General features: G+C 39.3%; 9 protein-coding genes and 1 long non-coding RNA gene across 42 annotated transcripts; 4 read left to right on the top strand and 6 right to left on the bottom strand.

Annotated features, from left to right (window-relative positions):
* Positions 1 to 10,667: 10,667 nt before the first annotated feature.
* On the bottom strand, positions 10,668 to 15,003 carry LOC133721765 (NAC domain-containing protein 54). Of its 3 annotated transcripts, none has more exons than XM_062148480.1 (7): positions 14,880 to 15,003; positions 14,483 to 14,763; positions 13,443 to 13,726; positions 12,979 to 13,338; positions 12,351 to 12,821; positions 12,128 to 12,209; positions 10,668 to 11,599 (listed from the first exon to the last, which is right to left on the bottom strand). In XM_062148480.1, the coding sequence occupies exons 2-7, from the start codon at positions 14,637 to 14,639 to the stop codon at positions 10,884 to 10,886; spliced, it is 2,070 nt and encodes a 689-aa protein (XP_062004464.1). In that variant the 5' UTR covers positions 14,640 to 14,763; positions 14,880 to 15,003; the 3' UTR covers positions 10,668 to 10,883. The 3 variants fall into 3 exon arrangements, with proteins under 3 accessions (XP_062004464.1, XP_062004466.1, XP_062004465.1); XM_062148482.1 differs by having other exon boundaries at positions 13,449 to 13,726; XM_062148481.1 differs by having other exon boundaries at positions 14,850 to 14,967.
* Positions 15,004 to 37,736: 22,733 nt separating this feature from the next.
* On the top strand, positions 37,737 to 45,375 carry LOC133723163 (uncharacterized). Its single transcript, XM_062149985.1, has 5 exons — positions 37,737 to 38,220; positions 42,186 to 42,283; positions 42,404 to 43,270; positions 43,330 to 44,240; positions 44,571 to 45,375. Exons 1-5 carry the CDS (start codon positions 37,737 to 37,739, stop codon positions 45,373 to 45,375), a joined length of 3,165 nt encoding a protein of 1,054 aa, XP_062005969.1.
* An 8,691-nt stretch (positions 45,376 to 54,066) lies between these two features.
* Positions 54,067 to 55,633, top strand: LOC133720551 (protein ALTERED XYLOGLUCAN 9). Its single transcript, XM_062146916.1, has one exon. The coding sequence runs from the start codon at positions 54,138 to 54,140 to the stop codon at positions 55,224 to 55,226; it is 1,089 nt and encodes a 362-aa protein (XP_062002900.1). The 5' UTR covers positions 54,067 to 54,137; the 3' UTR covers positions 55,227 to 55,633.
* An 8,223-nt stretch (positions 55,634 to 63,856) lies between these two features.
* LOC133722417 (GLABROUS1 enhancer-binding protein-like) lies at positions 63,857 to 66,577 on the bottom strand. The gene has a single exon (XM_062149317.1). The coding sequence runs from the start codon at positions 66,418 to 66,420 to the stop codon at positions 65,401 to 65,403; it is 1,020 nt and encodes a 339-aa protein (XP_062005301.1). The 5' UTR covers positions 66,421 to 66,577; the 3' UTR covers positions 63,857 to 65,400.
* An 11,258-nt stretch (positions 66,578 to 77,835) lies between these two features.
* On the top strand, positions 77,836 to 82,027 carry LOC133719799 (uncharacterized). The gene is made up of 11 exons (XM_062145972.1): positions 77,836 to 78,230; positions 78,709 to 78,814; positions 78,924 to 78,937; positions 79,704 to 79,922; positions 80,218 to 80,289; positions 80,695 to 80,781; positions 80,870 to 80,908; positions 81,181 to 81,285; positions 81,389 to 81,554; positions 81,684 to 81,793; positions 81,878 to 82,027. The coding sequence occupies exons 1-11, from the start codon at positions 77,994 to 77,996 to the stop codon at positions 81,959 to 81,961; spliced, it is 1,239 nt and encodes a 412-aa protein (XP_062001956.1). The 5' UTR covers positions 77,836 to 77,993; the 3' UTR covers positions 81,962 to 82,027.
* Positions 82,028 to 82,327: 300 nt separating this feature from the next.
* Positions 82,328 to 85,788, bottom strand: LOC133719800 (ALA-interacting subunit 3-like). Its single transcript, XM_062145973.1, has 8 exons — positions 85,582 to 85,788; positions 85,156 to 85,214; positions 84,987 to 85,061; positions 84,767 to 84,886; positions 84,573 to 84,643; positions 83,315 to 83,615; positions 82,870 to 83,159; positions 82,328 to 82,570 (listed from the first exon to the last, which is right to left on the bottom strand). Exons 1-8 carry the CDS (start codon positions 85,652 to 85,654, stop codon positions 82,504 to 82,506), a joined length of 1,056 nt encoding a protein of 351 aa, XP_062001957.1. The 5' UTR covers positions 85,655 to 85,788; the 3' UTR covers positions 82,328 to 82,503.
* A 2,034-nt stretch (positions 85,789 to 87,822) lies between these two features.
* On the bottom strand, positions 87,823 to 90,952 carry LOC133719798 (transcription termination factor MTERF4, chloroplastic). Of its 2 annotated transcripts, none has more exons than XM_062145970.1 (2): positions 88,637 to 90,952; positions 87,823 to 88,266 (listed from the first exon to the last, which is right to left on the bottom strand). In XM_062145970.1, the coding sequence occupies exon 1, from the start codon at positions 90,677 to 90,679 to the stop codon at positions 89,126 to 89,128; it is 1,554 nt and encodes a 517-aa protein (XP_062001954.1). In that variant the 5' UTR covers positions 90,680 to 90,952; the 3' UTR covers positions 87,823 to 88,266; positions 88,637 to 89,125. The 2 variants fall into 2 exon arrangements, with proteins under 2 accessions (XP_062001954.1, XP_062001955.1); XM_062145971.1 differs by having other exon boundaries at positions 87,823 to 88,774; positions 88,888 to 90,952.
* Positions 90,953 to 90,964: 12 nt separating this feature from the next.
* On the top strand, positions 90,965 to 97,245 carry LOC133723162 (uncharacterized). Its single transcript, XM_062149984.1, has 4 exons — positions 90,965 to 90,979; positions 95,708 to 95,818; positions 95,907 to 95,993; positions 96,069 to 97,245. The coding sequence occupies exons 1-4, from the start codon at positions 90,965 to 90,967 to the stop codon at positions 96,606 to 96,608; spliced, it is 753 nt and encodes a 250-aa protein (XP_062005968.1). The 3' UTR covers positions 96,609 to 97,245.
* Positions 97,246 to 112,683: 15,438 nt separating this feature from the next.
* On the bottom strand, positions 112,684 to 114,961 carry LOC133723706 (uncharacterized). The gene is made up of 3 exons (XR_009853203.1): positions 114,531 to 114,961; positions 114,012 to 114,073; positions 112,684 to 112,981 (listed from the first exon to the last, which is right to left on the bottom strand). It is a non-coding gene; the product is annotated as an uncharacterized LOC133723706 (long non-coding RNA).
* Positions 114,962 to 116,128: 1,167 nt separating this feature from the next.
* On the bottom strand, positions 116,129 to 132,792 carry LOC133722306 (probable disease resistance protein At4g27220). 30 transcript variants are annotated; one of them, XM_062149171.1, is made up of 32 exons: positions 132,588 to 132,792; positions 131,752 to 132,464; positions 128,861 to 131,651; positions 128,395 to 128,767; positions 128,227 to 128,309; positions 127,956 to 128,116; positions 127,758 to 127,814; positions 126,786 to 127,206; positions 126,654 to 126,693; positions 126,508 to 126,535; positions 126,033 to 126,080; positions 125,646 to 125,806; positions 125,442 to 125,546; positions 125,234 to 125,329; positions 124,487 to 124,546; positions 124,287 to 124,392; positions 124,102 to 124,189; positions 123,857 to 123,915; positions 123,339 to 123,456; positions 123,192 to 123,247; positions 122,983 to 123,072; positions 122,028 to 122,075; positions 120,864 to 121,050; positions 120,340 to 120,696; positions 120,099 to 120,223; positions 119,784 to 119,962; positions 118,231 to 118,319; positions 117,774 to 118,052; positions 117,284 to 117,444; positions 117,118 to 117,171; positions 116,948 to 117,007; positions 116,129 to 116,555 (listed from the first exon to the last, which is right to left on the bottom strand). In XM_062149171.1, the coding sequence occupies exons 1-4, from the start codon at positions 132,612 to 132,614 to the stop codon at positions 128,744 to 128,746; spliced, it is 3,555 nt and encodes a 1,184-aa protein (XP_062005155.1). In that variant the 5' UTR covers positions 132,615 to 132,792; the 3' UTR covers positions 116,129 to 116,555; positions 116,948 to 117,007; positions 117,118 to 117,171; positions 117,284 to 117,444; positions 117,774 to 118,052; positions 118,231 to 118,319; positions 119,784 to 119,962; positions 120,099 to 120,223; positions 120,340 to 120,696; positions 120,864 to 121,050; positions 122,028 to 122,075; positions 122,983 to 123,072; positions 123,192 to 123,247; positions 123,339 to 123,456; positions 123,857 to 123,915; positions 124,102 to 124,189; positions 124,287 to 124,392; positions 124,487 to 124,546; positions 125,234 to 125,329; positions 125,442 to 125,546; positions 125,646 to 125,806; positions 126,033 to 126,080; positions 126,508 to 126,535; positions 126,654 to 126,693; positions 126,786 to 127,206; positions 127,758 to 127,814; positions 127,956 to 128,116; positions 128,227 to 128,309; positions 128,395 to 128,743. The 30 variants fall into 30 exon arrangements, with proteins under 30 accessions (XP_062005155.1, XP_062005150.1, XP_062005161.1 ...); XM_062149166.1 differs by having other exon boundaries at positions 126,658 to 126,693; XM_062149177.1 differs by having other exon boundaries at positions 127,166 to 127,206.
* Positions 132,793 to 135,330: the final 2,538 nt, after the last annotated feature.

Below are 135,330 nucleotides of genomic sequence, written 5' to 3'. Positions count from 1 at the left end.
TGGGCCGTAAAAAACCATTTTTGGTGTAGTGGGCCTTAGAGTTCACAGCTTTCATGCAGCCAACATCCATCCCCAACTTCAGCCCCAACCTCCGTGCTTCAGGTTCTGACACAAAGTTGTGAGTGGCCCCTGTGTCAACCATCACGCTCTTGGCTACCTTTCCATTAATACTACCATCTATGAACATCAAGCCTTTAGCCTGGGACTTCTTAGGTGATTGTGGTCGCTTCTCCACCGCACCCAAGAATCTCAGAGCTCCCATGTGACCAGGTTCCTCCTCTGGCTCTTGCTGATCTTCCATTTCTTTCGAGTGAATATGAGCTTGTAGGGCAGAGAGGGCAGTCTTATGAGGGCACTCATTCACTCTATGCGGTCCTCTGCATAAGAAGCGTGCTAGTGGCTTTGGAGCATAGCCTGAGGGATTAAAGGGTCGAGGGGTGAAGACCCCTGTCGAGGCAACAGGCTTGGACGTTGCCGTGTCCCTCGCATTCACTACTCTCCTGTCCCCTCCTCCTGAGTTGGAAAACTTGGACTCCACTCCCCCACTTCTACTCGGTCCAGGCCTTACATTTCTGTTGACATTCACATTCGAAAACGGCTGAGTCTTCTTAGTAGAGTTCTCTTCGAATGTGTAGTCCGTCAACCTTTCAGCAGCAGCCTGTGCGGAGGCCAAATCTTGGACTCTCTGCCGCTGAAGTTCTGTCCTCGCCCATGGCTTTAAGCCTTCCAGGAAATAAAACAGCCGATCCTTCTCTGACATGTCCGGGATGTCAAGCATGAGCACCGAGAACTTGTTTACAAAGTCTCGGATGTTGTTGGTGTGCTTGAGCTCCCTTAGTTGCCTTCTAGCAATGTACTCTACATTCTCGGGGAAGAATTGAGCTTTGAGCTCCTTCTTAAGATCCTCCCAGGTGTCAATGGTGCATACCCCTCTTTGTATGTCATTATACTTGGTCCTCCACCATAGTTTAGCATCTCCTGACAAATACATTGTCGCCATGTTCACCTTCACCTCTTTCGAGTCTGGCTTCACTGCTCGGAAGTATTGCTCCATATCAAATAAGTAATTCTCAAGCTCCTTGGCATCTCGTGCCCCTCCAAAAGTTTGAGGTTCTGGTATCTTTACCTTCCTGTAGTCCGTCACAGGTTGGTTTCCCATCGCACGGATGGTTAGGTTGAGCTTGGTATTCATCTCCACCAGCTCGTTTCTAAAAGCATCAATGGTGACTCGGACATCTTCTGCCATATTGTCCACGGCCACCTGGAGTGTGTCAAGGGCATCACTCATCGCCCCCATTTGCTCGTTCGGAACAGGAGCTTCTTCCTCATTTCTCTCCCTTCCGCTACCTCGAGCTTTACAATTTTCAAGGGCCACAACTCGGTCCTTCAGGCTCTCCACCTCTATCATCCGCGCCGCCAACTCATCTAGGTCGACGCGGTCCAACACATTAGTGATATCAATCAACCTATCAGGCACTCCCGCAAGTTCTCCGAGTTGTTGGTCATACCAATCGAATCTTTGTTGGTTTGTCATCTTCCCCGTCATCGTAGTGAGCTTCTTGAGCCGAGGTGGCTCTGATACCAACTGTCAGGGCCGGTCCTGGGAAATTCAAGGCCTAGGGCGAAGAATAAAATTGGGCCCTTTATATAAAAAAAAATCAAAAATATTTCATATTGATGAAAAAAAATTGGGCCCATAAAGACACATATAAAAAAAATTAGACAACTTTTGCATTTTTGATGTACTATTAGCCTCTCAAACAACATTTTTTTTTTATCCATCTACTGCAAAATTTTGGGCCCTGGGCTGTTGCCTTGCCTGCCCTGGGCCAGGGCCGGGCCTGCCAACTGTCACGGGCCGAACTTTGCAATGCGCAAAGCGGACCGTGCGGCACTTGCTAGCAAGCAAGTCAGCCAAGTGAGTACCTATACTAGTTCCGTAGTCCAAACTATGCCGACTAGGAACCCCTCCCTATAGAGCATATCGGCCTTACATGAACCTGGCAGGAGGAAACATGAAAAAGGCCGAGGAGACTAATTGCTAAATAAAATAAATTACATAATTTGTAAATTACCAAAACAACCCTAGCACGCAAGCAAACCAACCAAAGGCTTAACTAATGACCCTGGACAAGGTTGCTTGCGGCATTACAAGTGCGGCCCCTAACACTTGGCGACACCATCCCCGTCAGTTTGCACTGTCTGCGCTACTGAGCGGCTTGTCTCGTCAGACTGCTGACCACGAACATTAGGGCTTGGCGTAAATATAGTCTCGTCATCCCGGGTGTGAGCAGCAAGGAATTGAGCGTGCGAGGCTTCTAAGGCGGTCACCACTTGCGTTTGTTGAGATTCGTCAACCGCATGTTGCGCGGACTCGTCACTGACGGAGCGGGGACCCTCCGGGTCCACGTTCTGCCCACCACCACCTTGCAAACCTTCAGAACCACCGAAGGTAGTTGATATCTTGGCAGCTTTGTCCCAATCCAATCAATAACCCCCTCAGACTCGAGCTAGCGAAAGTTTTCCACTCCACCCTCCTCGGCAGCCTCCGTCAGCAAGTCTTGGAACTCCTGAGACCGCTTGAAGGCGTCAACGGCAGCAATGCTAGCTTTTTTCTTCTCCGCCTCCGTTATAGCTGCACCCTCTGGCCTACAACTACTTAATATCCTCACCCTTGCTCTTGGCCTTGCGCTCCATCAGCTCAATGCGCTTGGCTTCGGCCGCTAACTGCCCTTTCAGCCCAGACACTTCTTGCTCAAACTGTGACATCTTGGTGTTCCGCTCAACATTCCTGGAAACCACCACATCTAGCTTCCCCTAGGCATCCAACAGGTCCACCTCCGCCTTCGCTAGCTGACGGTTCGTCTCAGAAAATAATTTCCTCTGTTTTGCCAACTCGCGGCGCAGACCGGCAACTTCCTCCTGAAGCCGAACCTCGACAGAAGATGGCTTTGTGGCTGTCAGGAACATCTCATTCAGCCCCGCCTAAGGTGCTCACAGAATGAAGACTGCTGCAGGGGGTAGATCTCACGGCCCTGTCTAAACCGCCGAACCTAAGGTGCTCACAGATATGGAAAAGAAACTCTTGCTCCTCTTGCAGCAGAAATGGAGCAAAGTGCTTAAAGGAGTCCAGCGATAACGGTGTCTCATTCCCAGCGGTGGCGACAGTAACAGTAACAGTAACAGTAATAGTTGGAGCATCTTTTCGAGCCTTCTTCTGCAAGCGGTGGGCGAGCGGAATCTAGTCCACGGGCTATGATCCATTCTCCGGATCATTTTGCCGCCGCCACTTCTCTAACATGCCCCCATGTGCGCTACCAGTAACTCTCTTGTGGGCTCCGAGAGGGATGTCGGGAACCATTTGGTGAGCGGCAGAACTCCCGCCAGCCCCGGGCTTCCCGATCACTATCCCTTTCTCTCTTTGGGGTTGGCCTCCTCAACACGTGCTAACTATCTTTTCCGCCACTTTCTCTTGGCGGTTACCAAATCGATTTCCTCCGACCGCCCCCGTTTCTAAAGTGGGAGCAGTTGGACAAATCACGGTCGCTCATGCAGCATTTCCAAGATGACCTCCTCCTCGGTTGGAGTAACCTTCTTCATCTGCGGATCTACCTTCGTTTTCAGCGCTTTCACACCTTCATTCACCATCCCGCGAAGATAGTCCTGCAACTTCGCTTTGTCCAACGCTTTCTTAAAAGCTTCTCGACTTCTTCGATTACCGGGCAAAGGATCTAAAAAAAAAAAAAAAACGAAATGACAGTCATCGACAGAGCACAACAATATTTCACAACAACTAAAACAAAGCCACAGTGCAAAAGCATACCAAGATAGAGGGTCAACTTCAATTCCACTAACAGGTCCTAACCCGTCAACAAACAAATGTCCAGGAGATTCTGATTCTTCCAACAACCAAGCACCCCCCGTGCAACGTGGCACTCTCCTTCAGTCGACAATGCAAAACACAACCCCGCTGCACACAAAAAGAAGGAAAATGGAGCAAACACGTCAGCATGCAAACAGTCCCTATTAGAAGCAAAAAAGAAAAAAGAAAAAAGAAAAAAAAAAGAGCAACACAACATTAACCTTGAATAGGCTGAAACTCGGACTTAATCCTAAAGGTCGGCGGTTTTTTGTTCATGGCCGCATTGTATTCTCAGCCTTCGATGGCGATGCAAACAGTTTTCGGCCAGTAGCTAGGTCATGGAGTCCGGTGGATTCTCAATTAATTTCGGCGCTTGGGCGCGATGAGTGAAATTTTTCCCACTACACCCTTTCCTTTTCACGTAAACGAGCTTGTAAAAATAAAACACCTCCACTACTGTAGGACCCTCGCACCCGGACAACCGAGCGAGTTCCGCGCCATGAGCATCTTCCACATATTTGGATCAACTTCCCCAAACATGATTCCGAATTCGCACAGAAGAATTTGGAGGTTTGGCAGCAGCATGAGCCTTACCCCCTGCCGGAAAACCTCCTCGTGAACAGTGACAAACAACGCCGGTAAGAATGACACTTTCTCGCCTTTCTCCAGCAGTCTTAGCCTCGTTATGCCAGGAAGCTTGTACACCCGCTTCAGCCTGTTAATCGCCGCCTGCGTCAATGGACCTTTCGGCTCATCCACATCAACGCCATAGGGCAACACTGAAGAACGCCCAATGCTAACTTCCTCGTCAGAGCTGTCTTCATCGTAATGAGAAACACTAGCGGTGCTATTACTGTCCACCCTATCTTCCCTCTGATGTTAAGAGGCAGCCTCCTCCCCTGCCGCTAAACTTTCAGCGTGTACCGCTTGACGTGAACCGTTTCCACTCATATCCCCGGGAATTGTCTGTAACAGCTCAATATCTAGCGGCACTTGCAGTGAGTTTCCTGCAAGGGTAGACGGACGTAGAGAGTCAATGTATATTCTATCCAAAGCGTTAAGTGATACGTTAGACTCGGAATCTTCACTGCTCGAGATCTCTATAACCTTAGCCATCTCAAACACCCTAAAACCCAAAATGTTAGTTCCAAACAGATCTAAACTACCCGTGTGTTAGAATTTCTCCAAGACCACTAAGAACACAAGCCCAGAAACTCAGAGGCAAAAAAAAAAAAAAAAAAAACAGAATCATACATCTCACAACCATTCGTCAAACACCCCACCCAGCACCAAATATATAGACCAAATTGAGTCTCTAACCCATTCCAAACCCTTCTGAGCATACTCAAAGCAAATATTACAACTCAAAAACCAAAGTCGAACAGATACGCAACGAACCAACAGAGCAAACATAAACTGAAATTGAAGCAAGAAGAAGGAAAGATTCACCAACCTCTGGTACGGAAAGCAAGAACTAGTCATAGTTGTACAATCCTGAGAATGAGTTCTCTCAGATCTTCTCACTTCGATCGAGCAAAGTGCTTCGATTTTTGTCTCTGTTGCAGGCTTTGGGAGGTTGAAGACAAAGATGAAATTTTTGAAGTATGAAGTAAGTGGTAACGTTTCTGATTTCCCCCTCTTTTCTGTCAACGTCCGCCAAATCCAAACCGTTCGTCATGAAGAAGCCCCTCACCCGATGACGAGACATGCCCCACTACTTCATTAACCATTTGGGTTAAACCGAGGCGTCACCTCGGTTACGCAATCGATAATTACTAGCATTTATGAAGAAACGACGGTCGTACTGAAGAGACGTGCGCTTTCACGCCAAGTCAATCAACAGTTGACATGCGGCATGATGCTGTCAGAGGTGATGCTTATCCATTCCAACCGTCAATTCAAAATCTTCAACGGAGAAAGTATCCGCTAGACGCAACTCCACTAGCGGAACTTCTCACTTTCAAAATCTTCAAGGGAGAAAGTATTTGCTAGACGCAACTCAGCTAGCGAAACTTCTCACTTTCAAAACCTTCAAGGGAGAAAGTATTCGCTAGATGAACTCCGCTAGCAGAACTTCTCACTTTCGAGATTTTCAAAGGAGAAAGTTAAGTCTCCGCTAAGCATAACTCCGCTAATGGAACTTCTCACTTTCAAAATCTTTACGAGTCAAGCCTCCATTACAACGCAACTCTGCTAGCAAGCTTCTCATAAGGCAACTCCTCACAATGACAGTGACCGTTACAGGGCATTGCAGTCAAGCATTTCTCCTCTGGGAAAGAGTGAAGGGATAGGTCAACAACGTCCACGACGACCCTAATCAGGCCGTTAACCCCCGATGCTTAAGTATCAAAGATTAGGCTCGCTACCTAACGCCCACTGCTTTATGCAGCTCCCCTCATCAAACAATTGTCCTGCCCAATGGAAGCCTATCTTAGCCGGGGAGTGGAGGACTCCTTGGGGGGCCTAGTAGGGGCCCATTCAAAAGGGTATAAAGCGTTTGCTCAGAACAAGTCTATGGTTGACAACGCATTGACGCTAATTATGCTCGGCAAGGCTAGCAGAAGTAACGCTTTAAACCGCTACGCAACTCCCCATCCAAGATAACCCTCCTTGATTGGGGACTTGGGGGACTTGTACTTACATAAACATTTGGCTAAGCACAATTAGCTACAATGAGCCACGCTCATACTACCACCAGCGACACCGACACTGTCAAGGGTGTTACCTACGGAAACACCGCCAGACGACCTATCACCTGAGCCCCGGTTCAACCCAAGATCACAGCTACCGTGTCGCCACTCACCGCGCCAAGAACGTCTCGCTGAAGTATCAGAAGTTGGGAACTAAAGCACATCAGTCCCACATCGAAAGCAAGGAAGAGATCAGTCTCTCCCTCACCTATAAAGGTCTATTCCTCTCTCCTCATTGACTATGCATTTATTACTTACCTAACGTTATTTTGTCAACATAAATACATTGACTAACTTAGGCATCGGAGTAGAGAAGACCGCCAACCGCTGTCTCCCTTTGATGCCCTTTGTATTTCATTTGACAGATGACGCTAGCGCTGCAACTCCTTAAGTAGCGGTCCGAGTCAGGACCAGCGTTAACAAGATTTAGTTACCGCCGAATCTTAGACATTAACAGATTCTGCCAAATTTTTGATAGAATTTTTCCTAAGGTGGGCTGAAATCCGGGATGGGTCCTGTCACTACGTTTAAGGCCCCTTTGTATTAATATGATAATAGAAATTATGAGAATGAAATTCACACTTCCTAATTTGCAATCCACAGTACTTCTTTCCTCTTTTACTAGACATTTTTAACAAAAGATTAATTTAAGATACTAAAAAAAGAAATATGAAGTGTTGATTTTAAAATAGGGAGTGTGAATTTCACTTGTCTAATTATATATCGTTTCTACTAAAAAAAAAAAATCCATGCTGCGAAACAATTGGCTATGATGTGTAATTTTACTCTTAATATATTGCACCGGTCTTCCCATTAAAAAAAAAAGTTAGAGAAATAAATGCAACGGTAGCACAACTAATTTGTTTTCTTTTTTCCTTGATCAAATCAACCAATTTATTAGGAAAACATTTTTTTAGAGGAAGACGACAAAACTTTATTGAATGTGAAAACCATTGATTTGATGTATAAACTCTCGCAAGCGTACGAATGGTGTCAAGTAAGGGAAGTATTTAGACCTTAGTTTATCGTACCTCGGGGATTAGGTGTTGGACCTAACCAAGATAATTGGCACTAGGACAACTCAAATGCATAAAATGAAAAATAAAAATAAAATAAAGTAAAATGATATTCACAAGGCACCAAATCTCGGCAATGCTCGGCTTAGCTCACACTAAGCCTAATCAAAGCCACTAACTTGTAGCCCAAATGAGTTATGCACAATGGAAGGTAGAATTTTGTTCAGGAGTTTTGAATTGGGAATTAACTAAATTAAATGCAAACTAAAATAAAAGCAAACAACTAATTATCAAGCAAGAAATTAAATTTAGATTTTCAAATTAATGGGAACATGGGAGTGTCGGGTGATTCACACTAACTATCTTGTAAACATCGATGCCAATTTCACAAATGCATGCATTTCATATATGTGTCGAGTCCCGTATCTAGTACCGGTTAAGACTACTAAACCAATTATCTTTTCGGTGTATTGACTATGCCGGTTAAGGCCACAATCAACTCTCTAATTTGGGCATTACGCCGGTTAAGGCCGCAATATCCAAAATTAGAGGCCTAGAGAGCAAGATAATAGAGACTCAAGCAAGCTTAGCTACAATTAAACTAGCTAATGGTCACCACACTTAAATCCTAGATGCCGCCACAAGACTAATAAGTTGTCAATTTATCAATGTATTCATCACAATTGCCCACAACATAATTTCAAAGGGTGACAAAGCCTAGAAACATGCTTCTAAGGACCAATAAATTCGGATTTAAAGCATACACAATGGAAATTGCATTTATTAAAAGTAAAGCATCAACATTTATTAAAAGTAAAGCATCAACATTTATACAAGATGAGTTAGGGCTTCACAACCCTAACTCCCAAATTGAACTACTCACAATTCATAATCATAGACATCAAGATTACAAAATTCAAAGAGAAAAGAGTATAGAAGTGTAGGAGAAAACAAGGGTAGCCACAAATAGCTAGAAAGCTAGCATGACTATCCTTAAATTACAACTCCCACAATTACCAAAGTCTTGAATCTTGTAGAGGTAGAAGCCTTTGATGAATCCTTGAAGTTTTGGGTGAGTAACCCTTCCTAAAATAAAACTAAAGAAAGTATGGAAAATGGAGGAAGATGAGAGGAGAGAATTTAAGAATGCTACTCAATATTGGGGGAATATAACCCTCCCAAATAAGATGAAAATTAGAAGCTAATTAATGCAGCTTTAGCTGCAGTATGTGCTGCACTATTTGCATCACTACCAATATTAACAATGAAGAAGAAGGATCGTCGACAACAACAATCTATTATCTTCCATCAATCTTCCCAATTCAAAAAAGTCCTCATTCCCATCTGCGTGAAACCCATGCACCAGTGCACCACAGTCAAGCAATCAGACTCGAATGTAACTTGATTGAGATTGAGCTCATCCTCAACCAAAGAACACGCTGCCCTAATAGCCAAAGCTTCCATCACAACTGCAGATTGCACAAAACCTTGTCTACCACAAGGCCCTGCCATTACCAATCCCGTGTTATCACGCACCACTACTCCCCAACTCTCTGGACCTCCAGAGCAGCATCATCGTTGATTTCTAACCATTGCATAAAAAACTCAGGAAAGACGACTAACAAAGATGTATACTTCAACATGATAGCAATAATAATGAGATCAACGTATCAAAACTAGACCGGACAGGAGCCAAATTAACGTACCGACAAAAAAAAAAGATGTGTTTTCGTCATAAATAAATTTCTTTAGGGTGCGGCTATTGCCACATTATCATTTTCTTAGTTCACTCTACAAACATTTGAATTATTGAAAGACTATATTACCCAAGTGTAAAATGACTAATAAGTACACTAATTTTTTTTAAATCCTAATCTGTATGGAAAATTAAATACATAACTAATTAATTAAATATAAAAACTACTTAATTTTTCATTGAATAATATTAATCTTCATCTTCACCACCCAAATTTGAATTTATTAATATTTTTTTAATCTTTTTGTTGCCTCCTCATTGTAATTCGTGTATCAATTTACAAAACTATTAGTGTTAACTTCATCATCTTTGCAATACCCTTTGTAAAACACACAAAAAAAAAAAATCAATCTCTTCTTCGTTGCTCATAGTTGTTAACTTACTAATCTTATAACATGAATTAAAATAGATGAACATTGAAATTGAAAGAAAAAAAATTAAAAAAAATGGAAATGAATCAGATTATAATTTTATTAGGAAATTTAATATATTTTATTTTATTTATTTGTATAAATTAAATGAGAGATTTTCGTTAAATTTTTTTTTTTAATTGGATATGTCATATAAGGATATTTCTGAAAAGAGAAATGGAGATAAGTAAATATAATAATTGAAATTAATATGTAGGGTGTAATGAGCAAGTATGGATGTATGGTGAACAAAGAAAATAGTACGGTGGCAATAGCCGCACCCATTTCTTTATCCTTTTTTTATTTTTTATTATGATCAATAAATAATGATAAATTAGTTCAAGGGACATTCGAGGTTGAAGGAACCATACATACCTTAAACAGATAGGATCATGAGATCGACTAGTAATTGTCACAATTGTTCATAGACTTTGTTAAAAACTCAAAAAACGACGATTCATAGTTAACAACGTACTTCATTTCCGCTAGCAGACATAATGTCACAGGGCCAACGTCTTAAAAGACCTCTGAGTCTCTGACTAGCTAACACTAAAATCTCTCTCTCTCTATGAGCGTAATCCCTTTTGCCTCCCTCAGCTGGTAGGTTAAAGTCATGGCAAAGGAGGTCTCAATCTGTTCTATGCATGATCACTGCAATAGCGAGCCTTCGTTTCAATTTTCCAAAACTGGCAGAACAGCACTGGCTAGCTAATCAAATAGAAGTCAAGAACCACAATGCTCCCCAGTGAATTGTAGTGGCATACCGATGTAAAAGACTACGTAAGAGTGACTTTCACTACTGGTAAAATCTGAAAACAGCCTTTAGGGCTTCTTGTTCTTCACAAAAACAGCTTTTACAAATGTTTTTAGGAAATGCATTGATTAATAGAGTTACAAAATTTGCTAAAAACATTTGTAAATAATAAATTATATTAAAACACTCAAAGAAAACTTCATTTCCACAACAAAATAAAGAAATTAAGTTCCACCACTACATATAGATCATCAAATTAATCAAATATTACATCAAGTTTTGTCAACCGTAAATACACTTACATATCAAGAGGTATTTAAACAACTTAAAGTTAGGGTTAGGCTGAATTATCCCCCCTCCCAAACTATTGTTAGAACCAAAATAAAATGAGGAATTCAAGATGTAATTATATTGTGGTTAGCCCACATGGTACAAAGAGCCAAAGACACAGTGAGGAAAATCCCTATCTTCTTCAGAAACAAGCTACAACTACTCCCACCTCTTATATTCACCAAGCAAACCTTTTTCTTCTTGTTGCTGATAATGTTAGAGGTACCTTTTCCTTCCATCACAATAGCAGTGGTTGTGGTTGTAGTACTGAAGGTATCCATCAATTTCTCATCTTCCAGACGTTCCCCAACATAAATGGTGTGCATCAACAGCAGTGTAACAGCACAAACCATGGCACTTGCCATTTTCCTCCATGGATTCGTTGATCTTGTAACTCCCACAAACTTTTCCTTCACGAATTCCTTGAACATTTCGAAGAAAGAACCTTTAATGTTCTTGGGTTTTTCTTGCGCATCATCAACTTTCTCGACCAAGTAGGAGTGGACCAACACTGGGTTTAGATGGACCTTAACTGTTTCTGAAGGCATTATCTGGTGGAAAAATGTCTCAGCCACTTGACGGGTTGAGACAAACATTCCATGATTAACTTGAATTTCCTCAATGACTTCAAAACTCGGGGAAGGCGAATAATCTGCTTCTATGTTGCCATCATGGAGGAAGTTCTCATCTGGGTCATCATTGATGAATCCAAGTGAGAAATCATTTGTCTCACTATCATTGAATTCCTTAATCATGCCACTACGATGCTCAGTTTGATCCCCTGCAAATATGATTCTTAATTAGTGAAAGGAAATCCGAAATAAAAATGGAAAAAATTTAAATATTCCACATTTTAAAACCACATTATTATGTAAAAAAATAGGGAAAATTCTATAATACACACCCATATCTCATACACACATTTATAAATGTGACAACAAATTTGTTGTCAAAAGTGGTAATGTTGAGTCATATTTTGTGTAATTTTAGTTCTAATAATGGTAATTACACCATCTACTACCTTGTTATAAGTTTTTAAACAAATTTGTTGTCAATGTTGTAATTTTTGTTTAATTATATGTAAATAGTGTAAATGAATATGGTAACTTTGTTCTCAATGTTGTAATTTTGATTCAAATAATTGTAATTTTTGTTCAAATAGATGTAAAATGAGTGTATGATAAACATCACAGTACCATAACTTATCCCAATAAATAGTTGATGAGAACTGGCCGGGAAGACTTCCCCACAAAAGTAATGCATAACATGATAAATATATAAGAAGCAAAGCTCTCATATATATTATTACCTTGAACCTCATGCCCTTGCTCTTCCCTCCGAAAGCTTGCAATGTTTTCAATTGGAACTATCTTGTGTTCTTCTGTGAAACTCTATCAAATATTAAAGAAGTAATGTATATTAGTATTCCTTCTAGCTAAGTAGATAATGTAGGAATACATACACATAATGCAATTTCATTAATTGAGCTGGTTTTATCATGCATGCAGATTAAGTATGATGAATTATGATACCTTCTCCAAATCTTTGTCTGACATTCCTATCCACCTCAGATTCTCCATTGTATTGTCTGTCCTGAAATCATCATCCTCCAAATCTCCAATTTCAATTGATCTAATATATGAATTTTCCCACGGCTTGTCCACATATCTCATAGGATTCATGTCATGATGAGTTGTAATCTGATTATAGTGAGCATCTCTGTCAACCATAAAGCTGAAATCATTGGCTCCTGGAGCATAGTTTGCAGAACCCCATGTTTGATCCGCAAAATTATTGGACTGATTTATCATTTCTTGAGAAACATGCGCAACTGAGAGAATTTCTTGCAACGCATCAGTTTCTGTACCTGTGCCCTCAAGTCCAGGATCTGAATATTGCAGGGTTTTGAAGTCGGTAAACCCAACATGAGGAAAATCCTCCACTTCTAACGGAGGAAGTGTGAGCCGATGCTGCAGCCTTGCACACTCCAATGCTATATCAACCTGAAAACCAATAAAATAGTGAGTTTTTCTTATATGCATGATATCTGATATGTTATGGTTATGTTACCGTACATACCAGACTAGTATTGCTGAGTGTGTGTGGGATAGAGAATCGAAGATGATACGATAAGAGAAGATTGAGGGTGATAATTAATACCTTAGATGGAGGGTAAGGAATGGCTCCCTGATTGGGAAATGAGGAAAAGCTATTAAATGCGTCCTTCGATAAGAACTGGGTCCATTTTCCATCCCTCTTTCTACCCATATGATCAAGAGAAGATGAAGAGGATGTATGAACCATGTTTGAAGAGCATGGAGTATTCATTGCCATCTGATTATTGTAGCGGGAGCTCTCAAAATCTTGATCACCTCTTGAATCAGAGTATAGCTCAACGCTAGACGAATGGTGGTCACTGGTAAGTTGATAATTAGTAGTACTACTTGTGCTACCATAATGCTCTCCTATCTTTGGCCCAGTTGCAGTCTTCTTAAAAATACGGCAAAGCGCATATGCATCCTGCAGATATATAAGTAAGAGATTCAGGAATTAATTTCTTATCACCATTAACGTTTACCGAATTGATATATGAACCTTGAAGGAGAAAGAAATTAGAAAAAAACCTGAACCTGCAAGCCTTGTGCAGTTTCACACTCCCTCTCGTCGAGACGATATTCATGCATAACCCAATCAGTTCGTATGCCATGGGGTGCTCTTCCTCTGTAATAAACTAGGGTTTTCTTCATGCCTACAGCCCGTGTCTGTGAGTTTACTTTGCGGTCCTTTCCGGTTGCCTTCCAATATCCGGCCTTAGTTGCACGATTGGTCCTCGATCCATTAGGATACTTTCGATCTCGAGGACTGAAGAAATACCACTCCAGATCTTTGCTAGGTAGTAATGACTTTCCTGTATAGATATTTTCATTTTGGTTAAACTAACGAAGACAATGAAGCATGTTGTATGCTTGTAACAACTCAATCATCAGTAATTGAGTTCAAATATAACAAGAAATTAAAGTTATCAATAACACAAGGTCATTCTAGAAATCCCATATTGCATAAGATGAAAACCTCTAATTGAAGATATGAAACTTATAATACTTAAACTGTGATTATTTCTCTTCAAGTCTCCCTAACGAAGAATCTCTTTTGGGTACATGTCAAGTATTTTATATATAATTAAAAATGTGTTATAGTAATATAATCGAAAGGGTATGGACGAAGTGAAGTGCATGGAAAGCGTTGCTGGGTTGGAACTCATACCTCTCGCACACACAAAGCAATCCTTTTCTTTTTGGATGCTAGCTACTTAGCTTAGACATTGCTTTTGACTTGGGTCTTCCATTCCATTACACGTTGTCTCACTATATATAAGACTTGGTATTCACAACAGGAACCCTAAAAGATGAAGGGACCATCTGTCGGTGTGTTTGAATTACTTTTTGTTCTATCATACATAGATTAATTAACTAATTAACAGTATACTGAGACTAACAATTAAAAGCTTAAAGTTATGTAAATCATATACTTGAAAAACTTAACGCGTATGACTGCGTTTAGTCATAACAATTAAGGAAGTTAATGAAATCAATGTTTAATTCCCAATCAGAGAGCATAGTTGAACAAAAAGGAGGCTATTAAGATAAGGTGATAGTAGTAATACCTGGTAAGTCCCAAGGCTCACACTTGTAGAGATCAACTTCAGGGATGACCTCTAATTCGATCTTTCGGCCGTTGATTTTTCTCTTGAGGTAATAAGCAACAAGTTCTTCGTCTGTGGGGTGGAACCGAAAACCAGGAGGCAATGAAACAGGAGCCATATGTATGTAGTATATTTACCTTAATTACCCAAGTTGATGATCAACTTTCTCTAACGAGACTCTTCTTCTTCTTCTTATTTGTCCTTAATAAAATGGGACAAATAACCCAGCTAGCTAGGATGAACTGCACCACAACACATTCAAATTAGCACAAAACTCTTATTTCAGAAGAGGACTTAACAAACACCTAACATGCATGTATATACGTACGAGTAATCGATTCACACAAAGGAAACAGACCTTAGCTAGGCCAAGAAGAAGAAGAAGAAGAAGAAGAAGACCCAAAGCTAGAGAACTGAAAGAGAGAAAGAGAGCTACAGAATGTGTGAAATGAGAGAAAGAGAGGTTTGGAATGTGGTGGTTGCTTGGGGTTTTGTTAAGAAGAGAACAAAAAGGCGCGCAACCATTAAACAAAGAAATTAATTAAAAGGCAATAAAGACACACTACCCCCACCACCTGATATTATTTCTAACTTTAACTTTACACATATGTACGTTCTTCTTTCCCTCAACCAATCAACATCTTCAGGATTCCTTCCATCGTTCTTCAGAAGCTTTAGAAATTACTCTCTCTCTCTCTCTCTCTCCCTCCCTCTGAGTCTGATCCAATGATCCCATGCTTCATTCTTGTCCTTTCTTGGAACTCTGCTCCACGTGGTGGTATCTTATTGGAGGCATTACCTTAGACAAGTATCTTTGTTGACGAGAAACTGCGGAAACGAATTTCGGCGGCGTTCTAACTCAAGACTGTCCTTTTCACATGTTTCTCCCGCCCGCCCCACCATTCTTTTCTTCATCTTCTTCCTTTGAAAATCTTTTCGTTTTCTAATATTCAGCATTGTTCTTTTCGCTTTCCTTAATCCAAAATCCAAACTAAGCTACCCGGCCGACTGCGAATATGCATGAATTACATACGTCCCAGTATATGATGACCCCATCCAACATGCATTTTATATTTGCTTCATTGCAAAACTTGGTTTTTGTTGAAGGATATTGACACTTAGTGTGCCTAGTCAAACTAGGATAAGTTCTATAGTTGTAATAGGAGAGGTTTCCTACTCCAAGTTAGAATAGGAATCCTTGTACTCTTAGATTATGCACTTTGTCATCCCTATATATAGGGCTCCTATTCTCTATAATGAAACACTTCTCTCTACAATTCTCTCTCTAATCTATTTTACTTAAACACGTTATCAGCACGAGCTCTAACCTTGAGATCAAAAATCCAAAACCAGAAAATTCTTCAACATCACATTTTTCCACCGTTGCACCTTGCCCGTGCTAGACTAGCCGCTGCTGCCCACCTGTGCGCCCCTGCGCTGCACGCTGCCCCTGCAGCCCTTACGCACCCGTGTGCTGCCTACTGCCCCTGCAGCATCGCCGCACACCTACTGCCCCTGCAGCACAGCAGGACACTCGTTCCTGTGCAGATCATCCTACTTTCAAGCCCCGAAACATCTTGATCGGGACCTCAGATCAAAATACTTCCTTCATCACAGTTGTTCGTCTCTGTCTACTCTATCTGACCTCCGAATTTCAGTCATATCGGAGTTGTTTTGAGACTTGTACACCAATCGAAGTGAAAGCTGTTCAGAGGCAAATCTGCTCCGAATTTCAACGAAAAAAATCCTTGAAAACCGCTGCTTCCACCTTCAAGCATCACTGCAGCAGCTCCTAGCCCACACTAGCCTCATCTGCGTGACTGCCCCTGCAGCGCCTACGCGCCCCTGCGCACGCATCTGTCGGGCAGCTCCTCGGCTTACCTCGGCCAGACCTATATCGGCCACACAGCAGGGATTGAAAGATTGTTTGCAATCCCCGACCCAGGATCGATAGCACGTCTGCAATCCTACACGCCTGCATCAACACGCGCGTGTATTGAGAATTTCAAATACCGAAATTCATGAGTAAGTTTTCACTAGTAAGTTGTTCCCATCTTTGAAATTTAAATTTACTTTTCTTCGGGGACTTACAAAATCCTTTCTTCTACATCCCACCTTTCTGTAACGTGGGTTCGATTTGCTAAAAGCGGAATCGTGGGGAGTCACGCTACATACGAACTAAGAGCGTTCGTAATCTTCGGACTAAGAGCGTCCGTAAGCATCGATTTTTACGAACTAAGAGCGTTCGTAGGCTACGGACTAAGAACGTTCGTAAGCATAAAAATTTGACCATATAAACGTCATTGGCTTCAATCCAAATCCAAAAATTTGGAAACTATCAACATAGACAGTGGTTATAACTCTTTCTCACTAGGCGTACTCAAGAGTAATTGTGATGTCTAGGAAAGGTTTGAACTGAGAGAACGGTTTAAAAGTGAACGCTCCACCAAAATCTCGCCTTACCTTACCTGGTCACAACCAAATTGGAATTACCAAACGGATTGAGTAACTACTACTTGTCTATGCTTGATTATCCTTTTTGGATTAAAATTAGAAACTTTGACGTAATCATTGGCTTTCATTGAAATAAAGTGTTGATTTTGATTCGAACTTTATTAATTTCAAGTATGTTTCCCGGAGAGCTAGAATGCCTCGTGGATAGTGCTACTACGCACACCATACTTCGAAATAGGCAGTTATTTCTTGAGATGACGCCTACTCAATCTTCTGTGACTACGATAGCTGGATCATCTCAATTGATTCATGGTCGAGGACCAGCTCAATTTCTGTTGCCCAATGGCACAATTTTAAATGTCACCGAAGCTCTTTATGCTCCTAGGGCAGGAAGAACCCTTTTGAGCTTCAAAGATATAAGAGCCAATGGTTTTCATGTGGAAACACATTGTGAGAATGGACAAGAGTTCCTTTGCATCACCTCTAATGACTACGGACATAAACGAGTATTAGAGAAACTTATGTGTCGATCTAGTGGGTTGTATGCAACCACTATTCGAATCATTGAATCCAATCATGTTATGAGAGATGATTTATGGGATTCCGACACATATAGGCTTTGGCACGACCGTTTGGGACACCCAGGTCGTGACATGATGATCCGTATATTAAAGACTTCACACGGACATCCCTTTTTCAGAACGAAAAGAAGTAAAACTCGGTTTTTGGACACCGAATGAGCCCCTGCGCCTCACGGCGCCGTTCACCCCCAAATCCGGCCATCCTTGGCCGGCGTCGCCTTCCCCCTGCGGCCTCAGGGTGGCATTGACGCCACCAAGGCTCCTTTTGTCTCCAACTTTTACTTCTAAAGTCACTTGTGATTTTGTGGCTCAACCAAAATCCTCATTGGTTGCTTCTAAAGCCCATCATTCGTTCTGCAAAGCCTGCTCTTTAGAAAAGTTAGGATCGAGACCATCCTATGCAAAGGACACCAAAGAAAATATACCATTCTTGCAAAGAATCCAAGGTGATATTTGTGGACCTATTCAACCACCATGCGGACCATTTCGGTATTTTATGGTGTTGGTTGATACATCGACACGCTGGTCACATGTCATGCTATTGTCCACAAGGAACGCTGCATTTGCTAAACTCCTAGCACAAATAATTAAGTTACGGGCTCACCACCCTGATCATCCTATTAAGTCTATAAGATTAGACAATGCTGGGGAGTTTACATCAAAAACTTTTGATGAATATTGCATGTCCATTGGGATTGATGTTGAACATCCAGTTCCTCATGTTCACACCCAAAATGGTCTCACAGAAGCCGCCATTAAACGACTACAAATGGTTGCTCGAGCATTGGTGATGCGCACCAATCTCCCTATTTCTGCTTGGGGCTATGCAATATTGCATGCAACTGTGCTTATTCGTCTGAGGCCCACTGCCACTCAACCCTTCTCTGCGTCCCAGATGGTTACTGGGTATGAGCCTAATGTCTCCCACTTACGCATATTTGGGTATGCAGTTTATGTGCCAATTGCGCCACCACAGCGCACCAAAATGGGTCCTCAAAGACGATTAGGTATTTATGTTGGATATGATTCTCTAACGATTATCCGCTACATAGAACCCTTGATAGGCGATCTCTTTACCGCTAGATTTGCGGATTGTCACTTCGATGAGACAGTCTTCCCGTCGTTAGGGGGAGATAAGAACATCAATGTTCAACAGGAACAACATGAATTGTCGTGGTCTGTCCCCACTCTGTCTCATCTTGATCCCCGAACCGCACAGTCCGAAATTGAAGTGCGGAGAATTCTCGATCTTCAGAACGTAGCAGAATCGATGCCTGATGCGTTTTCTGATATCGTTAAAGTGACGAGATCACATATACCTGCTGCAAACGTGCCTGCAAGGATTGAAGTCCCTAAAAGTAGAGGACATGACGCCAACTCAAGAATGAATGAGCATGGCGCCAACGTCCCATCTCTCAATGATGGTGACGTTATGGCTAGGCCCACGGCTCCTGCCAGGAAGCGCGGGAGGCCCATAGGTTCGATGGATTCTCGCCCAAGAAAGAAAGCGAGTTTGGCACAGAATAATCCATTAATCATCGATGTGAATAATCCATCTCATGAGAATATTCCGGATTATGGTTATGTCCAAGAGACATCATTGGGGGACGCTCCAATGTCAGAACCAACTCCAGAGAATAGAGAGATCTCCATAAATTACACTAGTGTACATGAGATGATGGATAGAAATTCTATGGCGATTGATGATGCATTTGCATATCATATTGCAAAAGGAATTATAGAATATGATGATGTCGAACCTCGCTCTGTTGAAGAATGTCAACGAAGAGCAGATTGGCCTAAATGGAAAGATGCGATCCAGGTTGAATTGGATTCACTAACAAAGAGACAGGTATTTGGGCCTGTAACGCAGACACCCCCAAGTGTAAAGCCTGTTGGCCATAAATGGGTCTTTGTTAGAAAGCGTAATGAGAAAAATGAGGTGGTAAGATATAAAGCCCGCCTTGTGGCGCAAGGTTTCTCACAACGCCCTGGAATCGACTACGAGGAGACATATTCTCCAGTAATGGACATTATAACGTTCCGCTACCTTGTCAGTTTGGTAGTTTCCGAAAAACTTGACATGCAGCTTATGGATGTTGTTACAGCATATCTCTATGGGGATCTAGATTCAGAGATATATATGAAGGTTCCAGATGGACTTCAATTACCCAAATCAAGTGGCTCTAAACCACGGAGCGCGTTTTCAATAAGATTAAAACGCTCACTATATGGATTAAAACAATCCGGACGGATGTGGTATAACCGTCTAAGTGACTACTTGATTGGGAAGGGATATATTAACAATGAAATATGCCCATGCGTGTTCATTAAAAGAATAAGTTCCGGATTTGCAATCGTAGCAGTTTATGTTGATGACATGAACCTAATTGGAACTCTAGATGAGTTGAAGGAAACTGCTAAATACTTGAAATCCGAATTTGAGATGAAAGATCTTGGGAAAACACGGTTTTGTCTCGGTTTAGAACTCGAGCACCGTAGTGATGGGATTTTGATCCATCAGTCTGCATATACTCAGAAGGTCCTAAGGCGCTTTAATGAAGATAAAGCGAAGCCTGCGAGTACTCTCATGATCGGCCGTAGTCTTGAGCCCGGAAAAGATCCGTTTCGTCCAAGGGATGAGGACGAAGAACCATTAGAGGCTGAAGTGCCCTATTTGAGTGCAATAGGCGCATTATTGTACTTAGCTCAATGCACAAGACCGGATATCTCATTCGCAGTGAACTTGTTAGCTCGACATAGCTCTGCGCCAACACGCCGCCATTGGATTGGTGTAAAGACCATCTTTCGATACCTAAGAGGTACGATTGATATGGGCCTATTCTATCCCTACAGAGAGAAAATGAATGACGGAAAGTTGGGATCGGACCCCAAAAGGCAAAACGCACCCGTCCATGGAATGGCCGCCGGTCATGTTGCCGCCGCCGCCGCTCATGGTGGCCGGCGTCCTCCTATCTCCCTCCATCAAAACGACAATGATGTCTTGATGGGTTTTGCTGATGCAGGGTACCTCTCTGACCCTCACAAAGGTCGCTCCCAAACAGGTTATGTCTTTACCATGGGAAGCACTGCGATATCTTGGAGGTCTACAAAACAAACCTTTGTTGCTACTTCCTCAAATCATGCAGAGATTATTGCTCTACATGAAGCTGTACGTGAATGTGTATGGCTAAGGTCTGTAATTCGACACATTCAAGGAAGTTGTGGTTTGAAATCTACCACGGATGAACCTACATGCATTTATGAGGATAATGCAGCTTGTATTGAACAAATGAAGTTAGGTTTCATCAAAGGCAATAACACCAAGCATATATCGCCTAAGTTCTTTTATAATCAGCAACAACAATCACTTCTAAAGATTGAAGTAAACCAAATCCGATCAGAGGATAATGTAGTGGACTTATTCACTAAGTCGTTACCTAAATCCACCTTCGAGAAACATGTGAAGAGTATCGGATTAAGAAGGTTATCCGAACTCCCATGATTGTAGCAATCAGGGGGAGATATCGACATCAGGGGGAGTTACTCAGTCTCGAAGGATCAAGGACGTGTTGCACTCTTTTCTCCTCCTCGAGTTCATTTTTATCCCACAGGGTTTTTCACTCGAGCAAGGTTTTTAACGAGGCAACGGATGAAGCGTCACCACCAAGTTTGAGCGGCACAAGGGGGAGTGTTGAAGGATATTGACACTTAGTGTGCCTAGTCAAACTAGGATAAGTTCTATAGTTGTAATAGGAGAGGTTTCCTACTCCAAGTTAGAATAGGAATCCTTGTACTCTTAGATTATGCACTTTGTCATCCCTATATATAGGGCTCCTATTCTCTATAATGAAACACTTCTCTCTACAATTCTCTCTCTAATCTATTTTACTTAAACAGTTTTGATAATTTTTTATGCCAGATTTTGGGCCGTCTTGATGATAAGATAAATTTATATATGATCAAAATCGCACACAAACTGGCATCTAGCCATACGTATGTGCCTTATTAAAATTACGTTAATCTCTCCATGTTATAATGTGGTTGCACATTCTATTTTTTTGTTGGAAAATATGAAGAGACTCGTTGTGATTATTGTCGTTAGTCTGTTGATTACAATGGTATGGTGTATGTAATCTAGATACAATAAGGGAAACACAAATCTCTAATTGAATGAATGCCAATGGAGGAGATTCAGGTTCTTTTTATAGACCTCAACCATAGTGCCTCTTGAGTGAACATATATAACTATTGATTAGTTATGCCTATTCACTATAATTATCACCATATATGCATCCCTTCAGTTCCAGATAATTGTACCCTTTCAGAATACGAAAATTTGTTTGTTCAAGCACGTCTTGATGCAAAAATTTATGGTACATCTCCTCACACAAATTATACTCATTATAAAGTCGTTTAATCACATGATCATATTCCAACATCTCCTACTTGATCATGATAATTCAAGTTTCCAATGGCTTCCAGCATCTGGATTACCAAGTGTTACTTAGTTAATCGCAATCACTCTTAACTATCTATCTTAATTGATTTATTTGAATATCCATTCTGAGTATCATATACCTGATTACTCTAGACTTTCAACCGTCAAATAATGATTTCATTTACCACGTGTGGTCGTTTTATTTGAATCATTTTCCATTTGACCACAACTTATCTCACTTAATAAGTTGGAAACATTTCGTATATTAGGAATGTAACCATCCACACCTAATATCAATGGTGACTTAATAATCCGCACTAATCCAAATATTATAAAATTCATTCTTGTAGCCTTAAAGCAGATTTTACAGAAAAGAAGATTTGTTAAAATTCCATTTCTTAGTTACTGACCTCTATCTTATTTCCGACCAATTTTTATCAAATAGAGTTGTATCAATTGTCACTTTTAGGCGTCCCTAAAACACTACAATGGTACTTACTAGCCTGTTTAATCAAATCAAGATGATTTTAAACCCATTTTACCAACATGCTTTCTAAAAATTTTTTAGAGTTGATATTTCGTCATAGGATCAGCCACCATCTGTTCAGAGGGTACGTAGTCGAATTTTACTTTGCATCTTTCCACTATATCATGTATATAATGATATTTTACGTCAATCTGTTTTCTTTTCGAACTATTTGCTCCACTTTTAATCAGAAAGATGGTGGACTTGTTATCACAAAACACTTCAATAGCCTTTTTAGGTATAACTATATTCATATAATATATAAAACGTTTGGCCCATACTGCAGTACTTACCGATGTTGTCACACCACAATTCGAGTAAAGGTTTAACCTCATTTTAAGGAGTGAATCACAATCTAATTATAGACAATTTAACATCCATAATTAAAATAAGACAGATATCATAACATGACATTACAAACAACAACCCTCGTACCTTTATTCAGATTACAAGCCTTTAAAAGGTGCTTGAAGCACATATGCTTGAAGCATTTATTTACACAAGATTCTCTAGAACATCATCTCTTTTCAAAACGTCTGTTCTTTATTCAAGCTTTTATTTACAAAAAGAAAACTTGAAAGCCCTGATTTACATTATAAAGTTCCGCTTATTAGTTATTCTACATGTCTGGTCCCGCACATGCAAGAGTTTGATGAAGGGGTGAGGTAACACTCATTAGGGCTAACGATCCTTAGCTTAAATTTAGTAAGCAACAAACAACAAACAACAAACAACTTCAAAACAATACAATATACAAAAAATGCATGAATGTAATGTCAACTCGACTTTCTTCTCACACTCTTCACCACCCTTAAATGGATCATCCTCTATTGTTAGTTGTTTCGTTCTACTCATGGTCTCTAGACCCGAAACCCGATGAGATTATTTTATCAACGCTCTTCGTTGAAGGGGCATACTTTCCCCTATTTGTGCACTTGTGGGCTGATCATAGATCCTGGATGTCCCATAGAGTAAACTCAACTGCACAAAAGCTTTTCAATGCTAAAGTACCATTTATTCCCATAACCACTCAAATGTTGTAGAGAATAAGAATTTGGGAGAATGTAGAGATGTATTTCATTGATAATAAGGGCCTCTATATATAAAAGATTACAAATACAATATTCTTAGAGTACAAGCAAAGAATATATCCTATTCATAAATAGGATATCTACTAGAATATAATAACCCTATTACAATTAGGCTAATTAACCTCGTTTGAACTAGGCACATAAATATTAGATTTCCTGCAACACTCCCCCTTGTGCCGTTCAAACACGACGACATGTAACGTCGGTGTTCCTCATTAAAAACCTTGCCAAGTAACAGAAACCCAGTGGGACAAAAATAACCTCGGTCGAAGGTCAAAAAAAAAAAAACACGCTCATCACTTTCGAGAACATTACACTAACATCAAATCTCCCCCTGATGCTAATTAACGCCTCCCCTTGATTACTACTATCATGGGAGTTCAGATAATTTATGTAGACCAATGCTGCCCACATGTTTCTCGAATGTGGATTTAGGCAATGATTTAGTAAACAAATCTACCACATATCCTCATATAGGACTTGATTCACTTCGATTTTGAGGAGAGATTGTTGTTGCTAATTTTAGAAGAACTTATGCGATATATGCTTGGTGTTGTCTCCCTTGATGAAACGTTGCTTCATTTGTTCAATTCAAGTGGCATTTTTCTCATAACTGCCATAGGTCCATCTGTGGTTGACTTCAGACCACATGTACTTCGAATATGAGTAATTGTGGACCTAAGTTATATACATTCACGAACTATTTCGTGAATATCAATAATCTCTGCATGACTTGATGATGTAGCGACAAGAGTCTGGTTAGTAGACCTCTAGGATATCGTGGTGTTTCCCATGTTAAGTACATAACCAGTTTGAGAACGACCTTTGTGTGGGTCAAAGAGAGACCCAGCATCAGCAAAACCCATCATAACATCACTCAGATTTTGATGGAGGGAGGCAGTGGCAGTGGCATCTGCGTTTCTTTGATATGTTGATAGGACCAGCCCCAGATTTCACCCTGAAATTCGAGGTGGCCCTTTGGGGCCCACTTTAGGAATAATTCTATTGAAAATTCAGCAAAATTACTTCTAAATGGACTAAAGAAAAAGTCAAATTTGGAGCCCCTAAAAGTTCATAATGAAGGTAAAAAGTGAAGTGTTTAGTCGTTTACCCTCTAAATGACCAGTAAAAGGGTAAATCTAGATACGAAGTGTAACAAAGTGCACCTCAGCCATAGCTGCACCTCTACATGTGTGTGTCTAGCAGCCATAGCTGCACCTCAACCACTTTTAATAGGGTCAGTGCTCTGTAGAGGGGTGGCTTTCCCCTTAATACTCTCGATTAATTCTGTGTGTGGCTTGTTTATATATATATATAATGGTGGGTAGGAATCATTATTATAATTGCTTTGCTTTTTTTATTTTTATTTTTTATTTTTTATATATATTTTTTAATAATTGCTTCTGGTCCAATATCGAGTCTTTCTGGGGATGGATGGCTGATATCTTGATCTTATTCATTTGATTTCATCTTTCTGGAGTTGGATGGGTTCAGTGATGATCGGAGTCAACGATGATCTTCTTGGGTTTAGTCACTGTCATTGTTTCAGCCTCCTACTTAGTGAAGAAATTTGAGATCTTCGATTAGAGATGATATGCACAGACCTATGATTAATTGAAACCAGATTCAGAATCTCTGATGAGGTCGATCTGGCTGAGGTTCTTCCAGTTTAACTTGGCGTGCATCATGATGGCCATCCTTGCATCCATCAAAACATAGAGTGAGTTAACTCGGAGCAGAGCATTGGAGAACAAGTTTAGATCACATCTTTCAAAATCAAAGAGGTTGTATTAACATCGAAGCAAATTGAATACATATAGCTACCAAAGAACAAGATCTATACAAGACATCCCAAATCTGATATCGTACAGCTAAGAACAATAGTTTTACTGCTGAGTTGTCCCAGATCTAAGAGAATACCTTGATACCTTCACGTTGAATCCACCCACTTCATCACTAAGAACCAAAACAAGGAGATTAAAAAGCAAGGGAAAAGATAAAACCCATTCATGGTGTACATATATTCAGTCAATAATGTTAAAAAGGGAGGCATCACCTTCTTCCTTAGATCTGACTTCCTCTTCTTCACGATAACCATCACCATGTAGCCGACCCAAGCCGGCGGCAAACGGTTGAGACTCCCTTTGATCCTCTAGATCTTCTTCCAAACTTCCCCTTCCCCTTCTTCACGGTGCTGAGGCTTCACTTGTTGAAGGAATGATCATTGTATGATGGACTGGTGGTTCCGATGAGTTCAAGGAGAAGGGAAGAAGATGCAAGTGTGGGAGGCTGGGAGAGGATTGAAGAGAGAAAAAAGAGTGGAGAGGCAGATATTTCAATATAAAATAAACAAAAGTAACATCCACTCATGAAGAAAATATAAAAAAAGTAATTTTCAGAAAAAAAAAAAAAAAAAATTCACTAAAATTAGGCCAAGTTGTACGTGTTTCCAGGAAGAAGAATTTAACAAGTCTAAAAATAATGCCTACCCACACTTTGTGCTTGTCCGTGGGTGATAAGGACACCAACTTGCTTCAAAATAGTTGGTATGACCCCAAACTCCACAGTTCCGTAAGTTCGTGGCAATACATGTGTGGCTGTTGCCCACAATTGTAGTAGTGATATAAATATCGTTTTTGGCTTAGACAAGATAAAATAGGTTGCACGTAATTGGATAATATACTAATACTAACCTCTAATGATGGATGACTCTCTTGGTGAAGCATAGGCTAAAGTCTAGTCTGAGCTGCTGGGTGTCCACGCTGGCCCTTACCTCGCCTAGCGTTGAATCTGCCTGCTACACTAGCATGAGTACAATTGCTAGATGTACCACTAGGTGCACTGCTAGATGCGAACCCGATGCTTAACTGGAGTTTGTGTTTTGTTACTCTATCCTGTCACGCACCTAAGCTGGTAGCGACTGAGAGAATCAAGGCTAAGAGATTTATTAAGGAACTTCGAAAGGATTGGTTGGCACCTAACGACTACATAGAGTTTAGATTAGCTGTTGAGGCTGCTATGAGATTTGAGGCCAAGATTATGTCTCGCTAACAACCTTTGGAGATTTGTGGCCCTAGTTAGGGTCCATGCGAGAGGGTTGTAGGCCCCATGGCATCTGGCACGATCTACATTGAAATCTGTATTCAGGTTTGGAAGCGCTTCTACAAATCGCTCAAACACGTACACGCTCAATGGTACCTAACAAACCCCAAGGTCCATGGTCATCATCATTTCCTTCAGGTGGCAAAGGATTCCTAGTAGTACGAGGTCGGCGTCCATGAGGCATAGTACCTAAGAAAACACAAAGGCCAAGTAACTGAATGGAATGACACAATGACATGTGCCTAACACACTTGATGATTGCACCAGCACCAAAGAGTATATGATGGGAAACCACTGCAGTTGGGCCATCACGCAAGGGGTATTGAGCGTCACCAAGTATATTAAGGGAACAAGAAAGAAAGAGAGTTTCAAGACCTAACAACCTAATGCTCTGCTACCGAGTTGACGAAACCAATTCGGATTTCACCTTAAAATCCGAGGTGGCCTTATGTGGCCCATTTCAGGAATAACTTTACCGAAAATTCGGCAAAATTACTCCTAAAAAGTTTGAAGGTCATATATTAAAAGGTTTTCTCTCTCAAAGCAAAACCCTAACAAAAACTAGGCTTCGTCGTTGTGTGGTGAGTGCGCCGGACGGGAATGTCTTGAGGCTATTGCTTAGGTGGTCTGGAGAGGTGTCTCCGCTTGATGCTCGGCAGGTTTGTTGGGGCAGGGGGGTTCTGATTTGAAGCTTTCGATGCGCAGCGGTGGTGATGTACAGAGATGGAGCTTGGGTGGTTGATGGTCGTGGCGGCGTGGTCGTGGCGTTGATGGCCATGGCGGCGTGGTGCTAGCGTCATGGGCTTGGCGATGGTCAAGGCGGCATGGTGCAGGCGACGTGGTCATGGCAGCGTGATGCAGGCGACGTGGTCGTGGCAATGGTCGTGGCCGCGGGGTGCCGGCGACGTGGTCGTGGCGCATATGGTCGTGGCAGCGTGCTGGTGGCGGCCTCGACTGACGGCAGGGAGGCCTGCTGTACGTGCTGCAAGAGCATGAAGGAGGGGGAGAGTGAGACCAGGTGCTCATCAACTTGCTGGGCTTTGGTTTGTGACTTCTCTTTGGGCTGCTCTTTGGGCTTTCTATTGGGCTAGGGTTTTGCTCTCATCCCATTGCTATGTTTTTAGTTTAGTCTAATTACAATAAAGATCCTTGTATTAGGAACACTCTATGTACTTTGCCTACAGAATGATCGATGATTCTACACATCTAGGTTCAAAGTTTCTTTGGTGTACTGCAATTGAGCGCATTGGCACCGGGAACTTTCTCTGGTATTATTCTTAGTTTAGAATTATGTTATTCTGCTAGGCTCCTACAAAAGGAGCAGAATTAATTGTTTCAAGTGTAATGACACTTATTCCCCTGGTGGGAACTATGTATTGGGCCATTCTAGCCTGTGTTTGCTATGAATGAAATCTTTACTTTCAAAAAAATTACTCCTAAAAATAGACTAAAGAAAAAGTCAAACTTTGAGCCCCTAAAAGTTCTAAATGAAGGTAAAAAGTGAAGATTTTAATCGTTTACCTTCCAAAAGACTAGTAAACGGGTAAATCTAGGTACATGGAGTAACATATGTTGAGTCTGATTCCATCAAATCAGAATTTACTTTCTATCTGCAGGGATAGAATAAACTCATATCTATCATACCCTTTGGATATCGAAAAATATTCTTTATACCAATGCAATGGCATCGCGTTGGGATAGAGCCATATCTAGCTAATAAGTTCACCGTGAATGAGATATCTGGTGTTATGCATTGTGCTAAGTACAATAATGCACCTATTGCACTTCGGCCTCTAGCACATCTTTGTCATCATCTTTAGGACGAAATGGATCCTTTTTAGGATCAAGACTTCGAACAATCATGGGAGTGCTAACAAGCTTAACTTTATCTTCATTAAAGCGCCGAAGTATCTTTTGTGTGTAAGCCGATTGATGAATCAATATTCCATCGACACGGTGATCAAGTTCTAAACCGAGATAGAACCATGTTTTCCCAAGATCTTTCATCTCGAATTTAGATTTTAAGTGCTTTGTGGTTTCCTTTAAAGCATCTGGAGTTCCAATTAAGTTCATGTCATTTACATATACCACAATAATAGCAAACCCATAACTATCTTCTTAATGAAAACACATGGGCATAATTAATTATTGACATATCCCTTCCCAATCAAGTAAACACTTAGACAATTATACCACATTTGTCCAGATTGTTTCAATCTGTAAAGTGAGCGTCTCAACCTAATTGAAAATGCACTCTGTGGCCGAAAGCTATTTGATTTGGATAATTGAAGTCCATCAAGGATCTTCATATATAGCTACATATCTAGATCCCCCTAGATATATACGCTGATTACATCCATAAGTTGCGTATTCAGTCTTTCAGAAACTACCAAACTGATAAGGTAGCGGAGCGTTATTATGTCCATTATAGGAGAATATGTCTCATCGTAGTTGATAGTAGGGCATTGAGAGAAGCCTTGCGCCACAAGGCGAGATTTGTATCTCACAATCTCGTTTTTCTCATCACTCTTTCTAACAAAGACCCATTTATGTCCGACGGGTTTTACGTTAGGAGGTATACTAGCCTTATTAACAACCGATGAGTGACGCGGGCGGAAGTAACCTAGGTTTACCAGCAATAAACCTAAAATAAAGATTCTGGAGTCCACCAGAGATAAAAGAGAAAACTCTCAATTTTAATTGATAATATGATAAAAGATAGTTCTGCAGCCGTTTAAGGTTGCTTATATATGGGAAAAGAAACCCTAGGGCGACTAACAATGAAACCCTAAAGCCCACGGATTAAAACAAAACAAATCCAAAATAAACTAGAAAACCTAAAATAAAAAGAATGTAAAACTAGCCTAAAAATACTAAATCACGAATCGGATAATTAAGGCGATACATTTTGGCCTAAATTTGATAGAGCTCACTAAAGTGAGTCTTGAAGATCTCGTCGTTCCCATTCCGGAAAGGGATCATGCATCTCAAACGGACATTCTGGCCAAAATTTACTCCAATCTGATTCACAATTCAGAATCTGACTTTTCGCACGAGAAACCCGAAAAGTCCAAAACCTAATCTTCTTGAATATTCCAGCAGCTAATAACCTCATTATGCGTGAGTTACCTATTTTCCAATCACTCTTCTTGATTCTACGCCGCTTCTTTATTTTTCTAACTTTCCGGCTAAACCAAGCCCATTCTCGTCCTACATCATTCTCCTCCACTATGAAAGAACTCGCCCTCGAGTTCATCTTGAATAAAAAACAAGAATAGGCAGACAAGAGACCTAAGAAAAAATTAGACATTTGAACTTGTGAATTATTGGCTAGATCTTCTGCATATTCTGATGGCACAATCATGAACCCAACACCATAGATGAGTCTGTTATAGGCAACCTTAGTAGATTCTTCACAGCTCTCAAGGTTGTACTCTTGAATAACATCTGGCTCTGAATTATTTATTTTAGGCTCCAAGACTTCATCAGTACAAATAACCATGTCTTCATGAGCAATTTCATCTTTAACCTCTTCTTGGTCTTCACCCATGAATTCTTGTGGAGCTTCTTCCATTAAAAATTCTTCTGGCTTTTCTTCAATTAAACTATTAATCTCAACAGGCAAAGAAAACTTAGACTCCAACTTCTTCTCGAAAACCTTAGGAGGATAATTCTTGATGTTTTTCCTTCCAGGCTTGATTTTAATTTTGTGCGACTCCCACCTAAATAAATATGTGTCATCTTTGCAATAACCACCTTTGACGCTTTCATGCCATGGCCTTCCAAAAAGCACATTAGTGTCATCCATATCAATCACATGACAAGTAATCTCTTCTTTATAAAATTTTCCCATAGAGACAGGAACTTTACAAACCTCTGTTACTTGTGCATATTCATCCTCTCCAAATGGAATCCAGTATGGATCACTTAGCTTCACTGTCGGCAATTGAAAATAATCCACAATTTTGTTTGCTACAAAATTCTCTCGTAGACCACTGTCAATTATTACAGAGCATACCTTGTCTTTGATGACACATGTAGTTCGGAAGTCGTCGTAATCCGGCGTTGTGAATATCCAATGTTCCATGTTTCTTCTTTCTTCTTTTTTTTTTTCCTTTTTTTTTTTTTTTGATTGATGAGGTTGTCCTAGGGCAAATCCCTTGGTATGTTCCTCTTCAACGAAACTTTCTTTGATAGATACTCTACGACCAGCGTCGTTGAGGTTGGTGGTAGTGAACTTCTCCCTTGGATCGTCGTCTGCTAAGAAGCGGGCGAAACCCGTTCTGATACCAACTGACGCGGGCGGAAGTAACCTAGGTTTACCAGCAATAAACCTAAAATAAAGATTCTGGAGTCCACCAGAGATAAAAGAGAAAACTCTCAATTTTAATTGATAATATGATAAAAGATAGTTCTGCAGCCGTTTAAGGTTGCTTATATATGGGAAAAGAAACCCTAGGGCGACTAACAATGAAACCCTAAAGTCCATGGATTAAAACAAAACAAATCCAAAATAAACTAGAAAACCTAAAATAAAAAGAATGTAAAACTAGCCTAAAAATACTAAATCACGAATCGGATAATTAAGGCGATACATTTTGGCCTAAATTTGATAGAGATCACTAAAGTGAGTCTTGAAGATCTCGTCGTTCCCATTCCGGAAAGGTATCATGCATCTCAAACGGACATTCTGGCCAAAATTTACTCCAATCTAATTCACAATTCAGAATCTGACTTTTCGCACGAGAAACCCGAAAAGTCCAAAACCTAATCTTCTTGAATATTCCAGCAGCTAATAACCTCATTATGCGTGAGTTACCTATTTTCCAATCACTCTTCTTGATTCTACGCCGCTTCTTTATTTTTCTAACTTTCCGGCTAAACCAAGCCCATTCTCGTCCTACATCAGAGGATGTCAGTTGGGCCAAAGAGGTGCAATAGGTGACCATGGTGCCAGAAGGCGCCATTGGCTAAGGGCGGACTTTGGCAATGCTAGCGATGGATGGCGGAGGTAGCAGGAGGTGCAGCGGCAGTCTAAGTATCTGCTACAGTCAATCGAAGCGTGGGACCACTCTTTGTGGTGTGAGGAATCGATTTACGAATCTTACTTCGTGTAGCTTGAAAGAAAGGATATTCCTGTGAAGTCTTAAGTATACGGATCATCGTATCACAACCAGGATGACCTAACCTGTTGTGCCAAAGGCAATATATGTCTGAATCTAAGAGATCATCTTTTATAATATTATTGGATTCAATAGCTCGAATAGTGGTAATATATAGCCCACTAAAGAGATACATAAGTTTTTCAAAGATGCTTTTACGACCGCAATCATTAGAAGTGATGCAAAGGAATTCATTCCCATTTTCACAATGCGTTTTCGCATGATATCCGTTGGCTCGAATATCTCTAAAGCTCAAAAGGGTCCTTTAGGCCCGAAGAGTGTTGAGAGCGTCTATGACTGTGATCACGGTGCCATTGGGCAAAACAAATTGGGTCATTCCATGGCCTTAGATGAGATTAGATGGGTCTGTATTATTGTCACAGAGGAATGTGTTGGCAACATCTCTAAGAATAGTTACCTATGGCAAAGAATAGTCGCACTATTCGCAAGACATTGTAACTCTCCAGAGTCCATTTCTAAAAAGAAACTCAAAATTAAATAAATTGGAGGAATTAAAAACTGAAATTTTATTCATTAAGAAGCCAACGAACTACATCAAGAGTTTCAAAAAAAAATCTAATTGAAATAAACTCAAAACATTGGTGTCACTCAATTCTTTCGGTCACTCCAATTAGTTGCAACTAGATATGGAGGAATGAAGTTTTGGTAGAGTGAGACTCACTTAAGTACACTTCCTCATTCGAACCTTACCTATAAATCGCAATTAATTGGATGAGCCTAGTTGTAAAAGAGTTGCAATCAATGTTGACTAAAAAAATCTATGGCTAATGCCATTGGAACAATCCTTGGACAGAAAATTAGCCTAAGTATATAACCTCGTTTGGACTAGGCAGATAAATATTAGACTTACTGCAACATCAAATGCCTCTATATATAGAGGATTACAAGTACAATATTCTTGGAGTACAAGCAAAGAATGAATCCTATCCATAAATAGGATATCTACAATAATATACTAACCCTATTACAAGTAGGCTAACACTATGCCAATAAAGCCTTCAGACGACAGATGAGATCTGTCGTCTGATATGTAAATTATCTGTTGTCTATCCAGCTGTCGTCTCTTACGGCATCAGACGACAGATATCCTTCGTCGTCTCTTCTCACTCAAACAACAAAAGTTTCGCAAGGCTCTGTCGTCTGAACAACCCAACATTGAAGGATTTGGGACTTTCTGTGGTTACTAATTATATACAACGACACATTAATGTTGTTGAAATGAAGTACAAAGGACAGTTTTAATAAAACTTCTGTCGTTTGAAATTAAATAGGAACACATCTATATGTTGTCTGAAGTTACCAAAATAAAGGCTTGTTTGACAATCTATTGTCTGAATGCATTTTTAAAGACATTTAATTGTTGTTTGAAAATCACTTATAACTGGGTAAATTATGTTCATCTGTCGTCTAAATAGTTTTAAGACTTTATTTTTATGTCTTTTATCTTGTATTCCAACAACAGTTTTAAGTATTTATGTTGTCTGATAGACAATATAACTATATGTAATCATGTAGTTCTGTAGTTTGATTGAGGTCGAAAACTCACTCTTCTGTTGTGTGATAATAAATTCCTCCTATGGTACCTGAGGTATTGCTACTTGGACAATTTGATACCTGATGTATTAAAGGGGACAGTTTGGTACCTGAAGTTAGACTCCGTTTGACACTTTGGTACTTCTGTTAATTTTTCTGTTAAATGTAAGGATAAAATTGACATTTAGAATATATGTATAAAAACATAATAAAAAAACATGAGTTTGTGGGTTGATTTTCTTCATAATTTTATAGGTATGAATTAATGCTTATGGGTTATGTTGAAGGTGAAATATTCGAATTTTATAGGTATGAATTAATGCTTATGGGTACCTGAAATATAGTAATCATATAGTGAACACCCATGAGACTACTCCATTGAAACTAGTCTCGTACAACAAAATTTTTTTAAACATAAAATTCAATTATGTCAACTTTAACATAACCCAAAAGCATTAATTCATTTTCATTTTCTCCTAAATGACCCAAAAAATGATGAAGACCTAAAATAATACCAAATAATATCATCGCATTGTGTTTATCAAGAGGAGGAAAAATCCAAGTTTTGGAGGAAAAATCAGTGGATTCATAGAGAATAGTACCAAAAAAATATCTGAATATATTTCTTAAACATAAAATTCGAACATTTCACCTTCAACATAACTCATAAGCATTAATTCATACCTATAAAATTATGAAGAACGGCAATCAACCCACAAACTCATGTTTTTTTATTATGTTTTTATACATATATTCTAAATGTCAATTTTATCCTTACATTTAACAGAAAAATTAACAGAAGTACCAAAGTGTCAAACATAGTCTAATTACTTCAGGTACCAAACTGTCCCCTTTAATACATCGGGTATCAAACTATCCAAGTAGCAATACCTCAGGTACCATAGGAGGAATTTACCCTTAAACGAACTTCGTATTTCTGTTGTTTAATAATGAATTGAACTTTAGTTTTATGTTGTCTGTTAAAGGCATTTATGTTGTTTGATAGTGAAATAAACTTCAGTTTTCTGTTGTTACAAGTATGAAGGAACAACACAGAGATATTCTTTTATGTTGTTACTGTATTTGTGATACAACATATCATAAACCTGCATTTGTTGGATTTGAACCATAGCAAACCTTATTCTGTACACTAGTCATCAAAAAGGCATATTATAAGATCTGGAATCAGCAAATTCCTCATTGCATCAATTAACCCACCAAAATACATTCCCATCGATCAGTAGCATAATACTAAACTAGCTAGCATGCTAGCCTTTACATTAACTTATTTTAATTACTGCCATTGTTGCATGGATCCTAATCTAACTAAGACAAAAACCTAGTAGCATCCATAGAGTAGTTACAGCAACTGCATGCATTATATTGTTCAACACTTTCCATCAGTTCTGTCAAAATACACAAAAGCAGTTCCTAGACACTACTACTGCTCATAACCTACCAGAAACAAAAGCAGATATATAGGCTGATACTTAATTTTTTGGGAACTTCAAAACATGCTTAGCCCATTCCGCTCGGATCTCATCAATATCCTTGTCTGTGTAAACCAAATTTGACCTCGTTCCCCATTGCAATAAGGAAATGCAGCAAATTAAATATGAAAGTTACATGCACAGAGCATGCACTATATCATTAAACAATAAAGTCCATAGGTAAGCAGAAGGTTCTCCATGCCATTTCCAATTCTTATAACTGGTCACAATGCCATTAAAATATACATGGTCCTTAATAACTCCAATGGAAAATCCATTATTGTTACAACACTTCAAACAAGGACAGCAGATATTTGATTTGTCGGCAGCAATCGCTGAAGCAAACTTAAGAAAATCCTCAAACCCTATTTGAAACCTCAATGATCTCCTATCAGCATGCATCCATCCTTTTTCCATCTTATACATACACAAAAACAACAATTAGGAATTAAACTATGACATAGGATCATACATCTATATATAATGTATATGTATATAGGTACATAGAACCAACTTCATTCTAAACATACCAATTGGTTAAACTATCACCTAGGATCAGCAAAATTCAATTCTATATCATCCATCATTTTTTCACATATACACACATATACAACAGCTAGGAGCTAAATTTAGCATCATCATAGCATCATCAAACTAGGTCACCACATGCATATAAACAGATACAAACAACCAACTAAATTCATCAACATACCAATCAGCTAATTTAACAAACTAACTATGCTATTCACGTGAAGTACACCAGAAGATTACTGCTTACCTTAATTTGCTTAAGTCACAGCCTAGCTAATCACCACTCCCTGTACTCCAACCTTTCACTATAGCAACAACAATAGTAATGCAATATCGAAAGAAGAGAGCTGTGCTGCAAGGCAGTTTCTGCAGAATTGCAAAAGAAGTTAGGACACTCATATCTTTTTTTTCTTTTTTTTTTGTGCGCGCGTGTGCGTGTCACTCATATGGAAGTTATATGCATATCCCAGATCATTAAATCAAGTACAAAAGCAGTTTAACAATAACTATATATCAATTGATAAAAAGAAAGTTAGATTATTGCAAGTTATCAAATCTTCATATAAAAAGAAGTTCCTGCCATCAGCAGATATTCTAACAAATCTACACCAATGCAATAAGCATATGGATAACAATAATCTGGTAGGAAAACATGTAAAGAGATTAAAAGAAACCTAATCACTCACAAGTCCCAGCTCCCAACCAAAAGCTTATCAATGTATGACCTTTGAGTGATGCCTAGAGACCAAGACCCTCCAAGAAGATACATTGTAGGTCTTCATTATTAACAATACAATACCAACAAGGTACAATATCAAACATAGTTTATACTTCATTAGATTAATAGTTATGTTTCTCTTCATATAGGAATCCTAGCCATTGATAGAAGATTGGATATGGTGGACGCAAAACTCATGCCCACTAGGCCGCAGGTGTTTAACATTCATTTGGATACCAAAAAGGAACTCACCTTATGTGTACAAAAGAGAGAAAAATAATCAAGATTATATTCACTTTTGTCTAGCTAGTAAATTACAATTCATTATTACTTTCTTAATTGCTATAAACACACGTGTTCTGTTTCCAGTAAACTTATAATTCAGTATCATGTTGAATTGAACACTGCATATCAAAATTCATTCGTAACACACGTGCTGTGTCCATCTTCAAAAAGAAAGATTTCTGAAAGCGTCTAAAACAGTAAAGTACAGAATAACTCCAAAACGTATCTGACAGAGATAAGCATTTATATATATATATATATATATATATATAACTGGGGTTCATCCCAGAAATACCAAGTTAACTACACTGTTAGATAAAGTGAAATAATAAAGATTTATAGGTCCTATAGAAGCAATAACAAGTTAACTGTCAAAAAGAGAGAACCACAAATAACATAATGTCATGCGGCAACTAAATAAAGTAACATAACAAATTTAAAAAATCCAGTTGAAGCATACATCCATGGTCTACCTTAATGTGAATCAAACTAACACCGGAAACGTTGAAAAGAAAGGAACTTGATAATGAATGAGAAGACCACCGTGCTGCTACCGTCGACGGTCAAGGGGACTGAGAGTCCGAGAGAGAGGTCTGGGTTTTCGTCGAAGTGAAAGAATTGATTACAGCATTGATATATTGAGTTGTTTTGACATAATTTTTTCAGCACCTAACGCCCAGTCCCCGCACCTAGACTGCCAAATGGATATCCAACAAAACCTTATTAGCAAAATCCCCAAATCGATATCTAACAAAACCCTAAAACCCAAAACAAACCAAAGTCGAAACCCTAAGATTGACGAAGAAAGAGGCTTACCAATGAACAACAATGAATCGGACTCGCTCCTTCTTCAAATCGAAGAACTTGACCAATAGTGACGAGGGCCTCAAAATCGGAGAGAGGTTGAGAAGACTCTTCTCTATACCAAAACTCAGCCCGGGGAGTGCGTTTGTAGCTTCTATCTCTTTTGGGGGGATAAGAACCTCTCCTGGTTTTGAGACATGAATCAATCTAAGTTTCTGTGGAAGTTCACTCTAGGTCGAGAGAGGGGCTGAGTTTCTGTGGAAAGAGAGCTGAGTTTTTGAGTCTTGTGGAAAAAACACGGGGGCTAAGGGAAAAACAGATGGATAAGTTAGTTGTGTCAAAAAACTATTTTTGGTCAGATTAAGAGTAATTATTTTCCGGTTTACTCAGACAACATTTGAATGTTGTCCTAATTTTCCACTTTTTCATGAGAATTTATCAGTTCTTTCAAACGACAGATATAAAGAGCTTTAATCATGGAATACATAATCATCATGCCTCTCGAAAGAGAGTTCTCCCCTACGCCTCCTTTCTCTGCTGGTGGAGGCCGTGTACTTACGATTTGGATGGATGGCTTTGCCTCATTCTATGGTCCAAACTGTGGTGGTGAAGACAGGCCTCCCCGTCGAAACCTACATAATTTTCTCTCTCAAGCTTCTGATGGGGGAGGTAAAGGTGATCTAGTGTTTGACCGGCTCTACAGAGGTATGGTCGTGGGTGACACGAATGGCGGCGCTTGGTGTCTGAGGCCGTTGGAGATACTGGGTTTTCCGTTTGATGGTGGCGCTCTCTGGCATGGCTGGGATCGGTCGATTCTTATGGAGGACAAAGGGACCGATGGTGTTCTTGATTTTTCTTTGCCGGCAGAGGATGTCAGGCTGGAATTTGGTTTTGAGTATGGTGGTAGGACTCGTTATCCTCTGCTGGAATTGGGTCCATTCCTATCCGGGCTGCTTGCTGGTATGGGTGGCGGCCTCGAGGAGGATGCTATCAATGGCGGTGGTAGCGCAGGCGACGTATTCCGGCGAGTGGTGTATGACGGTGGCGGCTTGATTGCATTCTCATCTAGGGTTTACCCTAGGTGTTTTGGTTGGGCCTAGTATTAGGCTGCTAGGGTTTTGTTTTGGGCCTGGGCAGTTACTTTGTCTTTAAATTTTAATTTAGTTTTGGGCCTTCATTCTTTTGTGAATGATGGACCTATTTTTTCTTGCATTGAGCGGGAGAGATCGCAAAGAAAAGAGAGACTTCGTCGTCCCCATTGGGGTTTTTTAATCTTCTTCGGGGCTCTACTTTTCTTTGTTTTGGGCTTAATCCTAAAAGGTGGGTGTGCTAGGAGATTACTAGTTTGTTTACTCTTTTCGTTAGGGATGGCTTTGTAGTGGTTTCTACGGAATGGTTCTTTCTGTCGACCCCATAGGGGTGGATCGTTTTTGTACTGCTTGCTGAATTACATAATGGGATGACCTCTTTTACTCAAAAAAAAAAAAAAAAAAAAACAACAGAAATCTGTTGTCTTAATTTTCTAACTTACAAAAAAGATATAAAAAACTGAAATAGTATGGATTCTCATGCTATTTAGACAACAGAATTAATTTATATGTCGTCTAAAGAAGTTTAAAAGATTCAGACAACAGAAAACAAAAATTCTGTCATCTGAAGGCATTATTGGCATAGTGTAAGGGCATCTCCAACAGAGTAGCTAAATTCAATTTTTAGCTATATATAACTATTTTTAATGCAAAATTCAGCTCCAACAGACTAGCTATAAATAAGTTAAATTTAACTATAGCTAAAATGGTTAGCTATATTTAGCTAGAGTATCCAACATAGCTAAAGCAAAAGTTATATTTCTCTCTCTTCTTTTGTCCACATGTCAGTTTGTGATTTGGTAAAATATAGTTATTATTTACAAATAGCTACTATTGCTAGAGTAACATTGCTAAATCAATAGCTATATTTCATAACCTTAGCTAAATTTAACTAAAAAATAATTTCTACTATTGGAGATGCTCTAAGTAACTTCGTTTGGACTAGGCAGATAAATATTAGATTTCCTGCAACATCAAACTACGTTTAATTGTCTAGTCTCACTCTCTTCCCACAATGTAAAATGCATGATCAAGTTGTATAGATTTATACGTAAGAATATATGCATTTCAAATGCAGACATTATTGATCAATCAACAATTCAATATCATCCAACATATAATCCAGATAATGCTAAACAATTCACAAAATGATTTAATGAAAAGTTGTCCTCGAATTGCCTACTGTAAACTCGAGCTCAATCTTCACATCTTAAACTTGCGGATCACCAAGAATGTCTCCCGAACCTTACCCAAGAGGTAAAGTACATACAATACCAATGAAAACAAAATTAGTAAGAAACTAATAACTATAATCATTTTCCAATCCTAGAAACCATATATTTAGACTAATTTACAAATAGCAAATGTGTATAATGGACTCTACAAATTGACCATGCCAAAAGTGTTTGCAAGGTACAAGTTACAGCCAAAGTTGCTTTATGAAGACCATAATTCACTAGTTTAACTGGTACGTACAAAATGGAATGGTTTAAAACAAAGTTCTTTATTCTGACTCTGTTTAAAAATAGTGATTAACAACTGTTTTTGGCTTCACTTTTCACCTACTAAATTCCAATGAAATTTTATGATCTAAAGCCCATTTTAAAGATGGGGTTAGAACCTTTAAATACATGGTTTTGGTTTCAAAATTGATGCTCTGGTTAAAAAGTTATGCACTCTCAAATTTGGTTCAAGAAAAAAGAAAACCTAGATATTCAGTTTTGATAGAATAAAGAACTATCTTTGAAAAATTATTTAACACATTGAACGTTGTCCTAATTATGAGATTCTTAAACGTACTTTTATATTTCAAAACATAGATCTGACTTTTTGAAAAATGAAGTTCTCGGTGGTACTTAATTTCATATTTCAAAACATAGATCTGACCTAAGGGGTTTTTTTTTTTTTTTTTTTTTTTTCAGGTAGTGACCTAAGGGATACGTTACTTAGGGTTTTCTAGAAATTTCCAGCAATCCCGATTTAGTTGTAAATTAATTTATTCGACTTTTGGGTTAACAATTACAGTTCTTATACTTTGGAAAGATGATATAAGACCTGTAAGTTCATTTTCAAAACAGCAAGGCCTTTCTCTCACTATTCTGTTATTTCTTTCCTGCCCAGTTTTACCCTTCTCCTCTTAGGTGGTTTTGTTGAAACTACCAACTCAATCATTCCTAGTTCTAGGTATTCCAACTCCTTTTTCTATAGGTATTACAGCAGCTGCTTCAATAGGTATTACAGTTCTTGTTCCTAGAGGATGACAGCTCCTATTTGGAAGATTCAAAACTACGCTAAACTCTTCTTTGTTGCAACGCAATTTAATTTTTTTTTTTTTGAAGAAGAAATCAAATAAAATCAAAGGAACAAATTAAAATCTAGTAAATCTTAATTTGATACTAACTAAAAAAATAATACGACTTTAGGATTTCATAGATATGCTGCAAGAGATATATTCTGTCTCCATGGTTGATTTTGCAACACATCCTTGTTTCTTACTTAACTAAGAAACAACCATTTTACCAAATAAAATGATGTTACTGCTTGTAGGTTTTCTGTCATTCAAGTCTCCAACGAAATCTGCATGACTATAACAAATCAAATGTAAATCACTTATTCCAAAACAAAGTTTCATACCTTAAGTGCGTTTTAGATATCTAATAATTTGTTTGACCACTTGCCAATGTCTTTGCTAGGAGTAGATTGATATCTGCTTACTAATCCTACAACATGACAAATGCCTGGTCTAGTACTTGTCATTGCATTCCTCAAGCTACCCATTGCTTGAGTATATGGAACATTTTTCATATAATTGATTTCTTCTTGCTTAGGAACATATCCTCTGTAAGAATTGTTCCATTACCAATGGGTGTACTAACTGAGTTGCATTCTAACATATTGAATCTTTTAAAGATCTTATCCAGATAGTTCTCTTGGTCCAAGTAGAGTAGTTTTGATTTTCTATCTCTAGTAATCTTTATCCGAAGACATAAGAAACTTCTCCCATATCTTTCATCTCAAACTTGGAACCTAGATATGATTTTTTATTATTATTTGTAATCATATCCATGCAATTTCCTGCAAGCAGCCAGATGTCATCCATATAAAGAGATAACAGACAAAACTTATATAGACACTTCCAAGTATATACACAGTGATCTAGTCTGTTTATCTGATAACCTATCTCAAGGATAGCTTGGTGGAACTTTAATTACCATTGTCTAGATGACTGTTCAAGTCCATATTATAATGATTTGGCAAGAGCTTAATTATGTTCATACCACTTTGGTGTCTGGACCTTGGCTAGTATTTGGAGACTTTAATTGTGTTATGGGGCACATGAGAAGAAGGGTGGCAGGCCTCCTAATGCGGTCTCTTGTAATGAGTTCCAACAGATGTGTTCTAATTGCCAGCTCCTTGATGTGCATACACGAGGACTTGCTTACACTTGGACAAATAGAAGAATTTATGAGAGACTTGACAGGGCACTTTGCAATTTGACTTGGATGGAAGCCTGGAGCTCTTTTGATTGCCGGACGTTAACCAAAGTTGCTTCTGATCATTGTCCATTGTTATTAAGTTGCAATAGGTTGCCAGTTATTTCTAAACCACAATTTAGGTTTCAGCGAATGTGGTTGCTTCACCATGACTTTCACAGCCTGATCAAAGCCTTTTGGTCAGATTTTCATTATGTGGGAAACCCGATGTTTGTTTTACAATCCAAGCTTCGTTCTTTGAAGTCAAGATTAAAAGAATGGAATGCAAACACTTTTGGGAATGTCCATCAACTAGTAAATACTTCTGAAGCTGCTCTTGACTTGGTTCAATTGGAAATTTCAGATTATGGCCCTTCTGAGGATAGAATACGAAGAGAAGACTTGGCTCATCCTAATCTCCAACAAGCACTCACAATGCAAGACACTTTTCTCAGAGATAAAGTGTGAATAAGGTGGTTGAGTGAGGGGGACTGAAATACTTCATTCTTGCATAATATGGTGAAAGTCCGGCTCCTTCATCGATCTCTTCCATCCCTGCGTAATGGAAATACCATCTTGCAGGATCATGCTCAGATTGCTGATCATGTTGTACACTACTTTGAGGCAGCCTTTACTAAGGATTGTAATATTATTGACACTGGTCTGGTGAATAGAGTAATTCCTAATTTGGTTACAGCCTTGGAGAACGCAGCTTTATCCGTTATCCCTTCTTCAGATGAAATTCACATGACAGTTAACTCAATGGATGATTATAGTGCACCGGGTCCAGATGGGAACAGTGGTTGTTTTTTCAAGCAATGCTGGAGCGTAGTTGGTTCTGAGGTAGTACAAGCCGTTCAACACTTTTTTATAAGCGGAACCATTATTCCCCACTTTAATTCTATTGTGGTAATCTTAATTCCAAAGAAGCAAGAAGCTGACCGTATTGCGGATTTCAGGCCCATTGCTTTGGCAAATTTTGTATTCAAAATTATCACAAAAATTATTGCTACTCGTCTCAGTCCTATTGTTGCTAGAATTGTTTCTCCGAATCAAAGTGCATTCATCACAGGGAGGTCTGTGGCGGATCCAATTATATTGACATCAGAATGCATAAATCTCTTGGACATCAAGTGTAAGAGCGGTAACATTGCTTTAAAGCTGGATATCAGTAAAGCTTTCGACACTCTAGACTGGGATTTTTTGCTTAGAGTTCTCAAGGCATTTGGTTTCTCAGCTGTTTTCATTAACTGGATTGAGTGCATTCTAAAATCAGCTTACCTGGCAGTCTTGGTTAATGGGCAATCATGTGGCTTCTTCACTTGCTCTAGGGGCATAAGACAAGGGGATCCCCTCTCCCCAATCTTATTTTGTCTCGCGGAGGAAGTGTTGAGCCGTGGTCTGAGTAATCTGGTTGACAGGGGCGTTTGGACAGATTGGCCTGCCCAGGTAACGTTACCCCTCCTTCACATGTACTGTTTGCGGATGATGTAATGATATTTATGCAGGCTAGTTCAAGGGGTATTCGAAGGTTGATGCGTTTCTTAAATGAGTATGCCTGCAACTCTGGTCAGGCAGTTAATAAAGCAAAATCTTTGGTGTTTCTTGGTAAATATGCCCGCCCAAGAGAGGTTATAATTAAGCGTCTACTTGGGTTTCGGGAAGGATCTTTGCCTTTCACTTATCTGGGAGTACCAGTTTTTCAAGGCCGTCCAAAGGCAATATATTTTAGAGCTATAGCCGACAAAGTCAAATGCAAGCTTTCTTCTTGGAAAGGACTACAGCTCTCTCAAGCAGCCAGACTGCAACTTATATCTGCAACAATCCAAAGTTTATTAATTTACTGCTTTCAGGTGTATGAGTGGCCAAGATCCTTGCTCCTTAAAGTTCAAAGCTGGACACGAAATTTCTTCTGGACTGGTGACCCTTTGAAAACAAGTTCAAATCTTATTGCTTGGTCACTTTGCTGCACTCCTAAAGACCAGGGAGGCCTAGGGTTGAAAGATCTGTTCCACTTGAATAAATCTCTTTTATTAAAACGTGGTTGGGAGGTAGTGATGGGAGTCTCTCCTTCTGCTAGCTTTCTTCAAGCGAGGTTCTTGAGATCAGGCTTGCGTCCGTGCTCTTACTATAAAAAAACTTATGTTTGGACTGGATTGAAGAAACTATGGCCATCTATTCTTTCCAATGTGCGCTGGATAATTGGTGATGGTGAAAGTGTCTCCTTCTGGAGGGACAATTGGTTGGGCATTCCACTGAATACAATGTATGCTATTGAGCCGGAGTTGGCTCCATTTCTCCAGGATCAAGTAAGTAAATTTATCTTTGATAAGCAGTGGGTTTTACCACCTCTTTTTTCCTCTACTTTCCCAGATGTGGCTGATCAAATTCTTGGTATTGAGTTTCCTATGGAGGCAATGTAAGATACAGCAATTTGGTCTAGTACTGCTTCAGGGTCATTGAATGCAAAAGAGGCTTATGCTTCTCTGGCTCCTCCTGGCGCGGTTGTAAACTGGGGTAAACTAATATGGCATAAAGCAATTCAGCCCAGAAAGAGTCTAGTTGCATGGCAAGCTTTTCAAGGTAGATTTAAAACTGACCATTTTCTGCAAAAAATTGGTGTGCATCTCTGTTCTCAATGCTCTCTTTGCTTGAAAAGTTCTGAATCATCTGTTCACTTATTTATGGAATGTACTGTCATGCAAAAAGTTTGGGCTTGGCTTTTTGCTCTTTTCCGTTTTCCTCCCAGGCAAGTTATACACTTGGCAGATTTATTTGCCTCAGACCTACTAAATAGCTTATCTGCAGCGTCAAAGCTTTTGTGGAGGATGGAAATTTGTAATTTGCTTTGGTTAACTTGGACTGAGCGCAACAGCCTTAGGAATAGTTGCAGAACCTTTTGCACCGGACGCTTCTCCCATCGCTTTCTTCTCTGTCTGAAGGACTCTGCGCAGCTGGTTTTCAAAGCTTACCCACATTCTGTTAGCACCATTCCAATCTTCAACCTACTAGGCCTTTCACCATTATTGTGTAGAGCCCCTTGCTTCAAGCCTGTAACTTGGCAGCCGCCGCCTGACCACTGGTTAAAAGTGAATACTGATGGATCCTTTAGAGGCTCTAATATGGCTGGGTTTGGAGGGATTTTTCGTGATGCAGAGGGAAATTTTGTTGGGGACTTTGCAGCAAGAGCTGAGGTTCCTAGTGCCATTGATGCAGAGATTTTGGCTGTCATTGAGGCTATTCAGGTAGCTTGGGTTCGTCGTTGGACCCATATCTGGTTGGAGACGGACTCCACCCTAGTAATTACATATTTCAAAAACCCCAACCTTATTCCTTGGAGGCTCAGAACTCGTTGGTTTAATTGTGTACTCAAGTCTCGGCAAATGACTTTCCATGTATCACACATCTTTAGGGAAGGGAACAAAGTAGCAGACAAGCTGGCTAATTATGGTGCTTTGCATGATGGAGCGGTATGGTGGATTGTCCTCCCGTCCATTATTACTTCTGAATTTGGTCATGATTACTCTTCACGTACTAGTTATCGGTTTTCTTAGTTACTTTGTTTGGGCTTTTGGTTTGAGTCCCAATTTGTATTGCCTGTTATTTTCTGTCTTACTTATTACTTTGTTTGTATCGGATGCAGTCTTGGCCTAGTCCACCGCTTCCTTTTGCTTTTGTTCTCTTTCTCTTGAGCTTGGTTTGGTTTGGTCCGCCAGCTCCTTTGTAACCTTATTATTTTTCTTAATAAAATTTCAGGGTAGGACGTGGAGATAGTCCTATTTCCGCTTCCTTACAAAAAAAAAAAAAAAAAAAAAAAAAAAAAAGTCCATATAATGATTTCTTTAACATATAGGCTTTGTTTTCATGTCATTTCACATGAAATCTTTCTAGTTAAACCATATAGATGTGTTCCTATCTCCCTTAAGAAAAGTTGTCTTGACATCTAGTTGGTGGAGTTCTAAATTTTGCAATAATTGCCATGAGTATTCTAATGGATTGAAATTTTGCAACCGGAGAATATGAATCAACAAAATCTATACTAGGTTTTTGTGTATAACCTTTAACCACTAAACGGGCTTTGTATTTATCTAAGGTACCATCTGCTTTAAACTTTTTCCAAAGCACCCATTTAAAACCAATAGGTTTCCTTCCAATAGGTAGATCAACTAGTTCCCACACTTAATTTTTCTTGATAGAATCTATTTCCTCTTCCATGGCTTCTTGTCATTATTGTAAATTAGATCCATCAATTGCTTTAAATGTTTTTGGGTCTCCCACAAATTCATTTACCTCTTTAAGATTGAAAACATAATGATCCATTTACCCAAGTTTGAGCTATATTAACCTCATTTACCCAAACATCTTATAAGATTGCCCAATTACCCAACAAATTACATATTTTTTGCCCGAACACCCAATTAAGTTATCTTTTATTATTTTTAAGACAATTTTTCCCTCCCTCCCTTTGTCACTTAGAGATATTGAGAGTGGAACAGAAAAAGTCATTGGAAACTTCGCCGGACTTCAGTAGTCGATCGCCGGATTCCGTCACCGGTTGCCGGATTTCAATCACCGGTCACCGGATTCCGGTCAATTGCCACCGGATTTTGCCGGCATCCCGCCTCAAACTCACCGGACCTTCGCTGGAGATTTTATTGTTTCATTGAGGGGCAATAAACTTATTATTACCTACCAATAAATATTTTATTAGGGGGCAATAAACTTATTATTGACTCCCAATAAACTTATTATTACGGGCAATAAACTTATTATTGGCTCCCAATAAATTTATTATTGGGGGACAATAAACTTATTATTGAGGAAGACAATTCTCATGTGTCAGATTATTTTACCACTTCCACCAAAAAATCTAGTCTCAGAGTGCTTCACCTCATCCATTAAATAGTTACCTCTCAATTTTGTTATCAAGTAGGCCCAGAAGCACATGCAGCAAACAAGAAAAGAGATCTAATGTCAGAATATCTATTTTCTCCAGGAGAACATTAATCACATCCACTTGGACCTGCACCGTGATCAGATCATTATTAGAAAACCAAACATGCAGACAAAAACACTAGACGGTGTGTCACTGTATTAGAAGAAGAGTTTCTTCAGTGGCGGCCTTGGAGAAGAAGAAGAAGAAGCCTCTTTTTGGCTGGAAGAATCGGCGTCGTAGGAGAAGAACACCACCGAAAACCTGACACCACCAATCAAGGCCAACGAGTCCTCCGACGATCTAGCTCCGCGATCCTATAAGAGAAATGATGAAGCTGTTGGGGATCGGACTGGACGCCGTCATTCTGGGAAGGAACATGGTGGAGATCGAGAGGACGTTGTCGACGGTTCCAGAGCCGGTGAGAACGACGAGGAAGGTGGGGACATAGATCCAGGGCGAAGGGACGAGATGCAGAAGGCCGCCAGCGTCGAGTTTTAGTCTTGATGAGTCGATGTGAAGAGAGAGAGGAGGGGGCTGTGGTATAGTGTAATTTTAAAATTTGAAGAGCCTATAAACGTCATTTGATATTTAAATTGGGTGAATGGGAATTAAAATCTCTTACTGGATTAAGTGGGAGTATCTTGACCTAAATTTGGGCATTGGGTCAAGACCCCTTTTCTTTTTCGTCTTCCACTGTTTTGAACATTGCTACCAGGATCTAATGACATAATGACATTCATATTTTTATCATCATTATTCATATCTATATCCATGTCATTGTCTGATCATCTATATCTATATCTCCTACTTGATCATGAATAATGACATGATCACTAAGTTGTTATCATGATCTGCTTCCAATTCAAAGTCTTGAATTGGAGTTATCACATCAGTGGTTTCTATAAAAGCAGCATCTCTGCTTTCTATCAACCCTTTTTCTTCGTGATAAAAGCGATATCCTATACTATTTTCCGGATATCCAATGAATTTACATTCCAAAGTCTTAGAATTTAACTTATCTTTAAGTGGTTTTTTGCAATCAAAACATGTGTCTTGCAACCCCAAACTTTTAAGTTCAACAAGTCTGGTTTTCTTCTATGCCATAGTTCATATGGTGTCAGTGGTTTAACTTTTGTATTAACTCTATTTAGGAAATATGAAGCGATGGATAATGTTTCTCCCAAAAATGAAGATGCAAGTCTGCACATTAAGGTTCTATTTCTTATTTCTGCAATGCCATTTTTTTGTGGTGTATATGGCATTTTTTAGGGTCTTTGACCAAAAGCCCTAAAATGAGCAAAAAATATCCCACTTACCCCAACAACTGATTTTTATTCCCACTAACCCAATTTGAAATAAAATGACAAGTTTACCCTCCATCTAATTAATGAATTACCTCCATGCAATCAATTTTCTATCCTCTCTCTCTATCCCTCTGCGATCTGCAGTCTCTCTCTCTCTCTCTCATCCCCCTCCGATCTACTCTCTCTCACCGCCGCCGTCATTTCAAATTCTGTCGCCGGTCTCACCAGGCTCGCCACGTCGCCGGAATGGTTTGGGTCATCGCGGAGGCCAGGAGATTTCGTCGGAGCCAGTTTTGGAGATCGTCTCCGAGCACCGGTTATGGACAGAGGCGACGCCGGTTATGGACATCGTCTCCAAGCGCCTCCGCCGCTGCTTCACCTCCTGCGACACCGTCAACTGCACCGGCTCCCGCTCCGACAATCTCAATGCCGGCCAGGGAGCCGAGGACCGCAAGAAGGACCACCACTGCAAAATCATCACCAGCAACTCTTATGCTAGATACGACGGTGCCGACCCGACCCGGTCAGGGCTTCGCCTTGTTGGAATTCAGATCTCCATGGTTGGTTCCTTATATTCGAGTCCAGTTTGGCGGGGTTTGGCACAGTTTCGAGTCCTGCAATTTTGATTTGATTTGATTATTATTAGTCTTACATGCAAACAAAGGTGAAAAGCAAACCTCGGCTTTTGGGTTTTTTATTATTTATTTATTTATTTATTTATTTTTATGACAAACATCAGCTTTTGGTCGAATACTTTTGTTGAATACTGTTTTGGATGTTTTGGACTACAGAGAGAGAAAAAATGGGGGCAGAAGGTCCAGAAAGAAAGAAAAAAGAAAAAAAAAAGATTATATTGGGGGGCAATAGACGTTTTGAATTGATGTAATCTTTTTTTTTTCTTTAATCAAAGTTATATTTGTGTAATTTTAGAAAAATTAGTTCTCATTTCGGTAATCGAAACGTCTATTGGGAGGCAATAGACGTTTTAAAATTGATATAATTTCTTCGTTTTTTTCTTTAATCAAAGTTTTATCTGTCTAATTTTAGGAAGATTAGTTCCTATTCCGGCTACCAAAAGTTCTATTAATTGGGGGGCAATAGACGTCTATTAGGGGGCAATACATGGCTGATAGTCATCTATTGGGGGCAATAGACTATTGGGACATTGGGACAATATACGTCTATTGGGGGGCAATAGACCTCTATTGCCCCTCTATTAGGGGGCAATAGATGTCTATTGGGTGCAAAAAAACTTTCCTGTGAGATTTTCAGCAAATTCCGGTGGGCGGTAGCCGGTGACCGGACTCCGGCGGCCGGTGACCGGACTCCGGCGGCCGGTGACCGGACTCCGGCGGCCGGTGACCGGAATCCGGCGACCGGTGACCGGTGACCGGAATCCGGCGAAAGTTGACCAGATTCCGGTGGCCGGTGACCGGACTTCGGCAAAGTCTCCCATGGTTTCTGTCTCTTCCATTTTCTCTCTCTCTCTAAGTAACAAAGGGGTAAGGGTAAAATGGTATTAAAAAAAATTAAAAAACAAAAAAAAAAATCTTAATGGGGTATTAGGGAAGACCTCCTTAGAGTGTTTTGGGTAACAGAGAATTAAAAAAACTTAATGGGGTCAGTGGGAAAAAAATCTCTAAAAATGGGGTAAATAGACAAAAACCCCATTTTATTGTGTCTTATGCCATGTCCTTTGCAAAATTCCTCAAAATGCTTCATAATCACCACCTCTATCACTATTAAGGGACTTTATAGGTCTCCCTTATTGAGTTTTTATTTCTTTCTTAAATTCCTTGAATTTTTCCAAGGCATTCAATTTATTTTTCAAGAAGTTAAGGGCCCGTTCGGTATCATTTTGCGATACTGTTTTTTGTTTTATGAATTCAAAAATTTATGAATTTGCGTTCGGTGCATTGAACTTGAAAAACAAGGAAAATAAATTTTAGGAAACAATTCAGGAACTATGAATAAATATGGGAAATGACTTTTTGACGTTTTCATTGTTTCCTGAAAACAACTTGCCCTACAATTAGAGAAAGTGATTAATTTTTTTTACTTTTAAGCACATAGATCCACAAACTCTTCTCCTCACTTTTGATCTTTCTCTCTTTCTTTCCCACAATTTCCATTGAGACTTATCATCTCTTCTCATGATCTCATCTACTTTATATGTTGTTTGAACTTTCTTGTTCCCCGTTTTTTTCAATCAATTGAAACTTGCAGAATTATGCAATAGAGAAGAATGAAGGATTTAGAAAATCCCTCTTTCACGTGCCAGATCTAATTTATACGGATGATTTAGGGTGAAAGCTTCGATATTTTATGCTTCAATATAATTGGATTATCTCATGGGCAAGAGGAATTAACAACTAAGGTTGAGACATTTGATTGAATTATCTTTTTGAACTAAAGATTCAAGAGCTTGCAACTTCATATGATATATTTTATAAACAAATTTGAGGGATTTGATTCTTCTTGTTCAATCTCCTTCACAATACTCTGTTTCTTTTCTCATAACAACCAATAAAGGATTCATAATCAATACAAACAAAATAGTCAATTTTTCATGATTACTGAGGAAAAACTAAACAGAGTGCTATAGATATGTTTTTTTTTTTTAAATGATAGATATGTTTTTGATATTTCAAGTTTTGAAATACTTGTACCGAACATGTATTTACATCTTAAAAACTTGTAGTTTAATTCCCCATTTTCATTCTACAATCCAGTATTACAAAAATAATTTCATAAAACGTTATAGGACACACCCTAACATACCTATAACGAGAATAATCATCAATGAATATAACAAAGTATTCCATTCCTCTATGAGTCTTGGTTCTCATAGGTCCACATAAATCTGAATGTATAACATCAAGTAAATCCAAAGATTGCCAATGTTTAGAAAATGATTTTCTAGACATTTTTCCTTTTATAAATGATTCACATGTTTCATGATCATTCAAATTTATTTGAGGTAACATTCCAATTTTGCTCATTCTGAGCAATATATTTTTATTTATGTATCCTAATCGCAAGTGCCATAATAAAGTTGTACTTGAAGTAGAGACAAAAATATACTCAGAAGAAATACTTTTATTACTAATAATAACTGCATGTGTACATATCATCGATTTTAGTACCCTTGAGTACTATTCGATCCTCTTTACCAATAGTGACCATACCATTTTTGAATCTTACATCAAAACCTTTCTTTTTAAGCATAGCAACAATAAGATTTCTTCTAATGGCGGTGCATATAAGACATTTTTGAGAGCCACATTTGTGCTATTACATGGAAGCTTGCAATCTCCTTCTCCAAGAACATCTATGTATATATTATTCCCCCATGTATAAATGATTCTCTCCTTGTGGCTTGTGCCTTTTCATTAATGTTGATGAAAAATGATTTGTTCTTGCAAACATGTCTTGTAGCTCTAGAGTTGACCTACCATTGTTCTTCATATTCCGCTATGAGCGCTTCAACAACTGTTAAAATTAATTCCTTAGGCTTGTTGTTGGTCTTTTGATGTTTGGGACATTTCACTCTAATGTGACCAATTTCTCCATAGAACTAACACCCATGCTTTTTGCCCTTGAACTTGTGATTCTTCTCGTTACTAGTCTTGTAGAAACTATACTATTTTCCTTTTTCCTCTTGTTCATTTTTACTTCTTCAATTGCCAACATAGGAGGCAAAATGTTCATGAACAACTGTTTTTAACCATAGGTCAAAGAAGTCACCACATGATCCTATGATTTAGGAAGACAGTTGAGAAGTGTAGAAACTTGCATTTGATCAGGAATAGGATGGCCACATTGGACAAGTCCTTTGCTAATACCTTTATTTTGGTAATATGATCCACCATATCATCATTTTCATTCATATGAGTGTCGTGATATTTCTCAAGAAATAATTGAATGTACGTTTGAGATTTAGGCCCGTATTTTTGATCTAATATATCCATGATTTCTTTCATAGAGAGGAATCAAATCCGCTTCCATATGGTTAAGAATTGTAACAATAGCTAATGCATTATCTTCTTCCCATTTAGTACAAGTCTGAGATGCAATGGCAGACTTTTCAGTTTTTAACGTGTGTGTGTGTGTATGTGTGTATATATATATATAACATTTTCTCGAGACAAGCTATGGTACTTGTGGGTATCTCATACACTCATTTACAACTATTTGAACCAAAATTACAACATTGAGAACAAAAGTAACCATATTCATTTACACTATTTACAACTATTTGAACCAAAATTACAACATTGAGAACAAAAGTAACCATATTCATTTACACTATTTTACAACTATTTGAACTAAAGTTACAACATTGGGACTGGTGCGGTTATATCCCAGAGCGGTGCACGGCCGGCTTGATGGGTGGATCGAGTTGGTGTCGTCGGATCGGAGTTCACTTGGTGGTGATGGCAGTCCGGTGGCTTTGCTGGGTTCTTCTTGGCTCGGATCGGAGTGGTTGGATTCGATCTTGGTTGGGTGGCTCAGACCCGATCTGGGGATGGGTGGATCTGGTTGCCGGCAAGATGGGGAAGCGTCAGGTGGGTGGTGTCGTTGTTGCCGGTGATGGGACAATGCAGGCAGGAGCACGGCGTCGTGATCTCTGCAGTGATTATTCTGGGCTAGGGTTTGGCGATAGTTGGGCTTGGGCTTTAGCCCTTGACCCATGTTATTTTGTTATTTTAATTTATTGTTATTTATTCTTAGTTAAATATGGCTCTATGCCATTAATAAATCCCTATCATTATTTGGCAGGGCGAAGTGGGCTCTGTCCCGGTATGCACACTCAGTGTGCCTTGTCTGGACTAGCGAGGCGGCGGACTATTTGCTTGATCAAATGGACGCAACCTCCTAGTGGCAGGATGAAATTGAGTGTCGCCGGATTTATTTCCGTGCGGCAACATAGTGGGAAAGCTGTGTTATTTGTAATGATGCTTCTTCGTTATAGAGTTATCTTTCCAGTATGTCACTGCTTTGTCAAAGCAAATGGAGTAGCCATTCGTGCACTCTTTGCTAATTGGTGCTTGTTAGAATACATAGATTTTATGGAGAATCTTGGTATTATTTCAAGATGTTCTCTTTATGCTTATTGTAATCTGGGGTTCAGGCTCTACGTCCCCCCCTTGTATTCTGCAATTTCATTAATCAAGGCTTGAGGGCAGCCGCACCAGCCCCTTTTCAAAAAAAAAAAGTTATCATATTCATTTACACTATTTACATATAGTTAAACAAAAATTACAACATTGACAACGAATTTGTTCAAAAGCTTGTAACAATGTCGTAAGAGGTGTAATTACTATTATTAGAACTAAGATTACACAAAATCGAACTCAACATTACCACTCTGACAACAAATTTGTTGTCACTTTTGTAAATGTGGGTATGGAGAATTTCCCCATTTTCTCATGGGTGAGTAGACAAGTGATTTTTCTTTTGCATATGCGATGATTGATATTATTAAGCCTCTCTATCTTTATATTATCCGAATTTGGACAAATTGACCATAATAAACTAAGTCCGGAAACTATTGAGTAAAGAATAAAAAGTTATGAGTTTTGCTTCGTTGTACGTCAAGTCTCTATCTCCTTCTCGTTGTCACTGTGAATTGTGTTTGTTTGAATTGAATTTTAATGCACATTGGTCACAAACAATTTGTTTTCATTTCCCTTGTATCACAACACTGTTCTGATGCCGCTATTTGAAAATATGAAAATGATCGTTGCGATTATTGTCGTTAGACTGTTGATCGATCATAATGGTATGATGTTTGTAATCTAGAATCTCTGAATCTCGAGAGTAATCTTTTCCTCATCAGTTGCCAAGCAAAAACTTTAATTTTAATTTTAGGAGATGGAACAAGTTTAGACTTAGAAAAAGCAACAACATTTTGAAGTAGAAAACTCATTATTGGTCTCTTTCCTTATTTGTTTACTTGTCAAATTTGGGTTGAGTAAAGAAAAGTCATATAATAGAGGGACACAATTTGTGTATCATTATAGGCATAAACAGAGGGTAGCGAAAATGAGTTGAGAGAGAGAGAAGCAAGGAGATGATCGGAGCAGTTCAATTGGGAGTGTTGGCGGCTTGCGTTGTGGTTTTAGTTCCGATGGGCATGGCCGGTTATCACCTCAGCCGCAACAAGATGCTCTTCTTCAGCGGCGCCCTCTTCATCACTCTCGCCATCGGCGTCCACCTCACCCCTTACTTCCCTTCCGTCACCGACTTGGTCACCACCGTCTCCTCCGTCGTCGTCTTCCAGAACCGCCGCGACTCCTGCCTCTCCCACCTCCACGACCTCGTCTGGGACGTCTCTCCCTCCCCCGATTCCCCCCTCGATTTCCACAAGTCCTGGGCCTGGGACGACGCTTCCTCCTCCTCCTCCGTCTCCGCCTGCGGCTTCCAGAAGCTCGGCCGATTCGACGCCGCCGATCTCCTCAACGGATCTTGGGTCGTCGTCGCCGGCGACTCCCAGGCCAGGCTCGTCGCCGTCTCGCTCCTCGCTCTGGTTCTCGATTCGGACCGGATGGACCAGGTCCGGGGTGACCTCTTCAAGCGCCACAGTGATTATCAGATTGTGGTGGATGAGATTGGGATGAGGTTAGACTTCTTCTGGGCCCCTTATGCTCTCAATTTGACCACTCTCGTTGCCGGTTTCAACCGAAATCGAAACTACCCTGATGTCTTGGTCATGGGCTCTGGTTTGTGGCACATGCTTCATTTCACTAATGCGTCCGACTACGGTGCTTCACTGCAATCGCTGAGGACTCACGCTGCTTCTCTGGTCTCGTCGTCTGAGCAGCATGAAGAAGCAGTGACAGGCTCCGTGCTGGCCAGGCCTTCGCCGCATCTCTTCTGGATTGGGATGCCCACTCTGATCAACTCAATGCTGAATTCGGATGAGAAGAGGGAGAAGATGACTGATGTCCTGAGGGCTGCCTATGAGGAGCAGCTTCGAAGCAGTAATCTTGTGCGCAAGTCGAATAATGGACCCTTTTTGCTGTTGGATGTTGAATCCTTGAGCTGGAATTGTGGGGTGAGATGTACGGTGGATGGAATGCACTATGATATGATAGTTTACGAAGCGGCGCTTCATATCATGCTAAATGCATTGCTCATTGAATCTCATCAGAAGCTTTGAGTTGTCTTTCGGCGTTTACTCGTGTAATGTGTCCTGCTGCTGCCGCTGCCCGGCTTGGAGGTTCGGATGGATTTCATACGCAACTCTTTGATTTGATTCTTGTGAGAGGTTGGTTGGCTTCTTTTCTTCTCCCTTATCTTGTATCATTGAATGGAAAAATCTTGCATCTTTGGTTGCTGCCAGGTTTTTCGTCTTTTGGCATCGGATTAAGTTAGAATAGAGTTTCTGTGATATAGTAATTGATGTTGAAATTCATTTGTATCTTGTTTACATTTATTTGAATATTGAATATACTTACCACCACTTGTATTCTATACTCTATATACTCAGACCAATTTTGATGTAATTTGATGTGAAACAATTCAGAATACGATTTACCTGGATAGGAAAGGAAACTGTATTGTATCTTTTTTACTCTTTGCAGCTGATTCTCTTTTCAGTCTTGCTTTATGGATGGCTAGAACCCCTAGTTGTTGATTTTTTTATCGTTAATAGCCTGCCTTCTATGCTTTGAGTATGGGAAAATCTAAAAGTAAAGTCCGTTATTGGTATCAAGGACTCTAAAGCATAGAACATAAGTTTATTGTAACTCCAAAGAAGAGTCCCTAGGTTCTGTTTTGAAGTAAGAAATTAAACTTTTAGAAACATAAAGTTCTGCTAGTTTTGTGGTACAGATCAACAGTTCCTGCGTATTAACCATAGGCTCTTGAGTACACAATCTTCAATCACTTAATACTCTTGCTATCAGCTGCCACATAGTGGCCCTAACTATTGAATTTTCTAAATTTTGAAATTTGTAATTCACCATCAAAAGAATACCTGGACCTGCTTGCAACAAGTCCTCTCTGCATCATGATTTCTGGTTATATAAACTTTCCATTGGTGAAGTGTGTGTCTGACGCAGTAGCTAAACTTTATTTATAAATTGATTATTTTCTGGTAAGTTATTTATTTATCAACAATATCAGCAACAGAATGTGCATAGGATTGCTTGTGCTCTGCTCTAGGTTCTTGGCACCGTATGAATGATGGACTTTTCTCCATTGGTGTATGAGGTTGAGACAAAACAGAATATAACATTTTGATGAATCTTTACCTTCTGAGATGCATATAACAAATATTTCTCCCTCTTTTGTCATGTTATACAAAGACTAGATTAGATGGCAATAACACGGGTTCCATGTGCTTTGAGTATGCACCTATTCATCTTGTAAGATACTTGATTGCGTGATTCAAGATGATCACTTTTTGCTAGATTGGATTGTTCATAGATGCATATACAACATGGACAAGGTGCACAATACTCTTGTGTTTTTTATTTTTGCTTTTCACTATGTTCAACCCTTTCATGCATGAATCAACACCTATGAACACTATTCTGGGATGATCAATAGTAAATTTTTTAAGCAGAAGCATTGAAATAGCTTTCAAGCTATCAGCAATACTAGCATAGTCAGTTTCACTGAGTATACTATGAGCTGCATCCTCTACCTTTGGTCTGTTAGTGGTGGGGAAGAATAAATCTTGGTGTCCAAATTACTTTTACAGCTTGGGCTCTGATGGGTTATTTCTATGCTGCAAGACATGCTTTAGTAAGATTTGGAAGCATGCCTTGCTGCTCATCACTTGTTCGACAGGTCAATTATTTACCTGTATAACTTAGGGAATGATTTCCTGTTGGAAGACTGAATAGGGTTCTTCTGAATGATATTTGGTTTAATATATTTCTGTCATTTAAACTTGGCTTGTTAGTTTCTGGCTTTTGGGATTGCAATTTCATGTATAATGAGATGGCATGTTTTTAAAAATAGGTCCATTTTGAGTGAAACAAAAGAAGCCTTTTCAAAGCAAAAGTCTACATTGATGTTAGATATAAGAGGCATAATTTCTCAAAGAATCTGAAATGAATCAAATTTCTTGGTAGAATGAGAAGGCTTGTTTCAAAGTTAGGTCCATCAGAAGCCTTCCAAAGTAAGAGTTTACTGATTGATATTAGATATAAGAGTTGCATGCTCGTCTACTGTGATATTGACTTACTTAGTAAGGTATAGACTATAGTGCCTATATTACTTAATAGCTTCATGTCACCCCCCAATTCCATATTAAGCCTCAGGGTGGTCCATTGGTCCATTACTCTACTTAATTGCACATCTTTATTTGTTTGATTATTTGTCATTGAGTTGTACCAAGCTAAGCTCAAGCTGAGTCATAGAAACAAGCCAAGCCCCTCGATCAAGCTTTAAGTAAGTTTTGCAAGACAAGGTTGAATGGAAATAGAATAAAACACTATCTAAATCAAGCCAAATCCTGATACTCAGGTTGGCTTGGTTACACACCTAAGCCTAGTGTTTTGTAAGGGTCAACAGCTAGTAAGTTCTTTGACAGATGAGCACCAAGTCTGGATGGTAAAGGCTCCTCATTTTTTAGAGTCAGCTTACATTTTTTCTGGAATTCCTTTTACTGATTCAATCCTTGTTACGTTGTAGACAGCTTTTGGATCAATGTGCAAAATATTACTGTTATTGTATAGAACCAAAGACTGCAAGTCAGGCAAAAAGGGAGTTAAAGAGTTGTTAGTAGAATCTATTAGTTGGCTAAGCCTGTTACCTTATTCACAGTTGTTACTAGCTGCTATTCTGTATCTCATACATATAATTGTTAATTGTGACATTCAATTAAAGTGCCAGTGTTACTTCCTCTTTGAACACATTTACTTCCTCTGCATATTGCTGCTATCTGACAATTAGTTAAGTATAAACTCATCAAATAGGATAGATATCCTGGTATTACACCCATTCGAGTCATAAACTTACAACTGTTAGAATTGTTGGCTTCTTTCTTTTGTTTGTCCTAAGAATGTAGGATAAGTGAAGTAAGTTGTATTAACATGCTGACAAATTACTTTGTGAAGCAGCACTCACAATTTGACTGCCTGACTGACTAACTGAGCTGGGTGTATTTGGCTCACACTTTGGCATCAATTGCTTGCCTCCAGATATCTCGAAATGTGTTTATAATTTGATTGGAAAACCTCATCACAATTCGATTAGCAATCAAACGGTAGGATTATTTGATGATAGTCTTTTCAATCTCACTTTCTTTTCCATTTTTTTTTTGGGATAAAGTACCATGCCTTTGAAAGTAATACATAATGTCCACTCATAGTTGATGCATTCTGAGTGCTAAATGTGTTGAAATTAAAAGAAGAATAGAAGATAAAGTGGAAATCTTTTTATCCAACTAGGAATATTGAAACCTTCTTCAAATTTTTTGCATTTAGCTGCCTACTTGAAACTGATGAGCCATCCAATTATAGTGCTCGAGCGATTTTCTCCCCTCTCTCCCTCACTAGTAGGCAACTTCTCTGAAAGATGGTAGTCATTTCTTTCTCAATTATTTTCTTTCCCTCTTCCCCTTTAATCTTAGTGTTGCTCAGGGTTAATAATTTATAGTCTGTCATTACTTTTTTATCTTAATTATTCTTATTATTAAGAACTACTCAAAGTGTAAAGTCATAGAAGCTGAAGGTAATTCGTGTGTAGAACTTTCGGGCAAGTATATGATTCAAGTACGCTTGATGTGTTACTAGCTTTTGTAGTACTCTTTTTCCTTTTGTCTAATATTCCCTCTAGTTATGGTATGAATAATTGTGAAATTATGGTGAAAGAAGGTTTAAGTAACTAGTACGTACCATGAGAGAGAATGAAGCATCCGGTAAGAGTTTATTTCGATGAATTCCCTTGGTACGTAGGAGTTCATCGATCTTCATTTTATCATATATATTGCAAGCAAACAAGGGAACTGGTGTGTTAATCATCAATAATTTGCGTCAGTTCCTGTTGTCAAATTGGGAAAGATGGTGATCGAAACAACACTCAATCAGTCTTGAGGGCTATGTCATTGTTTCGAAATAAGCCAACAGAGGAAAGAAGATAACAGTACTATGTCTAATTGTGAGCCTCGATCAGCATGATTTTAGCCCAACCCTTTTGATCAGGATATAACACCGCAAGTTCTTGATTGAACTAATTATCAATGAATACCTCTAAACTCATTATATAGAGGAGATTTGATTACAAAATTACGTCCTGACATCCTATGTCTTTTTTTTTTTTTTTGGTAATAAACGAGTATATTAAACCAAAGAGGGGAGGGCAAAGCCCAGTACAACCAAAGCCAGAGGCAAAAAACTTACAAAAACAAAGGGAAACAAGCCATTCTGACACTAGTATGTGACTATGAGTTATTGTCACAAAACTGTTCAATGTTTCACTAGACAACATTTTGAAGCTCACATCCAAGCCAATATAACTCACAGGTGATAACATCATTCATGGATGCTGAAGACTTCTCGGCACTTGGACATAAATAAGATTGAAGATGATGGGGTCTTTTATGAGTTTATCAATCTTAATATTCCGATTCATCTCAGCAAGTTCATTGACAGGATTGGTCAACATGAGAAACTACATATGGAGGCAGTTTAAAGATTGGCAAAGAGAGGGAATGATGGTGAATTAGCTAGAATCACCAGAAGTCTTATTTCCTCAATTACACACACATCATCAATTTTCTTTCTTGAACAAACCCTTCTCCCCAGTGCTCTTGGTTCATAAGCTCTTTAGGGAAGCCAAGGTCAAATTTGATCACAGAATTAGAAGTCACAATTTATGGTTTTCCTCCCAAGTCCCAACATTTTTAGCTTCTTGTGCTTTGCTTGGTTTTATATACCCAATTAAGCTTCTTGAATTAGTGCATTGGATGTTTAGTAAAGTTAATATGGATGGCAACCAGAAATCTGCTGTTTGTTTTGGATCTTGTACAGAAGGTGGTGCTTTCAGAAATCGATGAAATTATTTGCAGCAGCCAAGATACAGAGAGAGAGGCATTTGCTTTCGTTTTGGACAATGGAATGAAACAATATAAACAGTGACATTGTCGAAGAAGTTTATTAAATTGTCAAAGTTTTCCTTTCTTTTTGAATCAGAAGTAGCAGATCATTCCTTGCTGGAAGCTATGAACCTGGTATACAGACAGAAATGGATGCAAAAGTGTAATTTTCATCAATAACTATAGTGACAACTCCTGTAGAAATGCTTTTCCATTGCATTTACAGAACAAGCAAGACGAAGGATATGAGCTCCATGCATGTGTATACCTTTAGCCACTCATTTTTTTGGTATTCCAGACACTGGTTTACTATATAAAGGTGATGTACATGATGGAAGAGAAATGTGCCCTTCCTCTTTCAGATGATGCTTCTGCCGTGTGCTTTTCCCTACTTACATTCAGTTTTTATTTGGAAAGCCGTGCTACAAGCATTTCAGAAATATCCCTTTCTTTTACTTACAAGGTTAATTTGAAAGGTCTCCTTCATTGGAGGAGTTTTGTTTCTCGTGATGTGTTTCAGCAAGAATTTGGAGAGATTTGCCATCATCTGCTGAAGTTCTCATGTTCACTCTTTGTTTTTTTTTTTGGTCTGACTCAGGTTCACTCTCACTAAAAAAAAGAAAAAAAATTGAAGCCTGTGGTACCTTGAATGGCAGTCCTCTGGACATGGGATGTAATGAAGCAGTGATAATTTATCGTTGTGGACATACCTTGAAGTTCTCATATATATTGAGAAGCATTTTGGAAATGTCTAGAAAGATGCATGATGGTTTTACAATCTATCCCCTCCTGGAGAATTGATGAAACCATCTCTTCTGCATGCATAGGTTTAAGGATCCAACAGCTTTCCAAATGCTCCAGGACCTAAGAAGGCCATAGAAACCAATTAATTTGGAGAAAATCTTGTGATTGAACTCAAAAATGCGCATCCATGGTGCTATTTTGATTACTTTCGTTACCATATAGTGGCATCTGATGAAATATTATCTGTGGACAAGTTTCAAACAGATCTTATTGATTGATGATAAACCTAATTGCATATGAGCTAAGGCATTGAATGGTTTGTGTTTATTGTGATAGTTCTGACCGTGAAAATTTATGCAGATACATTCCCCTGATGTTGACACTAAAGAGTGAGAGATAATAGTCCTATTTTCATCTTGCGCTTCTCTATCTTTTCATAGTGGTCTTTAGAAGGTTATATTTGAACCCTTGGAGTTTTCTTGTAGTCTATTGCCTGTTTGAGTATTTCATCACCTGACAGGATCTATATAAACCAATTAATTCAGAGAAAATCTTGTGATTGTTTTCCTTTCCATACAGTGGCATCTGATGAAATATTATCTGTGAACAAGTTTCAAACAGATCTTGTTGAGTGATGATAAATCTAATTGCATATGAGCTAAGGCATTGAATGGTTTGTGTTGTTTATTGCGATGTTTCTGACCGCATAGTGGTTGTTAGGAGGTTATATTTGAACCCTTGATTCTTGTAGGCTATTGCCTTTGTGAGTATTTCATCACCTGACAGGATCTATATCAAACAAAGTTCGCGTTACAAAACTCTTGAAACATTGCATAACACTATGTGTTGTATATAGTTTCCATTTTTTGCTACCTGTTTTCTGTGCATATGAATGTGTATAATATAGTTATTATGCTGCTGGAATGCCCTAATGTATAATATTCTGAATGATCCATTTACATCTGTGAATATATGCTTCAAATAATACGAAAACGCGGTCTTTGAAGAGCTGGCACAAATTTTACCTGACAAGTTTCATGGGAAATTTTGATTCAACAAATAACCACTGCGCCAAACATAAGGGAGAAAAAATATGAATTGTATAAGATAAATCCATCTTCTTAGGTCCTGGTAGTGCATATGATATTCCTTTCTGCATACTTTCTCTGAAGTTGTACATTTGTTAATGAAGTTCGAACTACCTTTAAGATGTAGACATGACAAAAAAGGAAGGGCGTCACCCAAATTAGCCTTCTGTTGCTTTATTTTTAAAATGATACACAAGAAATAGGACAGAGAATCTCTTCTGTAAATGCTATTTTTGCTGCAGAGGCATCTCTCATATTATTAGATACTTCACATGACCATCATGCAACTCTAATTAAGCTTTTGAAGAGATTGTCTGTGTTGAAAACGAAGGGGTCATTCATGTCCTTAGAATTAGTATGAAAAAGTTTGGGCTTCCTAGTACGAGATAACCACTATATATGAACTTGCTGCTGGTAGTAAATAACGTACATCTTATCTCTTCTCAGGTAGTAAAGTTAGTTAAATTGCGTAAGATGGCTCGTCATCTAGTTGAAAAATGTGGTCTGTTTCCATCTGTTCTCTCGGTATCCAGTGAGTCGTCTCAGAGATTAAACTTTCTGCTTCGAATTCATGCAGTTCGGTAATGGGGCAAAAAGCCCAGCAGAAGAAAAATAAAGAAACTATCTAGCCATTATGACTATTACAAACTTTCCTAGTCCTGGCTATACCAACAATATCATCAAGTAGACCTTCAATATCCAAAGTGGCTGGGAGGAGTCTGGAAAGTACACACGCCCAGAATGATGAACATTTCTCCTTAGCAAGAATATCGGCAACCATTTTTCCCTCCCTGTGAATGTGCTCGACTTTTACCTCATCAAATTGAATCTTCAACTGCTTGCAGTTCAGAGAAGAGTGCCAAGAGGATGCAGATCAATATTCTCACCTTGTAAAATGTTCACTAAACAATCAGTATCAGATTTAACCTCCATTTTACTAATAATCAAAGTAGCAAGTCCATAAAAAAGGCCCCAAGCCTCAGCTTCGATAACTTCTCCAGCTCCAATGTTAATCGAGAAGCCACTGATCTACTATCCAGTTTCATTATAATGACACCCCCAGCACCAATAAGACCATTATTAGTCTGCGATCCATCAACATTTAATCTATACAATCCCTGATCAGGCTTACACCAAGAAATCATCTCAGTAGTCTTTTCTGTGTCTTACTCTGGCAAAGAGCATTATTCCATTTGGTAGCATAGTTTAGAATAGCTTCAGATATATTATAAGGGATATTGAAAGCTGGCTAAAAAATTCTCTTGCATCTCCACTTTCATATACACCAACAACAGGAAGTAAAGAAACCATTCAATCGAAGGTTATTGATAGTGTACCTCGCTTGCTTTAGATTGGCAGTAATCCAATATTTCCATCCCAGGTTGAAGGTAATCTTCATATATAGCAGCAGGAACTGAAACAGCTTCCCAGACCTGTCTGGTATTGTACAATCCCATAATACATGCCCCATGTCTTCTGAATCATTGGAGCATAAAACACAAAGAGGGCTGTTAGCAATGTATCTCCTGAAGCGTGGTTTGAACAACAAGCCAAAGAAAAGTCTTCAACTTTGGGGGAAGTAGTAGAACACCAGATATCCTTCCATCTAAAGTCTCTACATAAATATCTGATAGGCAGATTTAACTGAAAACTATTCCTGAAGATGTTCCACTCCAAATCAACTAATCTCAGATTGATCAATGGAAATATTAAGACAAGTGATCTTACTAATAACATCAACAGGAAGAACAGATCTGAGAGACTCCAAATTCCAATTGCAATGTTGTAAAAAAATTTCAATAGCTAGCGGTGTTAATGTGTTATCATTATCAAGAGAAAATTGTCTTAATACACCAAGGCTAGACCAATTATCATTCCAAAAACTCACCTGAGAGCCAGCACCAATTATCCATTTTAAACCTTGTTTCAACAGATGAGAGCCAAAGACCACAGTAGTCCATGTGCTTGAGTAATTTTGAGGTTTTTTCATAGGATGGAGAAATCAGAGACCAAAGCCCTTGATCCGCTTGCTGAAATCTCAGCTTGCCTATGCCTTTTGACAGAGCTTATTTCAGAAGCAAGAGAGCTATTGATGTTAGGATAGCAGTACACAAGTGACTTCTCAAAATTCACTCTTTGTCCAAATAAAGCACCAAATATATCCAGGAATTTCTTCAGAACCCTAGCATGCTTAACACTTGCTTCAGAGAATAACAATATATAAATCACCTGCAACAAACAATTGGGAAGCCCGAAAAAGGACCAGGTTGGAATGAAGGGAAAGGCTTCCATTGCCCCACTTCCACAGCAGAAGAGATTTAAGGGTGACAATTTTTCCATGCACAACAGAAACATAGAAGGAGAAAGAGGATCTCCTTGTCATAGACCTCTACCACTAGTAAAAGACTCAGATAGCTCTCCATTAACAATGATTTGATAACTAATAGAGGTTATGCAACTCATGATCAGTTTGGTAAGTGATGGAGGAAGTCAGATTTCATAAAGTACCTGCTCACTTAAATTCCAGTCAACCTTATCATAAGATTTAGAGAAGAGATAATTACTGAAGGTGTTCTGTTTTTATTCAATATACTACACATCCCAATTATTCCCAAAAGTTCCCAGACAATGAGGGACTTTACTCACACCCCCTCCCAACACCAGGTTAAAAATCTAGATATTCTTGTCCCCTCCTCTCCACGGGCAGGAGAGACAAATCTAACCATCAGTATGGTAAACCAGCTTTAATACCATTATACCCATGGGTTGAACTTGAACACATCAATTCTACATACAAAGATAATGACCATGTGCTTATTTACCACACCACTTATCCCAAAAGTTCTCAGGCAATGTCGGAATGTACTAAAATTGTGAACAGCAAGAACTAAATACTCTGGCTTACATCTTAAGGCTTTGCATGAGGAAGTGGGCAAACGAGAACAATGGAGATCAAACATCAAAAATGTAAATTACTTCAAAGTTCCACATATATCATGTTTACACCTCTCCCAAACTTTATATTATGCAATTATATCAAAATGTCAATCTTTAACGAAACAGTCCTCATACCTTTTGGTTGGAGTGCAGGATTACATTGCAACTTTCCATCAGAATTTGGTGGATTTGGAGCTATGACTGGTAATTTAGAGCTAGGAATTGACAGGAAACAAGCATGTAAAAATAAAGTCAGGGACTTAGAAAAGTGCAGGAAATTGATAAAAGATTCGATCATCATTTCATGGTCAAAATAGACATAGGGAATTTAAATACATGGCCTAATATATTTTTACTTCTTCAACCCTAAAGTAGAAGTAGAAATCCACGAACAAAACAAAAAGTACAATCAAGCTTTCTAGACCTAGGATCGATTATGCCTACCCACCATGGATTCCACAAACAAAAGTCAAATTATGATCATCTTCCCTTACAGAGTTATCCTTACCACCATTCTAATGATTTGATGACTTAAGGGCCTCCAATATCAACTTGGCCTGATCTCTCATAAGCTCAGCCTTCATAACAAAAAGCTCCAATTCAGCAACATGCAGTTTGTTCCACCTATCCTTTAGCAGCTCAGCACAGTTTGATTCCCCAATCCACTCCAGACCTTGGTTCACAATAGTTTCCGACAACAGAAGCTCTTTGAAACCGTTATCAAACCCAAGAACGTCCCTCAACATATTCTGATCATTCCCGCTAGACTTGAGCTGTTCCACCTTCCCAGCTAGATCTTCACCATCTCCCCACACATTCTTCGACAACTCGAAAGCCGTCCATTCATGAGGATTGGTCGGTTTGTACTTGTTGTTCACAATGTTCTCAAACTTCTTCTTCATTCTGCGAATTTTGTCCTGTAACTGGCTCTTGCTAACATTCAACTTCAACTTGTCTTTGATGAAGTTAAGAAATGCATTCACATCTGCACTAGGGTCCAACCTTTTCTCCATAGTGTACTCATTCATGCCTTTAAGCAAAACGATCTCATCTTCCTCGCTCCAAACCCTCTGGAACAGCTGTTTGGGTTTCTCCAACTCCTCTTCTACACCATCGTCCTCTTTATCAATCCCCTTCCTCTTGGCCTTCTTCAAATCCTCTTCATCATTTCCCTTCCTCTTCTTGGTCTTCTTCAAGTCCTCTTCATCATTTCCCTTCTTCTTCTTCTTAGCCTTCTTGGACTCCTTAATCAACTCACTCTCGCCGCCGGGCCGCTTGGTACCGGGTTTCGCTGCCGCCTGACTAGCGGGGGGCTTGGTGGCCTTGGGCGGCGGCGTAACCTTCTCCACGTGCTTGGAAGCAATAGGCTTGGCATTGGCCACTCCTGTCTCCCCGACGGAGCCGGAGTCGGACTCAGTTTCGGAGTCGGATTCAGAGGCTGTTTTATATTCCGACGACGACGGTTCCTCGTCCTCCTCCTCCTCCTCCGACGACTGGGGATTGTTCATTGCATTGGAGGGGCGCTTAGGTGCCATGCAGAAACACAGAGACTTGGGGGTTTTCTACAGAGAGAGAGAGAGAATTGGGAGAGAGGTAGAGAAGTCTCAAGAGTATAATGGTAGTTGGGACTTTTCTGCTTCCTTTGATCTTTGAGTTTGCTATTTCCTAGAGAACTCATTTTTGAAATCTCACCTCTCGCTTCCCTAAACCCAATGAAGTTCGTTTGGTTAACCAAAAAACAAAAGGAAGAGTTCGTTTGTTCACGCAATTATTCTAAGAGCATCTCCAATGGCAATGTTTTTTTGCTTTGGTCAAATTTAAATTTGACATATGACGGGACAAAATTGACATGTTCACATTTTAACTAATTTTAACTACAATGGAGATGTCAAATTTGAATATTATTTTCTTTGAATTAACAAAAGTAGTAAAAAAAAATTTCTATACCGCGATTCTCTCTCGCTCTCTCTCTCCTTACGCTCTGCTAGGGTTAGGGTTTGGTGATTGAATTGTGCGGCGCCCCCCTTGATTTCATGGCCGCTGCTATTGCTTCCATGACTGCTAGACTTGCGACTAGGCTGTCGCTGAAGGACGGCGAAGAGACGGTGGATTTAGGCAACCTACGAAGCCCGGGGAAAGAGTTCCTGGCTCGGAACTTCTACCTAGTCGGGAGATTGAATAGTAGCCGAGCGGTGGTTCTGGATTCCTTCTGTAGCGCCATCAGATCTATGTGGCGTCTGACGGGGACTGTTGCGGTTCAACCTCGTGCTGATCGTTTCTTGTTTACGTTTACTCATGAGCATGATATTGCCAGAGTGAAGCAGGGAGGACCGTGGGGATTTCAGCGGGCCATGGTGCTCCTCAATGACTACGACGGCTTTTCTGACATCTCTGCCGTCAAGCTTGAATTTGTGTGGATCTGGGTGGAGGTGCAGGGTCTTCCTCCAGGAATCTTAACTGAACCAACGGTTCGGTTGATTGGTGAAACTATTGGTGAAGTGTTGCAGGTTGATCGAACTGCTTTGCGCCAAGGATCTGCACGTGTGCGTCTTGTTCTTCCCATTAATGATCCGGTTCGCCTGAACCGTACGGTTAGGGTTTCCCCTGTGGATATTCTAACACTCCAGTTTCGGTACGAAAGACTGCTAGGGCGTTGCAGGCAATGTGCGATGGTTAGCATGGAGGAGAGAGATGTCCCCTGGAGACGGAGGATGAGGCGGCGTCCCTCGAGGGCTCGGGTCAGCCTCAAACGGCGGGGCCTTCTATCCCAACCCTGGTCTTTCGGGCCAATGCTCAAACTACAGCTCCTCCTTCCCTTTTTCCGGCCTTCAAACTACCTAACTTGTTGAAGAGGACTGTGCAGATCAGGTCTTTACCGGAGGATGTAAATGGGTCCCCGTCCGAGGGAACCTCAGCTCAGGGCCAACTTATTGGTGTGCGACGTCAGAGAGAAGTAGACTTACCAATTGAGGGCAAAAAAGCCAAGCATAGTCTGGCTTTGATTCCGGTCGGGTTACAACTGGAGAATCTCGGCTTTGATGTATCTACTGAGGGGCTATATGAGGTGTCCATTACCTCGGCTCCTAAAGTATACAAGAAACGAGGTAGGCCCCGGGGGAAGAGAAATGCGACTAAGCCGCCTAAGGCAGCCTCTATTTATGCAGGTTCCGAAACTGGCATGTCTGTTGTCTCTGAGGGAGAATCGGGGAGTCCACAGTTGGTGGTGACCTCAGTGATGGAGTCTCCTTCCCATTCTGGCTAGGAGTAGTAGGCCTATGAACCTTGGGGGAGAGCGGTACTGTTTTCTTGTTCACGTTGTACACCACGATGGTCTTAGGCGACATGAATGAGCATGGCAGGGCTTTAGCTTAGGGTTTGTAGGTTAACCGTTGTTTTTTACTTGCTTGAACTTCTGTTTGTTTTCCTTTCGGTTTAGTTGCAATAAGCATTTCTATGCAGTTTAGTGTAGGTTGCCTTCGGGTTTAGGTGCTTTTAGTGAGCAGGTATTGTGTAATTTGGGGGATCCTGGATCCCTCAAGCTTGACCGAGTGTGGTCGTATGATTTTATATCAATGGATTCGTTCCGTTACCCTAAAAAAAATTTGAATATTATTTTAATATATATAAATTCTATTTATGTTGTTTTCCCTTTCTTTTTTTTATTTTGTAAATATATCAAAGATCATACCAAGAATGTTTCCAGTAAGAGAGATGCAATTGAGATTATGAGAATTTGAGATGAAGGAATACATAGCAAGAAAACCTAAATAGATGAAAACATAGACATATAGGCTATGTTTGGTATGACTGGTTTTTTTAGAAAAACTGGCTTTTGCTTATTTCTGAGAATAAGTGGCTGAAAAGCAAAGCAGCTGAGTGATTGGTAAACTGACTTTTTATAAGAGTTGTCAATGGCAAAAGCAGTGGTAAAGTGTTTGGTAAACTCAAACTAGCTTGTGCTTTTTGTTTGTGGAATGACCAAATTGGACATGAGAGATTATTTTGCCTTGATTGTTTGGTAATACAATGTTGTTCAAATGCTCTTGTTATTATTTTTAATCTTTATTATGTCCTTATTAATTTTTGTTAACTTTCAATTTTTATAAATCATGGTGACCATATGATTAATATTGGATAATTTTTAGAAAAAATACTTATACAAATATATAAGTTCATTAATATTGATTTCTGATTGGCATCAAGTAACCACAAAAAATATCATAACACATTCAAATGTGCACGTTATTACGCGCAATCATCAAACTCTGAGTAATGCTATTTCTTATTGTTTCCATTTCTTGTGCACCATGACAATGATATTCTTCTTCTACATCATCATTCATCTCCATCCCACCACTTGGCCCATTGCCAATCTTTCTTCACTGCGGACAAATACATAACAATTACAAGAAACATGTACACAACAATTCGATTGTATGAATTACATTAGTATATATAAACAATGGAAACTATAACATGTCAATAATAGTTTAAAAGAGTATTCTTTTTTTTGAAAGGAAGAGTATTCTTAATTTTTCTTAATTTATTGAAAAACTAAGAGATACAAACCATTAACTCAAATCATTAAATAATTACTACATTTTTTCTTCGTTTAATATATCATTATTGTTTTTTTTTTTTGAGAAAAAACAAGAACACTTAAATATGTCAAAATGACATGTTGATCCAACGGTCAAATCCTCACCGATCGAAAACCGAATGAACCGAAATTTACAAAAAAACCCTAACATGCTCAAACGATCGCCAAATGTTACAAACTATATATCAAAATACTCGTATCGACGAGGAGATGATAACGGAGCGAAGATCTACTCCAACAGAGGTTGGACACGCCACCACAAGAGACTGCGCTTGAGCCTCACGCACCGCCACAAGAAACTACGCGTGAGCCCCACGCGCCACCATATTACCTCCAAACCAGGTTGATCTAACCGTCCAAAATGTAGATTACACCAACAGGAGTAACTTTTATATCTGGAGCAAAGTCCAATTCGGCCTAAATCGCCCCCGATCGCCACCGAAGCCCGAGAACTTCAAATTGGAAATTGGAGCTCCACACTTCAAATCGAGTTGCAAGGCTGGTATATATGGATCGAATGAGGATGAAGAGAGCTTCAAAACGCAACCAAAATTGTGCCCAGCCGTCGCGAGGATCGGAGAACAGATCGGGTCAGTCGTCGCCGCTGCCGGTGTGAATCGGCGAAAACAACCACAACAGGGAAGACGGGGACATCGAGGCGCGTCGGTCTGCGACGGTGGTGCAGCCAAATGTCACCGGAAATCGGAATTTCGGCCAGGTCAGGTTGGAGTATAACTAGTTGGATATGAGGGTTTCTGAAGAGAGAGAACGGAGAGAAGCTAGAAGTTTCGAAATTTTCTGGAATTCTTTCGAAATTGGAAAATGAGGTCATTTTCTTTAAATTACCAATTTAAAGTAAAATTTCCAAAAATGGAAATAAGTTTCTCATACGATCTTCGATTTACCCGTGTCACATTTCCACGAACTCGTATCGACGTGCTCTACAACTTTCGTGAAGGAAGTTTTGGGAGAAACTCAGCAAATAAAAAATCAACCCATTGACCCCTAAAAAATAAAACATTTCGAGTAATTATTCGTCCGAAACACCTTCACTTCACCTTCGAACCACGTAATCGTCCTAACAACCAACTTAATAATTTAAAAAAAAAAATCATCAGAAATTAATAATGGAAATTAGGGGTATTACACATGCAGTAGTAACTTTGAAAACCTACTTGCTATAAAATGAAAAAAAATCAAATTTGATGCATGCATTGCAGAAAATTAAGGATGAAGTTCAATTTAGTTTAGATATAAGGAAAAACAAAGGATTATAGAATTATATTTTGAGAAATAGTTAAATTGAGAAAATAGAAATTGTTAAAAGTTCCTTAATATTATAAATTTTTATATACCATTTCATTTCTGTAATTTCATTGTCTTGAAAAATTTTGGGTATATATTTCAGATTTCTGCTTGGTGGCACTACTTGACGGGTCACTCATTGTGGGTTCTAAGTGTGTTATTGGTTCTGGGTTTGAATGATGAGTCGCTTTATGCTTTTGTTGATGTGTGTGATTGTGTTCTGTATTGGTATGCATTTGTTTTTGGAGTTTGAGTTTGATTTCTTATATGATCTTTAAGAGAAAAAATTGAGAAAGCAAATTGTTTAGTTCTCAGATTCTCAGAAATATCTATTCATTTAGTTTGTTATAGAAGCTAAAAATGATTATGTTTTCTGAGTAGATCCTTCAAGATTCAAACTTACTCATGAGACATCATTTGTGAAAGCACATACAAGTTTTTGGATCTAACAACTTATCTGCCAACTGAAATAGAATTTTTATGTCAAGTTTTACCTTTGAAGTGCTAGCCTAGATACAACAGAAACTTCATTTTTTGCAGATGTCTTTCTCTCTTCAATCTCAATATTGAAATTGCTTTCTTCATTTGTTAGAATGCAGAATTTAAATGGTTTTGGTTGTTTCAATAGTTATCTACTAGATGGCTGATTGTACTTGAAACATGATCGTTTTCGACCAAGGTATAAGCATTATAGTTTGGCGAAAACTTTGGTCTAAATATTAGTGCGTTTACCCGATCATTTTGACTTGTGTTGTTCTATATATTTGAAGTGGGCGATAAAGTCTTGGAAAGGATATCCCCAAGAGCAAGCTGACGAGGTGCGCATTGAAGTGGCTAACTACTTATGAACTTTGCTATAGATTCTGACTAGCAATATGATTTTGAGTAAGTGTTAGCCAAATAGCCACCCTCAATTATAATGGCCAAGTTATAGTGTAGGGATTATGATGAGTAGGAGATGTCGTACCCAAGGGATTGGAAAATCCACTCTAGCTAAGGAAAACCTAGAGGATGCTAGATGAATATGCAAAAGTACAAGTCATAAATAAGGGTTCACAAGTGAATCAAAGTTCATGATGATTATATGTAAGATGGAGTAGTGGTTTGATTTTGGTTTTGGGGATGATATGATTTGGAAACAACTAAATGAAAACTTGAAATGTAAACTAAACTAAGCTAAATTTGATGTAATGAAATGGATGAGAGTTAGGACTTAAGGTTGTTCACCATAGCCTCTCTTGCATGCATTGATGTTCAAACTATAAGTAATGCAATCCCAAGTATCCAATTACCCTCTTAGCATCCGGATAAGACTACTAAGGACTAAACTTCTTTGATTTTATTAATTTCCACCGGATAAGTGCAAAATTAACTACCCAAGAACAAGTTATATTACTGGATAAGTATCAATTTCTTGCCCCTAGATGCATAAAGATTTGAGTTTAGATAATCAAGCAAACAAACCAATCCTAGATCTAGGTGATTTTAACTTACTACCCTCACATACACACCTAGTATGCTTTCATGCTATTAATGTTCAAAGCTAGCTACTCTCTAAATATTGTTCATGTAATGACAATTGCAAAGTATTCAAATTAGCTAGATTCAAATACAAGCATTCACTTCTTGATTTAGCATGTGAAGATGATTATAAAAATTGCATCAAATAAGATTCAAACATCAATTCATTACAAGTTTGGCTAAGGCTTTCAACCCTAGTCCCAACAATAGACTACTCACACATATCTATATAAACTAACATCAACATAATGAAAAACATCAAGCTATCAAAGAATAGAGTCTAGGAATGACTAGGGACGATCACAAGTGAAGGATGATGAAGTGGTTGATCATGGAAACTTTGTCATGAAGATGATGTGGTGGCTCCTCTTGTGCTCTAACTTCTTCCTTGAACTCTTTCTTCAAGACTTGAGATGATGATGAAGCTTGGGATATGTAAGAAGTTATGAGTAGGAATGTAGTTGGAAAATGGAGTACGTGGTGGAGATGGTAGTGGATTGTGTAGAGAATAGAGAGAGAAAATGATTTAATGGCTAAGTGTGGGGTGATGGTTTAGAGTGTAATGAAGGTAGGGATGCTTATATAGAGAAGTGAAAGAGGAGTATGATAGTGGAAGTAATGATTAAAGAGAGTAGAGTAGAAAAATATGGCCAAAGGAATAGCATCTAGCTCTCTTTATTGTGAGTGAGAAACATGAAAATGATGAGTGGTGGAGTATGATAGTGGAATAATAATGGAAGTATGAAGGTGATTAAGCCTAAACATGAGGACTTTCTACTCCTTTCTTCCTTCAATTGAATCTCCACCTAGACTTTAGATTTAGCCTTTGATGTCTTCATACCAAATGTTTATTGATAAGTGTGGATCATCCTGGTAAAATTTCAAAGCTTAATTCACCTTGGTTTGGCCGGAATTGCTGCTGGAATCCGTACAGGTCCTCCTTTGCAGTTATTTTTTTATCTTTTACGCAGAAACTTGGACCGATCTTTTGAAGGCCTTCCACGCCAAACTAGCTCTTGAACTATTCATAAGAAATTATCCTTAGGATGTCTAGATTGGATCTGGAAAGCTTCAGCTCATTTGGAGTTCGTTTGGTTAGGTTGCCGCCCCTCCTTCCTTCTCTAGCTCGCTTTCCCCTAGCTGGAGTAGGAAAATGTGCTAAAATTGACTTTTCATTTCCATGCTTCTCCATCATTTCCTAGCATGATAAGGAAAACATAATAATATTTATATAAATAAACACAAAGGTTAAGCAAAAGTACAAGATTAGAAAAATAATGGAATTGGATTAGTCAACATTAAATTGGACTTTAGAACAAGTAATTTTCATGTTTTAGGGCAACAAATATGTATATGAATTATGATCTAACAGTAAGGCTAGCTTTTGTTCAATCCTTTTATGGTAGATGTAGTGATTGTAGCAACTATGAACAAAACAACAATATTACTTTCTATATAACTAGCCTTGTGGTAGGTTAGGGTTTGATTCTGCTTATTTTGTGTATTATCAAGGATAATGATTTTGGACAGAAATTAAAAGAATACCCCAATATCTAAATCTCTTGTCAAATGTGGATTGCATTTTCTAGAAGCAGCTACAAATTTTGTGGACATCATCCTCATCTAAAGAACATGACGTCTACTACTCAAAGCACAGCAAAAAAGTAAAAGAGAACGCGCTGCACGCGCCTGTCGTCTGTAAGAGAGAGTATGCTCCGTCCGGTGGCTCGTCCCATGGACGTCGTCGTCGGATGGGCCACTGTGGGCTTTCATGGCCTGATATCCTTCTTCTGTTGTCAAGGTGAGAGTGGTGGCCGAGTTGTGGCCGTTGGTGGTACTGACCTATTCAATCTAGATCGGATCCTATCTGATCTGAGGTTGGGTGTGTTGGTTCGCGGGATAGATTGTTGGGCTTGGCAAGGGATGACTGGGGACAGACGGATCAGAGGGAGGGGATGGAGGATTCCGGTCGCCATGGTTGAAGCTACGCCATCAATCTGTGGTTCTAAGGATGCGTTTTCTCTGCCAGGGAGTTGGCTACGTGGGTTCATGCCAGAGATCGTGGAAAGGCGGAATGTTCCGGTGGTTGGGTTTTGGTTGGAGATCGTGGCAAGGCGGAGGTGCGGTGATGGTGACGTGGTGGTGGTAGTGGCAGAGCTGGTTGGATCGTGGTGTTGTTGGATTGGGCTGGACTTGTGCTCCTTCCTTGCTGGGCCTAGTGGTTGTTAGGCCTGGGCTTTGGCTCAGGACCCATACTTTTATTATTTTATGTTTTATGTTATATTTTATTACTTGTTAGTTTTAATTAAATGTGGCTTGATGCCGGTAATAAGTCCCTATCACTATTTGATAGGGCGACGCGGGCTTGGTCTCGGACTGTACCTTTTGTGTGCCTGGTCTGCCCTAGGTAGGCGGCGAGTTCCTTGCATTGGCAAATGGTTGCAACCTCCTAGTGGCAGTAACGTATCTCTCTAAGTAGGCGGCGAGTTCCTTGCTTGGTCAAATTGTCATTGCCTCCTAGTGGCAGGGTGAAACTAAGTGTCACTGGATGTACTTTCCAGTGGCAATATGATGGGAAAGCTGTGCGTATGAAAATTATGCTAAGCTGTAATCGAGTTGCAAATCAAGTTATCTTTCCGTTGTGTCACCGCTGTGTGACCTATGTCAAAGCAAATAGAGTCGCCAGTAGAGTGCTCTTTGCTAGTTGGTGCTTTGTTGAATACAGTTGTTTAGTAGAGACTCATGATAGTATTTCAGGATGTTCTCTAGGTGCATATTGTAATCAGGGGTTTTGGTTCATTGTCCCCCCCCCCCCTCCTTGTATTCGACAGTTACATTAATGAAGGCTTGAGGGTAGCCGCACCACCCTTTATTCAAAAAAAAAAAAAAAGAACATGACGTCTATACATAAAGTTTAAATCAATATATAACTATAAAAACGAAGTCCCTTAAGAGAGAATACATCAGTTTCAAAACGAAACTCGATGTCTTATTAACCAATGGAAATCGAATTGTTATGTTAGAATCGATGTGTCACCAACTAGTGCACATCGAGTTTTAAACAGAGATCGATGTCTAGGACAAGTATGGCCATCGATGCAGACTAAAAAACCGATGTTTCACAATGGTATGGACATCGCTCTTTTCAAAAAATCGATGTTTTACAAGATAATGGACATCGTTTTTTTTTTTTTTTTTCTTCTTCTTCTTATTTAAAGAGGATCAAAGGGTTTCACTCCTGCCCCCATGGTGACTCGAACCTATGACTTCGTACATAGGTAGTGGGCGTTCTTCCTTGAGAATCGATGTGTGAAACAGTATCAGTCATCGTTTCTTAAATGAATAACGATGTTAAAATGCATAGTTGTGCTGTAGGATCTATATTTTTTAAGCATTAAAGGCAATAAAATTAGGATTTAACAATAGTTAAACATACAAGTTTGTTATCATTTAAACGTATTTACATCGATTTATAATGGGTAACCAATGTCTATACTGATACTGGACATCGGCTAAAAACCGATGTCTGGATTTTCCGGATCTTTCTCATCACCCACAAAGACATCGGTCGTGATTTTGTTTCTCATCGGTTTTTAGCCAATTTCTCATCGGTCGTGATTTTTTGTGGTATTTTTTTTAGGATTTTTGTCCATTTACCCCATTTCTAGAGATTTTTTTTCCACTTACCCCATTAAGTTTTTTTAATTCCCTCTTACCCCAAAACACTCTAAGGAGGTATTCCCTAATACCCCATTAAGATTTTTTTTTTTAATACCATTTTACCCTCACATTTGTTACTTAGAGAGAGAGAGAGAATGGAAGAAAGAGAAACCATAGGGGACTTCACCGGATTCCGATCACCGGTCGCCGGAATCTGGTGACCGGTTGCCGGATTCCGATCACCGACCGCCGCCCACCGGAAATTTATGAAAACCTCACCGGAAAAGTTTATTGCCCCCAATAGACGTCTATTGCCTCTCAATAGAACTTTCGGTCGCCGGAATGAGAATTAATCTCCTTAAATTCAGACAAATAAAGTTTGATTAAAGAAAAAAAATGAGGAAATTACATCAATTCAAAACGTCTATTGCCTCTCAATAGACGTCTATTGCCCCCCAATATAGCTTTCGATCGCCGAAATTCTGCCCCCAATAGACGTCTATTGCCCCCAACATGCAGTCTCAACCTAAAGCAATTACCATTGGTGATCAGTAAAACATGAATAAAGGTAAAAAAATGTAAAACCAACCTAAAATCATAGCATAATGGTACAATGGATAACACCAAGACTCCATTCAATAATCAATTACCATGGACCAAAATCTAGACTAAACTAGTCCATGCCAATTAGTGTGGTTCATGTTTGCATTTGGGGGCCCCGTTTTGGGTCCATTATTTTTTTCATTTCCTTCTGCCCCATTACTTTAAAAAAAAAAAAAAAAAACACTTCTGATTTGGGCACCCAGAAAATGCTCTAGGCACCAAATCAGATCAAACCTCTCACTGTTGCACGTCGTCTGCCTCCACGGCCAAACCCAACGCTCTGAAATCACAAGCAGAACCTCCACGTTGCCGGACATAGTCGACTGCGGCTCAATCACGGCCATACAAAGTGGCGGCTCCTCGATCACGGCCATCAAAGTGGCGGTCCTCGATCTCCAGGTCGGCGAGCAATGGGTTCGGGTTCGGGTTCTGGAAATCCGATATTCAAGAGCTGATTCGAATCGGTGATGCAAACGATGGCGTTCCCCCAGAAGACGATGTCGACGACGTTGCGCTCAAAGTACTCCTTCCCCATGGAGATGCTCGCTCGACGATCTCGGCGTGGATGGTGTAGCCGAAATAGGAAGATGATGTTGGGTCAGCTTGCGGCGTCGCCGGACCAACGACGATCTGGCCGAGATCGTGACAGAGAGGCGGGGGGAGAGAGAGAGAGAGAGAGAGAGAGAGAGAGAGAGAGAGAGAGAGAGAGAGAGAGGCGTTTGGTTGTAAATCTTTAATTGGATTGAGGATAAAATGGTCATTTGACATCAAATTGTGTATGTGGGAATAAAAATCTGTTGTTGGGGTAAGTAGGATAATTTTTATTCATTTTAGGGCTTTGGGTCAAGGACCCTTTTTTTTTATGTATTTTATCAATTATTATTTATATATTCTGGGTCCTAATTAAAAGATGTCTATAAAAATTATTATCTTATGAATTTAGCGAGGTTAATTATTAAAATACAAGAGAAATTTATTATTTAATTGAGATTATTAATTTATTGAGATTTTAATGCTCAAAATTTGGCACGACTTGAGCGTCGGGAGGACTAGGTATTATGTTGGGTTGCTTAATTGCTAGCTAGGTAGATCCATAATCGAGCGCATGATGGACCATTTTTACTGTGGAGATAGTGAGATAGTGGAGGCGCCAGGAGCACATGGTAAAGAGATGAAATAAAAGCATATGCAGCATAGTGACGATAAGAAGATGACAAAATGCAGCAAAAGATAGTGAAATAATATTCAAGATCGAACTCACGGGTTCACTTACCCTATTGTCGGAAATTAACAATTTGGTGCTTTCTAGCTACACACCACCTCCTCCTGCCAACGAATATTCATGACCACCATCACAACCTCTGAAACAAACCGTACATTTTTGAGTGAGGGATTTGGTTCGTTAGTTCTTTTAGGGACATGAATTCATCTTCTTCATCATCATCTTGTACTTGCTGTTTTAGAACAAGAACTTGGGTGCGAAGCTTGGTTTTTCTCTTCATCGTGCTGTGCCATGGAGTAGATGCGAGCAGTATTAAGTCTATGAAAGTGAGCGTTTCCAAGGTGGAAGACGCAGTTAATTTCCATATATATTATGGGCAGGCCTTCAAAGTCATTAAGAATGCCATTGACGGCAAGAGCTACCTCCTCATCCAGGTACACTTCATTAATTTTAAATCCTATATATCTCTATTTACGTATATACAAAGTGATAGAGGAGCAAGGTTGATTAGTTTCTTACTTCAAAAAATACAGAAAATAACGTTCTATTAGTTCTTGGGAAATCATAGGAGCTCCTCTAATTAGTCCTTTTATTATTGGTATTCAAACCTTAGAAACGCTGAGGATGCCCATTATTATGACCTGATTAAACTCTAATATCCAAAAATAAAAATAAAAACTATAAATCCCTTCAGAGCAAATAAAAAAGAGTACCATAACCATCCTTCAATAATACAAATCATTTTCATCATCAGTCCACATCTTCATGCCAAATTTCAGTAGCAATCACTAAAGAAGGAAAGTTGATTACAACTCAATCCTTAAGAGTAAAATGAAAACTAAAAACAACTCGATCATTTTATTTTCCTTTTCCTCACTTTCTTCCTTTTCTGGGATGTGATAAAAATAATAGAACAACTCGAGAATGGCAGCAAGGACAAAATATTGCACCTCAAGGATCAAATCGTTTGTCGTCCCCTTATCAAATTACTCAATCGACGCCGATTATAATTTTCCAGGTACGTTATTGATTGCTTACTCCACAAGACAAAGATGCATTTGTTTTCTTTGATATATTAGCTAACTTGTATTTCCATAACAAATTTTTTACGTTGTACAATATTGCAGTTTCCTTTTTTGAGGTGAGGATCGCCTCTAAACCCTAAACTCCCATGCACGTACAAGTCCGTAATTCTCATAACTTAGTATGAATATATCTTCTTCCCATCTCGATCATTTCCTTTTCATATTCTAGCTATAGCTTATGTAAGTCTGTTGGCTTTTCAATATTAGCATGTACATGTATGGGACTAGTACAACATAGGGAAACTGTTTTGCTTCATAATACAAAGTTAACAAGTTGATCCCTAATTTTGACACCTTAATTCATCATACATGTGATTATCATAAGCTGAATAGTACATCTTTTATCTTTACGTTATTTCTTCACACATCATCTTTTGCAAATAATCAAGCAAATTTGAAAATCGTCTAACATCAAACAGTGATTAAAAAAGCATTGAAAGGATTGTAATTGTAATCAAATGGCTTATAAGATTTCACCATTGCTTTATTGACTATTAACCTCTTCAAAGGAGGACCTGATTAATGCTAGATGGTTCCGATTATGTGATCAGATTGTGATTGACCCAGTGAGGTTTGTATCATGAAGCAAACTGATTATATTCAAGTAGTTATCACCTTGTGTTTAAAGTAGTGAAGCGAATTGTTAACTTTGTATTATGAAGCAGGCAGTTAATTTCATGTACATGAACAAAATATAAAAGTTCGATAGTAATTGATTCTAAAAGTAACTAGCTTCATCAAATTGTACTATATATATAGGTTTTCGGTAAAGTTTCTTTGTTTTATTTTCTTGTTCAAATGTTGTTAACGGTGGTTATGCAGCTCCTAGGCGTACTACAGAGCTTAAAGGGCATTACATCAGGCTCCGTGGCTTCTCAATGCGTATTGAAATTGTATGAAGCTGGAGAAATTAGTATAATCAACAAAAGTGAGACACAAGAGCTAGCACAATATGGAGCACATTTCATCACCAACACTGATCAACCACAATCTTGCAATTTTGCCTCTTTTATTCCTTATGGAGAGGATACTCCTTTGCAGGTAAGCAATCTTTGACTGTTAATGATCAGAAGGTGAAATTAACAAAAATGAGACTCCTGCTATTATTGAGGATGTACTCCCATGAAGATTTTATTGTTTTTTCTCAGGGTTTGGGGGCTCAGTTCCCCTCGATGTGCTCTTCCTTTATTAGTAATACCATTAGTATATACTTGGACCGGTAATCCCAACTGATCTGGGAGCCAGGCCTTCCTTGCAAAAAAAAATAAATAAATAAAATGGTGAAATTAAACCAAGGAAGTAACTAGACAGAATAGCTTATTTCTATATTTTGTAGAGAGCAGAATGGATCAAGTACTTGGGAGTGTTTGCAAATGCTGAAACCAGGGCCAATCAAGTATACAATGTTGTAAGTATGACAAATCTAATTGTCAGATTATCTCAAATGAATCAACATTTGCACCTTTGAGTATATGGGGTGTTTCATATTACCTTTATTTGTTCAAATCATATCACTTTCGTTCTCGAAGTAAAAAGGCTTTTTGTATGCATGTTAGGCCAATTATGAGATTTGGGATATGACTTGAGACTGTTTTCTTGCTGCTATTGACAATCGGCAGATGCCATTTTAATGCTTAATTAGATAAATAAGTTTTGATGACATTAAGATGAAGCCGATTTCATTAAATGTTATGATTTGTTACTGTGACGATGAAATTGTGACTTTTTAAACAGCAATAAAAGTTTAATTACTCCTACTTGCTTGTGTTGCTAACAAAACAACATTTTGTTTTCCTTCTCTGTTTTTTCACAGGTTAGAGAGAATTATCAATGTTTGCTCAATCTCTCAAAAAGCAGAACATCGTTCAAACCAACTGTAGCATGGATGCAGTATGATAATGTTCGTCACTTACAGAGTTCTAAACTATACTTTAAATTTCAGATTGAGTGCTGAATTATCATTCATGGAAGAAAATTTCCTTTTGCAGGGTATATGGTCTTTCACAACGGAAATATACAAGTTGAAGGTACAGACTAGATACCAATTTTGGAAATTCTTCCATCATCATTTTTATTTATATACATCGATCGCCTTAGGTATACTGATATGCATGTTAATATGTTAATAGACCAGCTCCAGAGATAGTGGACTAGGCTGAGCTAGTCTACTACTAGATGGAGTTAAGTCTGCTGTTACATGAAAGATTCAAAGTTACTCTATTGCCGTTGCATGGGATACAGCAAACCTTGTCTTCTAACTTCAGAATTTGGTTAAAATCTGGAAAATGAATGAATGCAGTATGTGGAAGACGCAGGTGGTGAGAATGTGGATGCTTCTATCAACAAAATTACCTATAACATCTCTAATCCGGAGGATTTGGATGAATTGCATGCCATCCTTTGCGTGAGTTTTTCATGATGATGTTTGATAGTTTTAAGAAAAAGAAACAAAATTATTCTGAATGAAATTACCTAATTTTCTTTGTTCTTGAATCTTGATGATGTAGACCGTGGATGTGGCTATTGACGAAACATTTACTTCAGATCCAACTGTTTACAATACATCATCATTTCTTCAAAACATAAAAGTGGAAGATCATTCTTGTTTTGTTTTTCTCTCTAACCAAAGCTTATGGAGATACGATAAAAGAATTCAAAACTCAACTGCGCTTGGTGAGTATTCATTGACCTCAATCTTTATCAACTCTCGGTTGGTTCTGTATTGGATTCTCAAACTTTTATATCCTCCGAACATGTCATATTATGCCTAATTTGCATCTGTCTCTGCATTTTCATGTGAAGACTGGTACAATGGAGCAGTCTCCCAGCCACAGTTGGTTCTAGCAGATTTTATTGAAGTTTTATTCCCTACTGGAAACTATACAACAACATATTTCAGAAATATAGCCAAGGTAGGTCATCTGCTAGTCAATTAACTTGAACACCACAAAAGAAATATTTTATCTAGGCATAATTTATGCGTCTGAAACATGCAGGATGAAGGAGTTGTGCAGATTACTTCTGAAATGTGTGATAGGGATGTCTCCTTAGCAATGGAGCCAGCAATAACAGTTTGTTGATAACTTGAAATCTTTGTGTTAAAATTTTCTAATGTTCCAATGGCCCGGCAAATTGTCCTTCTTTTACTACTAGTTCTTTGATTTGATTCATTTCTGAGGATGAGATATTCTTTTTACAGAAATGAATGCATACATAGTTAAGTTATATGCTTTATCATGCAAACAAAAGTCGACATGATAAACTGTGACATTAATATGTACGAGATTCATTATGTTAAATTCAAGTTTCCAAATATTAAAATAGATTCCGCTCCCTCAAGTCTGTCCAACCAAATTTCAATTACTATACATGCAAGTTGCAACCCTAATAAATAGTAAATACAGAAGCCATCTTGCAAAACCCAACCCTAAATCGTAACTCACAAGTTATGCAATGCCATGGCTTCTTGCAAAATTCATGCCATCACAACGGCAAAGAGTAATAGTATCTATCAGATCAGAAGTTAATCTCTTTGTTCAAAAATATACTTAAATTATATTATCTATCAGATCAGAAGGCAGAAGAGTAATAGTACAAAAGGTTGGTAGAGGAATACTACAGATTAAAAATTTAGGCCTCCTCCTGATGCATTTCTATTCCAAGACAAGTAGGAGGTATCCCCAAGAGGTCTGCACAAAAGAAAAGGCAAAGGAAATGTCAAGAGCATCTCACTGATAATGTCTAGAACATAGGGAAAAAAGCGGGTTGTTTTCAATGTAGGGAACTACACTGATCAACTAGTCCTAGTTAAGACATGTTCCACTTCCTTTTCACATTAGTTAATAATTTGAGAAACAAAGGGAACAAATGAAAGGAACTTCCCAATCAACTTCATCATGTATGTAGTAGTCTCTGACTTTCTCAAAACAAACCAAGCTAGGTCTACTGTCCTAGTAAATTGTAATGACCTTCAAACCAATTCACATACCTCGGCTTGAGCACATACATAAGTATGAAGCATATTGCCAAGAACAAACACATTCCACCAATAGTAAGGTATGCTATGCCCATTAGATCATTCTTTCCACCAATCCAACTCGCAGTAGAAAGTATCACTGACTTGCTGCCTTTAAAGCTGTAGGTATTATAGTTATTCTGTAGTTCTATTGTTATTTCATCATGAGCCTCAAGGTCCACTTCTATCCTCCCATACAGTTTTCTAAAAGATGGCATTGCTGCAGTTCGCATCCAAACAATAAGATCCTCTTGTTGGCTCAGCTGATACATGCAGAACAAGTGAAGTTTATATATTTCAGATACTAAATAAAGCAATAAACGAAAGAAAACAAGAGGGCTTCAAAAAAAAAATATTAAAAATAGAAGTAAACTATACAGAGTCAAGAAATAAAGAGTAGGTGAGAAAATTAATGTACAGGTATGCTAGAATTGAGCTTTGCTCCTCCAATCAAACCCCCAGACTGAAAGTTCTTAGGATAGACACTGCTTGAAAACTTTTTCTCACGGTCACTTTTCCATGTGATGTCCTTTTTGCTGACCGCTATTGTTTTGTTTTTCACTGAAAACTTATATGTGTCATTAAACAAACTCCATGCAACGAGGCCACAAGGAACAATTGGTTGACCATTTTTCGCAAAGCGTTCAGGTGCACAGTCGCTTGTGCTATTTTCGTTTGCCACACTCCGCAACTGATCGTCACTTCTACTTTTAACATATCTGCAAACAATATTTTACAATCCAAATAAGAAATAGGGTAAGATCAGGGTGGAGGGTGAAGACGGCATATAATTTCCCTTTTCATGATCCTATATATCCATTTTCAGATAAGAAACAGGGTCAGAGCAGGGTGGCTGTGAAGAGATGAAACAGAGAGCATTCATAAGTGAACCTAGGAATTGCGCTGATTGGAAATGCTTGATGTAAAGAAAAGGATTCTAGACTATGACTGTCTTATCATACCACGAGTATTTTCTATGTGGTCTGCCTCTCCAACAGCCCATCAAAAAGCTGCTTCAGCACTAACATTATTGGCATTTCCAGAAGAAGAAATGTGAAGTGTACTACAACTGTGCACCCTTAAAAACTTCAATCCTTTCATCCCTATTAATTATTTATGAACTCAATTTATCCTCTGTCACCGTCTCAACATCCACAACCTAGCTGTTTCCAACAGTAAGGCGCACACCTAAGCAAATGTAGGCAGGTTCCTCCAAGGTGTATGGTAAACTTTTCTTCCTGTCAAGTGAGTCATGGTATCCTCGTTTCTACGACAGTATCAAATATTGAAACCATTTTGGCAGTTATCTTTTATTTTCCTTGATGTACTTCTGTGAAGTATACTCTTGTGCTCCTTGGTTGTACTTCATTGTTGTTTTTTATATATACAGGAAAAAAGAATATCATTTGGTAGCTTGGGGCGAAAAAAAAAAAAAACACTTCCAAGTTGAAGTGTTTGCTCAAGAGATTCACATCTCTGAAATTCCTAAAAGTCCCCCGCTCCCAGCTTGAGCTGAGCAAAATGTAAATCTTGTGACTTCTGACGTTATGAAGGTTTCAATTGTATATTCTCTCTTTGGGTAAGTTGAAAAAAGAAACCTAGGCCGCATTGATATGTAAAACCAGCGATGTTATACATGTACTCTATCAAAGAAAAGACATGACAAGAAAAATTACCGGCGATGATTCTGAAAGTAGTGATCAATCTGATAGTAGACATAAATGGGAGATTTCATTTTACTTGTAACCTGAAAAATTTCCAGTCAATGCACACATTTTCAGATGTAGAAATCACCAACTAGAAGAGACACATATAATTTTCAAGCCTAAACTTCATCATATACAAAAGAGCCAAAAGATTGGGGACTAACAGCAGGCATTTTCCTCGTGCAGGTCTTGTCAGTGCCATTGCTTTGAATATATGCAACCGTATTATCCTTATACTTTGCAGGAACACAATCTTGGTCATACTGGAATTGCAGTTCCACAACCTGCATGTGAAAGAAAGCATAGTTTCATGCTCAACATTAAACAGCCACCAGTAAGGAAAATCCATAATAAGCACCACATAAAACATGCTGAGAATATTACACGCTCTGAGGCGAATAAGGCAGCAAAGCCAATTGGGATAAAGACAATGCCAATGGTGATGAATATTGAAACCACCTGAAATCAAAAACGAGAAGGTAATAAGAAAAGAAAATAAAAAAAGGCTTTGTGGGAGAAAGAGTCCAAATTGAAGGAAAAACAAGATAGATACCCATCCTGGTGACAAAATTGGTTTGCAAGCTGGAAGCTCTTGCTGTGAGAACCTGGAATCTGAAATATATATATAAAAATGGACAATGCATATAAGTTTTCTTGGAATAATGCTTCCACAGCACAAGAAAATGATCCAATTGCACCATTCCAATCATAATGATCGAAAAATCACCAACACAACAGTGGTGTTAGGGAAAAAGAAAGAGACAAGAATCATTGAATATCCAAGTTTTGACAAGAATCCATATATGAATCAATTGGATTCACCCAACAAAGCATAATCAAGCAATTCAATCAAGCATTGTATTACTATTACCCAATACATGTTGAACGGTAAGAAAAGGCAATTAAGTTATAAGAAAAACTGACAATGGGGCACAAAACAAAGCAATTGGAGAAACAAGAAAGAAGAGAAGTGATATACATTTGGGTCTTCTGGACTTCTTTTTGGCAAAGGACGAGTCTCCTTCTTTGCCCTTGTCACCTTTTGGGGTCATCTCCACGATCCCCTACCTTTTGGCAACTTTGTATGTGTTTTACTACAAATGTGGAATCATGGAAATAACAAAAAGAAGAAGCAGGGGGGGGAGCGGGGTTTGGTTTTTATTGCTTCATGGGGAATGAAATAATTTTGGGTAGGTGCTACTTTTGAATGAAGGTTATCATCTGCATGGAGCGCAACCACCGGTCTTCTCTCTTGATCGCAACTCCTATTCTAGTCCGTCTCACTCACCCACAAGTCTCTTGACAACTTTTTACAATGATAACGACCCACGTTCCAATAGTTGCCCTTTTCAAAATAGTAGGTTGGTTACTCATATTGTTATTGTGAGAGGAAATTAGGTTTAGACTTGAGAGTAAGAGTAGGCTAAATCAAAGGTTCGAATTCTCATAATCACTATATATTTCATTCATATGTAGCAGAGTTACATTTAGTAATATGCCTGTTAGGGTGGGTGACGACAGAAACACCAAAAATTGGTCTAGAACAAAAACAAAATTAAGTAAACGATAAGAGGTTCTATTCATACCTCTATATTTGCTATTTCAATCTCCTTTAATATTTTGGTACATCAAATTTTTGTTTTCACTTCCGACATCCTCCACCGACATAAATATCTGTGATGACTAATGATGCTACAGCCACCCCAGACTATGGCACCTCTCTCCCTCTCTCTCTATCTTTTGTTGTCATTACCAAGCTTTTGACATAATTGATGGAGAAAGATATTGATGGCTGGGAAGATTGATCAAGGGAAACAAAATCAGTTCGTCCATCATCAACTAACTTTAAGAAACCAACAGTCCTAATTATGAATTTGTGGTTAGCAACCTCCACCATCAAATCAAATTGAAATTGTTGCAAAAGCCAAGGCTGACTACCTACAAGATATTCTGATCAACTTGGCAGCATTTTATGAGTAGCACGTTACATACAAAGATGAGAAGAGACAGAAAGAGGGAAAGCAATGGGGTAGGGAAGTTGAAATTGATTTTTTTTTTTTTTTTTTTCAACTTCACTTAGGGGTACAACTAACATTAGATTTTTCCAAAAAAAATAAAAAATAAAAAAATGAAAGGTCTATATAGCAAATTTGGAGATCTGACTAGAACCACCCTCTACCCTTAGGCCTTGTTTAGTTCACAGAAAGGAAAGTAATTTCTTTGTCTTTCTCATGGGAAGGAAAATGAAATTTCTCAATAACTTTCTATTCCGATGTTTGGTAACGTAAGGAAAACTACCAGGAAAATTATTTAAAAATTTGTAAATAATGTAATAAAATAATATGTTGTGAGTAATAAATGCAAGTAAAGAATAGGGGAAAGTGATTCATTTGGGGTTTGGAAGGAACCACTTCCCCCCTTAACCAAATTAAAATCAAGCCCAGAAACAAATCCAAAACAGATAGATTGCAGCTTTCACTTTTGAACTAAGGTATGCGCACTAGAGAGACTCCTAGGGACCGAAATGCAAAATGGATCCATCTGTCTCCTGCACTGAAACAACATTTATAGTGATCAGCAATATCATCAGCATCAGAACTGCTTCGTACTAGATAAACTAGTACCGTAGCTGTTGTTGATATGAACAGACTCAATACGATCAGAAAATTCTCATCAGCGACATCAACAATACCCCAATAGAGCATATCATGGCTAGCAAAGCTTGTATGACGACCAATGACATCAAACCGAAAGGATGGCAGGGATCGTATTACTGACACTCTACATTCACAGGTCTCAAAAAGAGAAGATCTGCAGTTTTCATTCATAGGAAAGAGTGTTCATCTGATCATCAAGACAAATTTATCTCACAACCTTGCACCTATACTCGGCATTAAGTTGGACGATAACAGACCTAACAACCTTGGTTTCTGAATCTAACTAAACTAAGAGAAGCATGTTATCAAACCAAGCAGCAAAGCCTAGAACAGGACCACCTAATCTGACTTGAAGAGGTCATAAATTATACAAAAGTGAACCCAAACGTACACAAGTATACTCCATCTTAACAAAAGTAGGTCTAGCTCAATCCGCTAAGGGTATATATTGAAAAATTATTATTTAACTAATAAGTGGTGCATATAAAGAATGAGCTAAAACGGTGCATCATATATCACCATAAACAGAAAAGGATCTGAGAAACAGTTGAGCAAAATGATAATGAAAACAAACAATCACCAGCAGTCACAGGTGCATTCTTGAAAATGAGTCTAACATAGTACATAGTTCAACTTTAATAAATCAAAGTTTAGCACCTCCATTCTTCCTAACTACCTAGATGCTAGTTCCTCCACAATCATAGTTCAATTTAGTAAATGAAAGTTCAAAAATGAATAATGAAAACAAACAGTCACCAGCAGATACAGGTGCATTCTTGAAAATGTGTCTAACATAGTTACATAAAAGTTCAACTTTAATAAATCAAAGTTTAGCACCTCCATTCTTCCCAACTACCTAGATACTAGGTCCTCCACAATGGACTACGTGATCATGAATACTGGGTAGAGAGACGAACTTTTTGTCATTTGGCTAAATTAAAGAAGTGGTAGTGAACACAAATCGCCCCTTGATTTCTGAATCTATAGGACTGAGAAAATGATTTTACCTAAGAAAACAGCATACTTTAGATCAGGTGACCTCTGATTCTGACTATGAAAGTGTCCATAAATTACTCAAAGGCAAAAGCGAGAGGCTTTTATTGAAATATAAGTTTTAATTAATAAAAACTGCATATAAGAATGAGCTAAATTCCCAGTACATAATATATCATCATAAAAATAATCGGTTTGGAGAAAAGTTGAGGAAAAACTGATAGAGAAGTAACAAAATACCAGGAAATACATGTTGATTCTGAAATATGCTCAAAATATAATCCAACTTTAATAGTAAAACTTATGGTTGAGCTCATATTTAATAATAGCAGAAAAGCATAGTTGTATAGAAAATTTAATAGGAAATGAAGAAAGCAGAGGAACCTGCAAGCAACTACTGTAATTGGCCTTGATGGAAGCTATACACTGAAGGAGTTCGGAAAGAGGCAAAAGCATCGCAACCTCATGAACTGCTGCTGATTCCCTTGCTTCAACACGAAGATCCCTATTGTCTTCTGCTTCCTACCAAACCACGAACTTAAGGCTGATTCAGACTGCTGGTGAAGTAATTGCATCAATTTATTTGAATTGTCAGAACTTCAGAGAGATAAATGAGAATATGATTGATCGCCAACCTTTACATGAAGCCATATTTAAATCTTGCCACCCTATGATTCAGATCAAATAGATATTTCAAAGAGCTATGTCCCAACAAGTACGACTCATAAAACTGAACTTATCAGACTCAGAACACAAGGCCAGAGGCTATAAGATATTTACTCAAAGGGGGAAACTTGATTCATTCCAAAAGATATAACATATAGAGAATTAGATATTTCAAATGATTCAGCTTCCTAATGTCAACCGAATTTACTACAGGGATACAGTGCGTCTGTAAAGTATTTCATCATCACTCTCGTCTTCCCCATCTGACACCATCTCATTTCCAACCCCAGGTAGCTCTAACTTCCCTCCCATACAAAATGATGGACCAGAAATCTCTGTTTCAATGTACTCCCCTTGCAACCTCTCCTCAAATCTCTGATCGCTACAGTTGAGGAACCATTTCAAAGAACACCTAATCCCCTTGCTTTGCAACCTCTGGTATCTAGGTTTGATCCTGGATTCTAAACTATATGTAAAGTATTCCGGAAATTCCACAAGCTCTTTCACTGGTCTCCCCATTTCACTCTTAAAAAAGTAATAACTGTTCTTCATGAGCTCAACACGCAGTGCCACTAATTGGGGACACTTTACGACCATCTTAGCTACATCTTCTGAAGGTATCCCCCGTCCAAGAAGGAACTCAACAGGCTTCATTATCACATGTTGATGAAGGCTGACTATCTGCGGCATCTTCTCTATCACCCGTGCAAACCCTTCAGGATCAATTTTAAGCTTCATACTGAAGAAAAACTGCTGTGAAGACATTTTAGCTTTCAAAGGCTGCCCAAGAATTTGGGGGTATTGAGCAACAATAGAAGCAAGTGCTTCCCTCCTGATCCCAAAAGCAACCAAACAATCCACATTAGGTTTAATAGTCTCCTCAAGATCATAACCAAGTAAATATGCGCGCTTCTCCAACATCCTAGCCAAAATCTTTTTCGGCAAACCTAAGGATACCAAATAATCAACAAAAGGCTTAATCACAGTCCCAACTCTCATGCCCAATAGGTAAGGATACTGGGTGACCATGGGACCTATATCCCTAGGAGTAACACCAATACTAACAAGATACGCAACAGAAGTACTCATAGTCCCCTCAAGCTTATATCCGAGAAGCTCTGGATACTTCTGCAAGACATAGCCAATATCCAGCTTCTCCACATCAAGCCCACGAAGGAACTTGATCACCGGAACAAGCTCAACTACCACACTAGCATGTAAAACTTGTGGGTAATTCTTAACAAATTCACCTAGCTTCGACCTTTGAATCCCAATTTTCTCCAAGTAAGCCAACACGGGTATCATGTTTTTCCTGACACTGCATCCGAGCATCAAAGGGTACTCGTTAATGTCGTCAATCGACAATCCTAGCTTCTGTAGGAACTCAACTCTTTCCCTCATGACTTCAACAGTAGAGGGTAGCTCCAAGTTTTCCAATTCATCAGGAACTATGCCTATACTCTTCAAATAGTCACATATTATGACTCTAGAGACAAGCCTCTCCTTGCGGCCTTGGACCACACCCCAAGTGACTGAGGGCATTTCATACTCGGGAAACTTAGAGGACTGCGTTGAGTGGTCACAGCTCTGTAAAACCCATAAAGGGTTTTGGGTATGGGAGAGTGGGGCACATGGGTTCTGGTGGGATTGGATTGGTGGTGATATGGGAGTGAGTTTGTGTGGGTTTTGGAGGAAGACTTTGGCGATTTTGGTGATGGGTATGGGTTTGCTTCCTCTTCCTCTTAGCTGTGAGGTAATCATTTCAGAGGAAAACAAGAAATTGGTCCTTGGATTTACAAGAGGGAGAGAAGGGCTTACTTGATTCTGCTGCTCTCAATCTTGAAACAGGGGAGGCATGGTGGTCTGCTCCTCTGCTAGCGAAATCGATGCCCTCATTTCTCTCGTGTCGTTTTTCTTTTAGGTAGAGACATAGTGTGTCGTTGAGCTCTTTAAGAATATCATTCAAGCCAGGCCCAACTTGTAAAGTTGTAATAAACCATTCAAGCTCTTTCTAGAAAAATTAGTCTACGGGGATGTAGTGCTGAAATGAACCAAGTGAAGGTATATAAAGCATAAAAACTTGCATCGATGGCAATGACACGCACCTCACGCGCCATATTTGAAAATTCTCGGGTTTTGTTAGGGTTTGTGAAATTTCGATTCTAGGTGGCTGGTGTGGTTGAATGGCCTCCATAGATCTCAATTAAGTCTGATCATTATGATCGGACGGGGTGGATTTATCGCCTGTGGTTGCCTTCTTCTATTTTTGATACGAAAAGACTATTAATTATAGTTGGAAGCTCATACGGCAACCATAGTTTACAATGTCAAATAACATGGCATTCGAGGCATCTCTAGGAACTGTATTGGTCCCATGAAGCACTGACATTAAGGTTGTGACCTACGTTAACTGTAGCATCTGCTATAAAGTTTGCTCTTCAATCTTCCTGTAACCTCTCTCTTGAGCACTGGCAAGGCTATCTCTAAGTGATGTGGCTTCTGCTACTAGTACTATTGTGTTTCCCGATATTTTAGATCAAAGTTGATTTTCACAAAACTATTAGGAGGGGAATTTCACATGATAAAGTAATATGGAGTTCACGTCCAAAACCAATTGACAATAGATGAAGTGGCCCAAACTCTTCTAAACTCATAGGCAATGTCTCGTTCCCATGTGGGATGTATATATTCTCAACACCACACAATGGTTGATTGGTTTTGAACATTATCCCTTGTAGTTGGACTGGCATTCCCATTATTATTCATTGCTGCAGCTGAAGCTGCCACTACTGATATTGGATTTGCATGAGTTCCTCTAAAAACAGCATCATTTCTCGTTATCCAAATCTGCCAACAAAGAGTGATTACCTTTGCAAAGACTGCACTATCGTAGGGTTGTAAAAGAAAAATTTCCTGAAACACTTAAAAAAAAAGTTACCCTTCCTCCCAATCCACTGGAATTATAATACCGGCTAATCTCCATCATCTGTGGTTGTTTTGGAGTGGAGAGAATGTCAATCTTGGTTGACATATGTTGGATGCAAAGATCTTTGGATGGAGAATGTGTACTGTGACTCGAGCTATTTTGATTCTTGTGAACTTTGGAGGATTGGAGATTACATATTGATGATGCAACTTCTGGTATCCTGGCATCGATTCCGTCAATACTAAAAGAAAATTTTCGTGATTACTAGAACGGGTATAATTTCTATCATAATGTTCTGCTCCCCTTATTACTTTGTGTTTGGACCCAAAATGAACATTTTGGCCTGACAATGCATGTGTTGGAGAAATTGAGCCAATATCCGTGGCTCAAGCTATATATTGTCGACAAGCTCGAAATATATATTTAGAGGCTAAATAAAGCCTACTATGGAAGCATGGAAGCATGGAAACATGAAAAGTCAACTTTAGCACATTTTCCTACTTCGGCTAGGAAAAAACCGAGCTAGACAAGGAAGGAGGGGTGGCAAACTAACCAAATGAAATCGAAATGTGCTGAAACTTTCCAGATCCATTCTAGACAGCCCAAGGATCATTTCTTATGAAGAGTACAAGAGTTTTTTTTGAGTGGAAGGCCTTCAAACAATCAGCCCAATTTTCTACAGAAGCAAAACTGGAAAACTGGACCTGTAAGAGGTCCAGCAGCATTTTCGGCCCAACCACATGGAATAAAAATCTGAAAATTTGTCAGGATGATCTACACTCATAGTGGAACATTTCATATGAAGAAGTCGGAGGAATATAATGAAGTCTTGTTGGATAAATAATTGAAGGAATAAAGGGGCAAAAACTGACCTAAAAACAGCTCAATATTCACATGTTCATGTTTCCTACCCACATGAAGAAAGCTAGATGCTTTTCTTCTTTTCCTTGGATATATTTTTCAAGACAATCTCTTTAATAGATCATCATCACTTCCATGTTGTTGCACCTTCATGCCTTGCTTTCATTTCATCATTTCTCTATCTTTTCCATATTTTACAAATCACTTTCATATTCCACTTTCATTATTTTTCTTCCACTCATCATTTCACTCTTCTTTTTCTTCCCTATATAAACACCTTCTCTTCTCATTCTAAAACACACATTCACAACACAACAACAACATCTCTAAGATGATCTAAGTTCTCTCTAGAGCAAACCTCTCTAAGAGCAACTCCTCTCCCTCTCCTTCTCTTTCTCTTAGCGGTGATCTCACTCCTAGTCCTAGTCTTCTCAGAAGCCGACTTTCAGTGCCACCAAACCCTCTGTCAACGTGCTTCGGTCCCACTGGGCGTGCCAAAATGTTTGTTTTGAAGCCTTCTCTCACAGATCTTCAGTCCTTCCCAATAATTCTAACAACAATCTTTCTTAATTACTTGTCATCACCATTCTTCAATTCTCGCATTCTCTCAACCCTTCACCAATGGAACCACAAACCCAGCAACCAACCGAGGATGGAGGAAGCAACAAAGCAGCCGGGAGTAGTGCTAACATGCTTTGTAGGCGGAACAGGTGGAATCCCACTACAGATCAGATAAGAATCCTCAAGGAGCTTTTCTACAATAAGGGAGTTAGGTCCCCAACTTTAGAGCAGATTCAGAGGATCTGTCTCCAGCTGCAATGGTACGGCCAGATCGAGTTCAAGAACGTCTATTTTTGGTTCGTGAACCAAAGGGCTCGGGAGAAGCGGAAGAAGAGGTCCACTTCGGATGTTCATGTGCCCATGCAAAGATCAGGGCTTGTTGGTGATCACAATGGTACCAATTGGAAACTTGAGGATCAGTATATTAACTTCGAATCTTCTGCATCTGCTTCTGCTTCTTCAGCTGGTGTGATTGCTTTTAACGGGCAGATGGGGAACTATGGTGGTTATGGATCTATGAACATGGAGATTGAAACCCTTCCTCTGTTCCCCATGCATGGTGAGGACATCTTTGGCAACATGAAGACTACTTCCGATGGAGGTGGCGATCACGGTGGTGGCTCTCACATTTCCCTTGAGCTCAGCCTTTCATGCGAGGGCAAAGCTGGAAAAAGTTTCCGGAGCCGCTGACTCGGCTTAGTAGCTTTGCGAGTGTAGGAACACTTAGAATTGCCCCTTAAGAGTTGTATTAATGATTTTTTTTTTTTTTTTTTTTTTATAAGTAGTTGAATTCAATAAGACAATGTGAATCAAGGTTTAGACATGCGGCCCAAGTATAGTCGCCTAGACACAAATTTTCTTTCAAATCCTTTGGGCAACCTTACTAAAATGGCCAGGTGGGGGAGAGCGAACAAGAGAGGCAGAATCCATTTTGGCATGAGCTACTCCCACATAGTGGTTTAGGCCCATTTGCACGCACTTCTGGATTCAAGAACCTGTCATGAACGTTGTCCCCTTTCTAGACACCATTTCACATAGGCTATACTTACTAAGATGAGAAAGGTCATAAGTGTGAAGACAGTTCAACAAGTGTTAATAAAAGCCGCCCTTAACCTTAAGGGACCTGAACTAGGCACCAATAAGGAGTTTAGGCCAATATTAACAAAAGAGACTTCACCTATTCCGTTATGATTCACAAACCCTTACCAAATTCAACTATTTTACCAAATTACGTTATTATTATTATTATTATTATTATTATTATTTATTTTTTTTTTTTTAATGAAAAGAAAACTAGAAACGAAAAAATAACAGAAAATTAAAAGCAAAGAAAGAAAGAAGCTAGCAGCAACATGTTTGGCTAACCTCTAGAAGACCACGGGGTAGGCCATCTATGCTTCATTCCAAGCTCCGATGTATCAAAATTTGTAGGGTAAAAATCCCTCCTATGAGAGCTTGTAGGAAAAGAAAAAAGATACTTCTCATAAAAAACTTGGGAAAAATTTGGCTCGTAGGAGGAGTAATCTTGCCCCCCAAGTATCTTTGTTGGTTGGCGAAACATGATCCTCAATTGCAATTTGGGAGATGACGGTGTCCCAAGATCGGCTTTGTCGCCAACTGTCGCCAACTTCTCTTGATCAAAGGGATGATCATGGGTCATATCTTGCCCCCCATGCATCTGATCAGTAGCCACATATTTGGCTTGATCAGTGGAGAAATCAGATATTTGTTCAGAGACAATTGTATTGTCAGAAGAACAATCTTGTTGACTATCTTCTCCATAAGTAGCCTCTATGTAAGGCTGTGATTCACCAGTAAGGCCATTAGGCTGATTGCCACCTATAGGCAAATCAGCCTCATAAATGACCTCTTCTCGAGCGTTCTGCTCAATTTCTAGGTCCCAATCGCGAAACCTCTGCTTTGTTTTTGCGATCAAAATGGCCATGTCCCTGGCATGCTTTTCTTTATTCCTCTCGATGTTGGCCATGATGATCGCGTGCTGTTCATCAATGCTTGCCCCCTCTGGGATGGGAATAGGCATAAACTCATCATTAATGGCAGTATCGCCAGTGGTGGCAACATTGACCATCTATTTACTTTAGGAATTTCTTTTGGTAAAGATTTTCCCCTAGCATCTCAATGATGGCGAACAAATGCAAAAAGACTCTAGTGTAGTCCCACTGGGCGTGCCAAAATGTTTGTTTTGAAGCCCGGTGGTTGAATGTCTTCAAGAAAAGAAAAAAAATTATAACCTTGTCCCACTGGGCGTGCCAAAATGTTTGTTTTGAAGCCTGGTGGTTGAATGTCTTCAAGAGAAAAAAGAAATTCTAACCTTGTCCCACTAGGCGTGCCAAAATGTTTGTTTTGAAGCCCGGTGGTTGAATGTGCTTCAAGAAAGACTAGTCCCACTGGGCGTGCCAAAATGTTTGTTTTATTTCTAGCGTACCAACCGGAGCAGGGCAGCCTCTACTCAGGCCGGGAAACAGAAGGCAGTATCCGAGGAGCCTCCTGAAGGGGAGTCCTCTGATGATGACGATGTGAGCCTTGTTGAGGTAAACTGCCCCAGACTAATTCTGACTTTGCACATTTGGCTTTCCAGACCCCTTCTATTTTCTGAGTTGTGATTCCTCTTCTGTGCAGGTAATTGCTGCTCATACTTGCAAACGCGGTCGCGCCCAAATTGCTGAAGAGGACTTTGAGGATGACGAGCCTCTGTCAATGCGGCTGGTAAGCTCTGGCCCTGTCTTATCCTTTTTAAATTTTAGAATCTGGGCAGGATCTTCACTATGTATCTTTTGACAGGTCCGTCAAAGGACCACTAATCCCTCTCGCCTGAGCGAGGCTGGACCCTCAGCCACTGCAGAAAAGCCAACTCTCTCGCTAGTTCAAGCATCAACTAACCCCGTGGCGCCTCTTCCGTCTCCCACATCTACAGAGCATCTGCAAGGTCCTACCATTCTAATAACGATCTCCGATGACGACTCCTCGGAGCATGAAAGTGTGGAAAGCCACTCTGAGGATTCTGCCGCTTATGAGGAACTGATGACGACAGAGATTCTCGCGGCACTAAAGGTCCAAGAGGTGAATGAAGTGAGGCCTCTTCCTCTTGGTGACCACGTACCAGATATTGACCCGACAACTCGAGAGGTAAGCCACTGTTGGCCAATGCTTTCCATTTCCCTTTTGATCCAACCCCACTCTCTGACATTTCTGAATCTAACCAGGATTCTGTTTGTACCGAGGAGGTGGCTACAAACGTTGAGGGTCCTATCAGTCGGACAGTCACCCAAGAGATGGAAAATGATACTGACGGTGGTGGTGCCCCCCAAGTCTCGCGAATAAATGAGACAACCGTCGAAGCCGAGGGCCCTGTGCTTGAATCTGCTCCACTTGCCCATGGTGAGCCGCGAGTTGAGTTTCCAGATTCTCCTGCGGCTGAAGGGACAGACCAACCTATTGAAGATGAAGAAACTGAGGAAGTCGTCCACCCTTTTGCATTGGTGGTTCGTGATCCTGTGGCGCCTCCGCCGCCTCCTACCAGATTCGAGAGATTGATGAGGGTGTTAGAGGTAACTCCTCCTTCTGCTGTGGATGAGGCTAAGATGGTGCTTCACGAACATCTGGGTCCTCAGGTATTGGAGACTGACATCCTCTCGCGAGTCTTGGAAGCCCTAAGGTATCTTTGCCAGGAGAAGGCATTGACCCTGCAGCAATTTAGTGCCATTGACGATCTGCTGAATGAACTTGGTGAGGCCCGCCAACGTCAACCGGCCGCGAACGCCCAGGCTCACGACACTCGAGAGGCTTTGAATAGCCTCTCTCGAGAAATGGACATCTCTCGCGGTATTTTAAATGAGCGAACCAACCGCCTGCGGGAACTACAAATCCAAAGGTCCGACTTCAAACTTCGGATCGAGGACCTCCATACCGGTTTAGCCTTTGTTGAAAACGCGATTGCTACAGAAGAAGCCCAACTCGATGAACCTCTGGCTGCTTTTGAAGACATTCAACCACCGGGCTTCAAAACAAACATTTTGGCACGCCCAGTGGGACTACACTAGAGTCTTTTTGCATTTGTTCGCCATCATTGAGATGCTAGGGGAAAATCTTTACCAAAAGAAATTCCTAAAGTAAATAGATGGTCAATGTTGCCACCACTGGCGATACTGCCATTAATGATGAGTTTATGCCTATTCCCATCCCAGAGGGGGCAAGCATTGATGAACAGCTCACGATCATCATGGCCAACATCGAGAGGAATAAAGAAAAGCATGCCAGGGACATGGCCATTTTGATCGCAAAAACAAAGCAGAGGTTTCGCGATTGGGACCTAGAAATTGAGCAGAACGCTCGAAAAGAGGTCATTTATGAGGCTGATTTGCCTATAGGTGGCAATCAGCCTAATGGCCTTACTGGTGAATCACAGCCTTACATAGAGGCTACTTATGGAGAAGATAGTCAACAAGATTGTTCTTCTGACAATACAATTGTCTCTGAACAAATATCTGATTTCTCCACTGATCAAGCCAAATATGTGGCTACTGATCAGATGCATGGGGGGCAAGATATGACCCATGATCATCCCTTTGATCAAGAGAAGTTGGCGACAGTTGGCGACAAAGCCGATCTTGGGACACCGTCATCTCCCAAATTGCAATTGAGGATCATGTTTCGCCAACCAACAAAGATACTTGGGGGGCAAGATTACTCCTCCTACGAGCCAAATTTTTCCCAAGTTTTTGATGAGAAGTATCTTTTTTCTTTTCCTACAAGCTCTCATAGGACCCTACAAATTTTGATACATCGGAGCTTGGAATGAAGCATAGATGGCCTCCCCCGTGGTCTTCTAGAGGTTAGCCAAACATGTTGCTGCTAGCTTCTTTCTTTCTTTGCTTTTAATTTTCTGTTATTTTTTCGTTTCTAGTTTTCTTTTCATTAAAAAAAAAAAAAAATAATAATAATAATAATAATAATAACGGAATTTGGTAAAATAGTTGAATTTGGTAAGGGTTTGTGAATCATAACGGAATAGGTGAAGTCTCTTTTGTTAATATTGACCTAAACTCCTTATTGGTGCCTAGTTCAGGTCCCTTAAGGTTAAGGGCGGCTTTTATTAACACTTGTTGAACTGTCTTCACACTTATGACATTTCTCATCTTAGTAAGTATAGCCTATGTGAAATGGTGTCTAGAAAGGGGACAACGTTCATGACAGGTTCTTGAATCCAGAAGTGCGTGCAAATGGGCCTAAACCACTATGTGGGAGTAGCTCATGCCAAAATGGATTCTGCCTCTCTTGTTCGCTCTCCCCCACCTGGCCATTTTAGTAAGGTTGCCCAAAGGATTTGAAAGAAAATTTGTGTCTAGGCGACTATACTTGGGCCGCATGTCTAAACCTTGATTCACATTGTCTTATTGAATTCAACTACTTATAAAAAAAAAAAAAAAAAAAAAAAATAAAAAAAAAAAATCATTAATACAACTCTTAAGGGGCAATTCTAAGTGTTCCTACACTCGCAAAGCTACTAAGCCGAGTCAGCGGCTCCGGAAACTTTTTCCAGCTTTGCCCTCGCATGAAAGGCTGAGCTCAAGGGAAATGTGAGAGCCACCACCGTGATCGCCACCTCCATCGGAAGTAGTCTTCATGTTGCCAAAGATGTCCTCACCATGCATGGGGAACAGAGGAAGGGTTTCAATCTCCATGTTCATAGATCCATAACCACCATAGTTCCCCATCTGCCCGTTAAAAGCAATCACACCAGCTGAAGAAGCAGAAGCAGATGCAGAAGATCCGAAGTTAATATACTGATCCTCAGGTTTCCAATTGGTACCATTGTCATCACCAACAAGCCCTAATCTTTGCATGGGCACATGAACATCCGAAGTGGACCTCTTCTTCCGCTTCTCCCGAGCCCTTTGGTTCACGAACCAAAAATAGACGTTCTTCAACTCGATCTTGCCGTACCATTTCAGCTGGAGACAGATCCTCTGAATCTTCTCTATAGTTGGGGATCTAACTCCCTTATTGTAGAAAAGCTCCTTAAGGATTCTTATCTGATCTGTAGTGGGATTCCACCTGTTCCGCCTACAAAGCATGTTAGCACTACTCTCGGCTGCTTTGTTACTTCCTCCATCCTCGGTTGGTTGCTGGGTTTGTGGTTCCATTGGTGAAGGATTGAGAGAATGCGAGAATTGAAGAATGGTGGTGACAAGTAATATTGGAGTTGATGAAATGGTTTTGGGATTGGAGATTGTGGAGGAATATAGGCATGCAAATGTCCACCCTTGGATGGACGGTTGAAAAGAAGAGTCAAACCGATGTCAGTAAAGAGTGATTAGTGCCTTAAATCTCGGAAAAGAATGGAATAATAGCATGTGGGGAAACCGATCGGTTTTCAAGGAGGTAACTGTTCTTTTCACGAGATTATTTTTCACGACTGTTGTTTTTCAACGAGTGATTAGTGCCTTAAATCTCGGAAAAGAAGGAGTTATTGGCGCTAAGAGTTTTGAGTTGGGAGCCAGCAAGTGGATCCAAAAGATACATATTTTCTCAAAACCCTCGCCGCGAGGCTCTTTTTGATGCAGAGCATATTTAAAAGTTGGTATTATTTTCAATATACAACTATGGGGGCCTATATTTGGGGCCTTGCGAGACACGTTGACACAGCTTCTCACGGATATTTGAATATCAGGATAAGAAAATATTATTGTATTCATAAAGTGGCTTTGCGGCCAAAAGCAGTACATTCATTACAAAGCCAAAAGTGGCTAGAATACAAAACATGAATCTTCGGATTATCTTCTAAATCTTTTCTCAAGTGGAAGTAGCTATGGAATCCAACGCCGGGTTGAGCCGCGCCATTATCTCAGGAGGGGCAGAGAGTGAAGGAACCAAATATCAGCTTGAGTCTCTGCACCCCCTCTAGCCTTGGTAACCACCATTAGCTGGACGTGAAGTACATGAACAGCCATTCTGTAGCTTGAACCCATTCCTTCAAAGAGTCCATCCCTTCTCATCCCTCCAAGATTCTATCAAGAAGAGAAAGGGGGAGAAGGAGGTGAGAACCAAATCTCCTTCCATCTGGAGGGCACAACACGGGCCAGGTCCAGAAGAAAGGAAACAGAGGAGGAAAGATGAACCTCAATTTGGCTTCCCTCCTCTCCCTGTTTCGCTCCGCGTATGGGATTTTCTCACAACATGATCTTACATGACCGGAGATCCCACACTCGGAGCCCCCTCGCGTTTCTAAACCAATCTGAAGCCTGGCATTGTTGTTACAGACTCCCAGAAGGACGAAACAAGGGTTTGCCTAAGATTATGCCATGAGGCCTAACCCAGGCTTAAGATTACGCCATAAAGCCTAAAATTTAGAGGCTAAAGGTCATTTCATGAGGGGAAGATTTGTGAAGAAGGAGAAAAAGAAGCAAGGATTGAAAGGCCATTTCTTGAATGTTTCAGAAAATTTGTTGTGAGTATTCATTGCCCAAAATACAACTATTTAAAGGGACTTCAGGCAAATCCCCACCCTTGGATGAAGCTCAATTTCAAAATCGATGTCAGTAAATCGAGATTAGTGATTCCAAATCTCGGGAAAAAAGGGACTAGCAGCATGTGAGGAGCGGTTTTCGAGGAGGTAACTGTTCTATTCACGAGATTATTTTTTCACGACCGTTGTTTTTCAACGAGTGATTAATGCCTTAAATCTCGGAAAAGAAGGGATTATTGACGTGTAAGGAGACCGAACAGTTTTCGAGGGGGCCTACAGAGATGGGCCCATGAAGCTCAATTTCAAGCAAAGTTCCTCCACGCGGAGATTCGTCGCAATAGCACTAGCTTCGGCCTGAGTGGCCCGTTCTCTGGCACGGGCCAGGTTGCGGCCCATTTCTTCAGAAGCAGCCAAAGGTTCATCGAGTTAGGCTTCTTTTGCAGCAATTGCATTCTCAACAGAGAGCTAGCAAACAAGGCCGATACTTGCTACTATACACATGGCGAAGCTACCACCAAGGAAGAGAAGGATACTCATTCGTGATCAAAAGCAGTCTCTTTCGCATGAGGGGCACGCTAAAGTTCTGATCTACTACAACCTGCCCAAGTTTCGCCAGATCCATGGGGGGCAATAAAGTTGGCAAAGGAAGCGTCAGTTCATGACAAAGGCAATTCAATAGTGGCATTCAAGCTTTATGGCCTATTTAGAGGCCTATATGGAAACAGTCAAGCCAATACAAGTGGCTTTGGAGCAACAACATTATAAGAGGAGTGCTGATTCAAGACCTCTTCAGTCAAGACGAAGACCTTTGACTTCGAAGTCTGGGGGGCAATGTTTGGACCCAAAATGAACATTTTGGCCTGACAAGGCATGTGTTGGAGAAATTGAGCCAATATCCGTGGCTCAAGCTATATATTGTCGACAAGCTCGAAATATATATTTAGAGGCTAAATAAAGCCTACTATGGAAGCATGGAAGCATGGAAACATGAAAAGTCAACTTTAGCACATTTTCCTACTTCGGCTAGGAAAAAACCGAGCTAGACAAGGAAGGAGGGGTGGCAGACTAACCAAATGAAATCGAAATGTGCTGAAACTTTCCAGATCCATTCTAGACAGCCCAAGGATAATTTCTTATGAAGAGTGCAAGAGTTTTTTTTGAGTGGAAGGCCTTCAAACAATCAGCCCAATTTTCTACAGAAGCAAAACTGGAAAACTGGACCTGTAAGAGGTCCAGCAGCATTTTCGGCCCAACCACATGGAATAAAAATCTGAAAATTTGTCAGGATGATCTACACTCATAGTGGAACATTTCATATGAAGAAGTCGAAGGAATATAATGAAGTCTTGTTGGAGAAATAATTGAAGGAATAAAGGGGCAAAAACTGACCTAAAAACAGCTCAATATTCACATGTTCATGTTTCCTACCCACATGAAGAAAGCTAGATGCTTTTCTTCTTTTCCTTGGATATATTTTTCAAGACAATCTCTTTAATAGATCATCATCACTTCCATGTTGTTGCACCTTCATGCCTTGCTTTCATTTCATCATTTCTCTATCTTTTCCATATTTTACAAATCACTTTCATATTCCACTTTCATTATTTTTCTTCCACTCATCATTTCACTCTTCTTTTTCTTCCCTATATAAACACCTTCTCTTCTCATTCTAAAACACACATTCACAACACAACAACAACATCTCTAAGATGATCTAAGTTCTCTCTAGAGCAAACCTCTCTAAGAGCAACTCCTCTCCCTCTCCTTCTCTTTCTTTTAGCGGTGATCTCACTCCTAGTCCTAGTCTTCTCAGAAGCCGACTTTCAGTGCCACCAAACCCTCTGTCAACGTGCTTCGGTCCTAGTCTCCTCGGGAGCCGACGGTAGTGCCGCGACCACAACGGTTACAGAACCAGCCAAGCAAGGGTAACGCCCTAGCAACCCAGCCAAGCTAAAGTCACGCTTTAGCAAGATCTCAATACTTCCCGGTGATTTCGCTCTGCTCGATCTGCAATATTGAGTATCGACTTGTGAACAAGAAGAAAGCTCAGCAAAAGTCCTCGCCACGAGGCAGAAAGAATCCCACGACGAGGTTGGTGCTCTCCTCGTCCACAATTGCTTGAAAGAAGTCAGGTCAAGGGACACCCCCGACGACCGCACCCGAACGGTGCTGGCACGCCCGCGCAGAAAAGAGACTGTTGACCAGCTGCAACAAAATTGGAGCCAAACACTTTGCTTGTTTTCTTGGTTCTTCTCTTGATTGCTTTTACTCCTCTTGGTTTTCTGTCCCTATATGATCTAACCCTTAAGGCCTTGCTCTCCTTTTTTTGAGAGAAAAGAGGTCAGAAATTTTATTGAACTTCAGTAAATTACAGAGGGGTGGATTCAGCTGCCAATGCAGCTGACAAAAATGAAGGGGAAGATGAAAAGTAAAAAAACTCTTGCAACTCAAAGCAAGCCCTTGCTGCCATAAGATGAGCAACCTTATTTGCGCTCCTGTTGATATGAACAATCTTCATATTATTCTGACCTGCCAAAGCCAGCCTCAAGTCCTCATAAACTCGACCCAAGATAGAAGTGTTAATCCCATCTAGCCCTGTCAACTGCCTCTGCACAAGTTGAGAATCTTTTTCCAAAATGGCTGGAACAAAAGCATTTGCTACAGCAAAATTCACTGCCATACTACAAGCGAGCACTTCTGCATGTTCAGGCGAAAGAAGACCATGTAGTGGTCGTCCTCCACCAGCAAGTAACACACCCTGATAGTCTCTAATAACAAAACCAATGCCTCCCTGCTTTGTTGTATGATTATAAGATCCATCTACATTGATCTTGCACCAACCCAAAGGTGGTGCAGACCATCGAACAACCCGCACAGGACGTCCAATTCCCACCTTCAAGTTATAAAATCTGTATGCATGCAACCGAGTCATAGACTTGAGCAGAACATCACATGCAGGAAGCCTTTTATTTTCCCAAACTCTATTGTTTCGTTCCTTCCATACTCCCCAAAGAATATAAATCAAGTCACCCAAATCTTTCAAAGCTAGCTCATATACACAATAGCTAAACCATTCCAGTAAATCACAGTGAGCTGTATGAGGATTAAAACACACCTGAGCCAAGACTCCATTAGCTTGAATCAACTGCTTAGTGTAAGGGCAATCCCTACATATATGTAATGTAGTCTCTAAAGAAGATGAACATAGAACACACACTAAAGAGTCCAGCAAAACCCTTTTTGAGGCAAGCCTTTCCAATGAAGGTAAGATATTATGACAAACTCTCCAAATATGAACCTTGGCAGAGTTAGGTATATGAACCTTCCATAGCTTTTTCCAAAAACTCATTCCAACAGATAATTGGAAAGGCCTTCTAACATTAGAGCTAGCAAAATCAAAGCGGTAACCTGACTTAACAGTAAACTTACCATTTTTCTCCAACCTCCACACAACTCTATCGTCAACAGCTCTTGTGCTTAAGGGAAGGCTCAAGATAGCTTCTGCCTCGGCTACAGGAAAGATTTGTCTAACCAAGTTAACATTCCACAACCCTGCTAGAGCAATAAGGTCACTGACCTGTCTAACCTCATTGGCCTCCACATTATTCTCCATTGGTTTGTAATCTGGCACCCCTGGTAGCCAACAATCAGACCAGATATTCACATTAGTTCCATCACCGACCTGCCAATAAGAGCCTTGCCTTAAAAGCTCTCTTGTGGAAAATAAACTTCTCCATGAAAAAGAAGGAGTAGCATGAGAATTAGCCAACCAGAAAGAAGTATCCGGAAAATATTTGGCCTTGAAAATTCGAGTAACCAAGCAGTTTGGATTATTCACAACACGCCAAGCCTGTTTTGCAAGCATTGCAGAGTTAAAATTGGACAAACTTCTGAACCCTAAACCACCTTCTTCCTTAGGATTACACAACGCTTTCCAATTTTTCCAATGAATTTTTCTCTTGTCAAGAGAGCTTCCCCACCAAAAGCGAGCACACATCTTCTCTAAGTCGTCACAGAAATTCTTATTCAATTGGAACACACTCATGGCATAAGTAGGCAATGCTTGAGCCACAACCTTAATGAGAATATCCTTACCAGCACCACTCAACAATTTACCTTGCCAATTAGCTAATCTTTTTGCCAACTTATCCTTGATGTATTGAAAGGTAGAAGTCTTCTTCCTTCCCACATAAGTTGGCAGCCCCAAGTACTTCTCATGAGACTCCACTTCTTCAACTCCCAAAAGACTAGAGATTTCTTCCTTCATGAACTCTGACACATTTTTACTAAAAACCACAGAGCTCTTGTCAAAATTAACTAATTGACCAGAGGCCCTACCATATGTCTCAATAACATCTTGAATTTGATAACAATCATCTAGAGTAGCATTAGCATAGAGCATGCTATCATCCGCAAAAAGTAAATGGTTCACAGAGGGAGCATTATCACAAACCTCAATCCCGGGCAGAAGTCCCAATTCTTGTTTTTGCTGCAACAAAGCTGAAAACCCTTCGGCCCCAAGAAGAAACAAATAAGGAGACAAAGGGTCACCTTGCCTCAATCCTCTACTAGGGATAAGATAACCCCTAGGTTTACCACGTACCAACAAAGAATACCGCACAGAGCTTACACACTGCATCACCATCTCAATCCAACTGAAAGCAAAGCCAAACCTTTCCATCACCTTCCTGAGAAAACGCCATTCCATTCGGTCATAAGCCTTGCTAAGATCAAGCTTCAAAGCCATAACACCTTCACTGCCCTCCCTTTTATTATGAACAAAATGGGCCACCTCATTAGCCACAAGAATGTTATCCGTGATCAATCTCCCCGGCACAAAAGCACTTTGAAAAGGAGAGATCAAAGTAGGCAAAATCACTTTCAACCTATTAGCAATGGCTTTCGAGCAAATCTTGTAGATAACATTACATAACGCTATAGGCCTCAATTCCGACATATGTTCTGGATTAGACACTTTGGGAATGAGACAAATATGAGTGAAGTTTATTTGCTTTAGCAACTGACCTGAGTGTAAAAAATCATGAATTGCTTCGGTGACCTCATTGCCAATAGTGTCCCAATAATGTTGAAAAAACAAAGGAGGCATCCCATCCGAACCTGGGGACTTAGTGGGGTACATTTGGAATAAAGCACACTTTACTTCTTCTTGAGAATATGGAGAACACAATTGCTCATTCATGGCTGGAGTAACACATGGTTGGATTGCAGCAAGAGTTGCTTCCATTGCTTCAGAGTCTATTTCCGAAGCAGAAAACATAGAGGCAAAATAAGAGGTAACCACATCCACCAGTCCCTCGTCATCTTCACACCACTGGCCCTCTGCATTGTACAGACCACAAATAGTGACAGGACCCGCCCCGAATTTCACCCTGAAATCCGAAGTGGACCTGCGGGGCCCACCTGAGAAGAAATTTTGCCAAAAATTAGGCAGAACTTCCCCTAAAGTGGACAACCCAAAACCTGTAGAAAGAGAATTTACACTTCTAAATCACCCATCCTTATTCTCCTGGAGCCACCCTGCTCCCCCAAACAACATCAACCAAAATCACAACACACAAATCTCGACTTAATAACCTTAATTCCGCAGGTAATCAGAGCAATTCTAATAGAAAGGTAAATGAGGAAAACCTAATTCAAGGCAATCGCGGAAGCCATACTGTTGACTATGCCTCGACTCCATGTATGCCCGACCTCAACTAATTTCTCCTGCACACTGGGCATTTGAAACCGAAGGGCCCAGGGTAAAGTAGATAAAAACGTTAGCGTGAGTGGACAAAAATAAACAATTTAAAACCAAAAGTATTTTATACTTTCCCACATTTATTTCTTTAAAAATCCCGATGCATGCAACAATTTAAAGAAACACAACTTTAGTTCAGCTCAAGAAAACCGACTAGCCCCGCTAGCCACAACCAAGCAAAGAGGAAAGAACTCTGATACTCAAGAAAATAAGACCAGCCCCGCTGGTTAAGGGAATCGGACTAGACCCCGCTAGCCCAGCAATAATATAATGAGTAGGGGAAGATGATAGCCATACGAATAAGCCACTCAGGCTTGGGTGATAGCCTTCCAGGCTAAAGAACTCCCATAACTCCCGTAATATACCCTTACGCCACTAAGTGTAGCGATAGGATACTGGGCTACAGAATTACTGTCACAGAGACAGTAACCTGCGCCACAAAGGCGGAAGGGCTACGGTGATCCCATCACCGCGCCACAAAGGCGGAAAATCAATGCTAGCATGATAAAATCACCCCTCAGTATGGCACAGGGAAACATAACCGAAAATCCAGTAAATCCAAAAATACATAAGGCTTCCCCATCTCTCGCAAATGCATTTCCAACGACGTGTCCCACACGCCAAGAGTATCATCATGATTCGAAACAAAACCAATTCCAAAATCATCATCGAGGCATTCCCAATGCCAAAGCCGAAAGTCGATAAATAAACAAGAAATATAACTCCATCGAAATCCCATTTCAAAACTCCTTTAGAAGTCTCAAATCGAAATAAAATATAATTAGAGAATAATTCCGGAAATAACCTCGGAAATAAGATAATTCACCATTAAGATTATAAATCAAAAGCAATTTCGGAAACGAATCAATAATGAAAGTATTTATATGAGATAATACGAAATCAATTTATAATCTCATACTCGAAATGTAAATTGATGAATAAATAGAGCATACTTTAAGAAATAATGCATGCATCAATTACTTAAAAACAAAAGTCCACTCACAGTACTATTCCGACGATCACGTATACGAGTTCCTTCATCGAGCCAGGGCTCGGTACGACATCCTGTACACGATTATATTCCGTGAATAATTATTCAACAATTTAATATAATTCCTAAACTCAATTCCTCATAAATTACATCTCCCATTCTCCTCGGATTCAGCCCAAATTATACCACTAATACCAATTTGTTAATTTAAAGGTTCCAAGGCAGAACCGAGAGATATCCGACGGTCGGATTCTCGTAATTCGGTAATCGAAACCCTAAACTTCAGAAATTCATAATTAATTCCAAGTTTCTCCAAAAAAATTACCAAACTTCACATACAAGCTCTACATAATTTATAGGATTTAACTAGCTAAAAAAAATAGAATTTAAATTACTGTTTAAAAGTCACCACTGTTCACGCATGCACTGTTCATGCGCCGGCCAACTCCTCATCCGGCCACCAAATTTCAACCACATAATCATCTCAACATTCTAAGCATTTTTCATAACTGTGACCAAGTGAGAAAATACCTTGAAGTGCTCCAATTTTGCCGATGAACACAAACCCGAAAATCTCCAAACCCACCAATTTGGAAATCCTTCAAATTCACCTTCCAAACGTGGAAATTTCAGCTAGAAGTCTTGAGGGAAGATGATCAGTGACTCGAGGCGCTCCTAATAGAACCAATTTTCCCGCCGGAGATAGCCGAAAACTGGAGAATTTCACCGGAGAAGCAAATTGCTACAGTAACGATGATTGCATAAATTCGGGGTTTTCCGGCCAAATCACCGATACCCACTGATACCATCGTATAGAGGAGGAAGAGACGGTCCAAGGACAACTGGAATCACATCAATCGGACGCCGGACGGTGAAGAAATCGGAAAAAGAAAAAGGGAGGGCGACGCGGGGAAGAGGAAGAGGAGAGAGAGAGAGAGTCAGGGTAAGTTCTGAAATGGGAACTTACCTCGGTAAGTTTCCTTATATATAGAGAGTTACCATGAACAGTAAATTCACATTTTCACTTATAACTTTTACATACGAACTCCGATTTTTACGCACCACATATACACGCGCTCGGTTTAACGTCCTCTACGACTTCCATGAAGAACATTTTCCCAAATTTTGACCCGAACAAAAAGTCAACTTTTAGGGCCACTAAAGTTGCTGAAAAAGAGTAAAAGTAAAACAAATTACCGTTTACTGTCCAAATGACTAGTAAACCGGTGAATTTGGGTTCGGGACGTTACAATCTCCCCTCCTTATAAAAATTTCGTCCTCGAAATTTCATATCGCCGAAATAGAAGTAGGACGCACATTACAATCCGAAATACAGCATTCTTCAATAAGATAGTTCGTCGACTAAACAAAAATGACGATCATAGTGTATGAAAAAAAATGTGCAAGCCTGCTCAAATCATGTAGAAATTAACTTTAGATCTAGTCCAAGAGTTGGCTAAATAAGATAAAGGAATCAACACACAAAAGGAATAGTCCTCAAGCTGAAATATGGCCAGTCATTGTAATCTGATTGATTTCCACCGTCTAAGGAGTAGACTTATTTCCAAACGTCACAGAGAGTCTTCATTAAGTGAGGAATGAAATCGTTAACTCCAACTGGTTCAATATACAACAATCTTAAAACTTAACAACTCTTCCTTAGATTAAACTTCCCTTTCAACCTCAAATCTAACTAACAAAACTCTGATGATCCCCCACTACAAAAGCAATGAAAACATTCTAATAATCCAAAATCATCCACGTCCGAAGTCAAATCCCTTGCCTTGCTGAACCCTATAGCACCATAACCTCACACATACATAAATTCCGGTGTAAAAGAAAATTCATTTCAACGGTTGGCTCAGATGATACCTGGTAATGACGTCACAAACCACCTGTTAAAAGTATAGCATTCATAAGTTCCTCACAAAAGTCACTTAGTGACAATCCAACCCATTCACCATCAATATTGCGATAATCACCAGATGGTCGTTGCTAATCGACAATTCTAAAACAACAATTTCCTTAGCAACTACAAGGACAGCACTTCCTTCCTTGTTTGTTTGTGCTTAAATTCCTAATAGAAGATCGTTCACGTAAAGGTCCCTTAGTTGTCAAGCATAATAAAGGTCAGCCTCGAATGAACCTATAAGTTCTTAATCAAGTAGGTTAAGGGGCCACTACACTTCCGCTGCGCTACTCTGATACCTGACTAAAATCATTGGTCCAGCCTTGAGATGACGCTGCGAGTTGACTAAGAAAACTCATTTGATAGCTACCTTACTAGCCACACATAAACACCTTCCTCAAAACTTTTTATAAGTACGGTAATGTGGAAAACTTTTTTAACTCAAATGTGTCTCAAGATCTCTACTAATTACCAATGCCTCCAATCAAAACTGTTAATATTTCTCACAAGTTAATACTCACTTGACTACCATGTACTGTACCACGTCCTCAATAATCCAGTGCAAGCAAAAATTATAACCACTAGCTCAACTCCAGCTCAACGATTCAAATCCGGAAGAAAATGCATCACCCTCAAGTTGTTCTTAGCCGAGGTTACACTTCTTTAATAGTCATAAACCTGCAATCTGGTTGAATCCATGCCATTCCCGTTGATCTCTGTTGCCCTAAATGGTAATCTTAATTCGTATACCCAGGTAATTCTCACTACTGAGGGCACCACAAATTTTCTAAGTCTCTTCTCACTAAAAGATAATCCAACACGACTCAACCACATTACAATTTAGTATTTTAATGGTCAGATGGAACCTTGATAAAACTTAAGCCTAATCAATTAATTCAAACTCAACTCTTACTACCTGTTCAAGTCCTCTTACCGTTAGTCAAGTGGTGACCGGTTATCACTCGTACCAACAGCTTCCTATACATTTCCAATTAAGGGTCACCAGGGTGGCAAAACTCGCTCAATTACTCCAACCACTAATATCAAATCACCAACAATTCCAAACTCCTCCAAACGTGACTGAGAAACCCGATGTTTGAAGCAACCTGTGAATGGTTCGATAAGTAAACAAGAGTGCATCGTGTTACGTGAGCGTAGAGCACCCCAAATACTGCAGAGAAGAAAATCGATTCGTGAATTAGGAAAAAGAGATATTGAAGCAACGACGTAATCCACAAATAGGAAAGAAATTCTTTCATAGTCCCCAAAAGACTTATCGAGGAATCCGTCAATGAATGCTACCAGAATCCCTAAACTTGTTGACTAGCGTCGCCCCGCGAGGAACACTACTACCAACCTTCACCATAACTTATAGATTTTAACTAAGATCATAACCATATCGTATAGTACTTCCACTTGAATTACTATGGACACCCCGTGGGGTCCCTACGACCATTTCTTGATCCCAAGTTCAACAATTTCGCCCAAATGGATATCCAATGACACTTAATAGTACCCTCATGCGCGACAAAACGATCGCAGCCGTCGTAAGACGATTCGAATGTCCTTGATTTCTGAAACCTTTCAAAACCTCAATACTCCCTTTTTTTTGCTTTTAATCGGTTCTAACTTCCAACTTTCGCTACATAGTTCATCCTCCGCTGACAAAAACACTAATTTTTTTAAGATGAAGGACACCCGTCCAACATCACGTATCACCTCCAGCGATACCAAGATCCGAAAGTGGTCCCACCACCCAACAATCAAATTCTAAGTTCAGACAAATAATTTCCAAACTCAACTCCAACATCTTGCCAAGTCATCGTACCTATAAATCCGTGATGGTGACCGAAACTCAATCATACCCACAACTTTCTATTCTTTCCAATCAAGGGTTACCATACGGTAGAAGGATCGGTCAAAGTGAGAATTATATCTCAAACAGCTTAACCCTATATCACCAGTAATGGCACCAAGGTAAAAAGATTAACTAAATTCCCCAAAACAATCCGTTAAATATATTCAACCCGAGCAACAAACAGTTTACTAAGACGACAAAACACCATTCATAAGATCTTTCCTCGAATAACATCATCATATCACACAAAACGATACCCGGATCCGATTTCGAACTAATCACCACAAAAATATATATCGTTATCAAACGTGTCACAATACATCTCACCCGATCTCAAAAATTTAGAACTCTGATCAAGCCTTAAAATAACTTCTGAGTCAACTAAGGGAACTCTCTCCCATGAAATATATCAAACTGTCAAGTAGCACAGCCCCACAAAGACACACACTCACGTACAATATTATTAACAAAGAGTTGGTTCAAATCCTCTCCATTATTTACTGACCAAGATCAAACTCTATTGCAAAACTTTAAGTGTCCGTCTGCTTAAACTTAAAACACAAAACGGCTTCAAAACTCACTTAAGTCCATCTCCATACTCAATACGATCCAAAACTTAAGAAGACATATTCATAACTCAAAGAGGCAAAAATCAATTTCCTTTACTTGAACAAAACTATGTCCACCAGTCATGGTCAGGTCAACAGACCAAAGTGTCCAAAGAGGAAAATTCCAATCTGGTTTTCCTTGTAAATTGCAAGGTATCATTCCAAAATGATGCTCGCAACATCAACCACGTATACGTGACACATTCCTCGAAACTCGGTTCAAAGTCAGAACCACTATTACTATTAGTCCCACTTCAAAAACCATTTTGATTCTAGGTATTCGGAGACGACCCAAAGCTATAGTCGCTCATCACGGTCACTCAAACACATAATCGAACTCCGTTCACGCACCTTAAATCTTGCCCAACAAACTTATTATCATCGAGGGAGAAACAACCACAACATTTCCTCGAATTACACATCGTAGCACAACTCGAAATTGTAGAGTAGTCTTACTCTACCATCAGTAGGGAAATGTGCAAAACATGCAAATAATCCGCTACGCAACGAAAACCCTAGGAGGTCGGCGTACAAGAGGCATAACACCTAAGGGAACACCATCTAAACATGTACCTTACACACTTAATGAGTACATCAGCACCGAAGAGTAAACGATGGGGAACCGCTGCAGTCGGGCCATCACTCGGGAGGTACTGTGTAACATTAAGCGTATAAGGTAACAAGATAGAAATGAGTCTACAGAATCTGACAACCAAATGCTCTGATACCAACTGACAGGACCCGCCCCGAATTTCACCCTGAAATCCGAAGTGGACCTGCGGGGCCCACCTGAGAAGAAATTTTGCCAAAAATTAGGCAGAACTTCCCCTAAAGTGGACAACCCAAAACCTGTAGAAAGAGAATTTACACTTCTAAATCACCCATCCTTATTCTCCTGGAGCCACCCTGCTCCCCCAAACAACATCAACCAAAATCACAACACACAAATCTCGACTTAATAACCTTAATTCCGCAGGTAATCAGAGCAATTCTAATAGAAAGGTAAATGAGGAAAACCTAATTCAAGGCAATCGCGGAAGCCATACTGTTGACTATGCCTCGACTCCATGTATGCCCGACCTCAACTAATTTCTCCTGCACACTGGGCATTTGAAACCGAAGGGCCCAGGGTAAAGTAGATAAAAACGTTAGCGTGAGTGGACAAAAATAAACAATTTAAAACCAAAAGTATTTTATACTTTCCCACATTTATTTCTTTAAAAATCCCGATGCATGCAACAATTTAAAGAAACACAACTTTAGTTCAGCTCAAGAAAACCGACTAGCCCCGCTAGCCACAACCAAGCAAAGAGGAAAGAACTCTGATACTCAAGAAAATAAGACCAGCCCCGCTGGTTAAGGGAATCGGACTAGACCCCGCTAGCCCAGCAATAATATAATGAGTAGGGGAAGATGATAGCCATACGAATAAGCCACTCAGGCTTGGGTGATAGCCTTCCAGGCTAAAGAACTCCCATAACTCCCGTAATATACCCTTACGCCACTAAGTGTAGCGATAGGATACTGGGCTACAGAATTACTGTCACAGAGACAGTAACCTGCGCCACAAAGGCGGAAGGGCTACGGTGATCCCATCACCGCGCCACAAAGGCGGAAAATCAATGCTAGCATGATAAAATCACCCCTCAGTATGGCACAGGGAAACATAACCGAAAATCCAGTAAATCCAAAAATACATAAGGCTTCCCCATCTCTCGCAAATGCATTTCCAACGACGTGTCCCACACGCCAAGAGTATCATCATGATTCGAAACAAAACCAATTCCAAAATCATCATCGAGGCATTCCCAATGCCAAAGCCGAAAGTCGATAAATAAACAAGAAATATAACTCCATCGAAATCCCATTTCAAAACTCCTTTAGAAGTCTCAAATCGAAATAAAATATAATTAGAGAATAATTCCGGAAATAACCTCGGAAATAAGATAATTCACCATTAAGATTATAAATCAAAAGCAATTTCGGAAACGAATCAATAATGAAAGTATTTATATGAGATAATACGAAATCAATTTATAATCTCATACTCGAAATGTAAATTGATGAATAAATAGAGCATACTTTAAGAAATAATGCATGCATCAATTACTTAAAAACAAAAGTCCACTCACAGTACTATTCCGACGATCACGTATACGAGTTCCTTCATCGAGCCAGGGCTCGGTACGACATCCTGTACACGATTATATTCCGTGAATAATTATTCAACAATTTAATATAATTCCTAAACTCAATTCCTCATAAATTACATCTCCCATTCTCCTCGGATTCAGCCCAAATTATACCACTAATACCAATTTGTTAATTTAAAGGTTCCAAGGCAGAACCGAGAGATATCCGACGGTCGGATTCTCGTAATTCGGTAATCGAAACCCTAAACTTCAGAAATTCATAATTAATTCCAAGTTTCTCCAAAAAAATTACCAAACTTCACATACAAGCTCTACATAATTTATAGGATTTAACTAGCTAAAAAAAATAGAATTTAAATTACTGTTTAAAAGTCACCACTGTTCACGCATGCACTGTTCATGCGCCGGCCAACTCCTCATCCGGCCACCAAATTTCAACCACATAATCATCTCAACATTCTAAGCATTTTTCATAACTGTGACCAAGTGAGAAAATACCTTGAAGTGCTCCAATTTTGCCGATGAACACAAACCCGAAAATCTCCAAACCCACCAATTTGGAAATCCTTCAAATTCACCTTCCAAACGTGGAAATTTCAGCTAGAAGTCTTGAGGGAAGATGATCAGTGACTCGAGGCGCTCCTAATAGAACCAATTTTCCCGCCGGAGATAGCCGAAAACTGGAGAATTTCACCGGAGAAGCAAATTGCTACAGTAACGATGATTGCATAAATTCGGGGTTTTCCGGCCAAATCACCGATACCCACTGATACCATCGTATAGAGGAGGAAGAGACGGTCCAAGGACAACTGGAATCACATCAATCGGACGCCGGACGGTGAAGAAATCGGAAAAAGAAAAAGGGAGGGCGACGCGGGGAAGAGGAAGAGGAGAGAGAGAGAGAGTCAGGGTAAGTTCTGAAATGGGAACTTACCTCGGTAAGTTTCCTTATATATAGAGAGTTACCATGAACAGTAAATTCACATTTTCACTTATAACTTTCACATACGAACTCCGATTTTTACGCACCACATATACACGCGCTCGGTTTAACGTCCTCTACGACTTCCATGAAGAACATTTTCCCAAATTTTGACCCGAACAAAAAGTCAACTTTTAGGGCCACTAAAGTTGCTGAAAAAGAGTAAAAGTAAAACAAATTACCGTTTACTGTCCAAATGACTAGTAAACCGGTGAATTTGGATTCGGGACGTTACAAATAGTATTTTTCCTTTTTCTATTCGCTGCCTTCCGATGAAAATAGCCGGTATTCCGGTCTCCTTCCTTTAACCAGGCCACTTTAGATCTCTGCTTCCAAAAACTCTCTTCCTGCAAAAGGAGAGTTTGTAACTGAGTCATTAATTGCTTCTTCTCCTGCTGTACAACGTCAGATAATGGGACATCAAGCAGCTCCTCCATTCTTGCCCTAATGCCAAGCATTTGTTGTTGTCTACCTTTAAAGGCTTGCTTCTCCTTGGATTGTGATAACTAAGGAAAATTATTGCAGAAATGACAGGTGTAGTATATTTTTATATGAACCGACGGTGCAAGTAAACCAACAAATTCAGCAGATTTCAGTCATGATATTTATAAACAGTCTTTTTAATAACAAAAAAAATGTACTTAATATTATCTAGTCATCCATTCATGCTTATGCACGTCCGTGCACTGAATATTATCTCGTCTATTTTATTGGTTTTGTGAAGAGTGTTTGCTCTTCCATCGATTGTCGTGCACTACAATCATTCATGTGGTGGACTCTTTAGTTTCCCAAGTTACGTTGGGAGATTGGCTTATAAATTGAATGTTTTGTTGTTGCTTGGCATCCTTATCCTACTATTTCAAACCTACATGTTTTCGATTGATTACCAAGCCTTGCCCTCTCATGGCTTTTAGCCCAAATACAAGAGCTCAAGCTGGTTCTTCAAGAAACCATCCCAGAAATGTTTTTAACCCTTTTCCTAGACCAATAGAAAATGAACCACCTATTATCACCTGAGTTGGAAATACTAGGGATGTTGTTGACTGGAATGAGACTCATGTCTTTGTTCCAAAATCAGCTCCTACCTTTAAAGCCCATTACTTGAGATACTGCATAGTACGTAGCTAAAATTTAGCCAAGACTAGCCTGTCTTGCTTTAAGGATAGCTACGGCAGAGCAAAGCACATGTAAAAATTAGAAACATACAGTTACACCAGTTTTACAATTGAACATTGTAAAACAGAGCATGTTTGATACTGTCTCTTGAAAACAAATCATGTTTGCCTGAAAAAAATCTTAGGCCTTGTCTAGCCTCGTAGAGGACCAAGAGGAACACAAATTACACCTGCTCCTTCATCTGCAGAGTCACCCTTTTTCTGTGGACAGCGATGCTCTGCCAAGCAAGCCAAGCTAAGCATGTGTGTGAAGGATTTTATAATGGTATCCTCTGGGTCCAAACTTGTATAACAATGCAATCGTCTACACGCATTATTGTTATCATGCTTTCCTTCGTACTCCACAGCAAGCTCATAACACCAACCCTATAGTTAAAAGCCAAAATGGGACTTAGTTCTAAAAAATGGCTCCTAAAAAAACGCCAGATTCATCAGGCCATAGTACACCAATTATTAATATGCTGCAAACAGTGAGGTTAATGGAAGACATGACAAGTGAGGCTAATGGTGCATCAAGAACTGAACTCTCAGCCATGCACTGAGTTGAGGTAACCCGCTGCAAGAAATTTTAAAGGTTGCACTGAAATCAGAACACTATATTTTCAGAGAATCAGGTCAGGGATACTCTATAATGGCTAAGGTTCTGAAGATCACTATTGATATTAACTTTAGTCCTAGTTTAACTTTAAAAGGAAAAGTCTCACAAAACAATAATCACATCCAAATGCAGAAAGCACAGAAAATGAGGAACAACATACTTCAGAAAAATCCTGGATGAATGCTTGCTTCCTTGTCCTTCTCAACAGCATTCAATTCCCCTGCAGGACTTGATTGAATTGATGCGCCACAAAACAATTTGCTATGAGATTAGGGTGCTCAAAACAGTGGATATGTAAACAAAAACAGAAAATATCATGGTGTTGCAGACCTGTTCAGTACGATTCTCAGCAATGACCTCATCAAAACCAGCATCCTTGAGCATCTGAGTTCATTATAAATATACAAAAGTAAGAATGACCTCATATGCTAAGTAAAGTATGAATAGAGTGTTTTATAAAGGCAGCCCAAGTAAAAGTGATCAGATTCTTGCTTACCTGACCACATGCTTTTACATCATGGAGTTCATATCCTCTTTGCTTAATGTACTCAGAAAACTCAACCGACGGAGTTCCAGCATCCTACAGTAATCATTGATGAGAACTTTGCCTCCTGGCTTCAACCACTTGTAAAAGGATCGGAACAATGCAGGCTTGTCCTGGCAGTTGTTTTAATGTCATCCAGAGTCATATATACTGTATACGTTAACACATGACAAAGTAGTCTTATGTACTGTTTAATCAATCTGTCTGAGAACCAGGTATAGTAACAACAATTTTTCATTCATTACAAGGTCACAGACGGTCACTTATGAAACCATCCCAAACTACCTTATTTACAAATAAAGGGACGAGTATAAGAACATAACATTACACATAAGATCAGTTGGATGTGAGTTAATTGTAAGGGCAATAAAGCAAAAGGAGATAACAGAAAATACTCGGTTTAACTATTTTTCAATGGAGAAAAGGATTGCTGGGTTCTTACTTGAATGTGCAGAATGGTGTCACGGCTGTATATCATCAAATTTATTGTCAAGATATGTTTTCGTGGTGCAATCAGCAACTTCAAACTCAACAGCGCATTTGAGTCCAATGGATTGTTCAAGGGCAAAGGAAATCATGTTTACAGAGAGGTCAATGCCAACAACATCAACATCAAACGTATTGGCCATGTAAAAGTCACCTCCCCCAATGCCACAGCCAACATCTAAGACTTTCTAGCCGAGCTTAAGTTCCAACTTGGACACAAATTCCATAGTTGTCTCTGCTCAAGAGATAAATTCACTCAGAAATAGTAGGAGGATACTATCTACTTTATACTATACCAATAATCCACAATAATACTTCATATTTACCTTCTTACTGTCTCATACGTGCATCTCCAAACCACAAATACCCAAAAATGACATACCAAAAAGAATGGACCCCAGATAAGTGTGTACCTTTGTATTACTGACAGTAAAGCTTGTTGAAGTGGCACAGCAACATAAGTAGAAAATGCATCTTTCCAATATATCACTAAAGGAATTCCCTGCAGATATCACAATATAAAAATATTACAGGCTAACTCTGACCCAGAAAAAAAAAAGAAAAAGGAAGCCTAGCTTTTAGTTCTGAAACAAAACGAATACCCTGGAAGCTAGTTCTCCGTGATTCCTGCTACCAAATAGCTGAAACGTATTTAATAAGCCTTACTAAGTTGACCTATTAGATTGAAGTGCCACAACCAAACTTTTACCATTTGTCACCCGCAAATAAAACTTCATATAGATGTATGAAATGAAGCCGGGTGCAAATGAAAGCTAAAAATTACAAGTTTGCTGCTTGTTGTCTCCTTTATGTTATGAATTTGTGGCTTTGAATTTTAATACCTTAGTAGATTGTCTATATACAACTTATTCTCCTTAGTAGATTGTATTGACTTCCCAAACTAAGGAATTATGAAAACAGTGTCATCCCTTTAGTTATCACGATAACTGATTTAGCAATACTAATAAAAGGGGGAAAAGCTTCTCACCAAGTATAAATACTGTCAAGCTGCAGTATGGATTTCAAAAGCACAGAACTGCCCTATCTATCATTGTCAGCAGAATGGCTCTTGGTCAGGTTTAAACTAGATGCCAACAGTTAAACACCCTAATAACAAGCAGAAGAAGAGGCTCCAAGAAAGAATAAAGTTCTCTATCATCAACATAAAATAAGAAGAATGCAATATTTTTACTGGTCTCACAAAAAGATAAAATCTTTCTTTATTGTGATTGTTTTCTCCTGAAAACTAGTACTGCATCTGTTCTTGCTTAGTATTCTGAAGCGTCTGTTTCCTGATGACTAAGATGGAACAGAGAGACACTATGTAGCCTCTCAACTTGCAGAGTATAAATCTACGATCAGCATTCGCTCACACTAATACTTCTAACCAATTGAAACGACCTATTTTGTATCATCACTATCTGATAACCACGTAAAATATATCTTTCCTAATGAAGCTATGTGGCAGATTGCTGCAATATTAGACTGTCAGACAGGAAATACTCTAATGTGTTGGTGCCCTTTCTGTCATCTGTCTAAAAGTAAGTTCTGGACTAAACCCCATTAGATAAAGGCTAATTTGCTCGTATATTGTTGTAACATCAACTTTATGTTGGTGAGCATTCCCAGCAGATATTTCAATATGCTAACATAATCAATGAGTGGAGTCACTTTTTGGTTCCTCTTTAATCAGACCTCATGAAACCAACAGTTAAATTGCAAGTACTTATAACCACAAATCCTGTCAAGCAAACAAACCCCAATTTTCAAAACACTATACTACCATTGAACACAAATCAAGTTTGGCTAGAATTAAGCTGTTTTCAATGTCAATTACATCAAATTCACTAATCATAAACAGTATTTCAGCTCAAATTTTCATCAACCAAAATATGTAGACCTATCAATTTAATAGGATCAAGGAAAAGATGGATAGAGAAAGAAAGAGATATGTCAACATTAATACCTGGGCATCATACATCACAATGCCAAATATTGAATCCAACAGCCCCCGATTCGTAACCATTACAGTCATGAAGTGAATATCAGTTCATTGATTTAATTCTGACCCAACTGCAGGTGCAAACAAAGGAGAATTGGTGCATTCCTTTCAAAGCCAGGCGTTGTTGCAGTAGCCACTAGTGCCTAGTCATAGAGAAAACAGAAACAACAGCAATTTTCTGCACGAGTCAATATCTAACAGAGGGTATGACCAATCATTTGACTCTACGTTTACATAATTGGTTTGGAACTTTGGATTACAAAATTAAGAATAGCTTACAAAGGAATGCGTGGAGCCTGAAGGATTGACTTGAAATCAAACTCTTTGCCATACAGAATTACATTAGTGGAAGGGGGGTTGGAGAGCTGCCCAATTACCGCACAAACACCAGCTGCAACCAAAACCTTTATATAAACAAACAGATGCCCAAGATTTCTTTCAGTTACCATACTGGCATATCATCAATACAAGCCAACAACAATTGAAAATTGTGATTGAAAGCACAAAAGTTTAGAGATACCCGGAATTAGTTTTGATCTTGTTATGGGCAAGTTGAGCCAATTCATCTACTAACTGAGCTTAGGCGGCAAAAACAATTACAGCGAGAGCATTTCCTCCCTAGTCGTTTTGATATCTCAGGCTGCCAACAACACCACCTTGAAATTGAGACCCTAACATTCCATTTAAGGTTTCTGAAGACTCTTCAACCACGGAGAAGACTTTTTAGTCTTGGAACCTTATCTCCTCAATGCACGTGCCTTTCTCCTTGTCCCCTTAAAAGTACCTCTGGTTACAACTCCAATCACAGTTCCATCTTCCCAGTCGTATGCGAGTTGACGGGGTCAAGGTCACGGCTAACCTCAAGGCGTTCGAAGGCCTTCAAACGAATAATCTCAATATGAATAAATAATGTTACCTATGGAAAAGCGCGCTCTCTCTCTCTCTCTCTATGTGTGTCAGTGTGTGTGTGTATATATGAATATAACTCACCAAAACAGCTTATAATTTCTATTTGTTTACTAGCAGGAACCCAAACTACCCTACCAATTATACTAGGCAATTCCTCCCGCACGATGCCGCGGGTTTGTTTGCTTGCTAATGATGAATGCTTTGACGCTCATGTCACATTGAGGTACTGATCAATTCAACGTCTGAATTAACAGGCACATAATTTCAATCACAAACCCAGATCCAAAGCCGCTCTTTTCTCCTTTGCTCAATCACCAGTCTGCTGCAAATTGAAGCAAAATCAATTCTCATACTAAATTCTCATGAGAAAAAAAAAATTACTTGAACACAGAAAAGAGCAATTAGCACCACAAAGTCACAAACATTCTCACTAACCAAAAAAAGGGGAAAAAATGAGAATAATATTGTGCTTTAAAATTTAAAGTAATCAAAACCAAACTAACACAGTCTTTTAAAGAGGCCTCAATTCCGGGATCTTAGCTTTGGCTCTTCATATTTTGGGCTGTTTTCACTTTCTTCGTATATAAAAAAAATATATGTATATATATATGTATATAGGTATGTGGTGTTACTTAACTTTTTGTACCATATGTACTTAGTCAATGTTCATTTTAGGGTTTAATAATATGATTAAAAAATGTCATGTCTTCATTTTGTTGGTGATATAATTATGTCTTTGGCAATTTACTAATGAATTTTAAAGTCCCTTATAATTTATGATACTGTCGAAGTAAACACAGTTTGACTGTGCGTATAATTTAAGTTTAATATTTTCATTATAATTCATAAATATTTTCAGTTACACATCTTCCTATTTTAAGGTAATGAAAATATTCACCTAATAATTTTTACTATCATTCTGCATTCCATTCACCTAACTTTTGAGCTTTAAGTGTGCAAATTTGTTGAAATTGCCCTAGCACAAAATATTTTAGTATTGATTATGTTACTTATAGTTCACAGTTCAAACCCTGCATTTACTATATAAAATATTAAATCATTATCCTTGATAATGATAATGTGTAAACCAATTTATAAACTCATAACATTAGTTGAATCTAACAGATTGAGAATAAACAGATTAACAATAACTTAATAATTAACTGCTCCTGCAGCCTAACAACAGAATAATTTCAACTCTCATACAAATGAACAATAAACAACTTCACATAGAACCAAGGTCTATTCACACAGAGATCAATACTTGCAATTAGAATAACATTATCTAAACATTTGTACCTGAACTCAAAATACTTGGAAAATTTAACAGCTCACAGTTCCTGATATCTGTAGAACAAAAACAAACAATTACCTATTACAGCTATATACATAATAACACAAAAACATAACATTTGCAGAAACAAAGTAGTCTGTGAATTTCATGTCATATTGTCATTATATAATGTTCTCTCCCATTTAAAGTTTCAAAGGACATCATTATACCTGGTTACAAAATTTACATCACTTTAAGGAAACTTCAATTTGATAATTGAATTGAAAAACTTACCTTACTTGATTTCTTTGGTCAGCCATTTTCAAAAGAAACAAAGTTTTGGGGGGGTTGGTTTTCTAGTGAAGAACAGGGTTTGAACTGTGAACTATAAGCAACATAATCAATACTAAATGTAGTGAATACTCCGAGACAGTTGTCATTGGTTTCTTATGAAAAAGAATCCATCTCCCCAACCAAAATTGCACACATGGATGGCCGATTTTTCAAGTGATGTTTTATGTTGATCACAATATAAAACAGACATCGTAGTTTCCCAAAAATGAAAAAAGAAAAAAAAAACAAAAAAAAACAAAACAAAATAAAAGTATGAATTAGACCACATATGCTGCAAATTTTCTGAATATGATTTCTTTGAGAAGCAGAATATCAAGGTTTCTCAAAAACCATTTACATTATTTAAACTTTGTAGTCCTTGAAATCCAGAAAAACGAACGCATTCATATGTGCTAACATTGTCCGTAGATCACTCAATATCAGTAGTCAGCATCAATCAATCAATTAATAAAAGTTATCTTCTACACTTACTGACTCACAAAAATTGATAAGAAACCATAAAGGATGCAAGCTTACAGAAAAATCCTGTTATCTCTGATAACTATACTAATAATCACTCCTCAGAACGTTAATTAATTTCACCCAATGGGAATTACAGATACCAACAATGACACATTAATTCCATACCTGTATAAGAATAGAACACCAAACCGATACCAAATAACAGATACAGGAACAATGGCAGAAGAACAATCGAAATACTCCTTTGCATAGAACCTAGAGAATCAAATCAAAATAGCTATCAGGACTCGAAAAAAATAAATCACCCAAAAAACAATCGAAATCCACATCAACTGAAAATCAAAATTTTCAAATCGCCCAAATCAAGATCTCACCTTCAACCTCTTCCAACCAATCACTCAAATCGCAAACTCCACATCAAACAATATCCCTAAAACATGAAAACCCATATCAATTCAAAGCGAACAACAACAAAAACCCCCAGGAAAACCAAAAAATCCTAGAAATCTACCAGACAATACCTTCGATGTCAAAGCTTTCACAATCCACAGAAAGAAGAAACCAAGCTCTTCCCTTCTCCCCGTGATGATCCCAACGATGTAATAGCTGTATCGCCTTCCTCTGCTGATCCACGGCCTTCTATTGCAAAACGACAACCTGACGTTAAGCACAATCGAATAACAACGCACTAAATTGATAGGCAAATTGTAATTCACAACAAAGACCAGGGGCAAAAGTGTCATTCCATTTCGGGACCTTAGGAACAGTGCTCATGAACACCAACTCTCCTTTAGTATATAGCTAGAAATTTTGCCCGCGCTTTGCCGCGGGTTTTGGAGCTAACACAATGTTATTTAAGGACTAAATTCAAAAGTATAGAAAATATAGTTGACATGATCATTATATTAACCAAGAAACATTCCATGTCCGAGTTGCAGCTTAATGCTAAGAAACCGAAACATTTAATAAGGGCAGCAAATTACATACCTATCATAGATAAATTTTATTAGCTCATCAGTAGCCACTAAAGCTGGCTCACCTAATTTGATGGCTTTGTGCAGATATTTCAAATGGCTATATTTTGGTTCCCTGGTAGTCCTGGAATAAATAGGAAGAAGCATGTGTTAGATAAGTAATAGACTTCACGTAAGATGATGTTAGGTTAAACCCAGTTCCCTTACTTTACACATTTAACATTAGGGAAATGTTAAATGTGTAAAGCAAGGGTTATGAGCCAAAATTTACAAAGAACCTAGTCAAGATCCTAATCCCCTATTTTCATACCATATTCATCTAGAGGTGCATCATAGTCATAGCTAGTTGCAATGAAGGGACCGCCAGCTGTTCGGCCAAAATTCGTTCCTCCATGGTACTGTAACAAAATCAGAGTAAAAGATGGTTAAATCAGATAATTTTACCAACATCAGCAAAGATAAAATTAGCTTTGAAATATAGAGGAGAATAAGTACCATGTAGTAGTTGGCAAAAGAACCACCATTTTGTATAAACCTTGCAACTGAAAATGCCAAGTCCTGTGCAAGTCTAGTAGGAACTGCTCCACAAAATTCTGTATACCTGTAGAGTTTACATAAAAGAGTCAGAATTAGAAAGAGAGAAAGAAGGAATAATGGGTAAAAATAAATAAATAAATAAAACTTGAGAGAGGAACCATGACTGACAAACCCAAGCCCAAAGCCGTCCTCTTCTCCTTTGCTCAATCACTGGTCTGCTGCAAATTGAAGCACAATCAATTCTCATACTAAAATCCCATGAGAAAAAAACATACTTAAACACAGAAAATAGCAATTAGCATCACAGACATTCTCACTGACCATAAAAAAGGAAAAAGAAAATTGAGAATATTAGCTGCTTCAAAGCAAGAAACTGCCACAAACCAAAGGCTACAGATGTCCAAACAAAATCTATTGTCCAAAAGTGAAATCTATCACCCAAAACCTATCCCTGGCTCACATGTTCCTTTCTAATCAACTATTACATAATACATCAGTGTCCCTGTACTGTCAACTTCTAATTACAACATATACTTGTAAGTCTACTTGCCACAAAGCCCATCACAAACAAAACTAAGAGAAGAAGAATATATTCACACACACAACCAGAAGACTATATCAGAAGCATATTTCACTCCCTCACTAACCAAACAGAGCTCCACACACAATCAAATCCCTCAGATCGAAGATAAAGCTGTAGCAAATGAAAACAATCCGAAAAATCAAAACTATTTGAACCCGATAATAATGATAGCGATAGTGATTTGAATCAAGCAATCAAAAAAACCCGAAAATTCAAGCTTCTGTTCAAGTTCTAGTTTCTAATCGCATCAAAAAGCAAAGCAATCAAAAGACACACAGAAAACCTAGAGGGATAGAGAAGAGAGAGAAACAGATCGGCATACCTTGTAAGCTAAGAACGTGCAAGTTTTGTTGCTATTGTTACTAATGGCCTCCTCGAGTTGGAGTTGATATCTATGCTTCTCATATGCTTCAGTTTCCTGCAAAAGATGATGTTGGTAATGAGATCAAAAGCCAACAAATGTTGTAATGTTTATGAGTCTCAGTAAAAGCAGAGATACAACTCACTGGGGGAATAAGTATAGTACTTACCCCTATGGGAGCACCTTGCTGTGTCTATGTTTACGATATCTTTTACAGGAGATGTTTAATTTCATCATCGAGCACTGACTTGATAACCTCCTCCATCGCTTATGCCTTGATAACAATATATAAGATCAGTAAATAATTCAACTCAAATCAATATACTATAAAAGATCAAGCAAACAAATGATAAAAGAGGTGCTCGACATATACCTCTAAAGTGTAACCGAGTGAACTCTAATCAATGATAAAAGCCAATGCCTCAGAGTTCTCATTTGGACTTATCCTCCACCTTCTCCAACGCTTTAGCTTCAAGGGTTTCTGAGTTCATTATTATTTGTTTCATTCCTTGTCGAAGCATATTGCAGGCATATCTGGAAGCAAGATAAAGAAAAAGAAGCATGTGACTACATTTCAATAAATATTCATATACAGTACAGTACCCTTTGAGTCTCTTTCACCAAATGTATAGATTATGTTGTCTCCATCTATTATTCTTATTCATGAAGTAGGTAATGAGGACACACACACACGCGATATTCCTATACACCAAGTAATAAGCCCCAAAATCATAATCTAACCACAATCTAGAAAGCATACCTAAAAGGCGGGTACTATGTCAGATCTATTGCATTGGAAATGCCCAGGCTGCAAGAAAAACATAGAGAAGATAAATTAAACATAATAATAATTTCTAAAAGATAGACAATGTAATAACCCGGTTCAACTATGATCTACAATCACTAAACCCCAATCATCATATAAGTACATAGTAAAAAGAAACTGAAATAATTCCAAAATATCTTAGCTCAGAGTCACCAAGTTCATTGATAAAGGAACCAAAGACAAATATCACTTTTCAGAATCCTATAACCAAAGTATAGATCCAAAAATACCAAAGAGAATAAATTTTGTTTATAAGCTTGTAATATCCAGATAATATCTACCCCTATCATATGCAAAAATAGTTTGATAAATGTAGGCTGGAGTTGACCATCTCATTTTGTACTCATCCTATCAAAATCAACCTTATTATTTTAAAACATATTGAAAGAGAAAAGGATTGATTACTAACCATAAAACAAAAATCTTTTCAGGAGAAACTGAAAATCCATAACACATGATAATAAAAAGCAAAGGTGAGTATAAAATCGAAATCCAAACTGGACAGCGAGAGAGTGAGAAAGCTAAAAAAGAGGCAGAAGGGAGGAAGAGAGAAACCAACAGGAGAGAATCCCAAACTGGAGCACGAACAATACCCCTACAAAATTGAAATCCAAGTAAATTGAAAACCAGCCACAGCAAAAAACCCAACGAAAACTATAAACCAAAAAACACAAATCAAAAACCAACCGAAAATGTAGTCGGCAGAGCTATCCAAAACACAGATCTTCTTCTCCTCACAGCAAAACCGAATCACCACTCTCTAGTTCTCTCTCTCTCTCTGTTTCAACTGTGCTTTCTCTAGAAAACACAAACCCAAAAAAAAAAAAAAAAAGGTCCTATTGTCCTAAAAAAGCAAACTGAATTGTTCTGAAACTATCCAATAGTCTCTCTTTTTGTCTAACAAACAAAGTTCAAATCTTTTCACAACAAAAGCTTATAAACTAAATAAAAATGCTCATAAAGTCATTCTACACAATCAACAACATACTAATCAAATGCGTACAGAAATCAAAATCATAAAAAAAAAAAAAAAAAAAAACTTGCTGAAAGAAACAGAGTTAACCTACCAAGCTGCCCATCTTTCCGATCTCAGGAGGAATCTCTCCACCTAGATTATTAACATTCAAATAAAAGTCAGTGGGCTAAGTCAAGTTGGCAATCTCTTGTTCCGAATTTAATGAAAAATCATAGTAGTGAGCATTTAATGACAAATCATAGTAGTGAGCAGATAAAATTATGAACAAATTTGCTCCCTATAAGTTCACCTACAGGCGTACCAACAATTTAGAAAATCATGCTTTTCAGAAAAATACACACACATTATCTGATGTACTAACTACCCAAATTCGTTCCATTCCCTCCCAAATCAAAACACTGTCAAGCAAAAAGAGCATAGATCATATTTTCATGTCCAATTAAAAATATTACAAAGCTCAAACGCCAACCCTTGATCGATTTAACCAAGAAAAAATTAGTTTATTCCTTGTTTTCAGAAGATTATAAATAGCTGAGACTCGGAAAATCATTCGTACCCACCACCCAAACTCGTCCCCTTCCTCCCCATATCAAAACCAAATAATTCCAATAACTGATAAGAAACTTATACATAGCACACAATTTGATGAAAGTTTTTCAAATTGCCAAAGATCAGAACCTTACCTTGAAACCATTCCAATGTTGCCGAGAATCCTCAGATGCAAGTACCCAACCTCATTTCTTGTCAGAGAAAACCATGGAAATTGTCAGCAAAATCAATACTCTGTTTAATCAAAACCTCTGAGCCCAAATCCTAAATCAATGACATATCAAGATTTACACTAATTTTGAAGAAATTTTTTGAAAAAAATAAGTCGATACCTCTCAAGAAAGCAAAAGCTCATCCCTGAGTTTATCCATGCAAGGAAAATTCAAGCTTGAGCACGAAGCACCAGACCTCTCACCCTTCTTCTCATCTTCTCATGTTTTCTTTTCTTCATTCACAACAACAATTTCAGGCTCTACCTTCTCTTTCTCACTCTCTGGCCATCAAAATACTCAAATTTCAGTAAAAAAGAACAATGAAAGAAAAAATTGAGCATTTAAATTTCAAAATAGGGAAGAAATCAAGAAAACCCAAAGTGGTTTGTACCTTCTTTTGTAGTTTCTTCATTATCAAGGTCAAGTGCAGCCACTGGGATTGAAACCGGGCTCTTTCGCTGAACTGTCCGCTTTCTGAAACACCCACAAAATCTTGAATCAAACAAAAGAAAGAATATAATTTCAATGTTTTCAATTAGATCAGTTCAACAATTAATACCTTCTCGATGAATCAAGAAGAACCCAAACTCTATCCAGCTTTGATCGATCAGTAAACCCGATAATCTGGCTCAGCAAATATTACTGTAGATAGACGCCTCTCTCCGTGTAGATAGAGACTTCCAGATTTACACAGGGAAGATCGAATCCGAATCGTAGATGCCAACAAACAGTACAGCTATCTCTCTCTCTGTCTCCACCTCTCTGTGCAGCGTAGTAGCGAAGACACGATTGGACTGAGCAGCAGACCAGGTGTCGAGAAGAAAGACGCGGGAGTTTTGAGACGGTAGACAGGTGTCGGGCAACAGAGACTTTTCATCCATGACCGGCTCGGCTGGAGCCGTCACTGTTCACACCCTTATGAGCCGCAGTTGCTTAGGAACAGTAACCCATCTTTAGTATATAGTAAATAAGCAGACTATAAGGGAAAAAGAAAAATGAATTAAGTTTATGACCCAGCGACATACTCTCAGTATCCGTCTGCGCATCAGATTCAGAGAATGACCACCATTGAAAAGATCATGATTCCTGCTGTTGAAGTAGTCAGAAACAGAGGATGGAAATGACAAGTGGGGGCACTCGTGTATACGCAAGTGTTCCAATGAAGGACACTCAAAATCAATAGTAGCACTTCCCTCGTACAACATTGGAAGAGATTGCAAACATAAGTTCTTCAATTTTGGAAGAACGGTCTTCTTGTTGTTCAATGTTTCCCTCCTTGCTTCGATTACTCTTTCCAAGACAGGGCATTCGGATACATCAAGGTTTTCCAATTGAAAAAGACACTGAGCCACATCAAATGTGAAGAGACTTCCCCGGAATTTGCAATTCACAATGACCAATTTCTTTAGAGTCTGGAACATTCCACGTGGAGCAGGACCATTACACATGCTTCTTACTGCGGGTAGATCCAACAACACCATCTCTCTCAGATTTGTATGATCTAGCTCAAATCCTTCACATCCAAAAACATGTTCCACTCCACTTCTCTCACAGATTAGTTGTTCCAGATTTGCTAGTTTCTGCAACAATTTTGATGGCAACAGTGCATTCCCAAAAGTAGGACACCCAGAGACCTTCAATAATTTCAGACTGCAGAGAGATCCAGGTGGTAACTCACCAACACATAACTGCCTCAAGTGAGACAGTTCTTCCAGATACAAATCCTCCAAGTTCTCAAACACAGGCATATGTGGAACACATGTTATTGCATTCATCAATTCTATCAAGTTCGCACACCCACCAACTACAAAGAGAACTTTCAGTCCATGAAACCTCCCACGGTCATATTCCACAAGAATGTTACTTAACCCTTCGCAATATCTATAACGCAGCCTCTCAGTATTCTTTACCACAGCGTTGACAAACCAGTCCGGAAGGGTTCCTATGGTTGTGTCAGTTCTCAAGGATCTACAATTACAAGCGGATCGAAAGTTTCCATTGTCTCTCTCTCCATTATGGCCGCTGCGAATACTGATATCGAAGTAAACCCAATTCGGTTCGACCTCAACACTTTTAGGGATGCCATTTGCATTCGATATGCAAACTGTCAAAATGCTTAAATGTAATAAACCAGCTAATTCATCCAAGCCAATATTAGTTTCTTCTCCTTCTCCATCAATTTTACTCCCCCAGTCCAAAAATTCACATTCCATGTACAGTTCTTCTAACTTATGCAACTTGGTAATCACTTTAGATGGGATTGTGCGAATATGTACAGCACTGACATCCAGCATCCTTAGATTGGTCAACTGTCCTATTTCTCTTGACAATTCTTTCAGAGCATATCTTCTCATGCTAAGAATCTCAAGCTTGTGAAGTTTTCCGATTACAGAAATGTCAATTATGTTCCCGCAATAATCTAAATACAAAGCTTGAAGGTTGGTTAGAGAACTGATTGATTGGGGTAGTAATGAAATACCAGTGTAGCTAAGATCCAAGACTCTTAATTCATTCTGACTCTGGAAAAATGATTTTGGGATCTCATTTAAAGAAGCATTGTGTTGTAGTAATAAAATCTGGAGATTTGGACATACCAACTCTTCCGGTAGCTTGCAAATTTTGTTCTTCATTAGTGAGATTGCAGAGTAGCCTTTATGTGCATCAATCTTCGGCCAATTCTTCAATTCATAGCCACTTTTCACCAAGAACCGCTGGCCGTCTTCAGATAATGAAATTGATATTGCCACATCCCGAATGACATCATGCATCCTTACAAATCCGTCATCTCTAGCATCCAAAAGCAAGCTAGAATCTTTAAGGGCCTTCACCACTAAATATGTTCTGTCTCGGGCTTCTAGCATGTTGGAATCTTGAAACATTCCTTTCCCAATTCCATACATGAGCAAGTGTTCAATTGGGATATCATAATCTTCTGGGAACAGGCAGCAAAGCAAGAAGCATGATTTGGAATCATCAGATTTCAAGTAATCATAGCTTAACTTTATGGATGCATACACAACTCCCTCATCTTCAGGGTTGGGAGGTTGAGACGCTTGTAGTTGTCGAGCAGCTTCTTTCCATCCATCTAAACCTTGACCTCGAAGGGCCCTCGCAACTACTATCAAAGCAAGTGGTAGACCGGCGCATTCTCTAGCCACCTTACGTGCTACATCATAGAAAGTGGATGATTTGTCAAGAGGGTACTTCCTTGCTTCCTTCACAAATAAGCTCCAAGAATCTTCTTCTGATAAGATATTGAGATGTATGTTTGCATGGCAATCCATGGAATTGCAAACTGTCAATTTTCTGGTAGTCAGTAGAACTTTGGAATTGCATCTTTGAAGTTCGTTGTGGCTTGGAATTCCAATGCTTGAAAAGTCTATGCTCTTCCAAATGTCATCCAAGATTATGAGGATCCCAGTTCGTTTCAATATCTTCTCCTTCAATTTACTGGCTCTTCCAATTTCTGTCTTCTCCTCCAATTTCAAGCCCAGCAGTTCTGCAAATGTCTCTTGAATTTTCATCAAGTCGGGGTTTTGGGATACGACAGGCATAATCACTTGATTAAAAAGCCTACATTTTTGGGCTTGTGCTCCAACATATTTCACCATTGTCGTCTTTCCAACGCCCCCCATTCCGTAGACTCCAATGGTAGTGGCCTCATCATCTTTTAGCGCGTTCATGACCTTATCAATGGCTTGTTTTGTTGCTGCAAATTCTTTAAAACCTCCGATGCACATTTTAAGCACAGGTTCAGTCAGTCGTAATTTATTGCACACAGATTCCTCAATGGCATCCACAAGTTCTCTATCAGTTCTGCAAGTAAGCATTATGGATCAGAAAATCATCGGAAAAATTAATGATAAATCCAAAAGCACAAGTTTTACTAATTAAAAAAAGGTCTCATCATGCCTACTTATAATTCAGTGTATGCCATCCAGAGAAATTTGCCACTTTTGTTAAAGCATCTCTCCACTGCTGCACCTTTTCTGATTTGTGTTTCCCAGATTTTTCATGCTTAGTGAAAGCATCTCCAAAACTCCTCTTCTGATTTCGTACATCACTAGGATCCACATTATAAAAAAGTGGCAGAATTCTATTGTCGTCTTCTTTCATGCATTCACAAATGTTTCTAAGTTCCTCCAAACACCAAGTGGAAGAGGCATAGTTTGGAGAGAGAACAATAATTGCAAACCTTGATTCTTTAATTGCCAGTAGGAGAGTGGGAGAAATAACATCCCCTACTTGAAGGTCTTGGTCATCCATGAATGTTTTGATTCCTCTGTTTTTCAGTCGATCGTATAAAAAGGATGTAATACCCCGACGAGTGTCCTCACCCCTGAAACTCAAAAACACATCATGCTTCCACCTAGGAGCTGATGATTCAGCTGACGATGAAGGAAGAGATGCAGAGGCATCGACGTCAACCAGTTCTTGATTATCCTCTGATACTGGCTCTGGGGTTTCAGCCATGTAACTGAACCTACTCTTCCATATCCACCCAAGACTGGCTATTACGTTCCATGTCACCACAATAATGAACCAATTCTTCCATATCCACTTAAGACTGGCTATGATACCGAACCATTGCACCATTACCACACTAAGCACAATGACCATCCTCATCGTCTTCCAATTATTATTGTTTCAATATGCAAACATAGAGGACGAAAACAAAAACGAATCAAAACCAACGAAAACAAATATTGGAGGATACAACATATGAAATAGTAAGTAGAATATGTTTCTAACCTCAAAGACACACTGATAGAACTCCATTAGCTTCAGCTATTATAGACCCAGAGTATTGTGTCTTGGAGATTGAGGAGACTTCTGGATAGATGGATCTCCCTTAGCCTTGAAGGAGCTAGCTAGGGACTTATACACCTCCTCTGGTCCCAGAGATTGGGGGAATGTTCTTGACAATGTGGAGAGTCAGATCACCAGTGAGCAGAATTCTATCCTCACCAAGCCTTTCTCCATGGAGGAAATCCGTCGGGCTACAAAGCAACTTGGCAATTTCAAAGCCCCGGGTCCTGATGGATTTCCAGGTCCTTTCTATTGCAATTACTGGGATACCATGTGCGATACTATTAATCGGGCTGCCTCCTGCTTTTTTGATGGTAGCTTTGATGGTAACTCTACTCTTGACCTCTTAAATTGCACAAATATTACCCTGATCCCAAAAGTCCCTCACCCTGAGTCAGTTGGCCAATTTCGGCCAATTAGCCTTTGCAACAACTCAATCAAAATCCTTTCGAAGCTGCTGGCCAATCGACTGAAACCTATCCTCCCTCTGATCATCTCCGAACATCAAAATGCCTTTGTCCCCGGTAGGCAAATCCAAGATAACCTCATTCTTGCTCATGAGGTATACCACTACTTAAAGCTCAAGAGCTCAAAATCTGACCACGAGCTTGCTTTGAAACTGGACATGAATAAAGCATACGACCGAGTTGAGTGGGACTTCTTAGAGGCTGTGCTTCAAAAATTTGGTTTTGACCAAAGATGGGTGAGGTTAATTATGAAAGTGGTTACCTCTGTCTCTTTTTCTCTTATGCTGAATGGAAAGCAAGGCAAAACCTTTAATCCCACAAGAGGCCTAAGACAGGGGGACCCTCTGTCCCCTTATCTTTTTCTCCTAATTGGAGAGGTTCTTTCAAGAAATGTCTCTGCTGCCACCTCTACAAGCCATCTACAAGGTCTGAAGCTTAGTAAAAATTGCCCGGGCCTCTCCCATTTACTCTTTGCAGATGATTCTTTGTTTTTCTTGAAAGCAACAAGTGCAAACTGTCGTGTTCTAAGCTCCATCCTTGACAACTATTGTGCTGCTTCCGGTCAAACAGTCAACTTCGGCAAGTCATCCTTGTTTTTCTCGGCTAACACCCCTGCGGAGTCCAAAGCTGAAATTGCAACGGTCCTACAAATCCCAATCTCTGATGAACCTGGCATCTATCTTGGGCTACCAACTTTCTGGGGCAATTCAAAGAAAAAAGCCTTGGCCTACATCCGAGAACGAATTTCACAGAAATTAGATGGATCGAAGGCTAATGTCCTCTCACAAGCAGGAAGGGAAATCTTGATTAAGGCTGTGGCAATGGCTGTCCCAGCCTACCCTATGTCCGTCTTTCTTCTCCCTATTACTCTCTGCAAGGCGATCAACTCGGACATTGCCAATTTCTGGTGGGGGACAAATGATTCCAAAAGGAAAATTCATTGGAAATCATGGAATAGCCTCTGTAGCAGCAAATCGGAGGGGGGCCTTGGTTTTAAAGATCTCCATGTCTATAACTTAGCCCTCTTGGCAAAACAGTGCTGGAGATTGGTCAAGAATCCAAATTCCTTGTGGTGTAGAGTCTTGAAAGCTCGATACTTTGATAACTCAACCTTTCTGAATGCAAAGAGAGGTTCCAGAGCCTCCTGGATTTGGAATAGCTTACTGGCCGGTAGAGATACAATCACTGCTAATGCTTTCTGGCAACTGGGAAATGGTAGAAGGATTGATGTTTGGAAGGATAGATGGGTTCCTAATGGTAATGGTGGTCTGATCAAGCCAATTCTCACCTCCAATAGATTTACTCCCCTCCTTGTTTCGGAAATCATTGACGATAATAGAAACTGGAACATTCAGCACCTGGAACCATTTTTGGAGACCTCTGATATAAGAGCTATAAAGGCTATCCCAATTGGGAATAGCAATGATGAAGATTCTTTGATCTGGCCCCATACAAAAAATGGCTCTTACTCAGTAAAAAGTGGATACAACAAGTTGTTTTCTTCTGTTCAGTTGGAGACAAATTGCAAGCCCTCTTCTTCTTCTCAGGTGAATGGAAGAATTTGGAAGCTTATTTGGAACTCCAACTGCATCCCAAAAATCTCCAACTTCCTTTGGAGAGCAGTTTCACAAGCCCTTCCCACAAATTGGAATGTCTTCAAAAGGAAGATCATCCCTGCTCCTCTATGCTCTATTTGTGGGGAGTTCCCTGAGACAACCGAACACTGCTTGCTTCTTTGTCCCTGGACCAATGCAGTTTGGTTTGGTAGCTCAATTGGATACACTCCGGATAAACAGAGGATTACTACTCTTGAGGCCTGGTTGCTTGAAATCGATCAGAAGTTATCAAGTGATCATGGTCTCTTGCTCCAGAATGTTTTTTTTTCACTTATGGGAAATCTGGAAACACAGATGTGATGCAGTGATGCGCCATCAGACCCCGAATCCCATGTTGGCAATTAGAAAGATTCAAGATAGTTTTGGTGAGTGGTCTGCAACTTTGACTTCAATGTAAACTCCCGGGATGAGCATTGATTCTTCTGCTTCCCCTCAACTCTGGCAGCCCCCTCCCCCACCCTTTGTCAAGATCAATGTGGATGGAGCGTGGGATGAGGTGAATGGTAATAGTGGAATGGGAATTATTATCAGGAATCATAGCGGCCACTCACTTGCTGGAGCGAGTTTACATGGAAATCACAATTCTGCAGTAGAAGTGGAAGC

The sequence above is a fragment of the Rosa rugosa genome, chromosome 7 (assembly GCF_958449725.1).
Source record: "Rosa rugosa chromosome 7, drRosRugo1.1, whole genome shotgun sequence".
Taxonomy (NCBI): domain Eukaryota; kingdom Viridiplantae; phylum Streptophyta; class Magnoliopsida; order Rosales; family Rosaceae; genus Rosa; species Rosa rugosa.
Note: the sequence above shows the minus strand (reverse complement) of the source record. Positions and strands in the feature narration are given on the sequence as shown.

Coding starts and splice junctions, on each gene's coding strand:
- LOC133722417 (XM_062149317.1), bottom strand. CDS start 66,420: ATGGCACCTAAGCGCCCCTCCAATGCAATGAACAATCCCCAGTCGTCG.
- LOC133719799 (XM_062145972.1), top strand. CDS start 77,994: ATGAATTCATCTTCTTCATCATCATCTTGTACTTGCTGTTTTAGAACA. Junction 79,923..80,217: donor GAGAGGATACTCCTTTGCAG/GTAAGCAATCTT, acceptor TATATTTTGTAG/AGAGCAGAATGGATCAAGTA. Junction 81,794..81,877: donor ATTTCAGAAATATAGCCAAG/GTAGGTCATCTG, acceptor TGAAACATGCAG/GATGAAGGAGTTGTGCAGAT.
- LOC133722306 (XM_062149171.1), bottom strand. CDS start 132,614: ATGGAGTTCTATCAGTGTGTCTTTGAG. Junction 131,652..131,751: donor TGGCATACACTGAATTATAA/GTAGGCATGATG, acceptor GCTTACTTGCAG/AACTGATAGAGAACTTGTGG. Junction 128,768..128,860: donor TGCGCAGACGGATACTGAGA/GTATGTCGCTGG, acceptor ACTGTTCCTAAG/CAACTGCGGCTCATAAGGGT.
- LOC133723163 (XM_062149985.1), top strand. CDS start 37,737: ATGGAATACATAATCATCATGCCTCTCGAAAGAGAGTTCTCCCCTACG. Junction 38,221..42,185: donor CCTATCCGGGCTGCTTGCTG/GTATGGGTGGCG, acceptor TGGAAATTTCAG/ATTATGGCCCTTCTGAGGAT. Junction 44,241..44,570: donor GAGTTTCCTATGGAGGCAAT/GTAAGATACAGC, acceptor TTTTCCTCCCAG/GCAAGTTATACACTTGGCAG.
- LOC133721765 (XM_062148480.1), bottom strand. CDS start 14,639: ATGGCTCCTGTTTCATTGCCTCCTGGTTTTCGGTTCCACCCCACAGAC. Junction 13,339..13,442: donor CACAAGGCTTGCAGGTTCAG/GTTTTTTTCTAA, acceptor ATATATCTGCAG/GATGCATATGCGCTTTGCCG. Junction 11,600..12,127: donor GCAAGGGCATGAGGTTCAAG/GTAATAATATAT, acceptor TCATATTTGCAG/GGGATCAAACTGAGCATCGT.
- LOC133719800 (XM_062145973.1), bottom strand. CDS start 85,654: ATGACCCCAAAAGGTGACAAGGGCAAAGAAGGAGACTCGTCCTTTGCC. Junction 85,215..85,581: donor GAAGTCCAGAAGACCCAAAT/GTATATCACTTC, acceptor TATATATTTCAG/ATTCCAGGTTCTCACAGCAA. Junction 84,644..84,766: donor GCACGAGGAAAATGCCTGCT/GTTAGTCCCCAA, acceptor GAAATTTTTCAG/GTTACAAGTAAAATGAAATC.
- LOC133720551 (XM_062146916.1), top strand. CDS start 54,138: ATGATCGGAGCAGTTCAATTGGGAGTGTTGGCGGCTTGCGTTGTGGTT.
- LOC133719798 (XM_062145970.1), bottom strand. CDS start 90,679: ATGATTACCTCACAGCTAAGAGGAAGAGGAAGCAAACCCATACCCATC.
- LOC133723162 (XM_062149984.1), top strand. Junction 95,819..95,906: donor ACGATGTGAGCCTTGTTGAG/GTAAACTGCCCC, acceptor TCTTCTGTGCAG/GTAATTGCTGCTCATACTTG. Junction 95,994..96,068: donor AGCCTCTGTCAATGCGGCTG/GTAAGCTCTGGC, acceptor ATCTTTTGACAG/GTCCGTCAAAGGACCACTAA.